At 39.1% G+C, this 144,179-nt stretch overlaps 1 protein-coding gene and 1 long non-coding RNA gene across 4 annotated transcripts; both read right to left on the reverse strand.

The window, feature by feature from the left end:
* Nucleotides 1–12,585: 12,585 nt before the first annotated feature.
* On the reverse strand, nt 12,586–119,774 carry LOC149319662 (uncharacterized). Of its 3 annotated transcripts, XR_016279885.1 has the most exons (6): nt 119,704–119,774; nt 101,760–101,844; nt 85,094–85,195; nt 67,855–67,929; nt 31,487–31,544; nt 12,586–12,780 (listed from the first exon to the last, which is right to left on the reverse strand). It is a non-coding gene; the product is annotated as an uncharacterized LOC149319662 (long non-coding RNA). The 3 variants fall into 3 exon arrangements; XR_016279886.1 differs by lacking the exon at nt 67,855–67,929; XR_016279887.1 differs by lacking the exons at nt 12,586–12,780; nt 31,487–31,544; nt 67,855–67,929 and adding an exon at nt 32,444–33,160.
* On the reverse strand, nt 98,333–101,081 carry LOC149319663 (uncharacterized). Its single transcript, XM_089513236.1, has 2 exons — nt 101,033–101,081; nt 98,333–99,681 (listed from the first exon to the last, which is right to left on the reverse strand). The coding sequence occupies exons 1-2, from the start codon at nt 101,079–101,081 to the stop codon at nt 98,333–98,335; spliced, it is 1,398 nt and encodes a 465-aa protein (XP_089369362.1).
* Nucleotides 119,775–144,179: the final 24,405 nt, after the last annotated feature.

Genomic DNA, 144,179 nt, shown 5'->3' on the forward strand with positions numbered 1-144,179 from the left:
ACTAGGGTTAGGAAGGGGCGTCCTTTCTGGACGCCCCTAACCCTAGTACGTGCTGAGAACATACAAAATGGCGGCGCCCATTCTACATGGGCACCGCCATTTTGACGTAGCGGACGCTTAGCGCCCGAACATCACGGAGTGGAAATGACGCCACAAGTGCACCATTGGCACCTTGCGGCGTCATTTACACGCTGCAAAAAGAACCCACTTTTTGCGGGTTCTTTTTGCTGCACCGGGGAACCGCGCAGTTTGTCTGCTGTGGTTCCCTGGCACAGCAAACACAGGCACCGGCAGAGCACCCTTTTTCGGCACTCTGTAAAGCGTCCTGGTTAGGCACTCTACATGGGGCTGCTCTTGAAGATGGCTCATGAACTACAGCTAGTGCAAAATGCAGCAGCTACACTGCTCATTGGAATTCTATTCAGATACTGTATAACATCTGTTCTGAAGGAACTGAACTGGTTAAAATATGTTTTCATTTTGAATGCAAGGTGTTTGTATTAATATTTAAAGCCCTAAATGGCTTGGAACCTCATTACTTGAGGGAGTGTCACTCTATATGTCTGACTGAAATCTGAGATCTATTGGAAGGCTCCTTCTCTGTGTCCCATCTGTCAAGGAAATACATTATGGGAGGACATGGGAGAGGGCCTTTTCTGCAGTGGCACCCTGGTTGTGTAATTTTCTCCCTCTGGAGGCCCAATTGGCTCTAAACATTTCGATGTCAAGTTAAAATCTGGCTTTTAACTAAAGCCTTCAGGCCAAACTGATTTTATCCAGACTGCAAATGTTTTATAGTTATTTCATTCAATATTGTTTTAACTGTTTTTAAATAATCTGTTTTAAATTGAATTTTTTTTAATTTTTTAAGCTTTTGTAATTATTTGTTGTTTTAACTTGATTTTTATTGTAAGCCATCCTTGTATCTATGGATAAAGGGCAAGATATTAATACTTTCATAAATAAATGTCACCCATCACACTGAAAACGTTCTTTTCCACAATCAGCTGCAAGTTCTCTAGTATTATGCATGCATATTGGGATCAGCCAGAACAGATTTCAAGGTCCAACAATGGTGACTTTGAGCTCTGAATTAAGCAGTGAAACTGTCTCCTTTGCCTTAGATATGACAGCTAACTGTCAAGATAAGTATAGCTGGAGAATACAATACTGACCTACAGGCAGAATATATTTCATATATCCCTGTAGGATAGAACTAAGTAGTGACTAAGAAAGATGATAGGTGGGACTATGCAATCAGTTTCCTTCGAATGAAAGAGCCATGTAAATGCATTAATATCACACTTCAGATTTATCCAGGAATGAACATTAGGCACTGAAAACCGGCTTGGAGCAGAATCCTCATAGGCCCAGATTCATTAAGTTTTGGATACTCGCCTTGTTTCATGAACTGATTGCTGAGATCAGTTCTACTAGGAGGCTCATCTAGGAAATTACCTCTAAATCCTTCCATAATAAGCAGTTAGTTATCAGCTATTTCATCTAGTGTAAGGCTTTACTTTAATGAAGTTGCTTAACTGTAATGAAGTAGTTGGATAAAATTGTCAGAAAAGTCACTGTACAAAAAGCATCAAGGACAAATTTGCTCTTAGGTAATATAATGTAGCCTGTGATTTCTAGTTCAGCAAAATGCAAGCCTCTGTTTCAGTATAATGCAAACCCCCACAGTGGTAAGTCTTGTTGAATTTAATAGCCAACAATGAAAGGTAATATAAACAGACATATAGCAGATATTGGGCTTGCTATTCACATGGATGCAATCCCATTGATTTTACTTATTGCAGTTCCAGTGTGTTTATTTTGGCTGGACTGCATAGTTGTAAGCTTTATGTGACTCAAACCTGTGCTGAAATATCTAAAATATGTACTCAGAGATAAAAAAAAATTACACATTATTCATAAATGCCACTTGTCTGCTTTCACGTTAAATCTTTTTTTAGTCTTTAATCTTGCTTCATTCTGAAAGAACAAAATCTAATCCTGTAGTCATCTATACTCCTACGAAATATACCAAATTATTAGGCAGCAGGAGGTTGATGTTGGAAAGGGGAGCCAAAAGTATTTTCTACTGTCTGTTTTAGCCATATATAGACCTTAATATAACTGATGATTCTTATCACTGATAAGTATGTTGTTTATGTTAGACATCCTTATTTTACAGTAGTCACCTTACTCCCGCACCCTTTATCTAAAGATAAAAAACAGTTTCCTTAGAGTTACGATTTTCTAATGAAGTTTACATTGGACATTCCAGAAACCATTGCAAGACAAGGCACACATTGCCTCTTACACCTATACATTTCTAAGGCTTACAGTACATTGCCCATCATCCTATATGGTGTAGTGTAATATAGTAGTTCTGCATAGCAGTTCTGCATGTAGACCTATGCTACAGCTGTCCATTCATCACTTCCCAGACCTACCTTAGGGTCACTGCAGCCCTCCTCTTGGCCATTCAGTGCCTGGTGAGCTTGGCGGAGGAGTGATGAAGAATCTGGCTATGTCTCCATAGCCAGACACAAAATGATATCATCCACTCAGGTTTGCTGGATAGTTTGGAGGTCTCAGTGGATGATGTAATCATTTTTTGTATCGCCAAATGCTTCTCCCATCCCTCATCAAGCTTACCAGGCACAGAACGGCTGGGATGGGGGTACTGTAACAAATCTATAGTAGGTCATGAGGTCTTCAGTTGTTGTGGAGGAGGGAAACCTCCACATTTATTAAGAGACATACAGAAGGATAAGGTTGAGTTATGCCACTAGCAGGATGACAGCCATGGGGAGAAACTACACAAAACCATGCATGCATTCAAAATGTGAATGGCTAAAATGCATACAACCAAAAATATGCATAAAGATGCTATAATCAAAAGGAAAAAGTGTGTACAAAAGAGAGTGAGTGAAATGAATGTATGCAAAATGGACATACAGTAGGAAAAATATGCATGGGTTTATGATTTTCCGTGCAGGGAGGAAAAAAGAAGGGCTGACCACTTATATGAGCAAAGGAGTGTGGATTAACACAACACATGACATGAGTTGGACCAGACGACCCTTGTAGTCTATTCTAATTTAGTGATTCCAAATCTGAGAATTCCTCCCATCTTAGCCTTTCTGCCTATTCTAACAAAGAGCCTTAAGTTTTAGGAAATGCAAAGATTTGTTTTCAGCTTGCATTTTTAAAGCCTTTTATATATAGGAGTACAGCATATATATATATATATATATATATATATATATATATATATATATTAAAATCACTGTCCTTTCAATTGTTCAGAGAATGAGCATTCAGGAATGGAATTAAGAGTGCTACATTTTAAAGTTAAAGTTTCAATAACTACTCTTTAGCTACTGTTGTTATGTGCTTCAGGCCATTTATGACTTAAGGTGACCCTAAAATGAAACTGTCCTCAAGTTTTCTTGGTAGAATTTGTTGAGAGAGAGTTTGCCTTTGCCTACTACTAACATATTACAACTGAACTAGAACTTTTCTCATGGACATGGTCACACTGAGAGTCAGAAGCTGACATTCACCCAATGTTCCTATGGTATAATTTTCTAGGGAAAGAAAGAAAAAAGAGAAGCAATTTAGTAATTAAACCAAGAAGCAGAGGCAACAGTGTAAATTAACATTTTGTCATTGTTACTTTGTTGAAAAACTGAAAGAAATGTATATTTAATAGTTGTGTATTAAAGATACATTTCTTTCAGGGCTCTGTCCCTTATTTCTCCTAGTAACTGTAACGGCAACACTCCTTCACCTTATGGCAGTCCTATGGGGTTTTCTAATCCCACCCCGCTGCCACCAATTTATGTAATGAACCCCCTTTCTTATGTGGCAGGCGCTTGGGACTTTTATTATCCTACCTCTGCCACCAAATATGTAACGGCTCTTTATGTTCTACCACCAAATACAATTGATGACAGCACCCTGCTTAAAACTCAGGTTCACAGTATTATATAATATAGTAGTGTGGATGTAATATATATGGCAGACAAGCCTCTAGACAAAACAAAATATGAACTTTATTGAACAAAGGATTTGAACAGATATGACATGAACTGAATGGCATTAAACAGCTGTTAGTTCAGGCACGTGTTACTTCTTAGTGGTTACTTTGTTACAACAGCCCAATACAAGGTGTTGGTTATTACCTATAAAGCCCTAAATGGCTTGGGCCCAGGGTACTTGGAGGACCGCCTCTCTCCATACAATCCGCCCCGCACACTCAGATCTGCCGGGAAGCAATTACTGAGTTCCAGATGCGAAATATGTTATAACAATGCAGAGGGCCTTTTCCACCTCGGCCCCTCAGCTCTGGAACTCGCTTCCGGGCGAGCTCCGCTTGGCCACCTCCCTTGACCAGTTTAAAATGGGGTTAAAAACCTTTTTATTCCAACAGGCTTTCCCCTAACTGTCCCCGATGCTGCCTCCCCTCCCCCCCCCCCACTGTTATTGTTTTGTTATCTCGAGCTAGCTGGACATTGTTATTTTAATCTGTGCTTGTTATTTTAACTGTAATTTCCTTGTTGGTTTTATTGTACTGTTGCATTTTATACTGTAAGCCGCCTTGATCTGCGGAAAGGTGGGATATAAATAAATATTTTATTATTTATTTATTATTAACAGTTAAACTTGATACAGAATATTACCATTACTATATGTTAAGGACACCAACAATGTCCTTCCTGCCTACTTTCCTAAGCTTAGACACCACAGTCTTGTCACTCAGGCTTACTATAATAACTCCCTCAATTAGAGTCCCTAACTGGTTAAAAGTCCCTCACTCTAGACTATAAGCAAGTTCCCTTCTGGAACAGACCCTTCTTCTAACTGTTCCCCTCTGGACCAAGCAATTCCCTATCTGACTATTCCCTCAGGAACTTCTGTAACTAAAACCCCTCTTTCTGAGTCTGGCTACACTGAGTCTCTCATTTCTAGACTCTCAAACTAATACGGTCCCTCACTGGACCTATCAGACCCTTTCTTGGTCTGTTATCAACACCCCCTCTAACAAACTGCTGTTCCCTCAGGAACTATCGGAACACAGTCCTCTCTTGGACTCTACCGTTCCCTCAACTGTCTCTCTGTCAACATTCCAATTTCATCTCTCAACATTCTAAACCCTAACTGACAAAACCAACTGCCAAGTGGAGTCTTCAAACTCCTCAGCCAGCACCTGATTGACTTAGGGTCTCTGGCTTCTGATTGGCTGGTTTTTGAGTCAGTTTGTCACAGTAACCCTATGAATTCAAAGGAGACATAATTTTGTAAGAGAGAGGGAAGAATAAGAAAGTGTCTGGTAAGAGATTTGCACCTTCCCATCTTGGATTAAATAACAACAGAAAATGTTCTTAGTCATATTTTGTAATAATAATAATAATAATAATAATAATAATAATAATAATAGACTACAACTCCCACAATCTTCCAGTTAGTGGCAGCATAGCCATGCTGTCTGGGAGATGTGTTAGCTTGTAATACATTGGGCTCTTTTTAAAAAAAAATTACCAGAATCCATGGATGCTCAAGTCCCATTATATACAATGGTTTAGTAAAATAGTGTCCCTGATATAAAGTGGCAAAATGAATGGTGGGATACAGACTGCCCCAAAAGGGCAGTCTGCTGCTGCCTCCATTTCCGCCGGTGGGAATCCTCAGCTGCCAAACGACGAGGCTTCCCGGTGGCGGAAAAAGAACCCGCAAAAAGCGATTCTTTTTGCATCATGCTTGCAATGCCCAAGCAAATGGAGCACTCGTGACATCACAAGTGCGACGGGACGTGTGGACACTATGCGTCTGTTGCGTCAAAATGGCAGTGCCCATTTGAACAGGGCGCTGCCATTTTGATACCCCCGTCATGTGTTAGGGGTGAGGCCGGTATGGATGGTGTGTCCTCAGCCAACCCCTAGCCTAGCACATGATGGGGGTGGCACAAAGGCCCATCTAAATTGGGCCAATGTTTGCTTTTTGGATATTGTGTGTGTGATTATATATATATATATATATATATATATATATATATATATATATAAAAGAGAGAGAGAGAGAGGATATTTTCAAGCTGTGAATGGTTGAATCCATGGGTACAGAATCTGTGGATATGGAGGACTGACTGTAACATACATTGCTATACAAAAATAAACTCGATTGAAGCTTCTTCTGAGGCAACTGGGTATAAGACTGCTCTCAATATCATACATCAATGCTTTAAATTTAACCAGCTTGTGACAATGACATGATTATGGCATGAGTCTAAAAAGTGGCATGCAAGAGTCTAGTGGTTTGAATCTTTACATAAATTCTACATCGTAAATATAATGGGAGTAAATGTGTGAGATTATGAGCAAAGCTTTGTTTGGCAGACATACCCCTGGATTATAAAGGAACTTCTGAACCAGAATCTAATCACATTTAATTACTTTGAAGCATTGCAAGGAGATTCATGTATGTTGAAAGGCAGATCTCGGCATCATAAAATCAGACAATAGGATGAGCATTTCAAATTACCTTAGTAATAGAAAGCCATTAAAATGTGCAAGAGGAGAAATAAGGTTATTAATTAAATGATTTTTTAGGGCATCCGGGGGATTGTTGCCATGCAAACTGGCCCTGTGGGAGTGCTAAACACTTTTAGAATCAACAAGGGGATAATGTTATGAAGCATAGTCCTGATGTTAAAAGCTTTTTCATAACGTTGCATGGACCTTTGCTTAAAAATGTGAAAGCTAAAAGGCTCAGATACCATTAGGCTTAGCTCATTTCTTTCTATTAGCCTTTTAATGCAGCTTTTAGGACATCATTTTGCATTCATAAACTCACATTTAGATCTTGGGCCACAAGATTTTATGATATTCTTTAGATATCCTGAAGCTTTTAAAACCTGGTTGATGGAGAAAGCCATTAACAAATTGTACTTGAGAACAACACAAATGGATGTTTATTTGTTGCAGTGGTTAAAAGAAAACTGATCTCCTGGCATTCAGCTGGCGTGGAATTTCCATTACCTCTTTTTGAAGAGGAAGAAGAAAATATGAGAGAATATTTCCAGCATTGTGATTCCATTATTTTGCCTAATTTGCTCAGTACAGATGACAATTTAGTAGGTAGCAGTGGCACTCATATAGGTTATGGTTTCTGTTGGCAGCTGGAAGCTAAGGCATTATTGTCTTATAGCTTACTCACAGCTCAGAGACTGAAAGGAGATTAAAGAAGAAAACCCAAAATCTCAGATAGACATTGTGCTGACCCTTAACCATGGGAATTTGTGTACAAGTATTTTGGTTTTCTAGAATAATTTGTTCAATTGGTATGCAGAAAATATCATACGAACAGCAGGTTTAGACTCAGAAGAAGAAGAGGTTAATATAGAAGGCAAGAACATCAACAATCTAAGATATGTGGGTGCCACCATATTATTAGCATAAAACATCACAGACTTGGAAAAATTACAGAGGAAAGTAAAAGAATAGAGTGCAAACACAGGCTTACTGCTGAATATAAAGTACACAAAAATAATGACCACAAAGAATCAACATAAATTTAACCTAGAGAATGAGGAAATCAAAATAGCTTGAGTTCCTATAGCTTGTATCAAACATTGAACAGAACAGAGACTGCAGACAAAAAAATCTGAAGACTAGGAATGGGAAGGGCAGTTATGAAAGAACTAGACCAGATCTCAAAGAATAAAGATATACAACTGAATCCTAAAGTTAGAATGTCCAAGCCATTGTATTCCCCATTACCATGCATGGATGTGAGAGCTGGACAATGAAAAAAGCAAATAAGAAGATCAACTCATTTGAGATATGGTGCTGGGGAAAAGTGCAAATGATGCCATGGAGAGCCAAAATACAAATGGGGCCTTGAATAGATCAAGTCTGAAATCAACTTGGAAGCCATGATGATCAGAATGAGGCTGTCGAACTTTGGCTTCATGATGAGAAGGCATAACTCATTATAAAAGACAATAATGCTAGGAAAGGTAGAAGGTAGTAGAAACAGAGGAAGACTAAACAATAGATGGATAGAATCAATCAGGGAGGTCACAGGCCTGAATTTGCAGGATGTAAGCAGAGCAGTAGATGACAGGGGGCCTTGGAGATGTCTCATTCACAGGGTCACCATGAGTTGGCATCAACTTGAGGGCAATTAACAACAACAAAATATAAATAGTGTGTGTATGTACGTCTCTTTCTCCACAGTATCACATGTGTAGCTGTATCTATCTTCACAGTACCTGAGAGTTAGCAGGTGGAAGAACTGATCAACTATCAAGATGGAGAAAACAGTGACGCGGGGGGAGGGGGGGAATAGAAGGCAAGAAGAAAAAAAGTACTGGGGTAAAGTGGACAGTGAATATTTCGCTGGATAGAATTAAAAACCATCTAAAAATGTGGGCTGGGAAGTAAAGAAATGTTAATGTATTAGTGTGAACTTGGGAACAGTACCATACATACTGACATTAGATTTCACCTAGCTCACCTAACTCCAAGCTACGGAGTTATGTGCTAGTCAATCAGTTGGTCAAAATGCCCAACTCCCACATTTTGCACCTATTGAAATGTCAAGACAATTTTCAACAGGAAGCCTGCATGGAGCTTGTAATAATAGCCTAAATCTGAATAGTGGGTTAGTATGAAGGTAACAAAGATGTGAATAACTATGTCAAAATCTGCCTTTACCAGAAATGGCTGTTGAAGTTGTGCCAGATGCAATGATGCTCCTGCACATCTAGTAAGAATGGGCAGATCAGAGATTACTCACAAACTAGCAAGTTCATGAAGTTCTCACAATCTATGAACCTGACTTTTAAGAATGATTACAACTATGATAAAGACAAATACCACATGTAATTCCAAGCTAGGCAATCAAATTACCCATCACTCCTGCATGTTGTCAAGATTGAATTTCAGTCTGTTTTGCCCCCTCTAGTGGTTTAGCAATACTAGTGTCTCACTAAGATCAGAGGAAAGTGAGGGATTTATACGTATGTATTCTCATTACTTGCAACCCTTTTTACAGGTAAACATTTAGGGAAAGTTGTTTGGTCCTGAATGTTCTTGTACCATTTTGTGTTCATCATATGTCCTTTTCTTCAGAATACATCTCTGTTATGAATATCTTCTTATTGTTAGACTGTGTTTTCTGTGTTATGAGTAACCTCTTGGTTTTGATTCCAATTACAATCATTTAGTTTTGTTTCCAGTTACAATCCATGAATTATTGATGTCCTTGTCAGATGGCATGAGAAGAAACTAGGGCCATCCATAACATCCAGGATGCAAGGGGTGAAGAAAAAGAACACCTTTAATTTTGAGCAAAGAAATGTCCTTTAGCAACTGAAGCACAGGGCTGGGCTAATGAATTGGCTTACCTGAAACTGCAAGCTGGCTGTAAAGGTATCAGGATATATAAAAAGAGCAAGGTAAGAGGTATTATGCAAAGGGATGTAGTGGCTCAAGTAGTTATGATGCTGACTCTGTTGATTGTGAGATCAGCAGGTTGACAGTTCAAGGCCCAGGTGCTGCATGATGGGGTGAGCTCCTGCCACTAGTCCCAGCTTCGGCCAACTTAGCAGTTTGAAAGCATGCAAATGCAAGTAGATAAACAGGTACCACTTTGTTTAGAAGGTAAACAAAGTTCTGTGCAATTATGCTGGGCACATTATCACAGAGCCGTCTCTGACAACACTGGCTCTTCAGCTTAGTAATGGAGATGAGCACCACCCCCTATGGTCGAACACAACTGGACAACCTTATCAATGGGGAATACCTTTACCTTTCAAGAGGTATTGTAGGGCAACAAGCTCTTCATCTGACTAAAGCACAGCTGCTGAAACTTCATATCAAGGTTTCTGTAATTACTATAATATAATCATGCTATCAAAAACATCCAATTAATGTTACCTAGAAAAGAAGCTTCTTGTGGAGCTTAGGAGAAAGAGTTTTAGGGGAGGGTCAAAGAAGAACACAGTCAGAAAAAACATAATTAATTTTCTATCACATTACCCTTCAGTATAAACAATAAAACAAAGGCTTGAGAAGGTAGTCTTTGGACATTGAAGCTGGGTTGCTGAAATCATGTGGTTACTCTCCAAGTTCCCAACATGGTAGTAAGAGTTCTGATGCTCCATTTTGTATGCTTGCCAAGATCAGCAGAGCCCATCTGTCATTTATTTGCTATCTTTTTGCTATGCAACTATCCTCTTTTAGATATCGAAAAGAGAGATTATGAAAAAAGCTGTTGCTACATATTTTCCTTGAAATATTTCAACAAGAGATTAATTTTGCCTCAAAAAGGTTTATTATATTATCAAGAAATGAATGTATGAATGCTGGCCATGAAAGTCTTCAACTTCACAAACTGAAAGTCTGTTCCTATTTATTGAAAAATATAATAATGTAGCCATGATCAGTGTCTTTTTTAGATACCTTTTCTTGTTGTAGATATGTGGACCCCAGCAGAAGTAAGATACTTGTAGATCCCTGGTTGCCATCACACTACAAAAATAATCTTGGTTGGTGCCACTTTAACTGTCATGACTCAATACTATGGAATTCTGGGATTTATAGTTTTATGAGATATTTATCCTTCTCCATCAGAGAGCTCTGGAGTCACAACAAACTACAAATTGAATGATGTCATAGCACTGAGCCATGGGAATTAAAGTGGTGTCCGCCTGGATTATTTCTGCAGTGTGGATGCAGCCGTGGATTTTAATGTTCTGGGATATTCTCCCCCTCCTTGGAGCAGGGTATCTTTTTTAAAGACTTTGGAAGAAATATAAAACTCATCAGAACAGGTAAAGTCATTTCCTTTCGGGTCTGATTGTAGGGTCATTTCCTTTCAGGCCTGACTGTTAGTATAATTAGCATCAATAGAAACTGAGCACTTCAGTGAGCACTGAACAGAGCAAAACTGTTAAAACTGTGGTCCTTCAGATGTTAATGGAACCCAGTTACCAACAACCCCAACCAGCTTGGGAAATGGTAACAGATCATGTGACTAGTAGTTCATTACCCTTTCATAAATCACATGTTCCTCACCCCTAATCAATATAATTTGAACATGGAGGTTTCATGGCTAATAACCATTTATATTCTTATCCTTCCTTGATATGTTTTTTTTTCTCTCCTTTAAATCCCCAATCATATACCATTAGCAAATTCAGACAATCCAAAATCCCAAACTAATCAGGGTGGTTTAGACAGATCAGGGTGAGGTCTGAATCTAAACAAATCTGCAGATCAGACCACATCTGTATCATAAAATCCCTGATGTTTCATTAGTAATTTGGATTGAGTGGGACACAGAGATCCCAAACAGTATGCCTCTGAAAAGTGATCTATTTCTAATCAGGGACACCATATAAGCACATGTCACAAGACAGGTTTAGCAGGCAATGCTAGAAGACTCAGGGGCTCAACAGACCCACCATTAAGGCCAGCCTGTGGGCAGAGTCGGGGTGTAGCATTCACATGATGCACGCTCCACCTCCGCCTCCAGACCAGTGTGACACCGCAAGATGCTCCACATGGCACACAACATCAAGGTGCTCCTCCAGCTCTGCATCTACACGACACAGTGCCAAAGGAGCATGGAAAAGCCGTGCACCTATGGCTATGGCACCCTTTCCTGGGCACAAAAAGAAGCCACTTTTTTGGCTCCTTTTAGTGCTGATCTAGTGCAGATAGAGGTGGCTGCAGGTCACCCCTTAGGGCTCAGTAATTTTGGGGCTAGCATTTTTATCTTCTACTGAGCCTCTACCAATGCAATTACTTTTTGGGGCTAGCATTTATCTTCTACTGAGCTTCTACCAACACAATTACTTTGGGGAAAGAAATCTGAAGTAATATTTGACTGAATTGATTCTGTTTTGGGTGCTTTTTCGCACACAATCTCTCTTTCAAGAGCAGGACTGCTAAAAGGGCCCTCTGTTCTGGTAGTCAATGTCTGCTGTCCCAGCCCAGGATTTCCTCTGCCCCATCTCGGATTCACCCCTTTTCACTCACTGCCCCTCACTCCTGGAACCTTCTTCCCCCACGAACAAGAGCCATTACTTCTTTAACCAGCTTCAAAAGGGAGTTGAAGACCATCCTGTTCAGAGAAGCGTTCCCAGGCCTTGCATAATTGTCACTTGCCTCCCTGGATGAAGATTAACCATCCGTTATGAGGCCAAGTCCTCCCTCCAGTCCATCTGCCTTGGTCCAGGCCTTGGAGGTAGAGAGGAACTGCTGGACCTCATCCCCTTCCCCACCACTACTCCCTTCTCCTTTTGTGTGGTGTCTTTTTAGATTGTAAGCCTGAGGGCAGGGAACCGTCTAATTAAAAAGACTGTATGTACAGCACTGTGTAAATTTACAGCACTTTATAAATAAAGGTTAATAATAATAATAATAATAATAATAATAATAATAATAATAATGATGATGATGATGATGATGATGATGATGATGATGTAGGGGTATCCATGTTGGCCATATATCAAAGTACAATAACATCAAAAATCCACAAAACAATGATGTCTTTATTGGACCAATGAAAGTGAAGAAAATACATGTTGAAAACTTTCAAAGCTTCATTGGTTTCTTCATCAGGCAAAAGTATTAAAAATCATACAGAAGAAAGAAAGAAAATGACAAAGTTAGTCACAGGTTTCCATTTTGGCAAGATGGCGTTGTGGTGGTGGTTCTCAATTAAGATGGAGGGATATCCATGAAGGCAGGCCACTTTCTGTCCATATGGGTTCTGGGAGGAAAAGAGTCATAAAGTAAAATAATAATAATAATAATAATAATAATAATAATAATAATAATAATAATGTTTTTCCAAAGTAGATCAAATAGATTTCTATTAGCAACAAAAAGATATTTCCTTTGAAATCCAGATTGCCTCCATCCTTTGTGAGGCTGTCAGTCACTCTGGAGATTATTGCACAACTCCCCCCCCCCAAAAAAAATCTGAGCATGGGTTGAGATCATGTATAAAAGGGGTGTTATCACACAGCTCTGTGCCCACATCGGAGGCATCCCATACCTGATTGGGACTTCTCCCATACTTTGCAATGAATGGAAAAGTATTGTTTTTTGAGATTAGTCCCAAGTGGGTAAAGTATGCCTCTGATTTGAGCAGGGAGCTGTGCAATAACATCTGTTTATACATAGTCTGAACCTTGCTCAAACAGCGGGTGCAATAATCTTGTTTGATAGGAAGAGAATATTGTATTTCTCAAGAAGCTTCTATGCTGTTGAATTAGGAAAACATTTTAAGGCAAAATAAACAAAATGAAGTTTCAATTTTTTTAAAAAAATGTCTTAGCTTTTTTGGAGGTAGAACTTTAAAAAAGTAAAGTCCCAGTCTCTTGGCTCCCTCTTTAGGTTTCAGTGTTCATGGTGCTGTGGTGTTTCAGGCTGCCATCTCACTCTGCCTAATGTTGCGTTTGCTCTGATTTCTTAATATGATGCTGCATATGAAGCATCTTCTATTAGCAGTAATGGATAACAACTACGAGATAGATCTATCTTCTGTGTTTATGTTTGTACTAAGTATGTTACTCATTGTTTAATGACTAAAGCACAGTGAGTAATTCCTTTCTATATTTTACATAATTGTTCTTTTTGCATTTAAAATCAAGGGTTTACTATAATATCCTTAAGTGGAAGCTATTTAAAGTTAGTATGTGATTTATTTAATCTTTTCCAGAAAGTTACTCTTTGCTTAGAAAACAAAGGTGAAATAGTATGCTAGTGGATTTATGTCTCTTTGCAAAGGTGCAAATAATTCAAATTATTTCATCTTTTTGAAATTCCACAGCTGATTGTCATTGCCTCTCCTTTTCCTTTTTCTTCTTCTTCTTCTGGCACATGATAAAAAGAAATTCAAGACCCCATTTTTTTGTGCTTAAATTTTCTACATCTGAGGAGTGATTATGCTGCTTAAATCCACTGGTATAAAAACATAGAACAAAACAGAATTATTTTCAGATGAAAATTCAAGATTACCACAGTTAGCTGTTCCAAATGGACTGGGTCTCAGCTCTAATAGCTCTTATGCCCAAAGAAATCAATTCATAACAGGTTTGTGTGTTCTTAAAGCTTAATACAATCGACCCCTTATCCATTGATTCAAGCATTCACTGATTGAAAATATTCAAAAAATATATACATTCTAAAAAGAAAGCCTTGATTTTGCCATAAGGGACACAATTATGTTATCCATTGTATTTAATTGGACTTACGCACTAATGTATTTTGGCATCCACAGGGGGTCTGGAACCAAACCGCAGAGGATACCAAGGGCCCACTGTATATAATTGTGTCAGGGAGACTATTATATATATAAATTGATTTCTTTTGGCATAAGAGCTACTAGAGCTGAGAGTCAGTCCATTTGGAACAGCTAATTGTGGTAATCTTGAATTTCCATCTGAAAATAATTCTATTTTAATCTATTTTTTGTAGACATTATTGAAGGGATATTTTTTCATGTAAACATCATAATTCTCATGAAAATTTACTAAGACTTAGAATACAAATAAGTGAAGCATTCTAGGGCTAAGGCTATGCTTTCTATGCAGAAGCTCCCAGATTTAATTCCTGTCATCTTCTGGATAACATATCTGCTGCTGTAAGAGTGTATAAAAATGAATCCTTGTAGGATATAAAGAATAGAGTAATGAGAATGGGAACGACTTAAGAAGTTTTCCTAGAATATATATTGATTCTTCACTGAACAGTTGATTCAGTAGGTCTGTTTTACTTGGGACTAACTGCTACAATTCAGGCTATAGATTATAATATTTAAAGTCTGAACAAAATGGTAACTGGTATAAATGTATGAATGACACTTGCAGCATATTCAGGGCCAGTCTTGCCATTGGGAGAGTGAAACCTGTCGTGAATACTCAAGGTGTGGAAATCATGCAGCTCTCCAATGTTGTAGAACTGCAATCCCCTGCATTTCTCTACCAGGCTGTTGGCAGCTGATTCTTCCTCCTGCTTTGAACTAATGAAGAAGGAGAATGTTTGTTCATGCAGTTGGTTATGGTTGGGAAGATGTTTGTTGCTGACTGCTTAATGGAAGTTGAAAATGTACCCTACTGTATAAAAGGATGTATCAAGGTGACATTGAGTGAAAGACCACTTCAAACTGTGAATTTTCCTCAGCTTGAATTTCCTTTGAAAGAACAACATCTGTTTCGCTCTACATTATTTAAGTGATGATTTATGGAAACATCATGAGATCTTATTAATACGTGTGTAGTTTTAAAATACAAAGAAGTATAGCACAATGCTATACACAGATAATCAGGTGGTACATTATGTCTCAGTGTTGTTGTACATTATATAAACCAGGGTATCTGAAGAGGGCACCGGTCACTTTTCCTCACAGTGCTAGGGACCAGTGACATATTTGCCCACTGGGTACATCTCTTTCTTTCTTTCCTGACAACTTGCTTTGGAGTTACATTGCTTCAGAGACCATCATTTTGAATAGCACTGGCATAAACTATAATGGTTTACAGAAGGCTATTTATAGAAGTATGGAAAGCTGATAAGCTGAACTGTCAACTAAGAAGCCCTTTAGTAGCATTATTTTCACTTTTTTTCTGAACTCTAAAACATAGGCTTGATATACACAGTCATTGCCAAGCTTACTGTAACAATGTATGTGACATGCATTGAAAATTCCAAGACAGAGAACATTTTGTCACTGGGAGGGCACCAACTGGATACTAGGGGTGTAAGGAAGAATCTGTTTGGTTTGCATTTTAATATGAACCATCTTAATCTGCTTGTCAGGAATTCATATATGAACCAGAAACCAATTGATTCTTTGCTCTTTGAACTTAACTGACTTTTGCAATGTCCGTTTCAAAGCAAAATGAATTTTTTAGGGGGAACTGTGCAGGGAAAAATTAATGATGGAAGTATACAAAGAGGATTCTCCTATTAGAAAGTTTTTGTAAAACATGCATATATCATAAATCATTTCACATAAAATGTATGGATTTGCATGCATTTGAAATTTGTACATGCTTATTAAAAACAAGGTCCCATATTGACATGGAAAGAGGGTAGAAACACATGTCCTTGAAAAAACTGTCAATGTTACAGGATGTAAAATATTTGTCCTATTGACTCCTGTCCTATATCAATAGCAAATCAATGAGGTTTTTAAAAAAGATTTTCTAGGCTTTGTCAGTTTGCACATCCAGTATGTGTCATTGCATGCATATAGACAATTTTCTTTTTGCATCTGTCACTGATGTCTTCTTTTACTGTGTTCCCTGACTTACTATTGGAACTGGCAATGTTACATTTTTGTGTTACAGTTTTCAGAATCCCTCAGCCATTATGGCCACTGGCCAGACTGGCAGGGCTATTCTGAATTGTAGTCCAGGAGCTATTAGTCCAGGATTTGTTCAATCTCATAACTGTAGTTTAACAAGTAAATTTCCAAGCTGTGTTTGCTATTAGGCCAGTCTTTACAGATGTCAGGTTCTTAAGAGTTGTCTTTTTCTGAGGTCCAAAACACACTGCAGAAATAATCCAGTTTGAGACTGCTTTGACTGCCTTGGCTCAATTCAAGGGAATTCTGGGAACTATAATTTTGTGAGACAATTAGCCTTCTTTGCCAGAGAGCTCTGATGCCACAATAAACTTCAGTTCCCAGGATTCTGTAGCACTAAGCCAGTGCAGTTAAAGTGACCTCAAACTGGATTATTTCTGCAGTGTGTTTTGGACCCAAGACAAAATGTTTATCTTTGAACACCTCTGTTTCATAAAACATTCTTAGAATTAGTGTTTGGAAAAGCTTCAACACTATGGTGGCTGGGGGTGGAAATCTGTGAATTGTCATTCAAAAAACAAATAAATTCCTTTGCCTGTGCCCTCACCAGGTGTAGCTATGAGGGTGGTGGAACAAAGAGGAAGACCTCCCTAGCATGAGCAGATTCATAAGGGAGAAAATAATCCTTCATTTAATGTAGACCTGAGCTGTATAGGCTTTTATAGGTTCATTAGAGTGTAAGAATATACCATAAATTGATCAACCTCCAAACAGGCACGTCATACAAAGTTAAGAGTATTGGTATTGTTAATACTAGAAAATATTTTTTCATGATTGAATTTTTTATAGTTGTTACCATATATGCTGTCCATTATGCCTAAATATTTTGAAGATACCCAATTCTGTCTTATTTTGGAAGTTAAGCAGAGCCAAGCCTTGGCGAGAAAAATTCCAAGGAATGCTAGGTTCTGTAAACTAATTTTTAGGAGGCAATTGAAAACTACCTCTAAATATTCCTTGCCTAAGAAAATGCTATGAAATTTATGAGGTTGCCATATGTCAACAGACAAATCAATGACATTACATACACAAAAACACATGTATATACACAACATACACTGTTCATTGTTTCCCCTTCTCTCATGAGGTTTCTCATGTGTTCAAGAGAGTTAGATCTGATCCTTGTTGCAAGCCATGAAGCTATCAATGGAAAGCAGTTTCCAATAGCAACCATGCTATGTTTTAAACACAGTCTTGATACTAAGCACCCAATAGTTTCTAGACTGCCACATATATAAGAAAAAGGGCACTCGCTTAAAATGTTTTCCTTTTCCAGTCCTCTGTATTTATGTGTCAGCTAAGGAAGAATGGCAGGAAGGGAATGCTGACCTAGCTGCTTAAGGGTAAAGAGGGCAAAATGTTCTGTTTCTCCTCTCCTATTCCTCTCGACGTGTATTCCAATCTCTGAAAGAATGTTTTATTCTGTGGCCAGTACTGAATCCAAGTAGGCTGGTGAGTGGTAAAGGGTACCAGAGTGATCCATTCTTTCTTTGCCAACCTGATTAATTCTTAGGGTGGCCAAAGAGGGAAGGACTTTCTTTTCTACTTGAATGATGTGAAAACTGAGCAAGCTAGTAGTCCCTTCTCCATCAAATTCATCTAGAGTGAATTCTATGAATGTAATGTTTCATTTATTTTGTTCTTGAGAGCAAGAACAAATAATTGAATTTCTCACAAAAACATGTGAGGAACTAAGAACAGGCATGTGAGGAATTATTTTTCCCCATATGATTGGAATGGGTGGAAAGTCACCCTTTTAGTAAGTGTAAGACAGTGTAAGACAGTTTCCTACATTACTTCTGTTCCTTTTAATTCAACAGACCACATCTTACTTCTTTTCTTTGTTTGCATCTGGTGTAGATATGAAAGAGCTTTGACAACTTTCCACTATTGGGCAACACCAACAACACTGCCTCCTTTCTCCTGTCTGTCTGTCATTGGAATAGAGGGAAGTGAAAGGATATGTTTCTCATCCAAGGTCAGCTATGGGCATTTGGGTAGACTGAGAACGGAGCTGCTCCCTTGCCTACACACTGTTGCCTCTTGCTTTCTTTTACATACCCAGGAAGGTGATTCCTGCTCAGCTCACAAACAATAGTAGCCAGAGGATCCCTTCCTGTAGTCACCATTCTGGGAACGCTCTCTAACAGTCACAGCACGTAATTGATCTTAGTCTCACAAGGCTCTCTATGGGTCTCATAGGGCTGAAGAAGAGTTATTTTCATCCTTGGGGCCTGCATGCTATTGAATCAATTTCAGTACTGTGTTTCAGTTTCCTTAGTGGGGAATCCCAATTCTCAGGAAACCTCTTTTTCTTCTAGGATCGGGGGGGAGGGGGGGATGAGAACATTTTTATCTAATTATTATTATTATTATTATTATTATTATTATTATTATACCGCCCTGTGGCAAACCAATCCGGGCGGTTAACAACAGTAAAATATAAAATATAACAATTAAAAACACTTTATCCCTCCCCCCCTTAAGACAATATTAAACAGTATAACATATTAAAAACACAATATCAGCATAAAAACAGCAATTAAAACTAAAAACCCTGATATCCCTCTGTTGATCCTCGACCATCACTAAGATGGGGCCACGGGAGGAATGAGGGAATCAGGGAACCTGGGCCGGGATGGTTAGTCTGGAAAGGCCTGCCGGAAGAGATCCGTCTTGACCGCTTTTTTAAAGCTGTCTAATGATGTTATCTGACGGATCTCATTCGGCAGGTCGTTCCAGAGTTTGGGGGCGACAGCAGAGAATGCCCTCTGGGAGGTCACCGCAAGATAGATTTTAAAGGCTGCAGTAAGTTCCTCCCAGAGGACCAGAGAGCACGGGGAGGATTGTGCGGGAGGAGGCGGTCCCTGAGATAGCTTGGACCCAAGCCATTTAGGGCTTTAAAGGTGATAACCAACACCTTGTACTGGGCCCGGAAGCTGATAGGCAGCCAGTGGAGGGACCTAAAAACCGGAGTAATGTGGTCCCTCCTAGATGTTCCTGAGACAAGCCTGGCTGCCATGTTTTGAACCAGCTGTAATTTCCGAGTCAAGCACAGGGGTAGCCCCATGTAGAGTGCATTACAGAAGTCAAGGCGTGAGGTTACCAGCGCGTGCACAACTGTCTCGAGATCCCTTACTTCCAGAAAAGGGCGCAGCTGGCGTATCAGCCGAAGCTGATAACAGGCACTCCTGACCGTCGCATTTACCTGATTTGTCATCAGGAGCGACGAGTCAAGGAGCACCCCCAGACTGCGAACACAGTCACTGGAGGAGAGTGTGACCCCATCCAGGACTGGAGGTTGCAACCCAATTCTTGGTTTCGGGGCCGCTACCATGAGCACCTCTGTCTTGTCTGGATTCAGTTTCAATCTGTTTTTCCTCATCCAGCCCATTACCGCCTGAAGACATTCATTGAGAGAAGAGATGCCATCAGAATTCGAGGCCGACGAACGAGATACGGAGAAATAGATTTGGGTGTATGTATGTAGTATGCCATATGTAGTAAGTTCCATGTATTTTCCTGAACTGAATTCCTGGTCACCAAAGCAAATGGCTAAATACAAGACTTGGTTTTCTCAACTGTTTATCCAGACTTTCAAAAGAGGCATTGCTACATTATTTCTCTCAGTCTTTCTTTGGAGTTTATCAGACAAGGGAAATTGGAAATGTAATCCAATGGCAATCCAAACGCAATCATGGGGTTTAACATTATTGCGTGATAGACTACCACACGCAATTTCAGGCAATGGTGAACTATTTTTGAGCAATGGGAAGTCAGTTCAAATGCAATTCAAATTCACGTAAATTCGCTGAACTAGCGAATTCACATGTATGCGTTCTGGCCCCACTTTCTCTTCATTCGAAATTAAGAGAAATTCCTCCTGTGTGATAAACTCCTTTCTGTTATTAGGAACATACACCATGAAATTTATCTATTAATCACAACAGGACTGTTTTACTTATAGGAGAAAAAAATGTGATTCAAGTACTATTCTAGCCTCCTCTGTCCTCTCAAACAGCTTTCTAAGTTTATCTCTGTATTTTGATTCCTAGTCTCAGAGATGTTAGAAGTAAACCAACATGCTTTGGGATTTTGTACATTTGAAACTAACTGGGAGAAAGAAATTGGTAGCATAAGCTTTTGTAGACTTAAGTGTACTTCCTCAGATGTGACTTTTTTCTCTCAATTATCCTAAAAGATGCTGCAACATCCCTGTGTGTACTATCTGGACTAACACTGTGTGGAGACAGCAGGCAATTGTGAAGGGAGTGAAGCCAGGAAAAGATGAGAGCTGCTCCCATTAGTGAGTATATAAGAGGGAGGAGCAGGTTTGAAAGTGGTAGATGTTTAGTGTGTCCTGAGGGGTGAAGAACCATTGAGGCTAGATTAGGATGCTATGAGGGACAATTAGAAAGGGTTGTAGGTACCCAAGAAAGGGACAAAGAGTGCCCTTAATTATATTGTTGTAGTGTCCTGTGGAAGACATGGGGTTTGGTGACTAGTGGACAGGTAATGAGAAGGGTTATAAGATACAGAAGATTAATAAAGGTTCTGTGAGGACTTAGTTTGTAAGGGAACATATCTACAACTATAAAGAAACAATTACAAAGACAAGCTAAAGAAACTGTTAAACTGTGTAACTAATAAAGTATGTATACACCGTATCTATTCTGAATGCCATCCACTAAAAGAGATACTGTATTCAGCCTGACTTGTAAATACATTTATTACTTTGTTTAAACAAGCAGCTGTCTGAAGTGATTTCGGAACACTTTAAAAATGCTACCAACATTGAGAAAATTAGGTTTAGGACACATTAGATAGTGGGTGTGTGGCTGCCAAGGAATAGCTAGTGCCAAGCTGGGGGAAAATTTGAAACCCAGAATGCTGGCATCTAAAGAGAGTTATAGTGCACAAGACACTTAAGAGAGTCCCAGGTTTGAGTCTCGCAATGAAGAATTGGCCATCATCTCCACATAATTGGTGGCAGTGGTGGGATCAAAAAAGACCCATTGGGCTGCCATCCGAGAAAAGAAGTTGGATGGGTGAGTCTCACCTTCACACACAGCTATGTGTTTGAATGCTTTGCAGATATAAAATATTTTGGCAGATATTTCACCATGCCTGTGCTATTTTTTTTTAACATGAACAAAACTTCAAGAATAGTGAGATAATGTTTTGAAACCTAAGCTTCTATTTCAATGTAACAACATAGTTTGGGGACAGTTAGTAGAAAAATGCATGTAAATAATGACTGCTGAAGGAGAAAAACACCTTGGAAGAGAAACTGGAGCTTATCAGATGGTGGAATGAAGGGGGTGGGTGGGAGTAACAGCACAGTGGAAGAACAGAAAAGTCCTGCAGAATGCCTTACCTGCTGTGAGAGAGCCAGCAGATCTGCCCACCAAGGGGAATGATAAATGACGGTGTGCTGAGAGACAGCATGGATAGTGGTAGGTCTACACCTCTAAAAATGTTTGATTAGTGATCTTAGAGGGAATAAGAAGAAGATTGATGACATGATGAGATAGTTTTAATGCTGAAGGAGTTTTGAATCTTGGTTAACTCTTGGGCATGAAAAGAACATAAATGGGCTTTGGGAATTCATAACATATGAGAAATAATACAGATGTAGGTTATGAAATTGCAAGCTTATTAAAAAGGTATGGTGAAGTGGAATTCTTGCAATATGAATTAATTACTGCCTAACTTTCATATTTCTAGTGGGTTCAGGACTTTTCTTCGAATTCTTCATCACCATGTTCTGATAGCTGCATGCAGCCATGAAAGTAATTAGTGGCAGATTTGTTTTTTCTCCCCTAATGCCTTGCCAGAATCTCTCGCAAAATTCTCATCAAAACATCTTTCATAATGATCACACTCCCAGACCAAGAATGCTAGAAGACTCAGGAGATCAAAGGGATAGTGAACAATAGTTATTATTATTACTATTTTATTTACTTATATTCCACATTTCTCCCAATATAGGGATTCAAGGCAGTGAACGGAAAGTTTAAAACAAAGAATCATAGAATCATAGAATTGAAAGAGACCATAAGGGCCATTCACTTCAACCCCATTCTGCCATGAGGAAAGGCTATATGTGGCCTCATTGCTCCATCATGTTCATGTTGTGATTAATAAATTTCCTGGCTATTTTTCTCTTGCAAAGAGACATGGGACAGTAGGTGAAGGAGAAGACATAGAAAGCTAGACCTATACATATTTATTGTCTATTCCTATTGCACTAGCAGAAGAAGGATAGAAATATGAAGTAGCCAGCCAGTCTTCCTAGTTAGGTGAATATAATGAACTAGCAGGGCTCAGTCTTCCTCTTATATGGATAGAAAGAGAAAACAAGTCCAGCCAAAACAGTCCTTTTTTTTTGTTTGTTTGATTGATTGTTGTTTGTTTGTTTGTTTTTAAAAAAACCAAACCAGAATCCTATTAAGAGATGATCAAATCATTTTCAGTGTTCTACTTTTGGAAGAATTACTGATATGTAAAAGAAAGTGCAGGGTACAGTTTGTTGGCCCTTCCCTTGATATTACATCCTCCCATCTTAGCTCCATCTCTGCAATCTCTTCAATTTGGAGTAGGTATTTTTACATGAGACCTTTCACACTACACAACTGTAGTGTGTATTGCCATGGCAACAGCCTATGGATTCCTGGTTTTGCAATTTGGAATTCTCTGGCTGAGAATTCTAAATGCACTTCCCTAAGCATCAAATTTCCTAGGATGTTGCTGATGGTAGTTAAAGCAGAATCATAAGGCCATAACTGTGTGGTTTATAAGGGCCCTGAGTCAGGGAGAGACTGTAATTAGCTATTTTGTTGTTGTTGTGGCTACATTCAAGGCAGAGTGCTATCTTTGAAAGGGTTCCATCTTTCAAGCTGCGTTATTTCCCTTGAGGACAAGAGAATGAGGGCCTTTCACAATGTGAAAGACTACATACTGAATTGTCTAACCTGGTCACTAGACAGCAACTCGTACTTCATCCAGTTAACAAGATGAAAGGTTAACTAAAAGATGTTTTCACTTTAAATGTAAGATTCTATTTTTGTTTCATCCAAGACTGTTTATGAACTGATTGCAATGAAATGCTAAGATGCTTATATTGAACTAAGTCCAATCCTGGTGCCTAGTGGACTCAAATTAATAGGACTTGTATGTTATCACTTATTCAGCTCTCACTGATTTCAAGGAGTCTAATCTGTTTAGCACTAATAATAACAATAATATGTTTTATTTATAGACCGCTATTCCGCAATGATCATAGCGGTGTACAGTAAAAATCTTAATGCAATACAAAATACAAGGTGACAAAGGAGGGAGAAGTCTCGTCCTTCAGGCAGTCCCTGATGTTGCTGGGTCTGCCTGATGGCTCCCTCTGAGGCCAAGATGACAGTTGAGGAGGGAGGGGCCTCTTCCTTCAGGCAGTCCCTGATGTTGCTGGGTCTGCCTGATAACTCCCTCTGAGGCCGAGATGTCAGTTGAGGAGGGAGGGGCCTCTTCCTTCAGACAGTCCCTGATGTTGCTGGGTCTGCCTGATGGCTCCCTCTGAGGCCAAGATGACAGTTGAGGAGGGAGGGGCCTCTTCCTTCAGGCAGTCCCTGATGTTGCTGGGTCTGCCTGATGGCTCCCTCTGAGGCCGAGATGACAGTTGAGGAGGGAGGGGCCTCTTCCTTCAGGCAGTCCCTGATGTTGCTGGGTCTGCCTGATGGCTCCCTCTGAGGCCGAGATGACAGTTGAGGAGGGAGGGGCCTCTTCCTTCAGACAGTCCCTGATGTTGCTGGGTCTGCCTGATGGCTCCCTCTGAGGCCGAGATGACAGTTGAGGAGGGAGGGGCCTCTTCCTTCAGACAGTCCCTGATGTTGCTGGGTCTGCCTGATGGCTCCCTCTGAGGCCGAGATGACAGTTGAGGAGGGAGGGGCCTCTTCCTTCAGGCAGACCTTGATGTTGCTGGGTCTGCCTGATGGCTCCCTCTGAGGCCGAGATGACAGTTGAGGAGGGAGGGGCCTCTTCCTTCAGACAGTCCCTGATGTTGCTGGGTCTGCCTGATGGCTCCCTCTGAGGCCGAGATGACAGTTGAGGAGGGAGGGGCCTCTTCCTTCAGACAGTCCCTGATGTTGCTGGGTCTGCCTGATGGCTCCCTCTGAGGCCGAGATGACAGTTGAGGAGGGAGGGGCCTCTTCCTTCAGACAGTCCCTGATGTTGCTGGGTCTGCCTGATGGCTCCCTCTGAGGCCAAGATGACAGTTGAGGAGGGAGGGGCCTCTTCCTTCAGGCAGTCCCTGATGTTGCTGGGTCTGCCTGATGGCTCCCTCTGAGGCCGAGATGACAGTTGAGGAGGGAGGGGCCTCTTCCTTCAGACAGTCCCTGATGTTGCTGGGTCTGCCTGATGGCTCCCTCTGAGGCCGAGATGACAGTTGAGGAGGGAGGGGCCTCTTCCTTCAGACAGTCCCTGATGTTGCTGGGTCTGCCTGATGGCTCCCTCTGAGGCCGAGATGACAGTTGAGGAGGGAGGGGCCTCTTCCTTCAGACAGTCCCTGATGTTGCTGGGTCTGCCTGATGGCTCCCTCTGAGGCCAAGATGACAGTTGATAGAGGGTTCAGTGGCCATTTGATATCTTTAGTTGTTTGATTCCAGGAACCACCAGCATCACCCTGTAAATACCAAAATATGTAGATGTCCATTTCCTGTTGTATACAAAAGTGTATTAAATTATATAAAATAACTAAGGCGGGGTACAGACCACCAAAAAGAGGCGCCTCCTCAGCGCCTTTCTCTGCTGCGCAGCTGTGTCACAGCATACAAATTACGTGGCGTAGCTGCACAGCAAGGAAGGAGCTCCCCAAAGCGGCTCCAGTTTGCAGTGCAGCAAAGCTCCAAAGACGGCACAGTTACGTCACAGATGCGCAGCACCGTTGAGAGGTGGCACAGCTGTGATGCAATTGTGCGCACCATATGTATGCCACTGCGCAACTGCGGTGCATGCATGATGTGCTAGGGTTGCGGGGCGTGTGCATGCACCACCCCGAGGCAACCCTAGCACGCCATGGACATGCCGCAAAGGGCCCATCCACACACACACACACACACACACACATATATGCGCCATGGATGATTTAATCTGTGGAATCTGTGGATAGAGATGGCTGTTTTTATTAGTCAGTGACTCCATCTCTATTTCATTAATCTTGCAAAAATCCATGTCCCCAAGGCCATCATGGCTAGAGACGTGCATTTGCTGCCCTCTTGAATAAGGCCAGCAGCCAATTAGATGTGGTGTTTCTACTCCACATCAGGGAAGGGTTGGGGTGGAGCTGAGGCTATTTAAGCCAGCACCACCATTCCTTATCCCTCTTTGCAGTTGTTGTCCCTCCCTCCTGCCTCGACTTCATTGTGGCTGTGTTGGTCGCTTTAAGGGCTGGGTAAGAATTTTCTCCCCTTTCCAAGGGTTTTTTTGCCTACCTTACACTCTTGTTTGGGGGCTTGGAAAATTGGCTTAGGCATGGACTTAAAATAGGCAGTCACTGGCTGTTGATGGGGGAGAATTAGCTGTCAGGTGAACACCTATGGCGCCCGCTTGGGGTGAAGGTTAGGCCTCTTAAATTTTCTCTTTAGGTCTTGCAACTAAGGTGAGAAGGAGAGAGACCTTCCTTAGGGCTGACCTGGGATATCACCCTCAATCAAGTCCTGTGACTTGAGTGAGGAAATCTCAGGTTGATGTTCCAGATGTGAGCTGGCCGGGGAGCAACCCAATCATGGGTTTTTCAATGATTCAGGTGTTTCACCCAGGGGAAGCTGAGGAGGTGGGCTGAGGAATAGACCACCTGCCACAGCTACTCCCAAGTTGCTCCATTAAATTTTTACAGGTTTTCAAAAAGACAGTTAAATTCAATAAAGTGGCCCATTTTTATTGCTGTAACCTGCCTGGACTCCTTGTGATTGGGTGGTCTATAAATTTATTATTATTATTATTATTATTATTATTATTATTATTATTATTATTTTACAACCCATATATGTGTCTGGTCTCTTATTTCAAGTTGGAAAGCAAATCCTTTTTCCTCTTGCTCTCTCCACAAAACATACAGATAGAGCCAGAACAGACCAGCATAAAAAGCCGGCTTCCAGCTAGTTTACGGGCATGGCATATGCACGATGTATGCCCCAAGGTGCCTGGAAGTTGACTTCATGCCATCCAGATGCCCATATGTGGGCCAGCTTCTGGGTGCTCCAGCAATTTAGCATTTAGCACTGCATGCTGCCGGAATGCCTTAAAGCCACAGAGGGGTGGAAAACCCAGCTTTTTGCTGGCACAAAAAGGAGTGGCAATTTGTCACTTCTTTTTGGGCTAACAAACAGGTGGATTGGGGCTGTAGCATGTGGCTTCCACATCTCATTGGTGCTCAGCTCCACGGTGGCCCCAATCTGCTGGTTTTGGATGGTCTCTTTCAGCCCATAGTTAGAAGAACAAGACTTTCTGTATTTGTCTCAAATTTTGTTTGAGGAAATAAATAGGTCATTACTCAAGAATGTATGAATACCTCTTTTCTTTGGATTACCTCAATTTGAGAAAAAAAATACTTTTCTTGTTGAAATTCTTTTAACATCCCTGGTATTTCTACAGATGCTACACTTCAAGGAATTTCATAGATGTTTTGACTCCAAAATCACAACTGGAAATGTCTCCTCTCATGCCTTGGCCCATCCTATAATGTATATGTTTGCCTATTTCCATGTAAGGCAAAACCACATCAATAGATATGGACACATATGTAAGTTCCACTATTAATAATATGTGCACTAAGGGGCTGTGCATAATATTATGTGCACTAAGGGGCCTCTAGCCACCCCTTTGACAGCCAGATCAGGGCCATGGCAATCACATGCCATGGCCCTGACCTGGTCTTTCCAGGGTGTGAAAAGGAGCCACAAAAAGCAGCTCTTTTTTGAGCCCTGGAAAGGGTGTGATAGCCATGGTGCTGTGGCTATACTGCACTCCTTTGGCACTGCATCATGTGAATGCAGCGCCAGAGGAGCACTGTGATGTTGTGTGCTGTGTGGTGTGATGCACAGTGTCCTGACACCCTGGAGCAGAGTTGAGGCAGGCATTATATGGACATGATGCCCTGATTCTACCCCAGGTCGGCCTTAATGGCCGGTGTGCACAGGGCCTAAGTCATTGTGATGCAACCTCCTTTCTATTCCTTGAGTTTACCTTTACCTCTGACTTATAGAAGGCCCCTCATCAATGACAGCTGCCCAGCATCCACCCTTTATAAACTTTCCCTAAATGTATAAGGGCTAGGTCCCAAGTGTCTTCCTCTTACAAATTGAATAGCGTAGTGTGTTTGTCTGTGCCTATATGGTCTGGAATTCACTCAGGCAGAGGCTTCTGTTATAACAAATAAACATTAACTTTATTGAATAACATATAGCAGGAAAGTAGCTTTGTTAGAATAGTTCAAACATGGTATGGATACACTGATAGAACTGTTGCAAGCATTTCACAGTTCCTTCTTTACAATTTCCAATATGACCATATTGGAACCCTTTGTCTCTTTCTCCAGTTGCTCTACTGTCTTGTTAAAACACCTCTCTGATTTCCCTAGGCCCAGTCAGATTCCTATCTGACCTTCTCCCTAGAGCTCTCACTCAAGAACCTCCCCTGAACTCAAACCTTCCCTCAACTCAGTCCCTTTCAACTCTCTTAAACTCCCCCTCAAGTGAACTCACAGTCACTGACTCCTGCCTTTTATATCTACTCCTTCCCCTACAGCCCCTCCCTCAAAATCAGCCCAAACCATGGAGCTTATTGCACAGGGTTCCAGGAATGCAGCTAGCATGGGATGAAAGGGGGCAGGAAGGGAACGGAACAGGGAAAGGGCACATTTTACTGCATGCTGTTTAGAACAGTTCTTGAAAATCGCCACCTCTGGGATGGATGGTGAACGGAACAGGTACTTCTGGCTACATCAGCGGCATTCCAGCGTGTGGTAAAATGTGTCCTTTCCCCATTCCATTCCCTTCCTGCCCCCTTTCGTCCAGTGCTAGCTGTGTTCCTAGAGCCCTGTGCAATAAACTCCCATGTCAGGAAACCAACCCTGCCCAGTGACTTCATCACAACTATCCATCCATCCAGACCTTTACATATTCATTTCTCTATAACTTTGCCTTTGTACACAATTTTGTCCTATATGCAAGCAGACAAATATCCACCTAGAATTTATGTTATTTCTTCATGGAACTATTGAGGTATTTTGCTACAGGCTACATATCTGTTGAATTGTGAAATTCTTTCCCATTTTGCTATTTGTGATAAATTTGTTAGAATGAGGGCAGTAGAATTTGAAAAAGATGAAAAGCCAGTGCAAGCTTCATATGGTGGCTTCATTTCAAACTTTTTCTTGCCTTCACTGCATATTATCATATTCATTCACTGAATATATGTATGAACCGTGATAGTTAATTGATTTTTGGTAGAGCTGCTGTGTCAGATATGAGGGAATGCAAAATCTCTTTTCTGGTCTTGGCCATAAAAATTATCTCCTATTACTAAATGTCTCTTGAGAGGTCACTTGAAATTCCATCAATACATGGAGGAAATAAGAACCAAAGTTGAAAAGATTCTATTATGAAGGAGGGGAAACATGAACTTCATTAATAATGCATAAAATTATATATATTCTCTGCTTACATCAGTATGTTCATCACAGCTGGATTATGACAGTCTTTGATAAAGCTGTAATATGCTAAATTGACATTAATGAAATCTTAGTTTTCAAAGCATAATATTAATTATACTAATTTTATCCTGAGACATTTGAAATATATAACTACAAAAAGTGGAACACCCTTCTTATTTTAAATGCATTCAAATATGAAATATTCATGCATTCACACAATACAATCATTTTTTCAAGAACTATACTATAAATATACACAAATGATGCCTCAAAAATTTGAATTGTTTTTGGGGAGAGAATTTGAGAAAGCAATTGCATCAAGTTTCTCCAGAAGAAGACAAATTCTCCAGGAATTTCTCAAATTTGGGGCTCACCATGGGCTGTAAATGATAGGTTCATTTTTGCCTAAGTCTTTGCTTATTGATTTGTTTTAAATTGGCATTGCAAGTGAAAACTAGAGGGCTTTGTTACAAGCCTCGCTTAGGGATGGAAAGAATATATAAACATATACAAAAATGTTCAAATACATACTTCTTGACTTTTAGGAAATTGTGATGAAGAGACCTCATATGTGTAAAATTGAACATTCTCCATGTGTTCATGTGCAGAAAACTGCATTATCTCCACAGGAAGCAACATACATATATATATATATAGAGAGAGAGAGAGAGAGAGAGAGAGAGAGAGAGAGAGTGAACTACCTAGAAGTGGACGGCTAGCAATTTCTGTGTGGAAAGTGCTAGCCGTCCACTTCTAGGTAATGCACTCTCTCTCTCTCTCTCTCTCTCTATATATATATATATATATATATATATATCACTGTGCAAAAGAACTGAACCCTGATCTCCAGAGTCATAGTCCAATGGTCAAACCACTATAACTCACTGACTCCATTTGGAATAAACATTTTAATTTTATTTCTTTATTTATTTAATTATTTTGGAATTTGAAACCAAATGCTTGTTACATTTGTACCCAGTGGTAGTGATGGTGGTTGAGCAGCCAGTTCCTCTTGCCTTATGGTGTAAGAGACAGAGTGGTGTAGTAGTTTGAGTACTGGACTATGACTCTAGAAACCAGGATTCAAATCCCAGTTTGGCTATGATAACCCACAAGGTGACCTTGGGCAACTCACTTTCTCTCAGCCTCAAAGGATGGCAATAACAAACCCTCTCTGAAGAAATGTGCCAAGAAAACCCTATGATATTTATTTATTTTTATTTATTCAGCTACAAAGGCTCTCAGAGTGGCTTACAATTTTATTATTATTTTAATTAGACAGTTCCCTGCCCTCAGGATTACAGTCTAAAAAGACATGACACAAAAGGAGAAGAGTAAGGTTCTGGGGAAGGGATATAGTTCATTTGTTCTTCTCTCCCTCTGGGGCCATGGTCATAGCAGATGGGCTGAAGCGAGGGCTCTTCATCTTATTTTGGGCTAAGCCCAATGGAGCTGGCCTGCCTAGGTCACTATAAGTTGGAAACAATTTGAAGGCACACAATTTGAAGCCTGTTTATTTATTTAAGCTATGATTTAACTTCAGATTTTAGGACTTGAAATTATAATAATTGAAAACAGAGATAACATAACAGCACATATCTCCAGTAAGTCTTTGGCACCAGAATGTAAATAAACCTTTCTTTATGTTAAGGATAAATTAATTGATTCCATCACATTGAATGACATTTCAGTTATTCACTTTGAATCAGTTCAGGAATACTTTGGCAAACTATCATATGGAATCCTGGGATTTGTAGTTTTATGGTCCCACAGCTCTTTAAAGAGAAGGCTAAATATCTCACAAAACTACAAATTCCCAGAATGCCATAGAACTGAGCCATGGTACTTCAAGTGGCGTCAAGCTGCATTCATTCTGTAGTCTAGACACAGTCTTGTTTGCTTATTTGATATGAATTATTTCTCATCACTTGACTTATTTTTTATGTTTCATAGATTTTTATTACACTGGCCAACATACATTTTACTTCACTTAACTTTTTTAGTCAGGGATTTCAAGATGACAAAAAAGAGCCCAGCTTAACATTATTAATATTATTGGACCACCACTATGCTTGCATCCTGCTCTACTCCTTGCTTTTACTATGTTGTGCATATTAACCATCCTTTTTATAATCTTTAAAAAAGTTTTGTTTCCAGCTGTCAGTACAGAACAAATATCCTATTATAGCCATGAGGGATATGTTTCATAGCAGATCTGGGAAAACAAACAAAGCATTTGGAATTTTCTGTGATATTAGAAGAAGGTGAATTGTGTTATTGTTAGTGGTCTATGTATGACCAAGTTAGCATCATTTAGTTCCATCACTGGTTTAGCAAACAACACCACAAAAATCATATAAAAGAATGCATAATTTATTGTTTGTTTATTTATTATATCTTTACCTTGTCTCTCTGGAATGCAGCTGAAAGTACCCTTCAGTAAAACCAAATAATGATAGTGCTGGTAAACATAAAAGAGTTTATTAATTCAAACATAAGTCACATAAACAATTAGAAACATGATTAAGGGAAAACAGCTCTTCAGCATCAAGAAACAGGCAAACAGGAACCAGTTTTGCCATATGAATGGTAACAGAATTAATAAATAGTGGAATAAGAGAGGGTTGTTAAGCTTAATGCTCACTAATATTTCTGATGCACCTGTGTATTAATTATACCACAATTCACATGACATTCACAAGACATTCACTATTTGCATTAAAAAAAAAAGATTCCTGTTTCTCTGATGCTTGTCTTTGCTTTGCAGATGAAGACCTGGTGGTCAATCAGATGTTGTTAAGTTTCAATTTCCAAATGGCAAACAAGTAGAAGAACATGAGGATGACACTGGGAACAAAACAAAGCCAGGAGAGAAACAGAATTGTCAAAGTACTTAGATTTTTTAATTAAAATTGAATTATATAACTATTTCACTGAGCAAACTGATAAAGAGTGGGCAAATTGCTATTGACTGAAAGGCTACACTACATTCTCACTACACTACATTCTTAATTATGTCTGGAATATTTTTGTTGTAACCTAATAAGTAGTCCTACCTATGGGATTTGTCAATTATTCACTACAGTTTCAAATAATACAAAACAACTATACACACACACACAGGCAATTCAACATAATAAGCTGTGGATGCTAAGCCCCAAATGCTTGGATGAATAGACAAATTTAACTTGATGAGGAAATGAAACCTTTGTCAGCACTAATCAAGACTCCATTCTTTAGCCATTTTATATTCCATTCCCATTAATTTTTGATGACAAAGATTATATTCTATTATTAAGTGATCTACATCTAAAACTGATAAACTGTGGCTAATATAGCTTCATTTTATCCCTATAGAGTTAAAGAGAAAGTACTACACAGCTTCATATATGGTCAAATTTACTTCATAGGTTTCCACTTAACATCAAATTCAATTTACTGTGTGTTCATTGCAGTTCCTCTAATATACTACATTTGTACATTGTTTTTGATATTATTTTTAACTGTGTGCCTTCAAATCATTTTCAATTTATGGTGACCTAAGGGGAATCTACCACTATGTTTTTTATGCCTGCGTGACTTACTCAAGGTCTGTCAATGGGTTTCCATGGTGGAGTGGGGAATCTAACCCTGATCTCTTCAAGTTTATTATTATTTTATACTTCTTTACTGATTTTGTTGTTGTTAACTGTCCTCAAGTCGATCTTGACCCTTGGCAAACTTGCGGATGAAACATTTCCAAGACCCTCTGTATTCCAGTGCTCTGCTCAACTCCTGAAAACTCACACTTGTGATCTCTTTAATAGACACCATCCATCTTGCATGTGTCCTTCCTCTCTTTCTTCTTCTCTCTCTATGACACAACAACCAATGAAAAATGAATTGGACATAGCTCCCACTTTGGAAGAAAACCTTAAGGCCATACAGCAGATGAAAAAAGGTAAGGCATCCGGGATTGATGGAATTCCACCTGAAGCTTGGAAATTTGGAGGTCATGTACTCCATGCTAAATTCCTTGTGAGTTGCTGGGAAAAAGGCGAACTGCCATCAGATCTTCGAGATGCAGTCATCATCAGCCTGTATAAGAAAAAAGGAGCAAAATCCGATTGCTCAAACTATCGAGGTATAACACTGCTCTCCATCGCTGGAAAAATCCTTGCAAGGATACTCCTGAACAGATTAGTTCCTGCTATTGCAGAAGAACTTCTCCCGGAAAGCCAATGTGGCTTTAGAGCTAATAGGAGCACTACAGATATGGTATTTGCCCTTAGACAACTGCAAGAGAAATGTAGAGAGCAGAACAAAGGACTCTATGTAACATTTATCAACCTCACCAAAGCCTTCGACACCGTGAGTTGAAAAGGTCTGTGGCAGATCCTGGAATGACTATGATGCCCCCCCCCCAAAAAATTCCTCAAAATGTTTATCCTGCTACATGAAGGCCAGCAAGGCCAAGTCAGATATGGCGACACTCTCTCGAAGCCCTTTCTAATAACTAATGGTGTGAACCAAGGTTGTGTTCTCACTCTAACTCTATTTACAATCTTCTTCAGCATGATGCTCCAAAGGGCTACGGTGATCTTGAAGAAGAAGATGACATTTATATATGCTACTGTACTGATGGTAGCCCATTTAACTTAAGCCACCTGAGGGCTTGCACTAAGACTCTAAACTATCTAGTCCATGTATTTTTATGTTGAATTTTAATCTGTAAGCCGCTTTGATCATCGCGGAAAAGCGGGATAAAAATAAAATCTATTATTATTATTATTATTATTATTATTATTATTATGAGCTGCTTTTTGCTGATGATGCTGCCCTCATTGCCCATACATAAGCAGCTCTGCAGTGCCTAACATCTTGTTTTGCTACAGCTGCAGAGCTCTTTGGGCTGGAAGTCAGCCTGAAGAAAACGGAAGTTCTCTACCAGCCTGCACCTCAGGAAGAACACTACCATCCCCACATCACTGTAGGCACATCTGTGCTTAAGTCTGTCCAGCAGTTCACCTACCGGGGAAGCATCATCTCCTCAGACGCCAAGATTGATAAAGAGATCGATCACAGACTAGCAAAGGCATATAATGCATTCAGAAGGCTTCACAAAAGAGTCTGGAGTAACAAACATTTGAGGCAAAGTACAAAAATCAGTGTGTATAGAGCCATTGTACTGTCTATTCTCTTCTATGGGTCTGAAACATGGGTCACCTATCGCCAACACTTACGACTCCTTGAATGCTTTCATCAGCGCTGTTTACACACAATTCTAAATATACACTGGACTGACTGTGTGACAAATGTTGCTGTCCTTGAACAAGTAGGGATCACCAGCATTGAGGCCATGCTATTGAGGAAACAGCTGTGCTGGGCAGGACACATTTCTAGGATGAAAGACCATCACCTCTCAAAAATAGTATTCTATGATGAACTCGCCATGGGTCAGCGTAAGAGGGGCACCCCAAAGAAGAGATACAAGGACTCCCTGAAAAAATATCTCAGGCTCAGCCAAATTGATCACCAATAATGGTCCACCCTGGGCTCGCATTGGGAGGCATGGAGACGCACTATCCACGATGCTGCAGCCTTTTTTGAAAACTCATGCCGAACAAGTCCCGAAGAGAAACGACAACGCAGAAAGAACCACAACCCGGAAACATCACCCAAGGATACTTTCTGCTGTGATTTCTGCAACCGGACTTGTTTATCTCAGATTGGCCTTTTTAGTCATCAACGCACTTGTAGAAAGTGCGGGATGAGTTCTTCCTGAATCTTCATTTGTGAAGAAAAGGCAGAGAGAGACCTTTCTAAGTGTTAGAAAGCCTTCTCATGATATGTCCAAAGTATGACAACCTGAGTTTTGTCATCTTGGCTTTTAGGGAGATTTATGGCTTGATCTGCTCTAGGACCCATTTGTTGGCCTTTTGGGTTGTCCATTAAATCCTTAGCACTCTTCTCTAGCACCACATTTCAAATGAGCTGATTTTTCCTCCTATCCTCCATCTTAACTGTCTAGCTCTCACATCCATCCATGGAATTAGGGAATGCAATGGTTTGTACGATTCTAACTTTTTTGCTCAGTTGTATATCCTTGCATTTAAGGATCTTCTCTAGTTCTTTCATAGTCGTCCTTCCCATTCTTAATTTTCTTCTGATTCTCTGGCTGCAGTCTAAATTTCTATCAATATTTAATCTCAGGTATGAGAGTTGTTTTACTATTTATCACTGGTTACTTTCCATAATATTAAAAAAAATCACAAATTTTTGTGTTTTGCAGTGTAATATGTATTTTTATATTAATTCTTATGAAATATCCAAAATATTTCACTAGGAAAGCATTTTTATTAACTTTAAATTATTGTTTTACCTCTTACCAGCTATTTCACTGTTAGAAAGGGAAGGGTTAAATCTAGATATATCTCTGAAGAAGACACATCTACTATCTGAGAAAGATTGGCAATGGCTTGTAGACTTCCATATTTTTCTTAGAAGAAGATATTTTTCTCATCCCTTCTTGTAGTATGTTTTACGAGCTGTTAAACACCAGCAGTATGTGAGAACATTGAGTGTTGCTTAAGGGTAATGTAAAATGCAATGTCTAGCTTGGAAAGGAGAGTTCAACAATTGTTCTCACTGAAGACATAGATCAAGACAAGCTGTGCTGTATACTTGGCTCTGCTAACATCATTTATATGCTAGGAAACAGATCTTCTGTCTGTTATCATTATATCCAGCTTGCTAACAAGTTTCTAATCTTTCTCTTAGGCTTAGAAGCATTTAAGCTTGGTTGGTTTTTTGTTTTGTTTTGTTTTAATTTTATTACTGGTCAGGTTGGTCATATGTGACAAATCTTGCAATTTAATGTTCTGAGTCATCTAAGAGCTTTGTCCAAGACAAATGTTAAACATAATTTGAAGGTCAGTGAAAGCAATAGAATTGTTTCTGGAAAGCATTAATATCACTTTACCCTTAAACAGTCTTGTCTCTGAGTGAAACAGAAAGCACTTTAAGAAATTGATTGCTGAGATAAAGAAAAATAAAATGGAAGAAAAGGCATGACATTAAAAGTATTGCAAGGCCCCTCACTGGCGGGAGGAGCTCAGTTTGGGGACAGTAATAATGACCCTTTTATGAACCCTACCAGGCCTTGAAATACAATTCATATTGTTTTTCCTGCTCTCCCTGTGTCTTTGTGTGTATGTTTCAATCGTTTTATTTTTAATTAGTGTGATATTTCAGGTGATAATGTAACAAGTAAAGGGAAAGGTTTCCCCTTTGACAAGATTGTCAAGTCATAACTGACCATAGGGGGCAGTGCTCATCTCTGTTACTAAGCTGAAGAGCCAGCATTGTTACCTTTCCATTGAAATGGTGCATATTTGTCTACTTGGATTTTTATATGCTTTCAAACTGCTCGGTTGGCAGAAGCTGGGACTAGTGATGGGAGCTCCGTCACGTAGCACCTGGGTCTCAAACTGCTGACTTGCTGATCTGGCAATCATCAGAGTCATCCTCTTAACCACTAAGCCACCCTGTCTGTTGGTGTTTTTTAGTGTAACAAATACCAACAAAATTGGTAACCCTTTCACATAACCTAACATTGGGTAGGAAGAATGCTTATCATCCCTCCTTTTTAAGGGTATGTTATAATTTATTTCTGATTTGTAAAGTTTATTCAGTCTCTTGCATTATTTGCACTCTACCTGCTCCTTTCATAGGTGCCAGATGATTCCCTGCCCACCCTGAGATAACCTACTGCCCTCACAAGTGGTGGAGAATTCTTCCCCACCATATGTGTTGGAGCATGCTTCAACAACTATTCTGGTTAGTTTTTGTCCATAAAATGGGAGATGAAAGTATCTTGTCTGTTACCTGCTGAAGCAAGCTATTTTGGGTTCCACTGGCTAATGTTTCTGAAGGACACAAATTGAACATGAGTCAACAGTGTGATGCGGCAGCTGAAAAAGCCAATGAAATTTTAGGCTGCATCAATAGAAGTATAGTGTCTAGATCAAGAGAAGTAATCGTGCCACTATATTCTGCTTTGGTCAGGCCCCACCTGGAATATTGTGTCCAGTTCTGGGCACCACAATTCAAAAAGGACCTTGAGAAACTGGAGCGTGTCCAAAGGAGGGCGAATAAAATGGTGAAGGGTCTGGAAACCTTGTCCTATGAGGAATGACTTAGGGAGCTGGGGATATTTAGCCTGGAGAAAAGAAGGTTAAGAAGTGATAGCCCTGTTTAAATATTTGAAGGGATGTCATATTCAGGAGGGAGCAAGCTTGTTTTCTGCTACTCCAGAGAACAGGACCCAGAGCAATGGATGCAAGCTGCAGGAAAAGAGATTCCACCTCAACGTTAGGAGGAACTTCCTGACAGTAAGGGCTGTTCAACAGTGGAACAAACTTCCTTGGAGTGTAGGGGAGTCTCCTTCCTTAGAGGTCTTCAAACAGAGGCTGGATGGCCATCTGCCGGGGATGCTTTGATTTAGATTTCCTGCATGGTAAGGGGTTGGACTGGATGGCCCTTGTGGTCTCTTCCAACTCTACAATTCTATGATTCTATGATTGTATGACTTCTCACATAGAATCATAGAGTTAGAAGAGATCACCAGGGCCATCCAATACAACTACCTGCTGTGCAGAAATACACAATCACAGCACTCCTGACTGATGACCATTCAGCCTCTGTTTAAAAAACTCCAAAGAATGAGACAGTGCATTCCACTGTCGAACAGCTCTTAATTAAGTTCGTCCTAATGTTGAGGGTGAATCTCTTTTCCTGTGGTTTCCATGGAAGTTCCCTGAAACTTTCCTGATAATTATTTAGATCTTTCTTTTCAAGTACAAACAAAATTAGAGGATTGTCGAGAAATATTATCTGTGCATGCTTCTAAGGCACTAGTGAGGAAAGTATAGCCTGCAGGCCCCCGAAGGCCATTTGTGGGGGACCCTCTCACAATCCCATCATTTTTTTCTAATATTTTTTGTTACTAAATTGTGTATAGAGGATGTGATTGGACAATTTTACTATATTCCCTATATGGATATTTTAGGTCCATGTGGTTTTAAAAAAAACAAACAGGCAGACAACTTTTAGTTCACTTCCTGCTTCCCCCCCCCCCTTTAAATGGTTTCCCTTGGGCCTAAAATGGACTATGGGAAAGCAAGAATGTGGTAAAACTGACTTTGCGCTATGTAGAGGATGGGGCATTGTGAGGCATTTTAAATCAAAACCATTTTTTGCAGAACAAAAAATTAGGGAGGAATGTCAGCAGAGGAGTACAGATCTCCAAGGTCACTGGAAACACTTGACAGTTGATCGCATATGCTGGTAGAAAAAAAAAATAGATTCTATGATTTGTCTTATATGCACTCTGAATTAAGTGAGATTTTGCTGGAAAGTTTCTCCATAACACATCAAAGGAAACAATTTGACACACAAATGCAAATATATAGGATGCTCTTGCCCAGAATGACACATATAGAAGATGCTTGCATAATAATGGATAAGGATTTATTTGGTTACATGTATGTTTCCCCAACCCCCACCCCACCCAGAAAGGGGGGAGGAGGAAATGGAAAAAGTATGCATTAAGTGTTGACTTGAAAGTTCCTCAGAGGCAATTTACCACAATTTCTGATAAGATTTCATTTAAAAAAATACAACAAAATAAATCTAAAACAGGTAGAAATTAAATACATCATTGCTGCCACTAGCATATGAAAATCACACAGACACACACATCTGTATGAAAACACTGATAGCATAAGAAGATGGAGGAAGAGTTAATTTTTAAAAAGCACTGTGAAAAATAGTGAAGAACAAAGCCAAGTTCCAAAAGACCTGTTTAATCAATATCATTTCATCTTTGTAGAGAAAGCAACTCTATGTGTGTTTTCTGCCTGGCTACCGTTAAACTATGCTAGCCATGTTTGCACTCAGATCGCTGCATAGAGCAAGTGGTCTAAAAGTGCCAATACAATTTGCAATTCCAATCAGTGAATGTGTTTAAATCCAACTACTGGAAGTCTATGTCAGCACCTGAAGTAAATAACAATCTTTGTGATGTACTTGTCTGACCCAATAAATGTGTTCATTTGAAACTGTCGTTTGTAAATGTCATGATTTATTACAGCTTGTGCTTCCTAAAAATAGCATTGCCACAACTACACAACAGCACACTTAAGGGAAAGGTATGATTTCTTTCTTTGGCACATTCTCCCTTGTTTATTAGAGGATTTTTCACAATAAGTCATCACTTAGTGGTAACAGGGCAGTATTTGTAAATCATACCATGCTTAATTCCCTATTCCCCTTCTGTACTTTACTTGATGGAACCAACACGATTACACAAGAAACTGCATAAAACAGAAGGGAATAAAAGATCAGTTCAAACAGAAGATGCTTGCTTCAGTCAATAATCTCCTATTGTTTAGTTGACCTTTAAATTCTTAGCCATATCATTTTTCATATCTCACAATTTTATTTGTAATATGTAACAAGGAAAACAGTATAACTCAGGGCACATTTGTATGGAACAAATGCCTGCTATGTCCGATGGGGATTGCATTATCCATAAGAAAGCCCTCCTGATGACATTAGGACTTATATTTGAATAAACCTGCATAGGCTTATGTAGCATGACAATTTTTCAAGATAATTTAATACATAGCACATTTTGAAAATCAGGTTCAAATTACTATTTTAGATACATCTTATAGTTGTTTCTTTTTTTAACATTTCTGCTTTCTTTTCTTTCTTTTCTTTTCATTTTGTCTCTCCCCCCTCCCCCCAGAAGAAAGAGATGAAAACAAGAAACAAGCATGGAAATATGGGGGGGGGGGGAGGACAAGAGTGTTGTTTGATTGATTTTATTGATTGATTGGTGACATTTACACCAGCTCTACCAAAGAGTCACTAAAATGGTGTACAACAAATCAGATAAAGACAGAAAACATTTAAAAAAAATCAACAATAAAACTACATTATATCAGTTAAAATGACATTAGATCCACTAAATAGTTAATACATTGTAAAAAAATGGAAAGGCATGTCTTTTCAAAATGCTCAGAAAGGGGACTAATCATAACTCTGAAAGAAAGACATTTTCTAAGTAGAGAGTGCTGAATTCACCACTCGCTGGCATCAGAGCATCAGTCAACATTGCAGAGTGACTTGTAGCGCAAGCCTCAGAAATAGGATTCTGCCATTAAAAAAATTGTAGACATAGCATCAACAAAAATAAAAACAAAATTAAGGACCTTCTCCTGAAGGATTCACTTGGCAGGCTAAAAGTGAGAAACTCTGTCTCTTAGTTACGCCTACTAGGATTAAGGGCTTTAATTTTTTAAAAAAAGATGAACTGAATCTTTTGATCGTTTGGTCTGTGCAAGTTTTTCAATGATATAATTTGGTACCATGAACGAACAATCACACTTGGTGCTCATTTGCTGAAAACAGCAAGTATGATATACAAGGTTCTCAGAAGCCAGGAAAGAAAGAAGTGAATTTAGTATCCACAGTGAACTGCTGAGCAATTAATGACTGAATAAAAAGTATATAAGAATAAATGGGATGCAATCGGGACATGTAACAGGACCAGAGACAGCAACTGTGAATGAAATTGGAACATAAAAATTCAATTGTATAACCAATACATTGTTCTTGTCATCACAAGCACCAAACTGATCAGTGTTCCACGGGAGTAATATTGTCCTTTAAAATGTAAAACTATATTGGGGTTGATCACTTCCAATCTGTTGGCCATAGTTTTCTTTTCCCTCTCTGTTGACATATGATGATTAGCATTAGAGCTGACTCCATCAATGTAGATTACAATTGTTCTATGTGGATATCTTCTGTTCCTGGAGTCTTGTCTTTTGCCATTTCCTTTATTACATCTTCCGACGCATTTTTTTGGAATTTGGGGTTTATCTTCATATAAGCTCTTCGTTCCATGTGTCCTTCATGTTGTCATCTGTTTTATATACCTCTTGTATTGCATCCATTGTCTTTTTATTCCTTCCTGGTCTTGAATTATGTTATTTTTATTGTCATAGAACATCCAAGTCCTTGGTTTGAACTTTCCCTTGATTTCTCGAATCTTGTAGAATAGGACTCTCATTCTTCCTTTTTCGTTGTTGTATTCTATTTGTCTACATTTGTCATTGTAGTAATATCCTTATCTTTGCGTACTATTTGGTGTAGTGTTGCATTCATGATTCTTAGTTTATTCCTATCTCCTTTTTGTTCTGTTTCTCTTCTTTCCTTTATTGCTTGTAGCATTTTATCTGTCATCTATGGTTACTTAATTTTCCTTTGTCTGTTGGAAGTGTCTTTATGCATTCTTCATTTATTATGTCTCTGGCTTCATACCAAAGCTCTTCCAGTTCATGATCTATTATTCTTAATACTGCAAATCTGTTCTCTATATTATCAATATTGTCAATTAATTCTGTGAAAATGTTGTTTAAATCATATTTTGGTATGATGACTGGTTTTGTTCTCTTCTTGAGTTTTACTTTTATTTTTGAATAAAAATACTGGTCTTGGCCACCAGCATGGAACTTCGCCCTCTTTTACTTCCAATTATATAATCTATTTGTTTTTTGTGTTGCTATCTGGTGATGTCCATGTGTACAACCTTTTCTCTGGTTGTATGAAAAATGTATTTGCAATGAATAGGTTGCTGACTTCACAAAAATCTACCAGATGCTCATCTGTTCATTCCTTTTGCCTAATCCAAATCTCCCTACTATTTTTGATTCTTTTTTACTTCCAACCTCTGTGTTCCCAATCTCCAATGATCAGTTTGACATTCTGTGTTGGTGTGTTGTCAATTTCTTCCTGTACTCCTTCTGCTATGAAGGAATACATGGGATCCAACTCTGCACCTGTCCCATGGTGATGCCAAGGTCATGCAATAATAATAATAATAATAATAATAATAATAATAATAATAATAATTGGCAAGGAGAGTGCAGAATATCCATGAATGAGAGAGTGTGACTTACCCAATGTCACCCTGTGGATTTACATGGCTGAGCTGGGATCGGGACTCTAGCCTCCCAGTTCACCATAGAAATTCACTGGCTGACCTTGGGCAAGTCACATGCTCTCAACTTCAACTCCAACTCCTAGGTATTCCTTCATGGTAGAAGAGGGGGGTTGGATGACCTCTTGGAATCCCTTCGAATGCTAGGTTTTATCCATCATGGCAGAATTCCTGCCATTGCACCCCACCCTGCCCCTTCTTCTCTTTTGTGAGGGTCACACTCTCTCAACCTCAGAGGCAGGGCATGACCAACTCTGCACTTCTCCCATGGTGATGCTAAGGTCATGCAATAATAATAATAATAATAATAATAATAATAATAATAGGCAAGGAGAGTGCACATTCTTTCAGCCTCAGAGGGAGGGCATGACAAACCTCTCTCCAGCTCTCTCAAGGTGATGCTAAGGCAAACCTACTTTTATTTTGCATTTTAATATATATATATATATATATGGAAAGCAGAGTTCAAAATATCCATGAATAAGAGGGTGTGATGCATCCAAAAAGAGCATGGCATAAAGGGCAGAATATCTTATCTACCACCAACACACAAAATGCCTCCCCTTTTGTTCTCTTTTGTTTTTCAAAGCAAAGCTGTGAGTGAGCAAAGATGGGGGGGAATCACCCTAACAAAGGAAATAGCCTCTGGTAAAACCCAGGATGAATGGTAGCTTTTCTTACGCAAAATACCCAAATCCTGTAGGTCAAATTTGTCAGCTGAAAGTTTCTTCTCTTCTCTTCATTTGGAAATGATTAAAAATAAAAATTCTTACTCATGATCAAGAAGTGATCAGAATTTCTTCTCTATAAAATGCTTTCGAAATTTTCGAATTAGACATATTTCTACTAATTTTCGAATTTTGGAGAATATTCTTTACATCCCTACACATGCCAACACATCTGATAATCCTGAGGAGGAATGTGTACTCAGGACAAAAGGCTACTGTCAGAAGAGAACATGGAGAACATTTTAGCTATGTGATCCAGTTAACTGAGTGAGATGGGCCCCAAACAATCACTCCTAAAATGCCTGTTGAGACAGTAAAGTCATTGGCCCGTTACAGACGGGCCTTTGCTCTGCCCCCAGTACATACTAGGGGTTGGCCGAGGACACGGCGTCCAATCAGGCCTCACCCCTAGTACGTACTGAGGAAGTCAAAATGGCGGTGCCCTATACAAATGGGCGCTGCCATTTTGACGTGACGGACGCTTAGCATCTGCACATCGCGGCGCTTTTGTGAAGCTGCAAGTGCACCATTGACACCTTGCGGCATCACAACTGCACTGCAAGAAGAACCCACTTTTTGCGGGTTCTTTTTGCTGCCCGGGGAGCCGCGTGGTTTGTCTGCTGTGGCTTGCTCATGCAGCAAACACGGGCGCTGGGAGAGTGCCCTTTTTGGGTGCTCTGTAAAGCACCTTTATTTGTCTAAAAAAAGAAAACAGAGAATGTCTAGTCTAAATATTCTAGGAAGAGAGTTCAAGAGCAAGGGGGCAACCACTGAGAGCTTTCCCTCCCACAGGATGATCAGACAGTCTCCTTTTCCAGGATATGTCCTACATTTCAACCTTCTGTCCAGGAGGAATTTCAAAATGTTCTCCATTTTGAAGATGACTAAAAAGCATTAATTGATACTGTCTTTATATGAGTGATTTTAGCTTTTATTTGGTAATGTCCTCCATTTTTTGCATTTTAATTTAACGATGGATAACCTTGCACTGGTTCACTTTTTTTAAAACAATAACAACAGCAAGGAAGGTAGGCAGGTAGGTAGGTAGGAAGGAAGGAAGGAAAGAAATCTTTTTAACAGTGTGATATTATCAGGAACAAAGTATTTTAATGTTATAAGCATCTTTTTTTAATACAGGCAAGTACTCTTATTATGATACCATAGTCTTCCTCTTTTTCTACTGCCTTCTACCTTATCAAGCATTATTGTATTTTCTAGTGTGACAGTGTCAGTTAAGTAATTGTGGATACTAGGGAGAGTTCAGGGTTGACTTGCCCTCGGTCCCATTTACAGATTGAGTCTCCCGTATCCAGAATTCCAAAATCTGAAATACTCCAAAATCCAAAACTTTTTTTCATGGTTGGATGAGATGAACACAAACTTTGTTTCATCTGTGGTCTTTACTTTTGTTTTCTTAATGATTAAATGTAAACTTTCCTTTGCACTTTCTTCCTTGACTTTCTTCAGTAACCATTTCAAGTTGAGTTGTCCCAACTCATGCTCTCCAAGTATCCCTATCCTCCACTGCTCTACTTAGGTCCTGCAGAGTCTGGTACATGAGCTCTCCGGTTGAGTCTATCCATCTGGACACAACTAGACTGCCAGTTGAAACTTGCTTCAATATTGTTAATAGTGAATGGAACAACAATTTCTATCTCACTTAGGGGACATCAAAGCTAGTTCAAGGTATACAGGGCACTTTGTATAGAGCATGCACCTCTTTCAAATAGCTGAGGGAAGCAGCTAAGTTGTTCATACCATTTACCCCTCCATACCACCCAGAATTGGCCACCTGAGTTGATTGCTCACTGTAATGGTAGAGACAGCCTCGACAGCGAGTCTTTTCAGCTATTCATGTCCTGTAGCTATGCCACAGAGAATCAAATGACTGTGTGAACTAATAGTATACATATTCTGCTTGGCATGAACTATCTAGTTGGAAACTGCTACAAAATATGAAAGAAGCTACCATGTATATCCAAAGCAGAATATATCTGAAACTTATGCTTCAGAAGAAGACAATGCTGAATTACAAACATGATGACTGTTGAGATGAGCAAATAAACATGAAGTTGTTTAGAGGCAGTGTACAGAAGAGTTACAAGTCCACTAACATAACTGATAGATGTTAAGTGAACATAGCTTTTCTTCATTCCAGGGACTTTATTGTGGATAACACAATTTACTTCTTCTCTTTTAGCCTGAAGATAATGACAGTGCAGTTCTCTGTGCAAGTGTATGATAGAATATCAAAGACAGTGGGTCTGGTGGAAAATGACTTTGTTTTGTATAATATTTTGTAGCGCTCAGTAGCTGCAAATAGAAATGAGTGCAGGTGCAGCTTAAAGATAGCAGCCTAGTGAACACATTTTGCTTTGACTGCTGTAGTCTAGGAGACCACTATTATGCATCTTTGGCAAGTCATCCACCTTTGTTGTTATTGCTGCTGTTATTATATTCCAGAGCTTCAGAAAATATCCTCCCAATTGTTGTTTTTTTACTGGTGAGGTAATTAACTGGACTTTATTTTCCTATTATTTTGTTTTTATTTATTGTTTCCCTGAAAACTGTAATAAATTGCACAATGGCTAGAATGTTGTTTAATGCAGTTTTCTCAAGATGAGTAACATCCACATATTGGTATATGACATTGGAGATTATCACATAGGGAAACAGACACAGATTACATGAGGTTTGTATCATTTCCAATGGATCTTATTGCAATATCCGATGCCCAGGCAGTAGGCAGCCCATATGCCAGCTTCTCAGGCACCTTTTCAAGAACAGGATTTTCCCATTCTTGAAAAGGTGCTGGAGAAGCTTAGGTTGCATACAGGCTGCCTACTGCCTAGGCACAGGACAGTGTGATAAGATCCATCACAAATGGATACAAACTGCATGTTACCCATGCCTGTTTTCCCATGTGATAATCTCTATTGTAATTTGGTGATAAGCCTATAATTTAACATGATCCACATCTTGAAGACTGGATGTTCAACTCTTCTGCTTGCTCTGGATTAAATATTAAATGCAGCAGAAGGCTTCAGATAATGCTGTAGGAATAGTGTGGGAGGTAGAGCAACTGCATCCATTTTTGAAGCCATGGAAAATGTGAATGTTTAGTTCCATGTCTGCAACTGATATTAGATACCATGTAAGGGCCTCATAGGTTCCTGTTAGACCTCCCTGTCCCTGTCATCTTCACTGCTGTGGCTTGTTCAGTTCCAGGTCAGGGCAGTTTGCTGGGCTTCTTATTTGACAGCATGAATTTAAAAGACAAAACAGAACATTGCCAATATGAGATTAACTCCCCCTCTGAAAATAACGGGGGGTTGTGAGTCACCTTACTTTTGATTCTAACCCATTACAAATGGAATAGTTACAACAAATCAATCATGCATTCACATTTCCAGCCATCTGGAATCTCAGGCCTCCCTTCCTCCACACAAGATGTTATGTTTGTAAGTGATTTAGCACTTTCCTACGCTGCTCCTGGAGCTTCTCCATAGAAGGTTTAAATGCTAAACTTTACATATTTTTCATATTAAAAATTTATAAATCAAATATGGGAAGCATCAGCATGAATGTTACTGTTAACCCTTGAAATGCAGAATAATTTATTACTGTGCTTTCTATTATAGAGGAACAATCCTCACAAGTATTTCCCCCCTTGTTTTATACTGTATGCTTCATTTTATATTGACAGTTTTAATTAGTGTAATTCATACCATTATAGAATCATAGAGTTGGAAGAGACCACAAGGGCCATCCAGTCCTAGCCCCTGGCATCCAGGAACTCAAAATCAAAGCATCCCAGACAAATGGCCATCCAGCCTCTGTTTAAAAACCTCCAGAAAAGGAGACTCCACCACATTCCGAGGGAGTGTATTCCACTGTCAAACTGTTTTCACTGTCAAGAAGTTCACCCTAATGCTGAGGTGGAATCTCTTTTCCTGCAGTTTGCATCCATTGCTCTGTGTTCTATTCTCTGCAGCAGCAGAAAACAAGCTTGCTTCATCCTCAATGTGACACCCCTTCAGATACCGAAACAATGCTATCATATCACCTCTTAACCATCTCTTTTCCAGGCTAAACGTACCCAGCTCACTAAGTGTTTCCTCATAAGGCATAGTTTCAAGATCCTTCACCATTTTTGTCACTCTCATTTGGACACACTTCCGCTTCTAAACATCGTTATTAAATTGTGATGCCAAGAACTGGACACAATACTCCAGGTGAGGCCTGACCAAAGCAGAATAGAGTGGCACTATTACTTCCCTTGATCTGGACACTATTTTTTGTTGATTCAGCCTAGAATCATATTGGTCTTTTTAGCTGCCACATCACACTGTTGACTCATGTTCAACTTGTGGTCTACTAGGATTCCTAGATCCCTTTCACATGTAGACTTGTTAAGCCAGATGTCCCCCATACTATATCTATGCATTTCAATTTTTTTGCCCTAAGTACAGTACCTTACATTTCTTTGTGCTGAAATTCATTTTGTAAGCTTTGGCCATCTTTCTAATCTATTAAGGTCATTTAATAAGCAATTCATCATTTTCAGCTCTATTATGAAATTTTAACACATCTCTGTATGCATGCAAGACTGGGAAATGAGTGTCCTCCTCAGCAGCTGAAACACACTTAAATATGAAGCATACACTCATCTCAATTGTTTTTAACAACAAGATACATTTTCCAAACACACATGTGTAGCAGATACAATTTGCATGATCCTTCTTAATCATTATTAAATTATTATACAATTCATATGGCTACATTCCTGTTTGCTTTCAATGCCAGTTTTGCTATAATTTATGCTGTATATTTGGAAGCCTGGTTAGAGATATTCAGAAGAAAGTTTTCCATGACTTAAGTTCCAAAGAATCAAGCCCATGAGTCTTGATAAGCTTAATACCCTCAGAGGTCTTCATACGCATTATTAATGTTATGAACGATTAGCAAAGATTTGGTCCAGAGCACTGCTGAAAACAATGACTCAGAGTAAAATGGTGATTAAACTTTCTTTCAACAGTCTTGAAACAGATGGGAAAAACAAACAGAAAGTGTGTCTGCTTGTCTGTCTGTCTGCCAAACAAATCCATATTGAACTGAACCTTTCTACCAAAAAGTACCTGATCATTATTACATATTAATAGCTGGATTTAGAAGTTTAATATGAAGGACTATTCAGATATGTAGTGGGTGGGTGAATCAAAATGAGCTAGAGCTGTGATCAGATTGTCAGAGAGATGATAAGAAAATGGATTAGAGAATCTTTATGAGAATGGATTGCAGATCTTTAGTTATCTGGTGATATATTAAAATGTCACTCACTCTTCTCTTTTCTCTCTCCAAATCCTGATATAAATCTGCTTCACACCTGTAAACATGGATTCCTTTCTGTGTATAATACAGAAAATCAAGGTTTTAAAAGTATGATACATCCCAAGAGTGAAATTCAGGGGAGTGAGAAAAAGCAATAGATTATATATTCTCATGGTGACGAATGGATCACATCAATTTTCAATTTAAAAAGTGCACACTATGTGAGGTACATATCATGCAGCTAGAGACTATTTCCGCTTTTACATTTTCTTTTACAAAGTTAGGCAGCCCTGATCTTGACTGGGACTGGTGCACATGGATGGTAGAATTTTAAACATGCCACAATATGATTTTATTCAAAAATATACACAGAATGGGAGGAGGCGAGACAGAAAACTTTCTGTTAAAATGCACAATTTTTCTTTGTTTATTTCTTGTGTAGTTGCAAGGATTTATTTATTTATTTATTTATTTTAAAGAAAGAAAGAGAAAGAAAGAGGGAAAGAAAATTTAAGATCCTTTGGTTTGTGCTTGTCACCAATGTGGATTATGTCTACAGACACATAATAGATGAGTGATGTTTAGCTTTATAATATATATGTATCCCATAGTTTGGCCCATAAGAGCTCAGTGGTCTAATTCAGTTCATATAGCTCTTCATATTTTGTGTAAAGTTAAATAATCTTCACTTTGTTGGGACACAACTAAAATCCTTTCTCTTAGGAGTATGGACTGAAATTCATGATGACAATTACAGATGTGCAACCCAGTGCACATTTGCAATTGTTTCGTATTCACAATCCCTAGATGTTTAATAGTGCAAGGAATACATAGGTATTGTGAAAGTCCCCCAATCCTGACTTATAGGGGAGTAGACGCTGTAAGTGGCAAGGGATCCTTTCTCTTGTCAGTTTGGTACAATAGACTGACGTTTCTACCTATGTCTAACAAGTGATCTCTAGTGCAAAGAGGAATTGCAATAGGAATCCAGCTTCTGAATTAGAGATTGCTGGAGGGAGGTGAGTGGAAATGTCAGTCCATTGCATCCCAATCAACAAGAAAACAGACTCATCAATTTTCTCAGTGAGTACTACCTGGTAATTCAGGACTGAGGGTGAGGACAGTCCATGACATTGTACTCAGCTGTGCATCTAACACAGTGCTGATTTAGAATCCTGACTATATATTTTTTTTCTGTTTTCCATCTTCCTAGTTTTGCTTGGTCTTTTACTCTTATTAAACATGAAAAGCCCAAGTTTAACACATTACTATTATTAATTTCATTAGTAGAATGGATTTAAATATTTGCTAATAATATCCAAGAGACCTACAGATATCAATCCCTTTTTCTTTCTTTTTTTTTACATTCTCTGAGCAGATTAAAACTGCACATTTGGGAAAGTTGTGTGGCTGAAGAAGAAGAGTGATGTTAAGGGGTTTATCACATGGGACAAATCCCATGCAGAAACTAGATTTAAAGTGAAATCAACCCACTTTTGTGGGTTGTTTTTCACATGACGTTTGGGGTTAATCCAAAACAGAAAGTAGAAAAAACCCGCAAATGGGGGTTGTTTTTCAGATGACGTTTTCATAAAAGAGAAATAATGTGAAAATAACGTGAACAGAAAGCTAACGAAACCCACTTCTTTTTACTTTCAGGAAATTCCAAAGGTAGAAAGGTGAGATTTTTGTTGGCTTTCTGTTCCGGTTATTTTTGTGTTTTTTCTTTTTCTGCCAATGCGTTTGAAAAACAACCCGCATTTGCAGGTGTTTAGTGGATTTTAAAATCCCATTTCTGCACAGGATTTGCCTCTGTGTGCCTCCGTGAGATTTTTGTTGGCTTTCTGTTCGGGTTATTTTTGTGTTTTTTCTCTTTCTGCCAATGCGTTTGAAAAACAACCCGCATTTGCAGGTGTTTAGTGGATTTTAAAATCCCATTTCTGCACAGGATTTGCCTCTGTGTGCCTCCGTGTGATAAACTTCTAAGGCAGCATGGGTTTCTGCTTTATTTCTGGGTGCAGTTCAAACACTGCTGACTACAACGATGTATGCTGTCTGAACTAGGACAGGTTATCTGTCAACTTGATCGCTGAGCTTGCAGGAGTCATAATAGCTCATTCTCTATGAGCCTAATCACTGTGCTTCATTTGAGTTGTTTTTTTTCCCCTGGATTCTGCCTGTTGAGATTCATTTGACTGGGATTTGTAGCTGATAGCAGCCTAATATGGAACTCTAGGTGCATTTCCTCTATTTTGGCATTGAGAAAGTGTAAATAGCATTGTTGTTGTTGTTTCATTATGTTTCTAACCTGACTTACATTTTAAAAACTTATTGTAGGCAAAGTTGATTTACCTAGTCCATTTTTTATTTTCTCATCTTGCTATTGTTTTAATATAATTCATTTCTCTACTTGTGTCCTTAGCATTTGTGTTTGAAGTATTTACTGATTTCTATACCATTTTTTAAGAAAAAGGATCATAGGAACCTGCCTTATATCAAGTCAGACTATTGGCCCATTGAGCTCAGTACTGTCTGCACTGACAGGTAATGCTTCTCTCAGGTTTCAGACTGGAGTTCTTCTGTTTTTTGGGGGGAAAGTGCTGAGAACAGAGCAAGAGCACCATGTCTTCTGTATGAAAAGCATGACCCTTCTTATTGCATTTCTATCTTTTAATTTGAAAGCTGCTTCGGAATCCCTTTGGGACTGAAAGCAGGCTTAGAAACAGTAAAATTAAAAGAATAAATTCTTTTTTATTTTTTTGTGAACTGTTTTTTGCCCAAAATGTTTTAATACCTTGGGGTGGTGGTGGTTATATTCCTAAGAATAGCTACACTTTCTTTCTCACATACACCCCTGTAAAGCTTCTACAACACTGTTTTTTCTGCAACTTTTAGAGATGGAAATATTTCTAATGCATACCATTCACAAATTATATCAAAGTACTTTGGCATGCTGTAACCATTTCCTCATTTATTTCTTAGCACTTTTCTCTCATTACATTTAACTTACTGCTGTGAATGTAATGATATTGCAGTGGCATATGGCAAGCAATAGATGTAGATTCTCCTCTGTTTCCCTCATGTCTGTGGGAATGACATGTGCAATACAATTCATTTGCTCAGCCTCAAGTCCCTCTTTCCCTTAATGTTAGAGCATGTGACCTGTTTTGTGGCAATTCATTGCCACTTCTGTTTCTCCCAAGTACAAGGATTGTTGTTCTATTTTTTTTTTTTTTAAAGAAAGGTAGACAGCTTTATAGTAAGGGCTCTTACAACTGATTCAAGTCTCTGATAAGCACAAAGTGTCAGGAAATCTATCTATACTTATACACTGAAGGGAATTAAGCTGCACTGAGATTTAAAAGTGAATAAGGAATCCAATAAAACAGAAACTGCTTACTGGGTTAAGTTACACATTCGGGTTTCTTTGCCCATAAATAACCTAAAATGCTCTAAAGAGGAAAGGAGAGCAATTGCTACCTAGTACATCGAACTTGCTTTGAAGAACAGTTTCCTACACCAGAGCTGAAAAATATGCTTCAGTATTTATAAATATGGTCACTGAGGGTGGGTTAACATTGGAATGGGAATATTCTTAATTGCTTCCTTTGGGCCTTACTGGAGTGGCATAGAAATCAGCCGCAAAGTAGCAGCTCAAGTTCCATTGATGTAGCACATGAATTAGCCCTTTCTCCAGTTTGCTAGATAGGGCTAATGGATTTCTATTCTGTCAAGCAAAGGAATGAGACAGATATTTGATCATATCTTAGTGCTTATTTTCCATGTTAATGCAAAGCAGTGGTGTCACTAGAGTTGGTGTCACCAGGTGCAGTAACTCATGTTGACACCCTACCCATTGACCTCCTTCCTTACCACACCAGGCAGAATTGTTAGTAGCCCCCACATAGCCCAAAAAACCCACAAAAAACAATTGTTAGTAATGTTTCGTGGGGTTTTTTTGCTCCTGGTACTCATTAATCATAATTTCTGCATATCACTGAATATCATAGTAATAGCTGTGACATAAAACAACTAGCAAAATTAAAATTGTACCTTTAAATTACAATATTGTACGCACAGCCTCAAAGCATTTACATATGCATAGTTTCAGGAGTTGAAGTGAAAATTTGGTAAAAGGTGATTTTTTTAAAGAAAATTTTAAAAGAATAAAAATATTTTAAAAATATTTTTATTAAAATTTAATTTTTTTAAAAAACAAACACCTGGGACCTTTCCTTTCTCCTTCCACTGAGCCTTGCCCCACTTGCACCATCTCTACAGTATTTTAATGGGACACAGGTTAATGGCACAGCCCATTTCTGCCAAAAAGGCATAAGGGTCTACCTGTGTAAGTTGTTGCAGGTTGAGATTTCTAGCAGCTGGAGTCCTGTCACCAAAGTCTTTGCAAGACCATGCCCAAGCTGTCAGAGTCCTGGAAGGACCAGGGCTAGTCAACAGGGACAGCCACCTCTATTCGTGCATGGTAGCTGGAACAACTGGAGATACAACCATTTAAGGGTTGTGTTGGCTTCCCCACTCTTGCCACACCAACACAATCTTCTGTGCTGCCCCTAGCTGCTCTGTTTGCATTTTGCCTTGTTAGCTTGTTGTGTTTAGACATTGGTGTGTCTCCTGATTCTGACTCTTGCCTTTTGGAACTCAGCCTTGCTGTATTTAGACCTGGTCTGCTTCCTGACTCAGCTTCCTGTTTCTGGCCACTTGGACTCCTGGAACTCTGTCTTGCTGTGTTTAAACCAGATCAGTCTCTTGACCCTGCCTCTTGTCTTTGGCCCTTTGTACTCCTGAAACTCTGCCATGATGTGTTTAGACCTGGTCTGCTTCCTGGCTCTGCCTCTTGCCTCTGGCTCCCTGGACTCCTGGATCTCCAACTTGCTGTGTTTAGACCTGGTCTGCTCCTTGACTCTGCCTCTTGTTTTTGGCCCATTGGACTCTTGGAACTCAGCTTTGCTGTGTTTATACCTGGGCTGTTTCTTGAACTACATTCTTCTGCTGGCCCATTAAACTCCCTAAGGGTCATCATCCATGGCCCTGGCCCTGGCCGCCCACCTTGAAATCCAAGCCACCCACGCCTCAGACCCTGACAAAAGGAGATGTTTGAGGAGCAGTTGTGTCAGTGTCCCATAGGTGTCACCTGGTTTGGACTGTACCCCCTGCACTCCCCAATGATGCCACTGATGTCTGATTTTGCAGTCAGAAATGCTGCTAACCTTAAAAAAACACTTTTCTGGAATGTATGGTGAAGTCTCTGGCCAAAATGTTTATGTAAACAAGTGTATGTTGGGGAAAATTCACACAAATACTTTTAGTGAGCACAACATTCAAAATGAATTAAATGAACACAGTTGGTTGCAAAGATATGCATATTAGGTTAAAAAATTAAATGTATGAATGAAGAGAACTGTACCCAAACTGTGTGTGAATTTTCATGAAAATTCTTTTTGAAAAAACAAAGAGGGGAATGACAGGCTCCCAATTGTAGCCCCTCTCTTACAACAAGAGGCTGTGCTTTGAAAAAGTAACAGCTTTATTGAAAAAAGAGATACATACAACAGAAGTGACTTTTTTGTCAGGAATGAAAGTGTGTATTAACATATGGTTTATATAACCCCATAAAGCAAACCCACCCCATCAAGCAATAAAGTAAATTAATTGGATAACTCTTTCCCACGCAGGGATGAATCTCCTCCCTGGTGATGTAATGTCCTCCAGTCCGGGATCTTGGCAAACTCTCAAAACAATTAAGTTCTCACACAGCGTTATCTCCTCACTGCACCTGTGACCTTGAGGTATAAACCTTAAGCCACAACAAGACTAACACACACACACACACACACACACACACACACACACACAGAGTTAAGCACAACTGGAAACCCCATCATCCTGTAACCCAACATAGTATAGCAGCATATTAAGATATTATAGCAGCATATTAAAATATAATAAACATATTAACATAACATCATATAAGCAATAAGCACTCTATGTTTCAGTTCTCCCTCCCATCACAGAGACCATTCTCTAGCCCTTTGAAGACCGAGCCTCTGCTGGCTGGGTAACTCCCTCCACATTCTAACCTTAACAAGCAAGCACATATTTTAACAGTCAGTCTACCTCTTTCTAGTACATTCTATTAACCCATTATAAAATCTAACATTAAACCAACTACTAACTGAATCTAATAATATTCAAACAAAACCCTAAACTTATAACCCTCATGACAGAAATCCCTGAATAAATAAATGAATGAAGGGGATTTCTGACAGTTTAGAAGAATTCTCCAAATCTCAAGAACTGAATTTAGGGTTGAAAAGATGAGTGACTAAGAGCAAATTTGTCTGATGAGTTGTCCATCCCAGTCAGTTTATGAAGCAATTTATTTAGCAATACGATGATGAATGGTTAAGAGGTGGGGTTTTGTTTTTGTTTTTTGCTCTTAGAAGTCCTCTCTTTACATGTTTAGGGATATGTCAACCTGTAGTTACCAAACTAATGATAATATTTTCTTAATATGAGAACTGATGGATAGCATTCTAATTGTTAAAAAAATTAAAATTCCTATTTGGTTTTGCTAAAACACAAAACAGAGAAACATACTATGGTAGTTTATAGGAGGCATTCTGCATATTGTTGGCTTGCAAGTAGCAGCAGACATATTCAGCATATACAATGCTTAAGAATGCTAGGACTTGCAGTCATCAACATCTAGATGGCAATATGATTCCCACCCTCATTTAGTCCAGTGCAAACTTACATTTCAGTGTGTGGCAACCATATCTATATTCTCACCAGGTAATCATAAGAAGAACAAGTACTCTCAAATCAGTTCAGTGATTAATTTTTCATTTTTAGACCGATTCACATTTGCATGGGAAAAAACACTATTAATGCATGACATCTATCCCTGGATGTACCATTTATATTTGAAAAGAGAGTTTCATAAAGGTGATCTGCTGATCTACATCTTATTTGCATTAAATTTAATAATAAATGTCAGCACTTGGACAAACAAATAAATAAATGAGGCTATACAAATTGCAAAGTATTTCCATCCTGTACTGCATTCATTCACCTTTCCTACTTTTAATATAATGTGATTTGTGTGCTGAAGACTTGCAAGAAAATCTGCCTAGGCACACTGGCTTTAGATCTAATGGATTTTACCTAGATGCTCAAGTGTTTCAAGAATAACTGTTGCTAAAGGCTCCCTGCTGAAGCAAAAGGCTCTGCCAACATTGCTCCTGGAGTTTTCCATTTAACCTTTCAGTAATGTGCACATAAACATGTTGTCTGTGAAGGAAGCAGTGCAAATTAAAGTGTAATCTAACCTCTATTCTAGGTAACAAAGGTTGGGAAGGCATTTACCCTCACATCTGAATGGAGGAAATGAGAATGTCCACCTTATCTTCCAACATATAGAAAACTGGTTGGCTGACTCATACTTTTGGATTTATCATACCAAATATATTCTTGACCTATGCTTCTGTTGGGGTGTACTTTGATAGCTTCAGTTCTTTACTTATGGCAAATTTGAACTAAATATGCCAAGTGGGACTTAATACAACAAAACCATGCAGTGGGGAATTTGGCTCTTCAACATTACAGACAGACAGCATTTATTTTACTATTCTATCCCCTTTTCCATCCTTTACCACTCCTCTGACAAGTAGTTGTTTTTCTGTGTCCAGCAGACATGCTCTGATTTCACCATATAGTTTCTCACACCCTATTCTAAACAACACAAAGGTGAGAATCATATAGCCCTCCAAATATTGTTGGACTGCACCTTCCAGCATCTTCACCATTGACTGTGCTGGTTAAGGCTGCTGGAATTTAGAGTCCAACAACATGTGGAAAGCTGCATAATTCCCATCTCTGTTCTAAAAACTGTATTGTTTTGCAAAGCTCTTCGTTCCTTTCCCCCAAGGTCCTATGCTCCATTCATGTTCTCTTAGTGACTCAACAACAACAACAACAACAATAACACTAACTTCCAGACTGACTGGCAGTTCCATAAATACCTGACTAGAGTGAATCCCATGAGCTGAACTCTGGACAGGGGGCCCAAACAATTAATTCAAACCTGGGGGTTTGTTCCCATTGGCTGCTGTTTCTCATGCCACTACATGACCCCTGTGCAGCATTCTGACAAGGGGAAAACCTGTGATCCACCATGAGGAGAATACTGGTGCCCCACTCCACTATGGGATTGCAAATCATCTTGCTTCTTCTGCTAACATTTTGGTTCCTGCCCCCAAAGTCGGTTGATATTTCCCTCTTGCATAATAATTGTGTTGTTTGGCTATGTAACTCAACTGCAAATAATTCCAAAACACTGTGCAGTTTTCAAGGACTTCTTCATGGTGGGGAGAAAATATTTGAATTGTTCATTTTTGTCTGCAAGAAAAAAGGGTATGAAGTGAAGTCCAAGGCTTTCATGACCAGCATCCATAGTTTTTTGTGGGGTTTGGGGGCTATGTGGCCATGTTCTAGAAGAGTTTATTCCTGATGTTTCATGAGCATCTGTGGCTGGCAGCATCTGAATCAGCCAGAAAAATCAGCAGTAGCAGAACATGTTATAAACCATCCTGGGCATAAAATAGCCCAGGATGTTTGATAGCATTGAAATTTTGGACCATGTCAACAACTGTCAGGTCAGAATGCACAGGGAAGCCACTGAAATCCATAAACATCTGGATAATTTCAACTGGAAAGAAAAAACCCTTAAAGTGAACAAAATTAGTCTAGTCCTGAAAAACAGCAAAATGAGGACTCAGCAAATGCAAATGAGATACCACCCAGGGTCAGGGTCTTTCACAGGAGATAATAATCACCAATTAGCAGACACTAATTCTCCTTTGCATATCTTCCCACCCTGAGGCCCTGCCATCAACAACAGAACAATACACAGATTAACATGAAATCTCTCATTCTGTGTATACGTACACAGACCAGGGGAGACACCTTCAATATTGTGTAGAGAGACTTAGGTGGGTTACAAACCTCCATTAGGGACGTCCTGAGGATGTCCCAGTTTCGAAAAGGGGCGTCTCTTCAAGACGCCCCTTGCCCTATCATGGACTCAGTCCATACAAAATGGCAGCGCCCTGTTCATACGGGTGCCGCCATTTTGACGTAACGGATGCTCTGCGTCCGCACGTGGCGCCCCGGAAGTGACGCCACGAGTGCGCCCTTTGGCACTCGCAGCACCTCTTCCGGGGCCTGAGAAGGAGCGCAATTTCCGCGCTCCTTCTCTGCAGCGTCTGGGAGCTGCGCCGTTTAGAGGCTGCGACTCCCCGACGCTGCAAGCGGCGGCGGAAGGAGAGCGCTGCAACCCAGCGGTTTGTAACCCACCATAGAGATGAAACAGACCACCCCAAAGGGGCAGCCTCAAGCCACCCCTGACAAAGCTGGATTGGACCATGGAAACCATACTCCTTGACCCCAATCTGCCTTTTTCCTGGCTGAAAAAGGAGCAGCAAGCAGCTGCTCCTTTTTGTGCCAACATGAAACCAGCTTTTCCGCCCCACCGCAGTGGGAAGCCAGCTGTAAGATGCTCCGCCAGCATGCAGCATATAAACACTGTGCCACCAGAGCTCCTGGAAGCCAGCCCCTGTGTTAATGGCCGGGTGGCTTGAAGCTGGCTTCTGGATGTCTTGGGAGTGTGTGTTGTCTGCACGGCATGCACCCAAGCCAGTTGGAAGCTGGCTTTTTATGCAAGTCTGTTTTGGGGCATAGTGAATGGAAATATTGTCAGAAAAGAAGTAACATATAGGACTTTTGACAACTCAGAGTAGCCATTGTTTTCCCTCCAAACTTTGCCATGACTCTTATGCCATTCTTTGATTGCCTCTGACCTTAAATATCACTCTGCTATTTCTTCATCCCATCAGTCTACAACTCCTAAAGTTATTTCTGGAAAATAACCAGTTTTGCATCTCCTTTATGGAAACTGTGCCACATCAGAGGGTGAAGTCAGTGCTGAGTATTCTGTTTTTAAGAAGTCAATAGATCAACAAGTGGATCCTGAATAAGATTCAAAGTTATTCTCATTACAACTCAGTTGTAAAAAAGTTTGGCTTTATATCTTTAGAAAAAATATTTACTTCAGATAAAACCAATAGTGTAATCATTATGAGAACTTTTCTGTGACTATAGATGCTAAAAGGACACTATATTTATAATTGGATTCTTAAACTACCAATTTTATTGCCAGTCTATCAAAGTCAATGGTCCATTTCTAAACAAATTAAGATTGAGTATATAGAATCTTATCTCCCTATGTTATCCATGAATGAGTTTCTAATAAAGCACAATTGTTGGTTTCTTCTAACTAATCTGTCAGTCAGAATCATAATGAGTCCTCCAGTATAAAATTAAAGCAAATTTCTCAATACAAAATGAAAACATTTTAAAGGTTTTTTTTCTTTACACTAAAACTGAATAGATGTTTAATTGCAGCATAGGATCAGCAGGGATTATCTCAATAACATATTTTTAGTACACAGTCAGCAGTGAGTCATTGGAAGTAATATGCAATAATAGAAGAGGTATTTCTACAATCAACTGTAAGACCTGTCAGGAAGGCAGTAAGTGAAGCACAATGAAATTAGTTAACTGAAGAACAGAACTAGACATGAGGAACAGGCCAAAGGGAGAACTGTGATTCCCATCCAAACATAAGGCTAATACATTTTCATTTCAGACAGTAAACACCAAACCTATCCTTATATTTTATTTTATGTTTGACATAATTCTAGGCTCATCATATCTAAAAGAAAATATGGCTAAGGCTGTTCAGAAAAAAAATCCCACACATCTTCACTGAAAATTTAAATAGAAGGTAATTAGTTTTAGTTATTGTACCAGTATCTTGGAAGTAATTATTTGCCATTACCTTTAAAATATTGAAAGTTAACCCTTTGCTTTTCTGAATGTTACCTTCAGACATGTCCTCACACCTCAATGACTGCTGTCTTTTATTGTAGCAAGGTTAATATCACCAAATTCTAACAGAGCACTGAAGTCCCTTTGTGGATTAAGCCATTTCATACAAGACACTGCTAGGGTGCTGTTTCAGTTTCAGACAATACTGGTTGTATCAAAACAATGGCAAAAAGATTGGTCTTACTAACAGCTTTGGCTCTTACACTAACTGCACCCCTACCTAGAACTGGAGGACCTAAAGATTGTATTACACCCACTGGTAACCTCAAGGATGGAATTTTGCAATGTACTGTAAATTGGCTACCTCTGTATCCAGTTCAGAAACTTCAGTTGGTTCCAAAGAGGGCAGACAGACTGATTACTAGAACATCCCTGTTGTATATTTACAGAAAATGTGTTTGTTGTTTTAGAATTTTATGATTTCTTAAAAGATAAGTGGTATAATTGGGAAAACATGCACCTTTTTTGAGATGGCAATCAGAATGCACAGTATTTTGAGTACCGAGGATAGCTGCATCCAGCATAAACGTATATACCTCTCCAACGTTGGATCTTCAGCCACAGATACAGCCATGTTCAGATGGCTGGCTCTCTAAACAAAAGGAAATCACAGATAAAGGGAACATGAAGACATTTTCTTGTTCTTTTTTTGCTGTTATAAGAAGCTAGTAATGCTTAAGAATGAGATGATGAGTGAATGTGAATGATGAGTGAATGGTAAAGGTGGGGCTCTGAGCCCGAAAGGGGTCCCTCTCATCTCTAAGGAACTATTATTTCTGACAGCATCTCTTCAACATAGTTTGCTGTGTAAATTAGAACTTACAATGACCAACTGGGATATCCTTTGGACATATGTTTGTTTGTTTGTTTGTTTTCAATGGTACTAATAAGTATGACTGCAGAGCTGTGGAGACATAGTGAGCTATTCAATAGAGTTGCCAAGTTTAGATTTCAAAAATTTCAATAGCCAATAGTTGGAATCATGGGATGTGGATGGAGACCAGGGAATGAAACTAAAATAGTTCCAAATAGTAACAACCTTTGTTTGTATCTTGAAGAGCTTCTTTGGATGGGTCTGATCTTTTTCTGTATTCCTGGTTTTCATATGTCTGCTTGCTGGTCAGTTTGGGATAAAGGAACAGGAGACAAGTCTGTGCAAATAACCACCATAGCTCTATTACCATAAATTTATGAGGCTAGTAGAGCCTCCACAGACAGTAGGAATATATCTGTAATTAGTTTGGAGGACACTCAACTGGGCTATGTGAGAGGGGGTAACATAGAACTTTACCGCAATGGAATGGGCCTGTAGCATCCCCAAACTGAACATTCTGGGGACAGGAGGTGGCGGGGAACAGATTTTATCGCACAGCAAGAACGCTGCCACTGCCGCTGAGCATCCCCATCCTGTTCCGTCCCAGGGGGCGATTTCCGGGAACACTTCTTCCATTGGTTTTAATTGTTATGTAATTTTAAATTCTATATTGTTTAATTGTCTTTTAAGGGGGGGATATTTTGTATATATGGATGTATTTTAACTTTTGTAAGCCGCGTTGATTGTTTTTAACAAAAAGCGGGATATAAATAAAAGGTGTATTTATTTTTATTTTTATTTATATATAATTTAATGGATATTATGTAGATATTAGATGAATGTATGTACATGTAATTACTATTATTTGTTAATAAAATTATATTTAAAGGAGAACCATTTTAGGAAGTGGTGACAAGTGAATGTGCACTTTGCAATCATCAGGTAGCAAGTATGTGAAATTGTGGGGCAGGTTTGCATTCAACACCCTCACACCTTAGCGTGGTTGTCTGGGTTACACAATTCAAACATGTACATCCTCATGATAAAACATACCAGCTTTACTCCAAAAACTTTTGCCCAACTTCTGGCTTCTACATAAGATGTTCTGACAACTGCAGCCAAATTGTTAACTGTGGTGGCTACAAGTAGAACACAACTCCCACGTTGCAGCAGTCCCACTGTGGGATAATTCAAAGGGATAATTTAAAGTGCTGGTATTCACTTAGAAAGCTTGGGTTCAGGCTACTTGAAGGACTGTATCTCACTTTATGAGTCCATTAGAGCTCTAAAATCTGCTAGAGAAGACCTCTCTGACCAAACACCTTTTTGGACATGTTTGATGGGCAAAAGGATGTGGGCCTTCTAGGTGACTTTGGAGCTCCCTTCCTAGGGAAGCTATGATGGCTCCCTCTTTACTGTCCTTTAGGCAAATTAAAGCCCTGCCATCAGGTTTTTAGAAGCTGGATGAGATGGGTTTCTAATACTTGTTGGTGCTGTTTATATTGTTTGTATAGATTTTTAAAATGAATTCTAATGTTTAAATGTTTTAACTTATTTATAATTTATAAATAACATAAATAAATAAACATTTTAAAATAACTTGTATATTTATGCTTTTATTGAAATTTTTGTGTTGTTTTTAATTTGTATTGTTTTGAATATGTTGTTAGTTGCCTTGAGTCTCATTACTGGGAGAAAGGTGGGATATAATTGAATAAAATAAATAATAAATAATTTTTAAAAATGACAACTAGCTTAGAAACAAAAAAGCCTACTACTGTAGAGTTAAATTTTGGTTTTCTTTTCTTTTCTGACCTGTCAGCTTTGCTTGGGTTTCATGGGTGATCAGAACAAAAACTGTCAGTACAAAATTCTAATTGTTCAAGTCCAGGCAATGAGAGTATGTAATTGAAATAATAAATTCAAGCAAGAACTGTAACCCTTAAAATATATACAAGTAATTTTTTGTAATGTATTACATTTTCTTCTCATAACACAGTGGAAATGTTGTGGAAACAATATAAAGGAAATGCTGACAGATGGTGCTTCTTCTATAATAGCCTTCCTAGGAGGACAAAAAAATGCGAAAAAGCTAGAAAATCTTCTTTGATATCACAGTGTTTGATACTTGGTAAAAGGGCTTGGCAGCACGCACTATTTAATAATTAACTAGATTTTTCAAAAGGGAAAAGAAGTGTAGTGTCCCAATAGCAGAAAATTAGAATAAGAACACAGCTGTAATAGATTTGCATATTCAAACAGTTACACCATCTAGTAAATCTTTTTCTCCCTTTACCTCTTACAGTCATTGGCCACAACAAATTACAAGGTGCATATACAAGAGTCAGTTTAAGCATAAAGCAGTCACACAAAATAGAAATCATGAGACTGTGATAATAAAATAAAATGTCAGATGTACATTGTGGTATGCAACATGAGCATCACAAACATTTGTAACATTTCACTGCCACCATTGAAAGAACAGTTAGAGGTTAAAGGGATAGCGATGTTAGTCTGGAAAATCAGTTTGCAAAGGAATCTTGTAGCACCTTTGAGACTAACTGAAAGATAGAAGTTGGTAGCATGAGCTTTCATAAACTTGAGTCTACTACGTCAGATACATCTTTCAGTTAAACTAAAAAAAATCAATGTTCTTACTAATATAGCATCATTTTTCCCAGTTGCATACATACATGTTGTGACACCAGCAACATTCTCCTGCCATTTTCACAAACAAGGTAATGAAACATATTGTGGGGAATGTCTTCCGTTACATCTTCTCCAGATATAAAAGTGAATAGCTTGTTAAAAAACAGGGCCATCTCTGAGGTTTAGTGAAAATAGCTGTTTAAAATGGCAGCATGTAACAGTGCATACGAGAGAATAAAGCTGTAGTTGATTATCACTGGGCTAATATTGGACTTTCAGACAGGTCCAAGGATTAAACCCAGGATCTGTAAGGTAAGTAAGCCTAAAGTTGAAACATAACAGAGTCCAGTGAAGAACTAGGTAGCTGGAGAAACATTAGATTCTCAGGACCTGATGTAAATATATTTTTTCCAGCACTTTGTGTCCAGAACTTAAGTTTTGCAGAGGAAGGAGTTACAGAGCTCTCTATTACCACCATTCCCTATGGAATTTGTCTACAATTGAAGCATAAATGACCTATAAAAACTTTTGTCAGACCACCATGGCTGGAGACGTGCATTTGCTGCACTCTTGAATGAGACCAGCAGCAAATTAGATGTCATGTTTCTACCCCACATCAGGGGTTAGGGGTGGAGCTGAGACTATTTAAGCCAGCACTACCCTTCCTTATCCCTCTTTGCATTTATTGTTCCTTCAAGAGGGAACAATGTCTGATGGAGAGCAAGCAATTGGTTTACTACAGGCCTGGGATCAGGCTATGTATTTTCTCCTGGGAGGGGTGCATTGAGAAGGAGGGCAGTCTTTTCCCCATCAAGGCATAGGTTAGACCTTTCTAGGGCTGTTTTTGGCTGTGTGCTCAGCCGAGCTGTGGTTTGGGGACACATCCCAGTGCCGGGACTGATCCTGCCCTGGGTGAATTGGGGTCTTGGTTGCCCCTTCTCCCCTCTGCTGGGGTTTTGGGCTTCTGGCTTCCCCTTCACTTTGGTTTAGTGGCCCATCCTTTAAAATTGGCCCTTGGATATGAGCCTTGAAGTCAGGGTTGGGACCTGGCTTGGCAGCAGGGACTGGAGGAGGGAGAGAGCAGTTTCCCCCCCTCTAATCAGAATTTTGCCATAATTTGGGACCCAGATGACTTGGGTCTGGCTGGCATTCCTGTTTTTTCTCCAAGCCTGGCCTCTCCCTCCTTCATCTCCATTTATTTTCTAGATTACTGAGGCCTGGGCCTGCTAACACAAACAATTGCATGTGTTCCTTAGGTCTTAAAATCCTGTATAGTCATATGCACGGGGTTTTTTTTTTGTGTTTTTTTTTTTAAAGTTTTATATCCATTTACAATATTTTAGTGAAATTAATGGCTAGCCAATATCCATATGTAAAATTCAAATGTATAAAATATGCAACATAATATATAAAAGTTGTATTTAAATTGTGTTCTTTGTTATAAGCATATAACTATGTTAATTAGCCTGCCCAAATCCCAGTAACATGAAACAGGATCAAATTTGTTGGGGGAAACACATTCTCTTAATTAGACGCTATAATACTTATTGCAAATTAAATTTACAGAATAAATTAGAATGGAACATTATTTATAATTACAATTCATGTTACTCTTGCAGTATTTTCTATTAATATAAATTTGATTTTTTTTTTAGATAGAAGCAGATTGCTTGCACTAACAATTGTAGTCTAAACATCTAAATAACCTAAAACACAGTAGAGACAATATGCAAAGAAAAAAGTATATGGGGATATATCAATCCTATGCATATTTACTAAGAAGTAAGTTCCATAAAAGTAGAATGTTGCAGGGGAGGGATTATATTGAGAGATTTCTTCCAGTTTCACTTTATTAATTTAATAGTACTGTGTTGGATAGACTTGATCTGGATCTGCACTGCTGAAATTCTGTGGTTGTCACCGTTCATAGCTCAATTGTTGTGGCACCAGAGCTCTCTGACAGGGAAAGCTAAATATCTCACAAAGGGGCAATCCAGACCACCCCAAAGGGACAGGCTGGAGGCACCTAGTTTCCCTCCAGAGGGATGCCGCAGCCGCCAAACTGCAGCATCCCTTTTTGGTCCCTCCAGACCAAAAAGAACCTGGAAAAAAAAGGTTCTTTTTGACAAGCTGGGATGATGTCACCAATGAACCATTGGCACACTGTGATGCGTCTAAGACAGTGCAGAGGTGGTGCTGCGCTTGCATCATGCATGTGCCACATATGGATGGTGCCACATAAAGATGGTGCCATCCAAACGTATTAGGGTTCCAGAGCATGAGGTTGCCGCACATTCTAGATCCCTAATTTTGGCGCCAACACAGCGCTTTCGGACCGTCTATTTCAGGCCAAAATTACAAACCCATAATTCCATTGTGCTGAAGTCATGGCACTGAGCACTCTGGTTCAGAAAATATCAGAGATGTGGCCACAGGAGGAACTGGGACAAAGGTGACAAGGTTACCAATGTTCAAGTGGCAGCCATCATGAGTCAGCATTTGAAGAGTCCTTAGTCATAGGAAGCTGATGACACAGACACAGGAGGTGAAACCAGCAGGTTCCAATTCTGCAAAGTCACTGGTGCACTTGTTACGCCGCTACCGCAGCAGAAAAAGAACCTGCTTTTTGCGGGTTCTTTTTCCACCCGCAGGAAACTACATGGTTTGTCTGCTGCATTTTCCCCCCGGCAGAAAACTAGGCACTGGCAGACCGCCCTTTTGGGGTGGTCTGTACCAGGCCAAAGACAAGTATTACCTAATGTGCTTGCATAGTAAGTTACAGGGCTATAATTTCAAGCTCTAGTATTCTATTGCCAAGGTGTGGGGATGGTTTAGTAATGATTTCTTGAGGACGACTTCATATGTGTATGTTAAGCCCCCTTTCATCCTTCTTGGAAGAAAGCCAGGGCATTAATTCAATAGGCAGACAGATAGATAAAAATGAAATAAAATATGGTGGGTGCAAATGTGCATGAGAGAGATGAGAGACTGTGAGTATATGACTGAGGCGTTGTTAGTTCTAGTACATATTTGTCATCTCAGGGGCTCTTCAGACTGGCCATTATGGCTGGCCTGGGGGCAGAACCAGGGTGTCGTGTCCACATGACGCACAGCCCGACCCCACCCTCCAGGGTGCCGTAATGCCACGCACCACTCCACATGGCACATGACATCACAGAGTTCCTCTGGTGCTGCATCCACATGACACAGCATCAAAGGAGCAGCCTATAGTTGTGGCACCATAGCTATCGTGCCCTTTCAGGATACAAAAAGGAGCTGCTTTTGTGGCTCCTTTTTGTGCCCTGGAAAGGCTGGATTGGGGCCATGGCATATGGTTTTCATGGCCCCAACTGGCTATGAAGGGGTGGTGTCATGCCATCCCTTGAGTAAGCAAAGGTTCTTATCTGCTGTACCAGGAAATCAGTTTCCTCCACATTTAGTAATGCACTAATCATTCATCTCTGGCCTGTGCCACTTTGCACATCTCTACCCATTAGTTCAGTTAGTCACATATCAGAATTACTGTCATTTTTGTTTTTAAAAAATACCTCAATGGCAATTGCTTTTTAAAATATTTAATGATTTGCTCCCAAAAGACTTCTTTTCAAATTGTTATTTGTATATTTTGTGATCCAAAATAGAACCAGAAGGAGATAGCTAAACTCTGATTAGGAGCAGGAAAATCTGTTAGTTTTGCCTTCTCCCACATTCAGATTTTTTAAAAACCTCATTTTTTGTCCATTCCAGGGGGAAAATATGTATCGGTATTGGTAAATTCTTCTAAAACAAACTGAAACTTATTATCCCTCATCTGCACCAGCCAAATACACTGTATGCATTGTGTATGAAGCATTTTAAACATCTTATTATGGGAAAAGACAAAACTGATAGACACCTCCCCCCATTAAAAACAATTATTTCACCACTTCTGATGCCATTTCTGATATTTTGCTAAAAATGTATCAAGAACTATTTTAAATGAATATTGAGAATAAATTCATACATGCACAAACAATATTTAAATGTTATTTCTTCCTTATGATAGTCTGCATTCAGAATTATAATGGCTAACTGAGGCCCAGGACAGACCACTGAGAAATGGCAGCCTGCCGGCAGCCTAATTTCCTCCACAGTGATAGCACAGCCCCTAAATGACACGCTGTCACTGCAGAGGAAAAAGAACCCGGAGAAAACGGGTTCTTTTTCTGGTGACGTAATGATGTTGTGAGTGTGCAGTGCTTACATAACAATGGCAGTGCCCATGTACATAGGGTGCCGCCATTTTTATGCTACCGTGCTGTGCTAGGGTTAGGGACCATGCGATATGGCGCAAAAGTCCAGTGTATATCACGCCAATATATGAAAAACCATGTTACCAGACCAAGGGTCTATCTTGTCCAGCACACTGGACTAGGTTCACACCACCTTCCTGATGCTCCTCAGCAACTGCCCCTAATACTGGAGAAAACGTATACAATGGGCCCTTGCTTTATGCAGGGGATCCATTCCAGACCCTCCCCCCCACGTAAAGCAAAATGTGCGTATGCTCGAGGCACATTATATCCAATGGGGTCATGTTCACCCTGTGGCTGTGCACATGCCCCACGGCTGCACCCAACATTCATGAGCCCCATTGGATATAATGAGGCTCGTGCTGAACGTGTGGCTGTATGTGCACATCACACATTCTCCCCTTTCCCAGGCAGCTTCAGCATAAGCTGAAAGCCACCAATAATGAGCCTGCGTATGGCACACGCTCACTGTACTCACACCATAGATAGCTCCATCTGTCATTAAATTTTCAAGTCCCTTTTTAAGGCTCTTTCCAAGTTAGCAGCCACCATTACCAGAATTCCACAATTTAACATGTGTGGACATTTCCATCAAGTGATCCATCACAACCCCGATATCCCTTTGATGCTTCAAATACTAGAATCAGACATGGGAAGTTATCCTTAATTCCAGTGTTGGTATTTCATCCCATTTTAAATAACTTCCTTTCTTCCCTCAGGACATAGGAGTTGGACCCACATATTTGCCTGAATAATAGGAGATGAAAATTTTATTTCCCCACTCCTTTTTCTCCCTGGTAGGTCCTAGAACATCCTATATAATGCTCTCACAGATGTTAAGAGTGTTACTGACTAAATGAGAAGAGACCTCAGAAAATCAGGCAGGGCTATTTCCTCCTTTCACTGTAGGTGATGCCATCAAATTTACAATAATTCACCTGGAAAATCAGAGCTCCATGTCACTAATTGCCATTCAGAAGGGCCCCAAATCCATAAGAGAGGGGTTCTTGCAACTACAAGAGACAGGGAAAAAATGATCAAGTTCATTTTGACAGCCTCAACTGCATGGATAGATAGCTGAATACAGGCTTATATCAAAAACAGCCTTCCTTTGTGTGCAATTCTACTCTCATTGATCCTTCTACTGTCTCCCCTTTCCTGTCCTTCACCTTTCAAATCTTCCCCTTTTATTGCTCACAACACTTCAGCTCTCTGGGTTTTTTTGGGGGGGAGGGGGTTATATAATTATGTAGTTCCAGAGGAATCTCTGAATCTTCTTTCACTAATATATTCCCTCGAGGATTACTGTGCCTTTGCAAAGATTGTCAAAAAGGATACTGGTAAAATATATCCCTGGTTTTGTAACAGATCTCTCTACAATTATTTTGATAGACATTGGAATATTGTTATTTTAATCCTATACTCAAACACTCCAAAGCTCACAAGGATAAACAGAAGTAACATCAAATATGATTTCCTAACAGCCAATATGCTATGTGGTTCCTTTCAGTTGAACAAAGCAGTTACTGGAGTAGGCTTCAAGAGTTAACTGTTATCCTTAAGGGATAAAATGATGAGGTAGAATAGAATGAGGTAGAAGGATGAGGAGAAATTGCTGTTCCATTCAATCGTCCTTATAAAATGCCAGAAAATGAGGGGGAGTCTTATAAGACCAATAAATATGAACTTTATTAACATATCTTTCAGGCAGGGAAGTTTTTCAACTTGTTTAAAGAAGTGGTGGTATGAACACTTCTAAAAAATGCTTCCTGGGCCTCCTGGACTTAAACAAATATACAGTCCGCCCTTGCTTTACATGGGGGATCCGTTCCGGACTCCCCCGCGTAAAGCACATACCGTGCATGCTCAAGCCCCATTTAACTGAATGGAGCTCATGCATGCGGCAGCACAGTGGTGCATGCATGCCATGGGCACGTCCCCATTAGTCACAATGGGATGGGCCACCCCTTGCACCCCATGCACTCTCATGCAGCTTTCAACATATGCTGAAAAACATGTATAGCGCACCAGCGTACGGCACAGGTGCACTGTAATGCAGTATCAAATATCCTTTTGCTTGACACGGTGATTAAGAGGGCAATTGCTTCCCAACTCTAGACAGTTTTGGATGGTACAAATTATTTAATCCCACTTCAAACTAGCTTCAGAGTAAGATACAGAGTTGAAACCACTATGATAACCTTAATGGATAAACTTCACCTGATTGCCAGGGGAAGCCTGTCTCTGCTGGTGCTTTTGATACCCAACCAGGAAATAACGAAACCAGACACGTAAATTGGATGAATAAAGGGCCATTTATTTGACCTATAATCTATTTAATGCTTAGCACTTGAACTTCAACCTTAACTTCAAACTCTGAGCAAATTGATTAAAGTGAAAAGCCTGGTGCGGGTCCAGCTGAAGCCAGGTGTCAATCCTAGACTTCCTCTTCAGCCTTCCCTTTGGGCACAAACACCGAACCCCAAGGTAAATCCGATGATTCGGATTGCATCCTCAGTCCAGTCCTAGGTAGGTAAACATAAGGCACTCTCCCCCAAACCCTCACGAATTTGTAAGGTTCAGCAAAAACCCCATGTCTACCCCAAAGGCAGGTTCTCTGACAACTCCACGCCCCTCAACGTGTTAAGCTGATCAAGAGCCTAACCTTTCACCACAAAGGGCTGCCAATGGTGCATACCAAACAGTTTTTTAACTCCATATGGGCCAGTGAAACCTATTTAACAGCCACCCAAAGCCAATCACCAGTCTCGGCACACAGTATGGGGTAGGCAAAAACCCCCAGGAAAAGGGGAGAAAATTCCTACCCGGCCCCGAAGTGACCAAAAAAGTTCATACTGCATTTAGGGTGGGAGGGTGGGCTGCTTCGTGGAAAAGAGGCAGGATGGAGGGTGCACTGTCCTTATATACTGACTCCGCCTCCCACCACATGCTTCAGCTTAGTCCAATGGACCTTGCTGATATTGAAAATTCTGGTCTCTATCATGGAGGGTATCAAAGCCCCACCCTTCCTCAAGGCTCTGCCAATCATCCTGGTGTGAATTGGACCTCTCAACAGCATTCAATACCATTAACCATGGTATCCTTCCAGAATGCTTGGGGGATATTGGGATCAGAGGTCATGTATTTCTTGGGATGGTTCCAGATGATGGTGTTTGGAAATATCCACTGCTCAAAAAATTTTAAAAGAGAGAGAGAGAGAGAGAGAGAGAGAGAGAGAGAGAGATATGTTCTATGGCATACCATGAGGTGCCAATGCTATTGAACATCTACATGAAACCTGTGGAGAGATCATCCAAAGGCAGAGGAAAAAATTCTATCAATATACTGAGGACAGTGTGTGTGTATAAAATCTCTTTCCATGCCTTCAAAAACAGTCTCAGCTAAGGATAGCATGTCTCTTCTGGTGAATGCCTGGAGGAGATAATGGCCTGGATGAGGAAAAGCACATTGAATCTGAATCCAGACAAAATAGAGGTGCTTACAGTTAAGGATCCTAATCTGTGTTTGGCAATTTGTCAACCAGTCCTGGATGGGGTTACACTCCCCCTGAAAGACTATGTTCTCAGTTTGGGAATACTTCTGGATGTGTCATTCCAAATGACAGTAACTGACAACCAGTAGAGTGATTTTAATATTAGTGTGATTTGATCACTCCTGGATGTAGCAGTAACCAATCTGGCTGCCATGTTTTAAACTAATTGAAGGCCCCATACTGTCAGGCCAAACTAAAGCTGCTTCAGTTCACTTTGGAGATATGCTGTTTAAATGTTGCATGTGTCCTAAGAGTCTGGAAGCTGTGCCAAAGCCACAACCCAGTCCTAAGGAACGGAGTGTGGCTTTGGCGCAGCTTTCGGACTCTTAGGATGCATGCATCATTTAAACAGCATACTTCCAAAGTGATCCGAAGCACCTTTATTTTGGCAGTCTATATAGGGCTGAAGTTTCCAAATCGGGCACAGAAGTCACCCAATGTATAGAACATTGAAAAAGACCAATCTTGAGTTTACCAGTATGTGCAATACCATTTTTAGATCATGTAGCTCTAGGAAGAGGCATAGCTGATGTAACAGCGAAAGCTGATAATAAGCATTCCTAGCTATTGCAGCTATCTGAGCTGTTATTTGGAGTGACACATCTAGAAGTACTATGTTGGAACTGTCACTTTGGTGCTGTACAGACTGGCGCTTTGTGCTGGCCTGCACCTGTACTAGGGTTGCCTTGGGACATCCTTTCCAGATGCCCTGCAAACCTAGTACGTTGTAATGGCAGTGCCCATTCTACATGGGCTCCACCATTACGACGTCACGGCCGCACCGCCTCCAAATGGGATGACACGGACGCTGCAAATGGGATGACACTGGACCCTTTCAGTGGCACCAGAAGGAGCTCCGAAATGGAGCTCCTTCATTTGATTGTGTCGCCTAGTGGCCCCTTTCTCTTGTTCGCTGTCAGGGTGTCCTTAGGGCATGAAGCCCCAAGGACATCCCTTTCCAGGCCGCGGGGAAACGGCCTTTTGCCGCTTCCTCGTGTCCTGGAAAAGCAGTTGATCAGGGCCTCAGGGCTGCCACTGTGGCAGCTGAGGCCCCAATCCGTCGGGAAAAGGGGCGGTCTGTACACCGCCTTTGAGACCTTTTTCTTCAGCCACACCTAGGCTATGGAATGATTTGTCATAAGAGATTCAATAGCTGAATATGCTGCAGGAATTTAAAACAGCATTGAGGTCCACTATCTTCTGCTCACCAATCCAGGTGATGTTTAAACTGGAAATTCTAAATAATGAAATTTAAATATGGATTAATATGTATGTGCCTTATTTGTTCTTTTAAACTGATTTTGTGTGTTTTAAACTGACGTCACTTGTTTTATATTAATGTTGTTTTTCCCCACCTTGATCCATGGGGTGAAACAAGTAAGAAATATGTTCCCCTTTCCTTACTCATAAATAAAATAAATTCCACCATATTCAATGAATTACATTCCATCATACTTGCTCCATCTTTTGTGTGACATCCTTTCAAATATTTTAATGTGGGTATTTAAATATATATCTTTAGAGAAAGTTTACCTCTGATTAGTAGTTGATGAACAACACCCAGGTTAGGGAATGAAAAGCTTCTTGTTAAGGGAAGCAACTGGCTCACACTTTTTGTTTGTTTAAGTTTAGGCCTTAGGTCCAAAGAAAGAAAGAAAGAAAAGAAAAGAAAAGAAAATAGAAAAAGAAGGAAAAAAGGATAGAAATAACAAAACAGTACAAAACACTAACTTGTCCTCTATTCCAGTTTACGTTTCATTGATCCACCTTTTTGCTGTCTTGACAACTCCATGGCTGTGTACGTTTACCATGCTTTAACATGGAAGACACTAATTGCAACTGTACTAATATTTGCTAAATAATGAAAGATTATTGTTTTTTTGTGCTTTCAAGTCAACTCCAAATTATAACAAGCCTATTTTAGGGTTTTCTTAGCAAAAATTCTCCCAGAAGGTTTGATATTGCCTTCCTTCTAGGCTGTGAGAGTGTTGCTGGTTATCCAGTGGGTTTTCCATGGCTCAGTGGACTTTTGGACCTAGGTTTCCTAGAGTCCTAGACAAATACTCAAACCTTTATATCACGCTGACTCCAAAAAAGAATAGAATAGTTCCTCAGAAAAAGAGACACAAAAAACACAAACATTGCAACTGTTATATGCTTCCGAATGAAGCTGGAAGAACACAATCAAGGACAGAGCTTATGGTTCAGATTTCCCCATGCCATTTATGTCAAAGATGACTTCTTGAGATTCAGTGGAACGTACTTCTGAATAGGCATTGATAAGATTATATTTAAATAAATTGCTATAGGCATATTAATTCTATTTGCTGTGGTCCTGCCATATCAGCAGATCAGGCATCCACAGATTAATGCTCTTGCAGACTGCCCCACCCATATTAGTTAATGGCGGCCTTCACCCACAGCAACTCTGATGTATATCACCACCCATGGACTATTATGAGCTCGAATTCCTGCATTTCCCCCCCATCTCTTACTCTTTCTGTGGGAAGGTGGGGACCAACACACACACACCAGATGGGAAGGGACCACTGTATTGGTATTGCTATAGAGTCGTAGTGAATTGGGGAGCTAGTGTGATGCAATAACATAGGTTGGTCAGTCATAAATCACTGATCAAATTTTACCTCTCCATAAACGTATTAAATTATGTTAGTCAATATACTGTTCTCTTAGCTATAGCATTAAATAGGAAATAATACTCATTTATTTTAAAATGCGTTCAAAGTACTTAGAATCTGACAGAAAATGAACAAAGTAAATGTTTGGAGAAGGTGTGGGGAATACATCACCTAAGCACAGCCACTGTGCTCCAGATAGCAATTACAGCTATGGTTCTGTTCCAACTTTAAAACATTGAAAATACAAAATTGTGACCTATGCAAATGCAAGTACATTGTGTAGATGTCCATTTTCACACTCTCCAGTTAACAGAGGCTCAGGACCCCACCAGAAAGAAAGGAAATGAGAGTGTTACTCTGCAAAGTCTGGTTTAAAACAAAACTTCTTACAACATATTTCCTTAGTCTGTTGCTTTCTAGATATTTGGACTACAATTCTGATCTGTTCTTGACAACTGTAAGAACAATGGGGATTATATTTGGACAGTATCAAATGGGGGGAAGGCATTCTGGCAGTAGAAAAGTAGATTATAAACTCATAGTAGGCATTGGCATTCACCTTGTGTTGATAGTTCTTGAGGACACAAATAACAACATACCATTAGAATAAAATCCATAAAACATTAGGTTTATAATGTTCACAATATTCATAAACCCAATAGTCTATAGGCTTCACCATTACTTGATCCAAGGGATAGATTGTGTCTCCAAGAACATTAAAGACACCATGCTCTTCTAATGTTAGTTCATGCTGTAAATCTTAAATTGCATAAACTGAAGAAACAACTTTTTAAAAAAAAAAAAAGTTGGATATGCTCAACAAATATTAGTGGTTTTTCTCCTGTGGGAAGTTTGTAAAGATTAATATTTACTGCAATAAACAGTGTACTGCTTAACCCACAGGTCTGGTACTCAATTATCACTCATCAAACAATGACAGATTAATGAAGTAAACTATAAAAATGGTTAATATGACCATGAGGACTCTGTCCTCACACTCTTTATGATAGCAAGGATAATTAAAAATATTTCAGCGTGACATTAAATAAAAGGCCATTGCAGCTATTCTACCAAAGATAGAAACATGCTGCTTGTGCACTTTGAATGAACAGACTGTCTGGCAAAGGAAGATAACTTCCAACAGCAGCTCAGGAGAGAGGTTTCCACTTGAGCAAAATATCTAAAAGTTTTTAGGAACTGCAAATGGCAATGTGAATGTATCAACAACTGGAAAATAGGACTGGCTGATAACACCCTTACGTCCACTTGCTAAATGCATTTTTGTTAGCCTCGTCTCCTGACAAGGCTATCAGTGATGGACATCTGAGGTACATAAGTTGAAATGAGCAATGGAGCACTGCCAACCCAAAGCCAGCCAATGAGGCCAGCCTTTGAATTTGAATCTTAATATAGACTTAGGCTCTGATTTGGGTTCAGGAAATCAGACTCAGACTTGAAGCAGCATGCCAGCTACACAATCATTTCCTATTGTTCTGCTATTCATTTTGGTTCAGGAAATAAAATTGGATGTTCTGGAAATGTGGCCAAAATTTTAGCAAGTCTGTCCTGACATAAAGATTCATCCAAAATAGTGCTAAAGTGAAGAAAGAAAAAAGGGGCAAAATATCGATAATTAAAATTAATGTTTACTATAATATTTTCTATATACCATTTATTTATGTGTAAAATCCTTTTCTAAGCAAGAAAAGACTGGGAAAATATTGTAATTAAAAGTAAGCTAGCATGACTAGTTTACTTTTAATTACAATATTTCTAAGGATCAGAAAAAACCAAGCCAGAAACCTCCAAAAAGTAATACAAACATGAACATTTGATAAGATAAGAATATCTGTCCATTTCATTTTCTCCTGCATTCAGATTTTCAACTCTCAGCTGCTTTTTTTATGGACATGAAAAAATGTGATTTTTTTCTAACCTTTTCAAAAATGAACAGAAAAAAAAAACATTCTCCTCCATTGGCATCTGTCAATGACCACAGATATATTATTTTGATAGCAGGTTATATTTATCGGCCATGTAAGTATTAAACATGAGACACCTCTCAGAAAAAGAGAGGTTGATAAATCTGAGTCAGCACATAGAAAAGGCATATAATCAGCCAATATTAGTTTCTTCCATATTCAACTTTTTTAAAAAAAAAATCTCAAATCCATCCACCAAATATGAAGAATTTGTCAATTTAGTTTGAATTTTTATTTCAAAAAGAGAGATGAAATGTTTTATGGCTTGTATTGCCTTTTAAATGATACTGATATTTTAAATGGTTAATTATTTAACTTTATAAATTATTTCATTTCTTTTGAAATAACTTTTATATTTATACTTTTATTAGTTAGGATAGGCTTTAATCTGCATATCCTTAAAGATGTTGTTACCTGTCTTGAGTCCCATTATTGGCCTCAGAGGGAGAGAAGAACCACTGGACCTCATCCCCTTTCCCTCCACCATTCCCTTCTCCTTTTGTTTCATGTCTTTTAGATTGTAAGCCTGAGGGCAGGGAACTGTCTGATTAAAAATAATAATTGTAAGCCGCCCTGAGAGGCATTAGGGCTGAAGGGCGGGGTATAAATACCTAAATAAATAAATAAATAAATAAATAAATAAATATTAATGAATAAAATAAGAATAAGAAATTTTTCCCATCTCTAGCCTACATTGTCAAAGTTCAGGGGTTGTGGAATGGTAACTTGGGCGGGTTACAAACCGCCATTTAGTACGTAATGAATATGTACTAGGGTTAGGAAGGGACGGTGCTTCCGCACCCCCTAACCCTAGTACGTATTCTGTACATACAATATGGCGGCAGCCGTTCCACACGGCCGCTGCCATATTTACGTATCGGACGCTGTGCGTCCGCACGTGTTGCGGCGTCTATGACATTGCGGGTCCGCCCCTGGCGCCTCACGACATCATAGAGGCACCGCTTAAAGAAGCTCCATTTTGGAGCTTCTTTTTCTGTCCGTGCAGGAGCTGCGCGGTGTGGCTGCTGCGGCTCCCGCACGGAGCAAACGGTGGCGGCGGCAGACCGCCGCAAAGCGGCGGTCTGTAACCCGCCCTAGATCAACTTTTCTCAGTATATTTAGATGTGTGACCAGGAAAAGATGAAAACAACCAAAGAGCTGCTTATGAACTTTTCCCTATGGTCAGCCTCATGTGCACCTTAAAACTGATCCTTGGTGACTCCTGACTTAGAACAGGGACTGTAACTGTAAAGTACAGAAGATATGCTTTGTTAGCAGATAAATAGATTAGAGATTAAGAAGTGTCTCAAAGGAGTGGTTCAAGCCACCCATTCCAAAGGAGATTGGGGCCATGGCAAGCACATGCTGCAACCCTGATCTTCCTTGAAGCCAGCAGAAAAAGGAGCAGCAAACAGCCACTCCTTTTTGGACCGGCAAAAAGGTAGCTTTTCCTACTCACCACTGCCCATGGGCAGCTTTAAACCATTTCGGCAGTATGCAGTGTGTAAATGCTGCATTGCTTGAGCACCCAGAAGCCAGCCCACATCTGGGCAGCCGGGCTGCTTAAAGCTGGCTTCCAGGCATCTTAGCAGCATGCATTGTCTGTACACCATGGCCAAAGCTGGCAGGAAGCTGGCTTTTTCTGCCAGTCTGTTTCACTTCTAACTTTTTTTTCTATGGGTATGGTCACATTGTGACCTCCAATCCTTTAAAAGTGATCTTTGAGATCACAACATAGCCAAACACATTGTATTGGAACAATAATAAGCTGAGTGTGTAAGAATGATACTTGCTAAAATGCAGCTGGTGAAAAACAAGCAAGTTTTTCTCTTTTTAGGAACGAGCTTTCCTTAATAAATAATAGTCTAACTTTTCTGCTGTGCTGCAATGGTGAAAGTTTAATTAAGTATATATATATGTTGGCAATGAAAAACGTTGGCTTCTCTTTGAATGATAACTCTCTCAAGCATGGAAAAAATACTTTTTTTTTGCAGTTGAATTCCTCAGCCAGCATGGCTACTGGTCATGACAACAGGTTGATTCTGGGAGTTATAGTAAAAAAAAAAAAAAAAAAAAAAAAAATGGAAAGGAAAAAAAACTTTCCAAGTTCTATTCTTCTTGAACTTTAGAAGAGCCTGAAAAGCAAAAGTGATAGTAGCACTTGGCAGCAACAACCCCATGTTATTTTGCATTCCATAGCAAGCAGCAAAACCAGGAGTTTTTAATTTCTTTCTCTCCCTATCCCTCATATTTTTATTATCAGATTTTATTTTTATTTTTATTTTGAACTGCTGTTGAATTTCTGTACATAGCAAGTGAGCTACACTTGCATTCTAGTGTCTAATATTGCATAACCCTGCTAAATAATAATAATAATAATAATAATAATAATAATAATAATAATAAATGTCCCACCTCTCCTCAAGGCTCGGGGTGGTGTACAACATGTTAAAATACAAAATATAGGTATTAGAAGCAGAAAAGGTCCTTTTTATAAACAATGGCAGTAGCCTCTCATGCTGTGTAGAAGCAGCTTCTGATCCCCCCCCCCCCCCACCACCAAAGTTACAGGAGCTGCTTGTTATGTGGTAAAAGGGCTATTTGAAGAAGGAGTGCATTCAGAAGCTCTTTCTATACATGAAGCTCACCTTCAGCCATTTGAATTGGGGCCATGCCCTTTGTGTAATATGGATTGGATGGATAGAACATTAATTTCTTCACCCAGTAAAGGGGATATAGCAGGAGCAACCCACAACTCACCCATATGCTACAATGACCTATCAAACTCACATGTAATAAGTGGTTTGCAGACTATTACTCAAGTCATTTTCCCCAAACACCTGGTCAACATACAAAATGTAAGTGAAACTACAATGACTTTGTGCAAGTGGATGACTCATAAGTTCAGCTCTACTTTCAGATTGTTTAACACTGAATAACCTCTTGAGTATACCTTTTCCAGATGGCTTAGCCTCTTTTCTTGAATCTTATATAAACTCTAATAATTCACAAAACTGCAGTTTGCATCCTTAGTGACCATTAACTAAGCCTACAGTATCTTCTGCATTAGCACCCGGTATATAAATAGGGATAATGATGTGTGTATTTTGTTAAAGATTTGCTTGAGTCATAATATGGGAGAAAACTGTGTATATGAAATATTTCCAATAGGTCATTAAAAAGAAATTGTTAAGCTAGTCCTAGTCTTTTCTTAGTAATATATATCCTTGATTGTAACAGCAGCAAACCAATGTCAAGCTGTTTTAAAACTGAAAATACAGACAAGATAAATCTATACAGAATAAGCAAAGTTTTGCCTCTGCATACAAGAAGGGGGCAAGAATACAAGAAGTTTTGTGAATTCTCTCTAAAAGCATAGTTTGGTTCATATTGTAATTCTTGCCTTTTCATAAGCTTTAGAGAATGTGACAGTATCATTAAACAAAGCAAAATACAATTTGAAACACATCTGAAAAGTGACATTAAATTGAATATTTCCTTGTCATGATCCACAGTACTAGGAATAGATTGGTATGCCCTCGGTGTTTGTCATTCGTAATGCACTGAAATATTTATTCTGTATCCAACCTTTCTTCCAATACTGAGACTCAAGGTAGCTTATAGCTTGATTAAAAACAGCAACAGCTAAAAATATAAGTTCTTGTCCTGTAACACAATTCCACAGATTGTCATATTAAAACAATGGATACATACTCATTTAATGAGACATCAGAAGTTATAAATTTAGACTTAGGGCCAAGACAGATGGCCCTAAAAGGGTGGCTTGATGCTGCCTCTTTGATCGCCAGATTGAGGCCAAGGCAACCATACCCAAAAAGAAGCAGCAAAATGCAGCTCCTTTTTGCGCTGACAAAAACCTGCCCTTTCTGCCACCACCATGGCATTTTGGTGCTCCTGTGGCATTCGGTGTCTAAACGCCACGCCCCCAGTGTACCAAAAAGCTAACCTCCTTGTAGGAGGCTGGCGTATTGTGCTGGTCTGTACCGGCTCCTAGTTACACTGAATACAGCAATCTGAAAAAAAATAGTGTTTTCGGTACCTCTTCAAATGATACAAAGAGCTTAATTTGTGAGCAAAATGATACCAAAAGAGCAGGGATGCAACTGGCTTCCATCCTGTTATTTAGTGAGAATGAAAATAAAATTTGTGCATAAAGTAAGGAAAGGGCTTGTTTTTTTTTTGGGGGGGGGGCATAATTTTCCTCAGGAAAACTACTGTCCTGCATAATTTCCAATTATTATGTTATAAGCTGTACACTGTTAAGAGGATTTCCAGCTCGATAGAAGTCCAAAGCAAACCTTTAATCACCATATTAGTCCCCTCTATACAGTGTTCAGTTCCTTTAATGCATTTTCTCTTGCTGGGAATGCATCAGAAAGAACCTTACTTTTCTTAAAGATATTGTGGAGAGAAGCTGCACACTGTTTCCACAAAGATATCAACTTTCTGAAGAAAAAAACAAACCCATGCAGCACAGCACTGCTAGCAAAAAAGAACAGAAACTTTAGTCTCGACATCTGAAAGCTCAGGGACTGATCTGGAAACGTGTTCCTATGGCAAACCAGGAACCTGATGCTAGTAATTCTTCACAAAGGTCCAAAACACACCGCAGAAATAAACTAGTTTGAGACCGCTTCAACTGTCCTGGCTCAATGCTAGGGAATACTGGGAATTGTAGTTAATTGTGGCACCTCTGCTCTCTGACATAGAAGGATAAATGTCTCACAAAAAAAATAGTTCCCACTATTCTCTAGCATTGAGCCAAGGGAGTTAAAGTGGTTTCAAACTGGATTATTTCTGCAGTGTGTTTTCAACCTAAGTTCTTCTCAAAGTTTTTGAAAATCATACTGTTTTCACAGGCTATTCATAATTTGTGACTGATTCTGCACAAAAAAGTGCATGCTTTGTACAGAAAATAGTAGTTCATGTGCAGAAAAACAGCATTATCTTTGTAGAAAATAATATCTGAGTGCAGTAATATTAATTTCTGCACAGAAAAATGTTACTTTCTATGCAAATCAACCAAATGTGAATTTGAGACAGAGTAAAGATTCTGTGCTGAAATATTATTTTCTGTGCAGAAACTGCTGTTTTCTGTGCAAAGAACTATGTGTGAATTAGTCTCAAACTGCTAAGATGTTTGTCAGTCCAGGTTTTTTCTCACCAGCATCTCTCAACATGTGAAAAACATGTTTTTCAACCATTTTAGGACATTTTCTAACATTTCTTCCCTCTCTGGCTGGTACATGATAAACATCCTGGCTGGCCCACACGACATCAGCAATTCAGTAGCAATTGAGATATTATGTCTCAGAAGGTTGGAGCCTACTTTAGTATAAATTACTATTTCTTAGACAAACAAATTCTTCTTCATCATAAAATCAATTTTTAGAAAGACTCAGTATGGAAATCCAATTCCTTGGTTTTACCACCTATTACATCTTTCTCACGTCTGCTGTCACTAAGGAATAGTTGGTAGTATCTGTCCTAGTCACTGTTACGTTCTTCCATCTTTGTATGTTACTACAAGGTATCTAAGGGAACATTCACACATCACTATTATTTATAGCAGCTATGTGAATAATCTCACACATGCCTTTCAGGTTTATTATTCACATTATGGAACTGCATCTATGAACATCTCTGTGAGTTTTGTTGCTCACATGTGTCACACTCGAATAAAATGGAGTTGATGATGTAAATTTATTCCAAGCACATTCAAGGCATGCAAAGTTTTATCCTGTTTTTTCCTGGGTCTAGTTGCATTGGTTATTCATACAGCTGAGAATCTCAATCTTTTAGAAAAACTCAGGAAAAAAAAATCTAGCATTGAATATCCCAGGTTAAGTGGGATGTTTTGCCAGCCCCCCAAAAAAATTTAATTGGATGCATTCAAAATGCATGTGAACAACAAAGATTTAACCCATATCCTAAATGGATTATTTTTGCCATCTGAATAACCCTTAGAATAGTTCTCCAGGACACTTTGAAAAGGATGCTTTGTTTTCCACTTTAATCTCTATTTTTTGGAAGGGAGGGGTAGGGCATAATCCAACCAATCCTTCTTCCACTCCTCCCCTCCTTTTTTCTTCCTCCTACTCTGAGGGTCATGGGGTTGTGAATACATTGAACTCTGCTGTCAAGCAACTGTGAGAAGGCGTCTAAAATAAGGTTATTATTTGTATTATTTTTTTTAAGAAAGAAGGCCAATGGGAATCTAGTGCAACTAAGTGAACTTGAGTCTAGACTTGGTCAGCTGTGAAGAGAAGTGCTTTTAAATTCTGGCACCTCATAGTGTAACCCATTTTGTATCCATTTTACAAATGACCTCTGTTTCTATTGTTGCAGGGAACCTGATGACAGGGCATTTATTTTATTTGTAGATGTAATAGAGCCTATTAAGTCTGGATTTCAGGGTCATAGAATTTAATGTAGGTTGATCTTCAGAGCTGTATTTAGATTCAAGAGGTGAACAGAGAGCTTCAGAAACCTTCCCATGTCCGCAAGATTCAAATGTCCTACCTTATGAAAATGTTCATGACCTCTATTTTTTTTAAAAAAAATAATCCCCTTATCAATGGCTTAAAATAGAATATTTGTATATATTAATCACAGTCTCAAAAGCAACTGATATGCTTACCATTCATGACCACTTTTACCTGGATAAATTGTACTCTGTATTTGTTGTGTATTTATTTGAATGCCAACCAAAAATCTATTTCATTCAGATCCATCAACTTAAAAAGGTAAAGGGTGGGTTATAAATCTAAGGCATGAATTAATGGGTCAATGAATGATAGACATTTCACTTTATAATCTAACAGATGTGGGTCACATACAGCCCCCAGTCCCTTTTTGCAGTTTTCCCAAACACACTTAACATTACCAGACATCCTTTCTTTAAAAAAAAAAAAAAAAAAAAAACTAAGTGAAAAATCCTCCCAAACCTAAAGTACCACAAAAATGTTCTAAAACATAATGGTTTAGCTTAGTTTGTATTCTATGATCACAGCCCCCTTCCCAAAACACTCTGAGAAAATGGCCAAAATCAGCTAGTCACTACCAGTTTGCCAAAAACAATCACTGTGACTGCAAATGTAGCAGGGGCAAAAATTGTTTCCTAATTCTGGCACATGTTCTCACTCTTAATCTAATAATATACCCCATTTTACTAGTCTGATATGCTATAGTTCACTCATTATTCTACAGTGTTCTTCTGTCCCACATTTAGTTTATTTCCATGGAACTTGCACTAGAACACTTTCCCACCAGTTGCATCCTTTTGAAAAATTTTGGAGGAGTTAAGGCATGAAAAAGAGGACTATTAGGAGAACAAGAATTTAATCCATGATATCTAACTTAATTTACTCTGCTGGAAGCTGCAGAAAAGTGATTGTATTAGAAAAAAGGTGAAGGAATCTTTCTTATCCACCATTACCCCTTAAAGCTATCCTTTACGCAACTTGTTTCAGCAGAATTTTTGAAATTCTCTTTTGCTTTCTTTGCTTACCCTTCCTCAAAACTCAATGATCCATTGAAACTGCAAGTTTTTAAAATATAATTTTATTTTAAATATAAAATAATGAGGGTGATCTTTTCCACTAAACATAATCCAAGTCTCAGATAAAAGTTATTTTGTAATTTATTTGTGTTCTAGTGTATTTGCAAGTCATCAAAGCTTTATGTCAATTGTAAATTATATACACACACACACACACACTTACATTAAAAACTACTTTAACATTTGGTCAACAACAATGTAACACTCAGCTTGCCCAATTTTACAGTAATCAGGCTATTATTCTAAGATATCTATGGCGGGGTACAGACCGCCCCTTTCCCCTACAGATCGGGGCCTGAGCTGCCACAGTGGCAGCCCCCGAAGGTCCTGATCCGCCACTTTTCCTGGCCTCGGGGAAACAGCAAAAGGCCGCTTCCCTGCAGCCTGGAAAGGGGTGTCCTTGGGGCTTCATGCCCCAATTACACCCCAACAGCGGCGGGGAGAGAGAGAAAGGGGCCACTCGGCCCCTTTCTCTTTAGTATCGCTGGCGCGGCTGTGTAAAGGCCATGCCAGCGATACGTGGCGTGAAAGGAGCTCCATTCTGGAGCTCCTTTGGGCACCACTGAAAGGGTGCCACAAGTGCCCTTCAGTGGCGCCAAGATGTAACAGCTGTGCCGTGCCGTTTGGACGCGATACGGCCATTATGTCAAAATGGCGGCACCCATGCAGACAGGGCGCCACCATTTTTATGTACTCAGTACATACTAGGGTTAGGGAGCATGTAAAAAGGATGCTCCTGGGCTACCCTAGCAGATACTGAGTACGTGCTTAATGGGCCATCTGGACAGGGCCTATATTACTTACATTAATCTGTTAATGATTTTTGTTTTGTTTTATTAGATTTTCATCACACCTTTTTCCGGTAAGGAATGGTAATAAGAACATTATAAAAATATTGTAATAGTATTACCTTTTCAAATGGAAAAGAAAATACTAGGCCTGCAAGGATTTTAACATATGTATCCTTTTGATGGAATAGGTGTAATAAAAAAAGAACAGTAAATTGAAATTCAAATAGCTGCATTGTTGTAAATAAGCAATAATATTACATATCATTCAACATGTCACACTAGCCCCACAATCCCTTATGGTGTAGTTTAGTATGATATTGATCAGCCATCATTTTCAGACTGAATTATACTAAATTCCAGCAGCTAATGCAGTTTGGAAAATAGAAGTTCCATTACTATCTAATGATTCGAAGCACAGTTGCAATAATGGAAATCAATTGGGGATCCTTTGACATGAAGATGTGCACATTGTATTAGAAATTCATTTTGTAACCTGACCTTTTCCATAAAATCAGGCCTGGGGTTTTGTAAAAAAATATACCACTAAACAGATTTTTAACACAAGATTGTCAGTTAACTCTCATAAGCCCTGAATAAATGGCTATTGTCCATATCATCCCCACTGAAATTACATTGAGAACTGAACTCATATGAGTTGAGCTCATTTAAAAAACAAAAACAAACAGCACAAAACCATATAAAGTGCATGTGTCACCTATTATTTTTAGTTGCTATTTAATAGCTGCTTTTTTTTCTTCATGTATCGCACATCCAACTTATGTCCAGGCTCTTCCAAGGTGTACACAAAAAGCCAGCAGCAGAAATATCATGTGATTGCTAAACAAATCTACATATTTGTAACCAGACTAGATCAGGATAAACCAATAGGTATTGTGAGGTTTACCTATGAACAAGAAAGTCAGCATCGTTATAGTGGTCTGAATGCTGGACAAAGGCTCTGGAGGAGCAGGGTTCAAATCCCCATTCAGCCCTAGAAATCTACTGAGTGAACTTGAACAAGTCACACTTTCTTAGGCCCAGAGGAAGTAAATGGTAAATTCCCTTTGAACAAATCTTTCCAACAGACCCCAAGATAGGTTTCCCTTAGATTGCTGTAAGCTGTAAGTGACTTGGCACACCAAAACAATAACAAACTGAGGGAAATCCAGTGAACAGTTATGCCATGTTTATCCTGAACCTTCAACTGATTCCATACTACAGTTTGGAAAGAATTAATTACAATAGGTAAGTAGTTAAATATAGGATTTGTAGATCATTAATATCCCAGGCTCTGAGACCTTCATGTCAACTGAAAACATGAGAGAAAAATTGTAGTTTTTAATAACAGACAGAAAGTACAGTACTATCTCCATACAGATTACACACACACACACACATGTTGGAGCATTGCTGGAAGGCTAGAATGACATGTCAGGGTGCTTGATGCAACATACACATAATTGTTCATTTATTTATGCATTTATTTATGCATTTATTTTACTCCTTCTTACCACTCTGGGACTCAGTGCAATTCATCCAAATTAAAACAGATACATATCCTAAGGACTGAAGCACAGCTTTGGTGCAGCTTATGGACTCTTAGGATGCATACATCATTTAAACAGCATACCTCCAATGTGACCCAAAGCAGCTTTATTTTGCCCTGTCTGGTTGGGCCCAAGAATTTTTTGATCACTCAGCCTTCATCAGAGAGCTGTCAGGATTCCACCATCTGAAAAAATGCAAAATCCATTATGAAAAGGAATGGAGAGAAAAGTTGAGTGAGGAGAATAGTATGTTTCTTATTTATTATCAATATTCTCCAGATGTTTTCCTTAATTGAATTAGACTGTGTGAAGCAGTAATTGGCCCATTACATCCCATGACAAGACAAGTGTAGACAAAATATTCAGACAATGTTATGTTGTAGGTTTCTGTGTTTTTCAGCCCCCCCCCCCCCCTTTCAAGAAGCTTTAAAAAGAAAGCTTCATTATCTCTAAGTTTTGAAGCAAGCTGGAGGGAAAAGTTGATCCTTCAGTCAAAACTGCTTTGAGCATCTATTGCCTAAAATTAATTCAAACTATACTTGTGCAGCAGTAATAAAAACAAATGAAACTTTTATGGGTAACAAAAAGACACATTCAGAGTTAAAAGCTAGATTCAGAATAAGCTATGGTATTTTCCATTCCTCGGAAATGTACAGTGTGGCATTATAAAAGTGAAGAACAAAAAATGGTTTTATATATATTCTGTTGCATACTTTGTAAACTCTAATGAACAGTTATACTGATAAAGTGGTTCATTTTGAATACACTCTGCTCCTTTGCTTTATTACCAGTTTGGCTATAGTATCCATCACTGGAAAGGTCGCACACAACTGCAGATTACACGTTAGCAGCATTTGGGACAAAATGATTAACTGTAGTGAGCAAGCCTTGACAGGATGGAAAATTCTTTTTAATGTTAAGTATAGTGTCACCAAACAGATAATGTTAATTGAATTATGGTTCTAAAGAAAATTGAAATTTGGGGTGAACAACACTGATTTATTTGTGTGGTTGATTAGGTAGGAACACCAAGCCTACTTCACTAATTAATAAAGAATTTATCCTAAGTTTAGTTTTGTTGAAAGAAGATGGTGGGTGAAATGTTTTGTTTATCAAGGGATCAATCTTTTAATAATAGGTTGTCTTTGCAAACAAGGAAGGAAAATGCATCACTCCACGAGTCTTCCATCAATAGTTTCATTTAATTATCACTTAATACCAGCATTTCCCTTTATTGTCTCTACAAGGAACATGAATGGAAAGCAAGTGGGATTATTTTAGCAAATGGAGGCAATGGAAGGTCACACATCTTCAGCTCTGTATAACATTTATGTAAATAGATTCCAATCTTAAGAGGTTTTGTAGACATTTTGCAATAATGTACTGTGTATTTATTGCATTGAGTCGGTGAATAAGTTTGTCAAAATTAACACATGAAACCCTTTGTGCAAATTTGAATTAGATGCTACTTAATTTGAGTGTCCATCTGACATTAAGTGATTTTATCTGACAAACCAGTTGTGGAAGAGTAGGTTTCACTAGATGTACCATCTTGCCTGCTCCCAGCACACTGGGCCAGGAGGGAACCAGCTGCTGACCTCAGTTTAAAGCCTCTGTACTGGGATGTGGCAATGAGACCAATAAAAGAACACTGAATAGCTGGGGGAAGAAAAGCAAAAACTACATGGTAGGAGAAGTGTCTCCTTTATGCCTGAACTGCAGGGGGATGCAGTTGGGAATGCGGTTGGAAAAGGCAACAACTGGACAACGGCCTTTTTTGTCTGCCTGACTTGAAAGGTCATCCAAGAGAATTGTGAACCCAGAAAGACTTGCAGAGGAAACTGAGAGACATGTCCTTCCACAAATGGGGACACTAGACAAAGTAGCCATGTAAAAAGTGGACTTGGGGTAGTTAGTGTGAAGCACCCTTTATGTCTTAGCAGGTACCTTCTTGTTACTGTTTTGTTTGTGGTGTGCCTGTTCTTTGACTTTTTAATCCATTCACCTTTTCCTTGCCTAGGCTTCTCATCCTGCAACCACTTACCAAGATACCAACAGGGACGTAGCCAGGATTTTAGGAAGGGGGGGGGGGTCCAGACTAAGTGCCACCCTTATAATGGGGCTTGGGTGCAGTGGCGCAGCAGCACATACCATTCATTTTTCTAATGGAAGGGGGCTCCGGACCTCAAGGACCCCCCCCCCTTGGCTACGTCCCTGATACCAAGGCCTGTATCTTGAAAATGCTTGTGCTGCAACTATTTTCCTGGATGTGATAGCAATTTTTTATCCAAAAATTCTTCTAAGTATAAAGACACTTTGCCCTACCTAAGAGGCTCTGAGTGTGCTTGAGAAGTCATGCAAGTAATGACATTTTATGTACCCCTTTCCAAAGGATGATACAGTCTCCATGGCACCACTTCAGAGCAATGTTTTCCAAAGGTGATGTATTTCATCTGTTCTTTCTACAAAGATTTGATAAAAAAAAATTTAATTGTACAAAAATGCTACTAAACATTTCACTGTAACTGTTGGAGAGAATGGTGTATAGATTTATTTACATACTTTTTAACATTTTGTATCAGTCTTCATAAAAAACAACCAAAGCAAAATATTACTGCACTAAACTCTTATAGTTCTGCTATTCCACTTTTACTGCTCTGGCTGCTTCCTGTTGCATTCTGGGATTTGCAGTTGAGGCAGGGGCATTTAGAATTCTTAGCCAGTGAGCTCTTAGGCCTCACTGAACTACAAACCTCAGAATGTAACAGGAGGCAGCCAGAACAGTAAATGTGGAATAGCAGCACTATAAGAGGGTTGTGTGATACTGAGACAGGATGTGTCTCACGGAGCATGGCAGTTGTTACCAGATAATATTGGTTGAGGAAAAAGTCATAACTGGTGTATTTAACACAATAAAGGATTTCAACCTGTACCCACTGTTAACTTTTATCACTGGTGACTCCAGAGACAGAAAAACTTGTAGACTACAAATGTGATCTTTAAACGTCTTTCAGTCTTCTGAAAAATGTGAATCCCATTTTCTAAACTAAAATACAACAAAATCTGCAAGTTGTGATACCTTGTTGGGACCAACTTCAAAAGTATAAAATACATTATGCAAGCTGCACTGGATTCTTCATCAACCCTAATATTATACAGAAGAAAGAAATGTTTTCTACATACAACAAAGGAAAAATTATTCCATTGGAATGCATTTCAGGACTACAATTTGGCAAGTTTTATCTATTCGCCACCTATCTTTTCCCTTAGAATTTCCTTGAGAAATTCATTATTCTCTGCCTAAGAAAGGAGCAGTTAATGTCACATAGGCAGACACATCTGGATATCCAGAGAAGTTACTTTTCTGTTGCTAATGGGACTAAAATTTTATTACATGTATTTTATTTCTCTTGTCTGTAGTCATCACATGGCCAATAATCCCTCAATACTGTCTACTGACAACATCTTAGACAGAATGTAGGCCTGAAACTCTAACATCTTCACCATTTTTCTGTTGGATGATTTTAAACATCATTGTCTGATGAAGAAGCTGGTGAAGCTTCAAAAGTTTACATAATCCATTTTATGCTTTTGCAGTTGGCCCAAAAAGGTATTACTGCTTGTGGATTTTGGATTTTGTTGTACTTTGCTGCATGACTAAAAAAGCAAGTCCCCGATGTTATTTAACATCTATATGAAGCCGCTGGGTGAGATAATACGGAGTTATGGAGCTGGGTGCTATCAGTACGCTGATGACACTCAAATCTATTTCTCCGTGTCTTGTTCGTCGGTCTCAAATTCCGATGGCATCTCCCCTCTCAGTGAATGTCTTCAGGCAGTAATGGGCTGGATGAGGAAAAACAGATTGAAACTGAATCCAGACAAGACAGAGGTGCTCACGGTAGCAGCCCCGAAACCAAGAATTGGATTACAACCTCCAGTCCTGGATGGGGTCACACTCTTCCCCAGTGACTGTGTTCGCAGTCTGGGGGTGCTCCTTGACTCATCGCTCCTGATGACAAATCAGGTAAATGTGACGGTCAGGAGTGCCTGTTATCAGCTTCGGCTGATACGCCAGCTGCGCCCTTTTCTGGAAGTAAGGGACCTTGAGACTGTTGTGCACACACTGGTAACCTCATGCCTCGACTTCTGTAATGCGCTCTACATGGGGCTACCTTTGTCCTTGACCCGGAAACTTCAGCTGGTCCAAAACATGGCAGCCAGGCTTGTTTCAGGAACATCTAGGAGGGACCACATCACTCCTGTCTTGAGGTCCCTCCACTGGCTGCCTATCAGCTTCCGGGCCCAGTACAAGATGTTGGTTATCACCTTTAAAGCCCTAAATGGCTTGGGTCCAAGCTGTCTTAGAGACCGCCTCATCCTGTACAATCCTCCCTGTGCTCTCCACTCCTCTGGGAGGAATTTGCTGCAGCCTTCAAAATCTAGACTTGCGGCTACCTCTCAGAGGGCATTCTCTGTTGTTGCCCCTAAGCTCTGCAACGACCTGCCGGATGAGATCTGTCAGTTAACATCTTTAGACAGCTTTAAAAAAGCTGTCAAGACAGATCTCTTCCGGCAGGCCTTTCCAGATTAAATTTTTTTCCCGGCCCAGGCTCCCGGGCTCCCTGATTTCCCTTATTCCTCTCGTGGCCCCATCCCCTGATGGTGAGGATTACTGAGGGTTTGGGGGTTTAGTTTAGGATAGTATAATTATACATTGTTATAGTCCCATTTTAATACATTTAAGTGTTTAATATTTTTTAAGGGGGGGAAGGGAGTATAAATATTTATGTATATTTTATTCTGTAAATTTTTATGTTGTTCACCGCCCAGATTGGCTTTGCCACCGGGCGGTATAGAAATAATAATAATAATAATTATTATTATTATTAAAATTGTTCTTCTTCATACAAATAACAACTCCATTTTCATTGGATTTAATTTCCACATGCTTGCCTACATCCTGACCATTAGATTCAGGAACACTGGAGGGTTTTGAATACTTCCTTATATGATAAGAGCAACAGAGCTTAGAGACATTAACAAGCTGGTTTATCTCACTCCAGTATCACTAAATAACTTCCTACATTCATTACCAATATCTAGTGAAGTGTAAGTGACAAAGGGTGCATCTACACTGTGGAAATAATCAGTGGCATCCCCTCCCAGGGTGTCACCTGTTGTGAGGAGATGGGGCTTCTGGGGATGGAACCAAAAGGTTATTCCCTCCCATGTTGCTGCCATGGTGCATAGAATTGCACCACAGCAATGAGGTGGGGGGGGGCACTTGACCCTCACAACAGCCCTTCCAGCCATCCAAGTCCCATATTGCCATGGCTGTGCAGGAACCAGAATGCAGCCATCACCCCCAGGTGACCTCACTGGGTGACCCCCCCCCCCCTCTTGGGTGTCACTTGGTGTGGTCTGCACCATCACATCCCCCCAGTGATGCCACTGGAAATAATACAGTTTGACACTACTTGCTGTACCTCCATGCTAATGAATCCTGGGATGCATAATTTTACAAGCTCTTTAGTCTTATCTGCCAAAGAGTGCTGATTTACTTTTAAAAACTACAAATCCCAAGATTCTGTAGGATGGAGCCTTGGCAATTAAAGTGTTGTCAAACTGCATTATTTCTACAATGAATATGAACCCTAAATCTAATGTTAGTCCTACCTTGTATAGAGCCATTGAAATTAATGAGTCTTAATTTAGTAGCAACTAGCAGATCTTGTCCATTTTAACAAACATGCTCCGGGTAGAACTAAATCCTACATTTAGCCCTATATATTTTAGTTCAAAATATCATTTGTAATGAAGTTTCTTTGACTGTATTCATTTAAACTTAGGTGCTTTACAGACCTCCCAAAAAGGGTGGTCTGCCGGCGCCTCTGTTTCCGCCGCGGGGAAGCCTCAGCCTCCAAATGGCGAGGCATCCCTACGGCTGAAAAAGAAGCCCCAAAAAGCGGCTTCTTTTGGTGGCATGCTTATGACGCTGCAAGGAGTCAATGGCTCACTTGCGGCGTCATAAGTAAGCCACGATGTGCAGACGCTAAGCTTCCACGACATCAAGATGGCGGCACCCGTGTAGAAAGGGTGCCACCATTTTGTACGTGCTCGGCACCCCTTTCTAACCCTAGTACGTGCCAAGCACATACTATCAGCGCATGTAGAACACACCTTAGTTCTCTTTCTCTTACATAAGCATTTTGCATTAATATATAACTGAAATTATATTATTGGTAAGTTTACATATGTATATCATTCAGACCACTTTTTAAATAAAAAGCGATCCTTTTAAAAAATGATATCAACTGATAAAAATACTCTATTTCAGGTAATATCTGCAGTATGTATATAAAAAAAGTCTAATTCAATATATCATGTTTGGGATAAAATAGTATTTATTACCTCAACTTTCAGACCTGTTCTGTAATTATTTCTTGTCAGCATTAATATACGAGATGCTTATTTTCCAATTTTGTAATTTGCTCCCTGCTACTTCCCTCAGTTCAGGGTCTGCCATTCTAAGATCTCATATGCCAGTTATTTCTTAGACACCTGGATATTCCTTTATTGCCAGATGGATGTAGTGAAGCAGAACAAGAGCACTAAAGTGTGAAATAAACACATCTTTGGAGATATTATTAGTCAAGCATTTTGTTGAATCCTCCTTAACTTGACATGGTATATATCCATATCTCTGGCCAGCCTGTCAGGTACTGTCAGAGTGCATCTTGCTGAAAACTGCTCTTCTTAGCATTATAGTTAACATTTGCCTTGCGAGCCAAGGGAAAGTCATCACTTTCTCCCCCCCTCCCCAACCCAAGTCAAAGAATTAACAAATTATGCACCTATCACAACCTATAAATGCTCTACATTTATTATATTAAAGCGATACAGGCTTATCCTGCTTTAACAGCCATGAGTGTGTGTTTCAGTGCAAGCTTATGAATTATACTAATACATTTTTTTAGCTATGTTGTTCAAAACATTTTGATCTGTCATTTAGTTTCCTGTTTGTTTCATTAAATATATGTGTCATAATGAAAAGAACTTGGGGTGAGATTTTTTCAGCAAAACAGCAAATTTTGTTCCATCAAATTGCATGCCAAATAAGTAATGTTATTTTTCTACTTTAAAAGGGCAATATACAGCTTTGCCTCCCCATATTAAATATGATCTTGCAAATATCCCCAGTGTTTTTCATTCATTCATCACAATTTCTTTCTCTGAATCAAAGTTTACTCTCTTTAGCAGATGGTTTATACAGTATTTGTTGTTAATTTTTAAGTAGTATTTTGACAAAGTCCACTGAGTGCATTATACCTTACAGTTGACTACACTACTGAATGACAAGCCTATGAACATGTTGGAACAATGTTCCTTCAAACTGTTTGTAAAATATTTTGAGAGGCTGGAATTGCCGAGTCAGAGCACTTAGCATGATGCAAAAGCTTTCTACCCAGATTGCATCATGCTGAGTAGCACCAGGTGATGACTCTTAACCAACTCTGTATATAAATGAAAGTAAGAGTCAAGACACCTCTGGGTTGATCTTGATGGATTGTTAGTGAGCTGATTGGATTGTTATGAATTGATACAGATGGTATATGCTGATGGGTGTTTGTAAATATCTGTACATACTGCAACTTATGATAAAGAACCTCCAAGGTCTTGGAAGATATCAACAAGTATCTGAGTTTATTCAAGTGGTCAGTGCATTGCCAGTACTTAAACTGAACTGGTGCTTCCGTACTCTGCTGCTGTTAGCTACTTCTGAGAATGTTAGGTGCATTACAGACTGCCCTAAAGCAGGTGGTCTGCCACTGCCGTCATTAGCTACGCCGAGAAGCCCCGGCAGCCAGACTGCGAGGCTTCCCGGCGCAGCTAAAAAGGAGCGCTGAAATGGCACTCCTTTTTGGCCCCCAGAAGTGGCGTCACGAGGCGCGAGGTGTGCACTCATGGCTTAACGTCTGGACGCTGTGCATCCGAGACGTAAATATGGCGGCGCCCATGTGGATGGGCGCTGCCATTTACTACACGCTCCATGCGTCCTAGGAACGGGACTGGTTAGGAAGGTAAGACCCTTCCTAACCCTAGGATGAGCGGAGTGCGTAGTAAATGGCGGTGTGTAACGTGCCATAACTTCAGACAATGCTGTAAGTTTAGCATCTCTGGTGGGCCAAAGGCTTTTTGTTTTTTTGTTTTTGTTTTTTGTTACTGCACATCAAGCAAAACAGAAGAGAGCCAACAGAACAGCCTCCAAAACATGAGGCCAGTAATCCTATTCTCCACAATATTCCCTGGCAACTGATATCCAGAATAATATTGGCTTTGATACTATGGATAATATAAATCCACTATGGCTAATAGCCTTCCACATCATTATCCCTCCATGAATTTGCCCTTTAGAGCTATCCAAGTAGATGGAAGTCACTACAGTTTGTGGTAGCAGGTTTCACATTTTAACTATAGTCTATATGAAGTTTTTGTTGTTGTTTACCTTCACCTTCATAAGATGACCAAAGCTTCTGTGAGGAGGGAAAAAAAATCTTCTTATTGACTTACTCCATGCGCTATTATGTTTATACATAAATGTCAGGGATTTGAAGGGTTAAAACACAGCACACAGGGAAATGCTTATGTGTGTGTGTTTGGCCATGAGCATTCAGCAGAAGGACAAGGTTGATTGGCACAGCTGATGCTCATTGGCTCAAGGACACTTTAGTGTCTAGGTGCACGTAGCCATGGATGATGAAACCACCTGGCTGGATTGCACAGGGGACACTTGTCATGGTTACACACAGGAATTCACTGGGTTTGGGAGACCACATGGTCTGGAGTCTATATAAACCCAGGGGGTTGCAAGTGATAGCTTGTGGGTTTGTAGTAGGAGTTGGTTTGGTATGGTTTGGAGTTCTGGAGATCTGTATTTGTGTTATAGCACTGTGAATAAAGAGCACTTCGGGAGACTTTGCTTCTCTGGTGGTTTATCAGAAGAAGTCTGGCATCGGTTTGCTGTGTGTCCCTGGAGGTTCCTGCATTGCTTCAGTTCCTGGAAGACATCCAGTTGCTGTTATCTCAACTGCTTTTGGAGCCATGCTTCAGCTTCTAAAATTGCTAGCTCTGCTACAAAGGTCTGATTTAACCCCAGGACTCGTTTGAGTTGCTGACAGTGGTTGTTGGACACCAGCAGTTGCGCTGACAATAAATTCATGAGGTGAGGGGAAAAAAATAAGTTTATGGGATAACGCCAAATAACTCAGAACATTTAAATCCCAATATGTACTGATACGATCTATAGCAGAGGTGAGAATGAAGCAACCTTCCATACGTTGTCAGACTTAATTCCATCAGCACTAGCAGCACAGCTAATGACAAAGCATGCTATCCAATGAAATACAGAGATCAAGTGATCCCTACCCCATAAACAGACTGGTTTCCAGATGACTAGGAAATGAACAGCCAAATGAAATTCAGTGCATGTAATTGCAGAGTAATATGTATGTGCCCTACATCTCACGGACACATGAATTTACACATATACTGATGCTCTGAAAATACACAACCCCATATAATTTACTACACTGGATAGGATAGGTAATGTTGTAAAAATCAGTTGCCATTAGTGATGTTAAGTTAGTTTTTTCTTCAGACTTTTTGATTTGAAGGATTTCTTTCTGCATTGACAATGGATTCAGATTTGTCATGATGAATCAGTATACTTTCTTCCCTTGCTGATACTTGCCAGACTATTTTTATCTAGATTATTTTATTGAAATTGATGAGTGTTGTGTTCCAAAGGAATAAAGCTCAGTCCCTTTGGAATTTTTTTTTCTGCATAAATGCCATCATGAATCTCCTTTCTTCTCTTTTATGCACATCACTATCTGGATATAACCAGTTTTAACTCACAGTGGTATTGCATCAAGATTCTACTTTGCGGAAGTTAAATATTGTTACAGTCTTCCCTCTGCACAACCCCTTTCTATTGCATAAAATAATATCAGAGTTTGATGGAATAACTTCATTTGATCAGGTTCTTGGGTTTGATTAGGCAAAAGTATACAAGTGCTGGTGTCAGGATTTGGCACTGTCAGACACATGCCAACAGTTGTGCTTCAGAAGTAGACCGAGTCTCATCACAGAGTCCTCTTCACCTTCCCTTACTGTATCTCCTCCTATTTCATGACACTTTTGCATATATTCCCTCATAGATCCATTCCACCTGTTTCATTTCTTCACATAAAAATTGTTTCCCGTTATTGGAATTGATATGTTTAAATATTTTCCTCAGATAGAATGTGTGTTTCTTTTCTTTCGTTTTAGAATACTTGCTTCTACTTTTTAAAATCAGGAAAGGTGTGGCTCATTAAGTTCTGATAAGCACATTTAATGAAACAGATCAGTTCACCTTAGCTGCATCTGTACATGAGAAATAATCCAGTTTGACACCACTGCAACTGTCATGGTTCTTTGTTACAGAATCCTGGAAAACATAGTTTTGGGAGACATTTAGCCTTTATCATAGAGCACTAGTGTCACAACAGACTACAAATCCCAGGATTCCATAGCATCATGCCATGGCACTCAAAGTAGGGTCAAACTAGATTATTTCTACAGTGCAGATGCAACCCTCAATAATAAAAAAGATCAAACTCTTCAACCATCCATACCTGTTGCTTCTTCTATCCTTTCTCTCTCTCTAAGTGAAAGAGCAAACAAAGCAAAAGTAACAAACAGTCTTTTACTTGTGGGGTTGTAGGATTTGAATGGAACAGAGTAAGAAGTCAGGTGAATGAGAATACCCATCACATACCCAACAAAACCTACTGATGCAGGCACTGACTACTAAACTGTTATATTGGTCCTGAACAGACAGGCCAAAATAAAACCGCTTCAGGTTACTTTGGAGTTATGCTGTTTAAATGACACATGCATCTTAAGAGACCAGAAGCTGTGCCAAAGCTGAGCTCCTGTCCTTAGGACTGGAGCATGGCTTTGGTGTGGCTTCCAGCCTCTTAAGACGCATGCATCATTTAAAAAGCATAAGTCCAAAGTGAACAAAAGGAGCTTTATTTTGGCCTTTCTGTTTGGGCCCATTGATCTCTCTCTCTTTCTCTTGTCTTTCAGGCTCTCACTTGTAGAGCCATATAAATATTTCCGTCTATCTGAGGTTTATTGGTTTAAAATATTTATATGTCACCCTATGCCAGAAATTCTCAGTCTACAATATAATCAATTTAAATAATTTTAAAACAAATCAAAATCAAAACAAGAAAACTGCCTAAATGGAAACATACTAAATAATGCAAAAAAAGACATTCAAAAGTTAACAGGCTTTTAAAAGAAAAAAAAACCTTATACATGCATAAAATAAATAAACCCAAAGACTTTAATTTTTTTAAAAATCATGTTTTTGTCTTGGCACCAGAAGGAAGACTGCACCAACTGGACCTCTAAGAGGATGGCTAACCACAAGTAGAGTGCCACTTTGGCTTCAACCACACTGCAGAAATAATCCTGTTTGACCCCACTTTAACTGCCAGGACCCAATGCTATGGAATTCTGGAAATTTCCATTTGTTCTGGTACCAGAGCTACCAGTGCAATTCCAGTGTTATATAGGGTCGGACTGCACACGGCCCTTTTCTTGTCGGGTTGGGGACAGAGCAGCCTCACTGGCAGCCCAGAGGCCCCAAGCTGGCACTTTTGGAGACCATGGAGAAACGGCAAAATGCCGCTTCTCTGTGGTTCCGAAAAGGGGAGTCCTTCAGGCTTCATACCCAACAGGTGCAGCCATGGGAGAAAGGGGCTGCCTGGCCCTTTTTCCCATGGCTTCATTGCCGCAGCTATCTGTTTGCTGCACGGGAACGAAGCTTGCGGTGGTGCAACAAAAAGGAGATGTCTAGAGCAGCTCCTTTGTTGCAGAGCCGCAACCAGGAAGTGGTGCCGTCATGACACCACTTCCTGTACACCACGTTTTGGCACTCAGCAGCTGCGCCAGCATCATGGCAGGCCCCATGTAGATGCTGCCACCACGTAATAGGGTCGCGGAGTGTGTGGACGCTCCATCCCCAGGCAACCATAGTATGTGGCCAGGCCTGCGCAAAGTCATAGTTTCTGTAATGGTTTCTATAGTTTCAGTGTTTTGATCAGAATCTAGTTTAGCTCACTGTGTTCACATAATGTATGAAATCAGCATGTCTAAGAAAAAGAGACAACTTGTTGTTCTGTTGTATGCCCACAAACAAAGAACAGCAAGCTTACACTAAAGTAGTCCTACCGGAAAGGGAACAGCAATTATTGTGTGTAGATAATTCAATAATTATAACAGAGACATGTCTCATATATTAAACAATATACATCTGTATTAACAGTACTAAATTGTCATACCAAACATTAGAACAATTGTATATCCATCTATGACATAGTACTGTGTCCTTGCAATCGTCTCAGAAGGTCCAAGACCATATAATGAAGCTGTAGCAACTCAGTCCCATCAGTCAAAATGTGCAGATATTCATGGGTACTTGCAGCAATGAGGCATGAGAATATGACATGTAGTCTTCCCTGGTAGCAAGGCAACAATTCAGTCCCATACGTCAAAATGCACAAATCCTCATAGGTACTTGCAGCAATAGGGCAAAAAATTGGTACTTGCAGCAATAAGGCTTGAAAATAAGGCTTGAGGACGGCTACCTCCGGAGTGTTTTAGGGCCGTTTCGACCCTTAGATGGTCTTCCTCAGCAATTCGGAGTATTTTATGTCGGATTAGGACTGGACATTATGTCATATTTCTAAACATACAAGGTTGACAAAAATTAATGCAGCAATTAACAGGGATAATAATATGCATAATGGAATACAATCTCAAGATAACATTATAATAGCTTACCCACGTCTCCAAACAGTATGGCTTGACTGATAAAGCAATTGCTCAGTGAAAATTTCCAGAGAGTGTATGTTGTAATATACTTTACCTCTATAATAGGCTACAGGTGATTATCTAGAGCATGTAATTCCTTAAAGGTATATCCTTTAGGATAAGTAATACTGCAGATCCCACAAAGTAAGCTTGAATATATGGCTGAATGTACTATGTCATAATATTATTCATAATCGTCCAATTGCATTTGTAGTATATAACCTCCTGTTATAACATGTTATCCATGCATTTCTAACCAAAAAATAACAATAATAACAATGAACCTTAAGTTGCCATCCTGTCCTCCAAACCCATGGTAATGTGCTAACATGAACTAGACATTCTTAACCTTATGTGTAGTATTGTCTAATCATTAAATTACAGAAGTCTCACAAAAAGGAACTTAAATCTAGACGTTCATTTAATCCCTTAGGTGTGTTGGATATTAACTTATGAATCCAAAAAGACTCCCTTTGTAAGAGCTTAGTTTGTCTATTTCCACTATAAAATAAACCAAATTTGACTTGCTCGATTACAAAGAATTTTAAAGAATCTGGAGAATGGTTTAATTGTGAAAAATGTGTCACCAGTGTGGTGTCCAAACTTTTGTTCCGAATAGTACTTTTATGTTCAGAAATTCTAATCCTTAATGGTCTGGAAGTTTGACCTACATACATTTTCTGACATGGGCATATGATCACATAGATAACATTTAGGGAGTTGCAGTTAGTGAATGATTTCAACTCAAAACATTCCTTTGTTATTGGATGGGTAAAAGATTTGATATTTAAAGATAGTTTACAACAACTACAATGACCACATTTGTAGTGTCCTCTAACCTGGGATGTCTCTTGAGTACGTACTTGAAAATCTGTGTGAACTAAAGAGTCTTTGAGATTTCTAGTTCTCCTAAAAGCTATGATGGGTGCCTGTAAGCAGCCTGGAATATTCTGTACTATGTGCCAATGTCTTCGTATGATATGTTTAATACGATGAGCGGCATGATTGAAAGTGAAAGAGCCTATAATCCTATTCTCTGTGTTCCTATTCGAGGAAAGAAATAATGTAGAACGGTCCTTTTGGGTAGCTCTATTTCTGGCATCTTGTACAATATAAGAGGGAAAAGCTCTATCCCGTAACTCTGATTGATATTGATCAGCTGCCATCTCATAATGGATGTTGGTGGAAGAATTCCTTTTTAATCTTAGGAATTGGGAATATGGTAAATTTTTCTTCAATTGGTAAGGGTGGCAACTAGTAAAATGTAGCATGGAATTGCGGTCCGTTATCTTGTGAAAATTACGGACTCCGATCTTATGATTATGAATGTAGACCTCTACGTCTAAGAAAGAAATGCATTGGATATCAAACTGACAAGAAAATTTGATGTGTTGACTCACAGAATTAATCCAAATGAAAAAAGACTCAACCTTTGATCTATCTGAAAAGACAATGAAAATATCATCAATATACCTTCCATAATATTGAAAATATTTATAAAAAGGATTACTCTCAGAATTAGTAATATGTGTCAATTCCAAATTAGCCATAAACAAATTGGCAATACTTGGAGCTGCTGGGCTACCCATCGCTACCCCTTTAATTTGAAGATAAAATTGTGTGTTGAACCTGAAATAGTTCTTTTCAAGGATGACATCCAAAATATCCAATAAAAAATGTATTGGAGGTTTATTCACCTTATTGGAGTGTAAAAATTGTTCTATTGTGTTTCTGGCCTCTGTATGGGGAATGGAAGTATATAAGGAGTTCACGTCCAAGGTAACCAGACACCCACAAGGACTGACCTCTGTATTCTCTACATTTTGTATAAAGTGACGTGTATCTTTAATACATTGTCTATAACACCTCGTCTCTGTTATAATTATTGAATTATCTACACACAATAATTGCTGTTCCCTTTCCGGTAGTTCTGTTGTATGCCTTCAAATTGTTTCTGACATAGCATCCCTAAGGCAAAATTATAAGGGGTTTTCTGGTGTGTGCATGTGTGTGTGTGTGTTAATCCTTTAATTTGCCTTAATCCAGACTGAGACATAGTACATCTGATACCTTTCTATGCCAGGGATGAGAAACATGTGGACCTCCTACTCCCACCAGCCTCAGGGTAAGGAATGCTGGAAACTGCCATCCAACAGCCACATGATTCATGGCCTGTAATACCCCCCCCTACAAACACACACAATTAGGGTTAGAGAACAAGCGGTTTTTGTAAGAAAGTCATGCACAGTACCTATGTTGCTGGAGCCACTTCCTGTGTGATGTGTTGCCTAACAACATCCATTGTTCAAGTTATTTTAGGCTGTTTTTGGATAAATAACTGTGGTGGGTTATAGACTGCTGCTTTGAGGCGGTCTGCCGCCGCCGCCGTTTGCTCCGTAAGGGAGCCGCCGCAGCCACACCGTGCGGCTCCCTTGCGGAGCAAAAAAGAAGCTCCAAAATGGAGCTTCTTTAAGCGGCGCCTCTATGACGTTGCGAGGCGCCGGGGCGGACTCGCAACATCATAGACGCCGCGACACATGCGGACACACAGCGTCCGATACGTAAACATGGCGGCCCCCATGTGGAAGGGGCGCCGCCATGTTATACGTATGGAATACGTACTAGGGTTGGGGGGGTGCGGAAGCACCCCCCCTTCCTAACCCTAATACGTATTCCATACGTATTTTCTAGCGGTTTGTAACCCGCCTGTTTTCCTTCGCATGTCTCATCAACTGCATTATATTCCTGCAGCTGCTATACTATTTATTAAACAGTCACTTTTCTGTTTTAATTTGCATTACGCTTTCTATTTCATGGTATATGAAATAAGCAATAAAGCAATGTTGTTTCTGGCAGCCAGATTGCAACTCAAATTTAGGTTTTCTAAGGTGGATGAGTAATGTGAGATGTGTGTGTGTGTGTGTGTGTGTGTGTGTGTAGGGGGTGTTTAACACCAGATACCCTTCTTTACAGCCCAAAATACAATTGCCATGATCACATAATAAAAAGAACTCTGCTCATTTCCACTTGACATCCAGCTTATGTGATATAAATCTTCCCCTGGAATATCTTATTGAAAATGCTGGTACCAAATTTTGCACCTGTGACAGTGACTGTCATTGGAATCTTAGGTCTCATTATAGACTGTTTTTCAGGCTCTCAAAACAATAGAAGTGCACTTGAAATGTGAAAGTATGTCAGTGGCTGGCATAATATACTTGGTGGAACTATATTGTGCATCAAGAAAATACATAATGATTTGAAGAATGCAGGCAGCATTAACAACGAATGAACACATCTTCCCAGCTAAGAAGACTGAGAAGGAAAAAAATGATGTAAATGAATTCAGTGATTCAAACGTGGAGTGAATTTTTTTTATCAGATATCCAGAGGCAGTCAAAACTTAATGAAATCATCAATAACCTTTTACTGCTAGTCCCAAAAACTTTGAATGAAATCTCAAATTGGCACGTGTTGCATAGCCTCAACTAGGCCCCCATTTATTTCATAGATTCATTTTTGCATCAAGGTTTTACTTGTCATGTGTCAGAAATTCTTAAACATTAAACAATATGCTCTACATAAAGTAATATATGCTGTCACCAGTAAAACATGTCACAGGTTCTTTTAATGTCCCATTTTCTCTTCTGTCCTACACATTGTAATGAACAGCTGTGCCCTAAGCCAAGTTTTATTGGTATTCCCATTATGCCATAGGGATCTAATTGCCATGACTCTTGAGTTCTGTCATTTTCAGCAGGTGTGTGGCACAAAACCAGGTAATTTAGTATATAAAATTAAAAAATTATTTCTCACCGTATTGCTTTGTTTTTCAGGATGTTACCAGTGTCCTGGGAGTGCTTGATGACTGCTTATTAACATTAGCACAAGGATATTTGACCTGTTCATGAAGACAAGGAGGGCAAGAGAATTGGGGATGTGAATTCCAAACTTTGAGAAAGAGATTACAACATTCTAGGCTGCATCTTGTATCCAGGCTACAAAAGATGGTAACACTGCTATGCTGTTCTGAGCTATCACACTCAGCTGGAGTATTGTGTCCAGTTCTGGGCAAAAAAGTTTAAGAATGATAATGTCATAGCTGGAATGTGCCCAGAAAAGGATTACCAAGTAGGTAAAAGGTCTGGGAAAAGCCCTATGAGGACTGGCTTAGCGAACTGGATGTATTTGAGAGAAGATACGACAGCCATCTTTTATTATGTGAAACAATGGCCTGTTACAGACTGCCAAAATAAAGCTGCTTCAGGTCTCTTTGGAGGTATGCTATTTAAATGATGCATGGGTCCTAAGAGTCCGGAGGTCGTGCCAAAGCCACACTCCATTCCTAAGCACTGGAGTGCAGCTTTGGTGCAGCTTCCGGATTCTTAGGGTGCATGCATCATTTAAATAGCATACCTCCAAAGAGACCCAAAGCAGCTTTATTTTGGCAGTCTGTAACAGGCCATAGTCATGTGGGAGACGGAACAAATTTGGTTTCTGCTACTCCATAAACACCATAACACATACCAATTGATTCAAATTGCATGAACAGAAATTTCACCTAAACATTAGGAAGAATTTATTTATTGAAAGAGGTCTTCAAGAATAGAATAGACTGCCTCAGAGAGTTGTGGGCTATTCTTTGGAGATTTTAACGCAGATGTTGGATGCCCAACTCACAGGAGTGCTTAACTGTGTGTTCCTGCATGCCAACAAGTTGGACTACATGGTCCTTGTTGCCCCTTCCAACTCTTATGACTGTATGATTTGAAGCAGTCCAGGCTCACCACTACTGGCATTATCCTCCAGTATTAGGAGGATTAGAGAGCTGAGTGAAAAGAATGGATCAGAGTGGACCAAAAAGCATTGCTCCACTCTCCTCCATGTGCCATTTTAAGGGTATAAAAGTGAACACCTGACCTGAGCAATAATCCTTTCAGTCAGAGTGGATAATGCCGGAATTTCTAAACTGCCTTCTTAGCTTCCAGTTAAGGTGTGGAGCTCTTGCAGTGGTGATTTTAAGTAGTGACATGTAGTCACTGGAGACACAGCACAATCATACCATGCTGATCTAGAATTCTCAGAAATGGTAGATATTTGTTGATTTTGGGTTAACTACATGGCTATGAATTCTGGGATTAGAGACAATAATTTTAGCTGGGAATTTTGAAATTTTCATTCTCCATTATGATTGCAAAAAATCTGTTGGTAATATTAGCTACTTGGTGAATATTGGTATGGAGGCCATGGTGGTGACTGCTACAAGAAAAGGAGAACAACATAAATAATGGATGCTATGAGAAGATCAACATTTCTTCCCACATAAAATGTACTTCTGCAAAAGTAACAGAGGCGCCTACCGCTATATTTTTGTTCTCAGTAAGTTGTAGCATGGTGGTAACTGCTACAAGGACTTTCTTTTTTTTCTTTTTATCACTTACAGGTATATTTGGTGTAACTTTGGGCCAAAGCAGACAGCCCAGAAGGAGTGGCCTCTGGCTGCTCTTGCTCCAATTGGGCCAGGGCCACAGTGACCACATGGCCCACTCCTGAAGCAAGCTGCCTCTGTGATCCCAAGCAAGCCTCCAGCAGGAGGCTCCTTTTTGCAAGGCTTCAGGCCACCTTTGACAGCCTTAGAGCAGCTTATGGCACTTTGGGGGTTTGCATCATCTGAATGCCACACCACTAACACAGTCAGAAACAGCTTCTTTTGGCCTATCTGTTTTGGGCCTTTGTTCTTAGTTCATTGAGGTATTCCTGGTCTTTGATTGGCTGAAATAAGAAAACAAATGATAAAGAAACTGAAAGAATAAACATTTCAGCTAGTGTAAAGGATGAGAGAACAAGCATTAAACCTATGTGCAATTAAAATCTGAGGCTTTATGGGAGGGGTAAAAGAAATGTGAAATTCTGCATTCTGGAATAATGTCTTAGGCTTTTAACTAACATGTTAAAATACAACTGAAGGATTTAGTTTTCTTTGATCATTCAGATTTTGATTTGGACCAGTAATGGTCTGAGGGACAAGCCAGTCACTTTTAAGAATATTAATGAAGCTACTTTCTAAAACATACTTTCTAAGACATGGATTCAAAGGATCTGGCACAAACCCAGGGTAAACAACCTTTACTGTGGGGTAAAATACTGATGGATTTGCATGGAGTTTCCTAGAAATTCTGCTGCAAAACCTGACTGTTTACACCACCACCCCCACACTCCTTACCATGCTGGCCATTGCTTTCACTCAGAAGCCCTCCTTCCTGTCACCAAATCTGACACAGAAAAAGGGTGCCTGGTTCTACCTTTGTGGGAAAGCACCCAGTTTCCACATCATATGCAGCAACAGAGGGAGGGGAAGGGTTGAGTGAAAGTGACAGTGAGGCAAGGTAAAGCACACACTCTGGTCCTGGATTGGTGTGGGATGTATCTGTGAACACTCATTCATCTCCATGGCAACCCAGGGACCACCTGTGCTTTCCTGGCCCAGCTGCTCAGCCCCTTAAAGACATATACAAATGATCAACTATTGAGTGTGGCCATGGTAAGGATGCTACCTTTGACAATTAAGACATATGTTACCATGGCCAGCTGACACATTTTCATCTACTACATTATGGTTTGAATCCACAAATACATCGAATTTTGCATTTTTGTGACGTGATGTTGTTAAGTTGACATTAGCTTCAACATATAGCTTTCCACTACAGATTGCAACTGTATATCACTGTATGCCTTTGTACAGGCTCAGCTTATGCACATAGTCACAGAGAAACATGTTCTGCTTTAGTCAACAGAACCAGAAATGTATTACAAAGCCCATAACTGCTTTCATATGAGTAAATTAAACATATCCAAGATATCTGTGGTTTATAATATTAGAGTAAACCCATATGTATTCTCAGTCAAACAATCATAGGAAGAGAAGGGCACGGAAGGGTACCCCTCTGATTGTTTGGAGTCTGATTTAGAAGGAAGCAGAACATATTCAGAAGCAGCATTTAATATGAGACCAGAATTTATTTATTCTTTCAAAAAATGTATGAGGTACCTTCCTAACCCAAAGTACTTTCTGTGTTCTCAGAGACCACAAACAGGTAGACAAAAGCGGGTTAAAATATTAATCAGCAGCAATTGCCTCTACTGGCCAAAATCCAATTAGGCCACACTAGGGCACATTCAGTGGGAGTCACATATGAATACTGACTTACCATTCAGCTAGAAATTGGATTTGGGTCTTTGTTAACAGCTAGGGATATCTATATCCGTTGAACTATGGGTACTTACATTGGCTTATGTGAGCATGTGCCTTCACACTGTGTGTGCAAGAAGCTGTTCCTTTTGTGGCTTTTTAAAAAATTATTACCAGCTTTAGCATAATGCAATAGACATAAAATCTGAAATGAAATGTCTCATGTAATTAAGGTAAATAAGGTCTAACACCCTGTTTACCAATTATGATGTCTTAAGCCAGACTTAGGACAGTGTAAATTGTTGAGTTGTTTGTACTCATTGCATCAAGATAATAAAGAATATTATCAGAATTGATCTCAGAAGCCAGGCAGCACCACCAGCATGGGAATTTCTGAGGCACTGATCCACCTTTCTCTCAGTAGCAAGGCATTTTTAGAAAAGCAGTTGTGACACTACATCATGGAGGACCCTTGTGGCTGCCTGTTGGAAACTGCTTTGCTGCTGAAAGAGAGGCTTCTTAACTCATTCACCTGCTGATGCACCTCAGAATCCATGTGCTGACAGTGCTCTTTGGCTTCCAAAGTGTCTTTAGCCGGGTTACATCAGGAGATACAGCTACAACGACAGATCCCCATATCATAGCTACACCTCCTAATGCAGAATCTTCACTAAGATTATTTTTAAAAAGTACACTCCATTTCTATTTCACCGGAGGAAAATATCAAGGATAAAATAATGAGAGTCAAAAGACAGAACAGTAGCTACTATGCCCTAGAACTACCACAGAGAAAGTTACGTCTTTTCTCTCTCTCTCTCTCTCTCTTTTTTTTTTTTTTTTTTTTTTTTTTTTTTGTACTTTGTATTTTCAGGCTTGATTGTGATTGATGCAAAAAGTGAAGTGTACAAGATTTTAAGTGGGTTGCTAGTCAGATGTGATAAAACTTCCAGAGTTTCTTTGCCTTAAAGCAGACTCCACAGTTAGTTAAAAATGCTTTCACAAATCAGTTTCATGGCTTCAACCAGACCTTGAAGGCTTGTTTAATTGAAATTCTACATTATCATTCAGACTTTGGAGCTCAAATCTGTTGATGAAAAGGATACAATCCCAAGACACCCAGGAAGGTTATGGTGCAAACTTTGACTAGGTAGAATAGGAGAGGTAGTCCTGGTTGTACTTCATCTTCCAGTGACACTTAGACACAATATTGGTAAGATTAGAAGGTCAAAGTAAAAGTGATATAAAGAGGAAAGGTCAAGCATAATTTCACTTGCTATTAGTTTCCCCTCTGAGATGTGCACATTGCTAATGTTCTGAGGAAGAAAGAATTTGAGCAATATTAGAAAATGATAACTGGATGGGGATGCTTCATTTAGTTCTTCTTAGATTTTCTTAGGTTGCAGTGGTGGGTGGTGGCTATTATAACAGTGGAATGGTAGGTCTCAGTGGATTTTAGTGTAAATTTTAAGTTCTCCAAGGCCTGAAACAGACAGGCTGGAAAAAGTTATTCTATCCTGCTTTTTCCCAAGGCGGGCCAAACATGCATGGCTCAACCACAACTTGAAGATCAAGCCATGCTGCTTGTTATCTTTTTTGTTGCCTCCCCATCTTATATGCACACTGTCACACAAACACATTGGCGGTGACTCCCAAGTACTTCCCAAATTTGCCCAGATGCCATCTCATTGGATGGCTGTTCTGAATGGCCACACAGTCACATGTGTGATGCTTTGCTGCAGGCCCACACTTGTGTCAGGTTATATGGAGCTGCAAAGATGTTCATGTGATGAAGCCCAAAGCAGTTTCTCCCAACTTTGGCAGCATGTGTCATTTAATTGACCCACCTTCAAAGTGGTTGAAAATGGCTTTATTTTCCCCATCTGTTCCATCCCCAAGGTGCTGAAACTAATTGGGAAATAGGTTTCAGCACCTTGGACAGATCAGACTAAAAGCTGAGCTGATTCACCATCCTACTCACATGGACAATACCAACTGAAACTACACATAGGCTGTACCTTTAATTTCCTGCACTGAAATTCACAATGATTCACCTATTAACCCAAACATTTCCAGATTAATTTCTGTTCTGTGGCAGTTTTTGGAAGGAATGGGTTGTATTTTGCTCCCTCAACTAGAGCCAGTTCATACATTATGGAGAAACAATATTAATGTGACTCACACTTCATTCTCCCCATTCAGTAAAATGTGTGAAGTGGGATTTAGTGACCTGTGACTTCCAAATCACTGATCTTATCATGGGAGAGGGTTTCATATCTATCATACTCTACAAACTGTGTGAAATGTAACTGTTTTTCTGTTGCTGTTTTTATTTTGTGTAACAAATAAATCATGCCAGACAATTAAAATAGTATATTGTTTCCTTCATTATAAAGATAGATGCAGAACCACAGAGTTGCCACAACCAACAGAGAAGACCACACATATGGTCCTTGATTTCAGTGGATTGAAAGGTGTTTAGTTTTATGTTGGATTGTTAAAACCACTTAAAAAGGAAAGGGACAGAAAAATAAATATTCTGTAGGACAATAAACCCTGTACAGGTTATGAAGTTGTAAGTTGAGCATTTAGAATCCATCATGTGGAACTTTAATTAAATAACAAAGATTTATTTTACTAATTTTATGCAATAAGGTAAACAGCATAAAATACAATATTAGTGTTGAAAAATCTGTTGTTTTTCTGGTCTCCTTGGAGCTGGCAGGAATATATTATGCATTATAGTTTTATTAACTTCCACTGTTTGTGATGATATTAATGGCCTTTGCTTCAGTATTCACTGAAGCACTATTGGGAGCTGAATTGCACATTCTGCATTCATCCTTGTAATTGTTTCTGTTGTTATAATGATAGCTTCTGTAATTAAGAATAAGTTTCTGCCAAAAAAAATCATTACTTAGGTAAGGTTTTATTGTTCAGGAAAAATAATATATGATGTTATTTGATTAACATAATAATTTGGATTCCTGAGTACATAATATCAAGTAGGGGATTAATTTATGTCAACAAATGTGGATTCGAAACCTTTACTGTGCCAATTCAATTGTATTACATTAGAACATAAGAGAAATGACTCTACAAACCAATTAAGTGGAAAATAAATAGGACAAAAAGGAAGGTTATCTCATTTCATCTGTACTGTACTTTGCATTTCTGTGGCACATGGTGATTTTCAACAGAAAAGGAGTGACAAATTGGTGAAAATCAATCTTCAGAATTTAGAATAAGTAAATGGTTTTATCAAAGGAAATCCTGCTCCATTATTATATTGCCCAGAATGAGGAAAACTTTCCTATAGAAATATAAAATATGTGATTTACTATGTAGATACATAAATAAAAACACATGAACTTATTGAAGGTGATCTATCATTTTGGGCTGTATAAAATAAATTACAGTGGACTAAATGCTTATTTCTGGTGAAATAAAATACTGAAATAATTTTTTGCTCTCATTCACTATAGCCTATCAAGCAAATCTGTGTCCCAAAGAAGAATGAAGACTGAAAAGTGAAATAGTTGAATTGGAATGTATCCAATAACTCCAACAGTGGGTTGAACAGAAGCAATGGCTTCCTGGCACACTATAAATATTATAACATTGAACACCCCAGCCTTATGAGGACACTTTTGGCCAGTTTATCATAACCACTTTCTGGTTCCCAGCCTACATATACCACTTTCCAAAACACCCTCCACCATTCATATAGTCATCCACTCTGGCCTTAGACAACATTTTTCCTTCTGTTATTGACCCTCAATGACCATAGATAAAATTGAACTTGTTATCTGATCACCATATCTGTACATTTTGCATTTCTATGGCTATTCATACAGTCTGATTATAAAGGTCCTTTCTGGGCAAGATTTCATACAGTCCAACTGTAAAGGTCCTTTCTCGGCACCTGTTCCCTTTCTAGGCATCATTTCTGAGGAAGTAGACCAAGGCCTAATCTGCACTATAATAGTGCAGTTGAACACTACTTCAACTACCATTGTTTCATCCTATGGATTCCTGGGATTTGTAATTTGCTGTGAAACTAGAGGGTTTGAGAGAGAAGACTAAATATCCCATAAAACTACAAATTTTAGAATCTGATGGCATTGAGCCATCTCAGTGAAAGCAAGATCAAACTGCATTAATTCTGCAGAGGAGTAAGAGGGCAAAAAGATAAACCTGCCAGGCTTTTACAATAGTCCAGACATAAACTTACTAAGGGCTGGAAAAGCAAATGGTCAGTGTCAACAGTCAAAAACCTACATGTTCAAAAAATGGAAGTTACATGCCTTAGTAGTTGCCCCAATAAAGGGGCATAGGGACAAACAATCATTCAGCAGAACTCCAAGGTTCCTGAGAACCAAGACAGGGGCCAGTGTGTAACTATCTAAACACATGGAGAGCATGAAAGTGGGGGTCCTCAGTGGTCAGGGACAGGATTTCTGTTTTATCCATATTCAGTTTAAGAAGGTGAGTGCTCATCCACAGAGAAACACTGAATAGGCAGTTTGTGATGGACTTCCAAACAGCATCATCAATTAAATCAAAACTCCAATAAATCTCCCTATGTCATCTGCATAGATATGATATTGGAAAACCACCTCTGAAATAAGACGTCCAAGGAGAAGCATATATAATGAAAAGAGAAGAGGACTCAGAACTGATTATTGAGGACCTCTACAGTTACAGGGAAAGTTGATGACATGGGCTCGAAACAGATGGGCCGAAATTAGGGTTGCAGAGCATGCCCTGGAACCCTAATACATATGGATGGTGCCATCTTTATGTGGCGCCATCCATACATGGTGCACATTGATGATGTCAGGCACATGCCGCTTCCAAAGGGCGCTTGTGTGACATCTCTGTGCTGCCCCAGGCAGCTTACAGTGGCCTGGTGGTGTTGCCTCAAGGAGCTCTGGAACGGCAGCAGGAATGATCCGCCCCTTTCTCCTCTTTAGCACTGGGGTGCAGTGGGCACCAAAGGTGCAAAGGCACCCCTTTTCCAGGCCAAAGAGAAGCGGCACTTTGCCTTTTCTCTTTGGCCTGGAAAAATGCCATATTGGGGCTGCAGGGCTGCCGGTGAGGTTGCCCTGGGCCCAATGCAGCGTGAAAAGGACTGGCTGCGGGCTGCCCCTTTGGGGCAGTCTGTACTGACCCATAGCTACCTAACATGAAACAGCAGAGGAACAATCCAACAAAAAAGATTTAAACTAGGACAGAGCATTCCATGTTATTCGTAGTGATGATAACTGTAGTAGTAAGATCTGATTATCCAAAGTGTCTATCTTACAGAGAGATCCAATACGATCAACACCAGTGTTTGAAGCTGAGCCTTTGCCACTAAGATATCATTTACTATATGAGTCAGAGCTGCGTCTGTGGAATGACCTCTCCGAAACTCTGACTGAAATGGATCAAAAAGGGAATCATGTGTTCAAATAAGCCATCAATTGGGAAAGGGCCACCCTCTCCAAAACATTAGAGAGAAATGGAAGGAGAGACACAGGATGATAATTAGCACAAAATGATAGCTCTGGGGAATGTTTCTTTAATAAAGGGAGCATGAGAGCATGCTTAAAACAGCACTGAAAAATACCCTTTGAAAAGGAACATGTGGTTTATATAAGACAGAAACAAAGGCAGAAGGACTGAATAAAGAAATTGAAACTGAAGTCATTTATGAGTTTGTATAGAGTAGCTTCCAAAACAGTTTCTTGAAACTGAAGTCATTTATGAGTTTGTATAGAATAGCTTCCAAAACAGTTTCTTTTAATTGTGTAAGCATTTATACAAAGAAGTTGTACAAGGAATTTTACTAAAGGTTGCACAATATGCCATTTAAGAGGCTGCAGAAGTCATTGTACAGCAGTTGCACAAACTGATGTGCAAACAGTTGAAACCAGTTGTGCAATCTCTTGACTAACCACTTTGAACACCATTCGATGTGACAATGTGATTTATCTCGACAGTGCTAGTGGGAATTCTTGTTCTTTTAGCATCGCATTAGGGTCGCCATATGTGGGAAATCATTTGAAGGCACAGTGCAACAACAAAGAACATTATGGCCCTGAAAGACCAGCCTGGGGGCGGAGTCAGGATGTAACGTCCAGATGATACACACCCTGACTCCACCCCCAGGGCACCATGATACCGTGTGCTACTCCACATACATGAGGTTGCTGTAGCCCTGATTCTGCTAGGAAAGGAGCAGCGTCCCGCTGTCTCTTCTGGGCAATCTGTCGAGCCCCTATGTTGTGTATTTAACATACAATTAGTATATAAGAGTAGGATAAATTTATAATAGTATCATCTGTCTTCACAATAGTTATTCTAGAAGGGTTCATTTGACTTTAATAAGGATAATTACAAGTAAATTATTTGTGTAGCTTCAATTATTCTGCAAATATTACCTGAACCCTGATTTAAAATTATTTTTCTGGAGAACAAAACAAACCAAAACAACCTGCAGTGAAGCCTTCTTTTAAACAGCCACTTGTATCCACCTAATTTACTTTGTCACTTGCATATTCTTTGGTGGGTCATTATCTTAAAAGTCCATTTGTATAGAAAATTACTGCATTTCCCCCTTCTAACGATTGAAGAGAACACAATAATATCACAAGTTGAGACTGTAATGGTCATCCTCTGTCACCTACCTATTCAATTTTAGACTCAAATGATATTGTAATTTGCCAATTTCATTTAATAAATCACTCTTAAAATAATAAGATAAAAGTGTACGAATAACTGTGGTATAATATCATGTCATTTTAGTGTCTTTGAAATGAAAAGATTTCTTACATCTCTCTACAGTTATGTTTTCTATCTATGATATTTCGCTATAACAAACTGATCTTAAATGTTTAGTTTCTTCTTACATAGCAGATTGCCATAGCTCTGTTTCTGTAAAGTCATCAAAATCTAAGTATTCAATTTAGAATATTCACAATTCAAACATTTTATGTTCATGGTTACAAAGAAAAGCTGCAAATATCTATTAAATATCTAGGAAAGAAAGAGAGTTCTAGGTATGGGGTATAATAAATAAGACACCTTTCATGTTGCACACTTGATCCATACTATTGTTCATTTGTTTTAATAATGATCCATTACATTTGTGAATGTGCATGCTGAGCTGTCCCTCTGTGCTTGAGATTTTTTTGTTTTGTTTTGTTTTCTATAGGGACATGTTCATGAATCAAACATGATCAGCAAAGTATTATCCTAAAAATCAACTGACACAAAGGCATACTCATAAGCTGGCATTTCCTGCTCATTCACTAGAGCAGAAGCTTTGAAGGTGAAGTCTAGAAAGCTGATGCCTTCAAAACCAAAGACTAGAGTAGAAACACATTGGTCACTGATAAGCAGCACGAAGTCCTCTTGGATGGGCTTCTGCTTGTGTGATCTAGGGATGTAATTCTTCACAAATTTTCTTCACAAAGGAAGCAATGAGTAATTTTAGCAATTTTCCTTTTGCTTCAAGAAAGCCTTATTCCGACTAATTCTGTGCAAAATTTACACATGATGGTTTTGCACAGAAAACACAATTTTCTGCACACAAACCACTGTTTTTGATGTTATGCATATTATTTTCTGTATAGAAAAAGCTCTTTCCTGAGCAGAAAAGGTGATTTTTAATGCAAGTTAGCTACATGCAAATTTTGTACAGAACAAGTTCTGAACTGTAAAAATTCTTACCAGTCCAAAATTCTTCTTGTCAAGGTTTCTTAAGACTTGAAGAGCATTAATCTCTGTTTAAGAAATATTTTTGAATATTTTCCCATCCCTATTGTTATCTTCATTAATGGAAACAATCAGATCATAGAGCATTATTTGGATATAGCTAAAGCTCAGAAAGCAGAAAGCTCTCCCATGCAAGCAAAATTATGCTCAAAATACTTGGATGGGAGATCATCAGTGAATATCAGGTAATATTTCAAAAGAAGGAACTAGCAAAATCATCTCTGAGTATCTTTTGCCTAAGAAAACCCTATGAACTTAATGCCATCACCATAAGTCATCCGGTGACTTGAAGACACATACACACATACAACCATGTGTTTTCCATAAAATGGTTTAAAACTTAACTCAGCTTCTGGTGTATTGGGCTGAGACTTCTGCCACTAGAATCTGACGTAGTGACAAAGATGAGCCCTTAATTGGTGATAAACCCACCATGATAGGAGGAAGCATCAAAAAGCACTTTGTGGATGACCCTGAATCTTATACTGATCCATCCATCAAAAGAAGAATTCAGTATTCCTATTCCTCCCTCCAATAGTTCTTGCTCTCAGCAGATTTGTGTCCATTTGGCCGGCAACAATGTATTTGTAACTTCTATGGTAGCAAAATTTGGTTTAGCTGCTAGCAAGATTAGAATCAGTTTCTTTGATTGGAATGACAGCTAGAACCATTCTAGTTTTATGTTTTTATTATTTTATCATTTATGATGTATTATTGTTTTTTTGTTGATGGGTCTCTCTTATTAATTTTACCATGTTGTTTTATTTGTGGTTTTTGTGTCTTGGGGTTTTTTTAATACTGTTTTTGTATTTACTGTTTGGATCTACTTTATATTGTGACGGCTTTTAGCTTTTAACAATAAACTTCTATTCTATTCTATTCTATTCTATTATATTCTATTCTATTCTATTCCATTCCTCCATCAATGATATAGTGACCAAGAGATATATATCCCATACTGGCATTTATATTTATAATATTCATAATAACAAATTTTACAGTCAGCAGTTTACTCATTTTCTTAAATGGAATGTTTGTATTTCTTTTCTGTCTGCTTTTTAGAAACTATATATCACCATTAGTTTCTGATTTATTTCCCAACTCAAGGCAAGATTACAGTGCTCTAAATGGCTTGGGGAAAGGCCAAATGGTAGACCAACTCCACTTATATGAGAATTAATTACCTAAGAGGCTAGGTCGGTGAATACATGGAATGGGCTTTCTTCACAGTTGCACTTTTTGTTGTGTAACTCCTTCCCAAGTGAAATCAGTCTGGCTCCATCCTTGCTAATATACCAGTAGTAGCCATGACAACATTGTTCTATAGCCATGACAGCATTGTTCTATATGCCCCTTTCTCCTTAAAACAAGGTTTGCATTTCAGAACAGTTTCAGTATGTCTTTACAATTGTTTTACTAATTATTTTTGAACCTGCTTTCATTTTTTTAATCTATTTTTAATCTTTTGTTCATTGCCTTGAGACCTTGGCTGAATGAGAGGTTATAAATAAATAATTTCAAATAGGAGGTAAGGAAATAAAGTTATAAAATTTCGAAGGCTATTTGCAGTCAGCGTTGTCTTTCTTTGTACACATAGCTTAGATCTGTTAGCCATCATACAAGGTAATATTCATTCTCATTATGAAAGTTAACTGCATTTTAATTAGGTGCTTCATTGGGGTGGTAGGTGAGACCCATGGAGATATAGTGTCAGTACCAGGGATCATTAATATTATTGTTGTTTCAAAATCTCCTGAGTGTGTTTCTTGTATTTCTTTTTTCTTTTCTTTATAGATTACTGGAGAAAGAGCTGCAAGAATTATTACACTTTATGGATAGAAAATAAATTCACAAACAATAACAACAAAGAAATCCCTTTCACAGCCTTAGTTGCTGACAACAGTGGTTTCGTTCTCCCCCCCCCCCCCCTTCTAGCTTGAAAATTATGGGAACATTTATACCAGAATGTGTACCAGAATGTTGTTTTCTAAATATTAGTAATTTTAAAAGAAAGAAAGAAAGAAAAAGATAATTTCAAAAGAATGTTAAAAAATAATGGAATACTGTTAAAGTAGTTGCTACATCATTAGAAATACTTCTAAAATGCTTACCTACTGGCAGAAATTTGTTGCTTATCTACATGTCTTTACATTCATTTTTCCTCTCAGTTTCCATGGCTTTCACTTGTCCTATGGCTGAATCCAGTGCACATAATTTTCAATGTAAATCCACTGAAATTAATTGGACTTCACTTGGCAAGTCCCATTGAGATGGTAGCTTCAATAACACACTTACATAGGTTCTACATACCTTTTCCAGTGTGCAGATTAGGGATGCATTTCTTCACTAAATTTTAACATAATGGAAGCAATGAGTAATTTTACCAGTTCCCATCCCCAGCTGTGAGAAAGTCATTCAAAACTACAAAGTTTTGAAAAGCTATTTGTAATTTGAGACTTAACGAGATTATTACACCGACAAATTGTCTTGCCTCAGCTTGAGTTGAGTGCAGGCTGAAATTTTTGAAAAATCTGCTAAATCAGAGGTTATCGCACACCTCCATACTCAATTCGGAGCCATTACATCTGAAAATTAACCATCTTGAACCCGATCCATCTTTCTCCTGTCCTTTGCAAAGGACAGAAGTTAACGGTTCATTACAAAGGATGGGAGAAGGATGGATCGGGATTAGGATGGCTGATGTGATGCCTCCAAACTGAGTATGGAGGTATGCAATAACACATAATCTTAACAAAATTTTCACAAATTCCAGCCTGTGCTCAACTCAAGCTGAGGCAAGAAAATTTGTTGATTTGCTGGTGTGACAATCTCCTAGTTCTGCATAAAAATGATACGTAGTTGTTTTACACAGAAAGAAGAAATTTTCCAAGAAATCTGTGCAGAAAATACTGTTTCCTATGCAGAAAATCAACACTGTACAAATTTTGTGCAGAATAAATCCCCAATTGCAGGATTTTCTGCACAAAGTCTATGCTTTCTGCACAAAAATGCTGGGTTTTTCACAAAGCAACCATGTGCTAATTTTGTGCAAAATATATCACAAACTGTAGAGATCCTTTCCAGTCCAGGAGTCTTCTAAGTAGGATTTTTTTAACATTTGAAAAATGTATTTTTCAACAATTTCAATTATTTTAAAATATTCTTTCCATTCTAGAAGAGATAAATATGGCACATGGGAGCTATATTCTGGTATGGACAGCCAAAGAGTTCCAGGATGACGATGAAAATGGAATTCAGCAGAGGCTACCATGTCATATCAATATTGATTAAAAAGTGTATCTCTCTTACGGGTCTTGTACAATACCTGCAAGTTCTAGTCACCTTGAAGCTTGGGTGACTTTAGAAAGTCTGTAACACAATGTGATAAACCATAAGGTTTCTTTTTTAATTAAATGATCTGTTCTGGCAAAGAAAATCAAAGAAAATGAGGATTATTTTAATTGCTGATTTCCTTACATTACTTTTATTTTCTACCTCATAGCAAGAAAGGATGATATTTCCATATAAACAGGATGATTTTTGAATAGAGGGATCCTTGAAACCCTTTATAGCCACATCAAACCTATCCAATGCCACAGGCACTTTTAAAAAAAAATTGAATGACTCCATTAAAAAAAGACTAGCTTGCAAACAACTGATAATCGTAACATCTACATTTTCCAGAAAAGAGAGTGAACAAGAATGGACAGTTCTCAAGAGAAGGAACTAGCATGGAAACACCTTTATTCTAAACAATGGCCCGATTTAAATGGGCCTTTAAGTACGTCCTGCTGACGTACTAGGGTTGCCTTGGGGCATCCTTTACAGATGCCCCACAACCCTAGTACATCACCAGGATGTCAAAATGGCATGCCCTTCCTACATGGGTGCCACCATTTTGATGTAATGGCAGGCGAGGCCATTACCTCATGGCGCCCTTTCAGTGGCGCCGAAAAGAGCTCCATTTTGGAGCTCCTTTGGCCACATGTATCACTGGTGTGGCCTTTAAACAGCCACGCCAGCGATACAGAAAGAAATGGGCTCCCTTTCCCCGCCGCTGTCAGGGAGTCCTTGGGGCATGAAACCCCAAGGACACCCCTTTCCAGGCCATGGGGAAGTGGCATTTTGCCACTTTCCTGAGGCCTGGAAAAGTGGCGGATCGGGGCCTCCGGGGCTGCCGCTGTGGCATCTGAGGCCCGGAACCGTCAGGGAAAGGGGTGGTTGCAGGCCACTCCAAAGGGGCGGTCTGTATCCTGCCAATATTAGGCATTTCTTTCATTCTTTCTGCATTGATTGCACTAACATCACTGCTACTTTTGTCATACATAAATGGATGATAAGAAAGAGAAAAATGACCAGGTTAATTTTATTCAAAACTTAGTAAACCAGATATGGTTTTTACAACAAGAAAAAAAAAAACCTGTCAAAGTGTAAATAGAGGCAAAAAAGGATTAGGTTGCAAGACATTGTTCCATTTACAACAAGAGTTACTACTCTGTAAAGAATCTACAGTTTATGACATAGTTTAATCAAACAGGGAACATTTTGTCACTCACTACTATACCGAAGAAATAAAACGTAATACCTTCTCAATCTTGGACTGTATATAGTTTGATTGTGTGAAGTACCAGCTAGAGACTTTATCACACAGGGAAAATTGGGGATTTAAGCTGTCATTATCCTGGGAAAGTCGTTCGATTTCACACAAAGTGAAAATTTTCACACAACGTCACAATTAAAGAGGACTTATCCCAGAAATAACCAGCAACAACCCATTCATAAAGAAATTCCATGAATGATTTGTTGCTGGTTACTCCATGGTTATTCCCAGGATATGTCCTCTCTAATCGCGATGTGTGTGAAAATCTTCACAGCGATCATGTGACTTTCCTGGGATAATAACAGTTTAAACCTCTGATTTTCCTCCTTGTGATAAAGTCCTAGGTCTTTTTAATATTGGTTTATACTCTTTTAGGGGCTTTTTATACTAACCACCTATAGACATTAACTGCCATGGCAACATCATATAGACTCCTGGAGTTTACAGTGCTAGAGCTCCACCTGAGTATTCTAAACATATTTCCCTAAAGAGTGAACGCTTCACATGAGTTAAAGATGAGCAGATGAGTTCTGACTTCCAGACATCTGACCCATGTGAAAAGGAAGCCTACCTGCATATCAGTGCTCATCAGGATTTTCCCCTTTCATGGAGAAGCTGTGTGTATATATGTGAGTATGCACATATATCCCTGTACTATGTGTAGCAAACCTACAGCCAATGTGTCTATGGGCAGCATGTGCATTGACAGCAGGTTCCCTGTGTGAACAGAAAATAGAAAAGCTACTCTTGGGACTCAGTGGAGGACTCCAGAAAATGTAGCCCAAAAAGGATTTCCCCCCCAAATTCTGCCACTGAATATGTGATCAGTAGGGTGGCAAAGTCCTATGATGCCTACGAATTCTTCATACACTTCATACATTATTTTAATACCTGTGCATCTCAACTGAGTCCTTTAATCTTTTGCTACCAAATAAAGATCTGTAAAAGCCACCTCTTTTTTCAAACTCCCTGTATTCCAAAACACATTTGGACTTGCAGGAAGGTTTTATAGTCAAGCCACTTCCATATGTATGCATTTAAATATGAGTAGCAACAGCAATGCTTTAGAAGTAAGGTTTTTAAAAGTGGTTCTCATCATTTTTTCCCTGCTAGTTCTGTTAATTGGCTGAGTATATTTGAAATAAGACTCTGAAAAATATAATGGAAATACCTCAGATACTCAAACTCAGTTTGAATTTGGCATAGCAAATGAGTTGTTATAGAAACTGGAACATTCTGTTTAAGAAATAATGTGCTATGCATGCACTATAGAAATGTGAATGGTGGCCTGTTTCATAAATTAAATATATTCTTCCCTTGGGTTAGACCACCATTTGCTTTAATTTAATCATTTTAATTAAATTGAATAGTACTATAATACCCTTAGGGAGAATGTGCTTCATTTATGAAGTATTCCATCAGAAATACTCAAAATCTGAGCCCTTTCCTCCCCTTCTTTGTGAACAGCATGTTCAAATATCAACAGAATAGTGAATGTAATATACTCCCCACTGAAAGGGGGGTTCTTATGAAGGTTGGCATTAATAAGTGAGTGGAGTTTGCACAGTAAATATGTATGCTTTGACATAATATATACAAAATAATTTCAACCTCAAGCCTACAAGTTTATTTTAATAGATGTAAGCATTTTAATAGATGTGTGTGTGTGTGTGTTATGCATTTAAACAACTAATGCTTTCAGTAAATAATTACATATTTATATTCATTATAATCTTAATATATTTCTATTACAGATAAGAAATACAGAAAGATTTCACACAGAAAGTGTTATATTATTCAAAAATGTATTCTTCATACTGAGATAATTGTGCTTCTCTTAACAAATAGCTAGAACCAGGCTTTCCATTTAAGGCAATTTCTGCATATATATAAATCATCATTATTGTTATGATTACAAGTTATATTTGCTTTATCTCAGAGGCATAACCATGTTGGTATGGAATGTCAGTATGCAAAGGGATATTGCATCAACTTTGAGACTATGTGAAAGAAGCTATAGCATAAACGTCTGTAGACTTGATCTACTTCCTTAGATACATGGAGTAAAGTGATGCCCAGAAAGGACTTTTATACTTAGACCATATGAATAGCCCTAGAAATGCAAAACGTGTGGGTATGGTGGTGAAGTGACAAGTTCAACTTTTAACAATGATTGTTGAAGGACAAAGGGTAGGAGAGTGCATACTAACCTGAGGAAAGGGGAGACTCGGCGTTTTCAAGGTCAAGCTCCACGTGGAATGGCTGAGGGTGGAGAAGAAAGGAAGTGAGTCAGCAGAAGGAAGTGAGGGTTAGTCAACAAAGAGCCTTTCAGTGATATCAAGGAGGGGCTTATTGGGTTGGAGAGACTGAACTCTGCTGCCACCCAGTGGAGATAGAACAGAATACATAATTGAGATTATATTTCCTCCAGGCAGTTAAAAGGCGCAGTTCCTGAGGTAATAAAGAGTTTAAAATTTAAATAAAGAACAGAAAAATGGAAAGAATAGGGGTTAGAACTAGGGATATGGAGAGAAAGCTTCAACAATTAGAACCTAAACAAATTCAGGTGCAGGGTCGTAGAACCTCACTTGAACCGAAAAGTTCAGACAGTAAAATTCTGGAAGCAATTCAGCAAATAGAAAAAAATATAAGGCAAGAAATTAAAGACTCAAGAGATGAATTAAGGCGTGATTTCAAAATGGAGATTGATGAATTGAAGGACACTATTAAAGGAGTGACAAAAGATGTTAAGGTATTGGACAGCAAAATTAAACAATTAGAAATAAAAACGGGGAAGATAGATAACGCAACTAAAGGCCTAATGCAAACATTTCAACAGGAAAGAAGTATTATGAGAACGAAAGAAATCAAAGATAGGCAGAAATGTATCAAGATAAGAGGTGTAAGAGAAAGTCAAAACGAAAACTTATATGAGGAGATTGTACCAGCACTAGCCAAGTTAATAGACTGTTCCAAAGACTATCTAGACATGGACGTTGATAAAATGTTCCGTATCAGCTTGCCCGCCGCCAGAAACAGTAACCTGCCATGGGACATAGTGGTCTACTTCACGAGGGAGAGAATTAAAGACAAAATCATACAGGCCAGTTATGAAAAAAAGCGGCCGCCTGGCTCGGCAGGCAGGCCGCTTTGCCGCTAGATGCGGCGCGAACTACAAGCCCCAGATGCCTCTGGGGCTTGCCCCGGCCTCTGATTGGTGTGCGGGGCGGAAGCTTTTGCTCCCATCCCGCGACGCTCTGGGGGCCGGGCTCTATGGTCTGGGAGCTCCGGTCCTCCAGGGCAGCTCATTGGTCAGCTGCCTTGGAGGAGGAGTCTCCCAGATCAGGTGGTTTGGGGGCGGAGCCGGGGCCTATTTAAGGCCGCGCGGACGGCTCCGGCCCTCAGTCGGCGCTTGGCTCCAGCGTGGAAGGAGCCAAGCTGGAAGGGAGCAGACGGCTGTGTGCTTCTCCCACCCACCCACCGCTTTCTTTGTGGGTTTGCTGTCACAACTCTGGGGCGGCAGCATAGGCCAGGATCTGCACGGTGGGGTACCAGGGCTACGGAGCTCTGGTTTGGGAGTCCGTAGGGACCCGGGGGCAAATTGGGCAGGCGTATGGCCATTGCGGGGGCCATAACGCAAGGACGCCTCCCGGTGACCAGGGGCTTGAGAATATGTGAACACACGGCAGTGGTGCGGTCAAGCGGTGTTCATTAGCCCCTAGGTCATCCCAATGCCTGGTGGGTACCAGGTTTTGCTATCAGACAAACATGGGGTTGTTTGATATCTTCAGATCCTGACCTTATGCTTTATGCCAACCCTTCCAATGGTTTGCTTAATAAAGTTGTGGCCTTTCTTCCAATTTGGTCTCTTGTGGTTATTTGAGCTAGCTTCTGAGGCAAGAAGCTAATAATAGATGGAGTTGAAATTATGCTGTTTAAGGATGTCCCAGGAGAGGTTCTGCGCAGGAGAAGAGAATATACCACACTCACGAGGATGCTTCAAAAGAAAAACATTCGCTATCGTTGGGAACCAATAGAAGGCGTCTCCTTTACATGGAAACAGAGACAAATAAGAATCGACACAATCGAAAAAGCGAAGACCTTCTATAATAAATGGTTCAGAGAAGAAGAAAGAGAAGAAGAGGAAAATATAAAAAGAGCCCAGGAAGAGGAAACTAAGAGAAAGGAAGATGAACATAAATGAAATCAGGGAAAGGAAAAGGAAGAAGCAAAACAAAATCCAGAGGGAGAAGATGAGGAGAAACAGGAAGAAACGGAAGGGGGACAAATCGAAGAAGTCTTGCTTGGCGCGGTGGGCGGCCTACTTTTGGGCGAAGAAAATATCACGGACCTGTTAAGAGAAGCAGAAAGAAGACTATTTGAAGAAAAAGGAGAAGAGGAAGAGAACCGAAGTGAGAGAGAGGAAGAAAGGGAAGAAAGGGGAAGCGGAACTTCACTTATATAAGCTAGAGAGAACTCCAGAAGGAAATAATATAAAATGAAACTGCTTTCCTTACAAAAGGAAAAAGGTTTTTCATTTTTTAGAAAAGGGCAAGTATGATATATCTTGCATTCAAGAAACAAAAATCAGGAAAAATGAAGAAAAGTATCTAAAAAACCCAAAACTAGGACAACCTTTTATTGCAGCAGGTGTTAGGAAGAAGAATGGGGTGCTATCTTTGTTAAAAAAGAAATAAACACAAAAGAAATTCTGTGCGATGATGATGGAAGTTATATTGCAAGTGAAATCTTGTGGGAGGGGAAACAAACCTTAGTTGTCGGGGTATATGGTCCAATTTGTAATAAATCTAAATTCTTTAAAACCTTAGCAAAAAAGATAAAAAGTTTAAAATATGAGCGACATGTACTCATGGGGGATTGGAATGGGGTGGTAGATCCCTCCTTAGACAGACTCTCCTACCGAAAAATTGATATAAAACAAGGGAAGCTTCCTCAGACTGCATTTGATCTACTGGAAACCTTAACACTGGTTGATCCATGGAGGATGATGCATGGAAAAAGTAAGGAATTTACCTTTTACTCACATCCCCACAATTCTGCCTCAAGAATAGACAATTTTTTCATCTCAAAAGATTTGTGGACAAATGTAAAGAAAGTAGAAATTAAAATAAATGAAATATCAGATCATAATCCAATTTATCTAAAATTTGGAATCTTAAGACGAGAATTTTGTTGGAGATTGAATGAGCATTTAATAAAAGACGAAAGGATCCTGCAGCAAACAAAGGAATAACTAAAGTTATTTTTTAAGGAAAATATGACGGAGGAAGTAAGTATGAACACAATTTGGGACACGTCAAAAGCAGTGATTAGGGGACTCCTGTTGAAAAAGAGTAGTGAGAGAAAAAAGAAGCATATTAAGCAAATACAGGAGCTATCAGAGAGAATTCATGAGAAAGAGCTGGTCAGAATTAAAGAACCGCACAATAGAACGATTCAGAAAGAAATATTTCTGTTGCAGAAGCAATTAGATCAGATAGCTACGGAAGAAGTTGCAAGGAAATTAAAATTTGCCAAACAGAGATACTTTGAATTCGGCAACAAAGCGGGGAAATTTTTAGCATTTAAAGTGAAGAAGATGAAAGAGGGGAAACTAATTACGGAACTACAGGATGAACAAGGTCTCCATACAGATCAATGTAAAATAAAACAAATTATTCAGAAATTTTATAAGAACCTATATCAGGAGAATAAACGGAAGGAAGAGCATGGGGGAAAATTGGTAGAATTTTGGAGGGGAATTAATCTGACTAAAATTAAAAAGGAACATAAGGAGATACTCAATAGAGAAATTACTAAACAAGAAATCAGAGAGGCAATAAAAAGAGGGAAAACTGGAAAATCTCCAGGGCCTGATAGATATACTATGATATATTACAAACTTCTTGTAGAAGAAATTATCGATCCCCTATATAAATTGTTTAATAAAATTAAAGATATAGGTATACCAAACTCTTGGAAGGAGGCAGATATAGTATTAATACCCAAGGAAAATAAGAATTTGGCTGACCCACAATCTCACTTCTAAATTCGGACTACAAATTATTCGCAAATGTCCTTGCTGAAAGACTGAAAATCTTCCTCCAGAATTGGGTCAACGAAGATCAAAATGGTTTCCTGCCGGGCAGGCATGCCAAACGTAATATCAGAACAATAATAGACATAATTGAACTTTATGATAAAAACCCTGGCTCGGACTTGGCCCTGTTGTTTCTGGACGCAGAAAAAGCGTTTGATAATATTAATTGGCAATATATGATTAAATTGATGCATAGATTAGATTTAGGTAACAACTGGATTAATTGGATAGAGAAAATATATACTGAACAAAATGCAAAAATTGTTGTTAATGGAAGTAAAACGGAAAGCTTCAAAATTGAAAAAGGAACCAGGCAGGGATGCCCCCTTTCACCACTACTATTTATAATGTGCATAGAGGTATTGTGTAACCTCATACGAGATGAAGCCGGGATAAAAGGAATTCGAATAAAAGGTAAGGAATTTAAGATTATGGCATATGCAGATGATCTGGTGGTGGTGTTGCGGGACCCCCTGTCGGGTGCTGAAAAAATACTTCAAATTATAGAACAATTTGGTGAATGTGCGAGTTTCAGGGTCAACAGAGCCAAGTCTGCGGTTATTACATGTAATAAGACAAAGAAAGACCAAATTCAACTACAAGAAAAATTGGGAATACAAATTCAGAAAAAGACCAAATATTTAGGAATTTATATTACTAAAAAGAATAGTGATCTTTTTGATAACTATAAGAAAATTTGGCAAGATATTTAAAAAGATCTTGAAAAATGGTCGCATTTACAAATATCCCTTTTGGGAAAAATAGCAATCATCAAAATGTGTGTTCTCCCAAAAGTATTATTTTTATTCCAAAATCTACCGATTGTAAATAATGATAGTATTTTCAATAACTGGAAAAAGGATTTGAACAAATTTATCTGGGCGGGTAAAAAAGCTAGAATTAGCTGGAAGTCACTAACAGATGATAAAGTACGTGGAGGTTTTGGACTCTCAGACTTTAGAATATATTACCATGCATGCAACCTTGATTGGATAATGGATTGGATAAACCTAGAGAAAGGGAAATTATTAAATTTTGAGGGCTTTAATAAAATTTACGGATGGCATGCCTACATGTGGTATGGGAAACTGGAATGTAATAAACAATTCGAGAATCATATTGTGAGAAGGTCATTGTTGAGGGTGTGGAAAATGTATAAAGCGAAAATGTATAGAAACATACCAGATTGGGTGTCACCGCATGAAGGCTTTTTATGTAACACAACTATCGGAAATAAAGGCTGGATAAGATATAAGGATATCTTGAAGCAGGTGAATGGAGAAAGAATAATAAAATCTAAATAGGAATTAGAAAAAGACGGGTTGAAATTACAATGGTTCCCTTACCGTCAATTATGGGCAAGATTCAGGACAGACAATAAACAATCAGGAATAGGACCAGATAACACGGAATTGGGTGAAATAATCAAGAAAAAAGATAAGAAGGGGAGAATTTCCAGGCTTTATAAAATGTGTTTGAAATTAGAATTGGAAACAGAACAGATCAAACACTGTATGATAAAATGGGCAGGTGATATAGGCCATGCTATCGATTTGGAAAAATGGGAAAGAGCATGGGGTAAGGATGCTAAATTCTCAGTATGTACGGATATAAAGGAAAACCTAATGAAAATGATTAATCGGTGGTACCTTACCCCGTCCAGATTGGGAAAAATCTATAAGAATAGTAAGGCAAACTGCTGGAAATGTAAAAAGAGGACCGGAAACTTCTTCCACATGTGGTGGCTTTGCCCCAAGGTAAAAAATTTTTGGAACTCAACGCACAGAATTATACAAGATATATATAAAATTAAAATAAACTTGTCACCTGAACTCTTCCTCCTAAACATAGTTGACAACCAGGAAGTTAGGAAATATCTCAAACAAATTCTGTACCTGCTTACCACCGCGAGAATGACAATTGCACAATTTTGGCGCACAGAGGAAATGCCAACTATAGATAATTGGCTACAAAAATCCTTTACTATTATAGAAATAGATAAGATTACGTTGGACTTAAAAGATAAGGTTCACGAAGGGGAACAGGCTTGGAAGCCTTTCCTCGATTACTGTAAAAAAAGATGGTGCCTCGTTAAGGGCTAAATAACCTTATTTGTAGTTAGCAGAATAGAAAGGCTTTTGAAACTTTCTCTCCTTCCCTGCATGATATAAGGTCTTAAAAGAAGTAACAGAGTGGCAAGTATGGGCTTTTATAATGAAATAAATGCATCCAGTTGCGCGGTGTGAGGTACAACTCAGTGGCATAAACTCCAATCGAGGCTCGAAAACAAGTAGGGCTATCTAGATAATATCAGTTAACATTAATTAGACAAATACGGATGGGGGGTGGGGGGAACTTGATCTTTTTGTTTCTGTTTTTCTTTTGTTCTGACGAAAGAAGAGATATATGTATTGTTATGATCATTTCAAGTTTTCATTTGGATGTATAACTTCAATAAAGATTATTTTTAAAAAAAGGACAAAGGCAGGGAGGATGATGTTGCCTAAGGTGAATGTCCATATGAAATGGTGGAGGGAGATTTGGAATGTGTTGTGGACAGGCTGGGATCAAGAAAGGAGAAAGATTAAACTGGCCAGGCAGTCACTGTCTTTGTACAACTCACTATTAGTGGGTTCAGATAAGGGAGTGAGTACATTTCTCAAATTGTTCCTAAACACTGGAACAGGATTGAGATGCATGCATGTAGGTATATTTCTGAATGCGTGTATACATTGTTGTACTGCATTTATATAACTGTACCATTTGATCTCCCATTTTAAAATATGGAACCTTTTTTAAAAGAGCAGTGTTATATTTATTATTCATAATATATTTTTTATTATACTCATTATTTATTATAGCAAAAAAAGAGGTACAACACTTCGTAAATATCTACATTTAGCAGTAAAGGCAACAAATGAAAGGCAAGTATTATGCACTAAATTAGTTTTCTGAATAAACCCATCTTTGTAACTATATTTACCAGAAATAGGATTTTGTGATTGAGGAGAGTTATTTTTTTCTCCAAGGTTAAATTTTAAAAAAACCTATTATTGTTAAAAAAAAAAAACATTTAATGAATATACTCTGCAATCATTAGATTAATTATATGCTCTGTGTGTAGCACTGCTGTCTAATCTAAGTAAAGTAATTTTTGTCTTTTATTTTGGTTTTCAGAATGATACACATATTAGTGTAATGGGAAGCCCACTGAGAAGCTAGTAGCCATCCTGCAGGTTTTTCTCTTTGCGGATAAATCATTTATCTTATAAAATATACATGATTCCTTTTTATCTTAAGCCTTTCTTTGCTCTGAAAAGGGAAATTTCATACTGAAAGGAAATTTACAAGATATAACAACTACATGTAAATTTGTTTAATTCATTTTCCTAATTGTCATTAATTGTTTATTATTTTCCAACAGTCCATTTGGTAAGGCATCCCTCACCCATTGTACTTTTATATCCATTTACATTAGCTTGAAGGGACATGTTTTTATTTTTATACAATCTATTTATTTATTTATATTCTTAAATTTCTACATGAGATCATGAGGGAAAATCATACAAAAGGCTAAGTATATCACCTATCATTAATAGGTGATATAAAGCTCTGTCTTTTCACCTTTCCTATCCCAAGAATCTGTAAAATGCCAATTTTGAGATAAACATGGATAAACAAATTGAAGCACAGTTAGATGTATTCTGACTTGAAATATCTTCTGAACTAGATGAAATATGAAATATGAAATTTATTATTACGGTCAATGACCAGCATAAAACAATATAAAAGAGTACAATATTATACAATGCCCAATAGAAAAAAAACAATGCAAATGGTACAGTACAAATACAATAGGAATACAGCTTGGAGACTATAAATTCAGGGAACTATATAGGGTAAAATCCCTTCAAATACTAGATGAAATCGATAGAATAAAAAATAAAAAAATTAATACACCATTTTTCATCTACAAGCTATTGCAGAAATACAAAAACTTGCACCTTGGTTGTAATCCCTGGCTGTTGGTCAGCCACAAGGTAATCAATGTAAAATATATCAGGTTTACCTGTTTGTTTGTTTGTTTTGTAAAATTGGTGCTATAAAACAACACTGCAGATCCTGGTAAAAGGTGCAATACAATAAAGCATGCCCCACTGTTTCTACCTCCCCAGACCTACAAGGATATGAACGTTCACAGAATGGTTTGTTATTATATCTTCCTGCAAGTAAGGCCAAGAACTAGATGGAAAGATGTATCTGACCAAGGGCTGGAACAGTTGGCCCTTTAAAGGCACGATCTGGACAGCTTGCCACAAACTCCCACACTACCCTGAAGCCACCAGGAAGTCAGATGGCCACCCAGACGTGGGCAACTTCAATACACTATGGCAGCACAGCATTTACACACCACACGTCACTGTAGCATCTTGAAGCTGGCTTTGGGCTGCAGCAGGGAGTGAACAGCTGTCCTTTCCCCAGCTGAAAAAGGAGTGGATCTTTTAGCTGGCTTCAAGGCTGATTGGGGCCACACTGTGTATTCGCTGTGGCTCCACTCCATCTTCAGAAGGGGCAGCTTCAAACCACCCCTTTCACCTGTCTGTTTTGCCCCCAAGTCTACAGCTTGAAAGATGGTAGCAGTAGCAAGAAGTCCCTTTTACATATGATAAATAAACTTTGGCCTGTTACAGACTGCCAAAATAAAGCTGCTTGGGGTCTCTTTGGAGGCATGCTGTTTAAATGATGCATGGGTCCTAAGAGTCCGGAGGTTGCGCCAAAGCCACACTCCATTCCTAAGCACCGGAGTGCAGCTTTGGTGCAGCTTCTGGATTCTTCGGATGCATGCATCATTTAAACAGCCTACCTCCAAAGAGACCCGAAGCAGCTTTATTTTGGCACTCTGTAACAGGCCATAGTCTCTAGTCTTAGGAATCAAATCCCGTCTCAGTTACACACTCCATGGTAACAAGAACACTGGAATTATAGATGCAAATCCTGACTGGTTTTGTCTGTGTCTGCATCTGGTAAATAGGACAACACAAAACAATGTCTCCTCCTTGAGAAATTGCTTTTGTCAGTCTCAAGGTGTTTTGGTACATTTGCTAGAACATATTTGTTCTCATGTTTACAATAAAATGCACAAAACTGGGGGGGATAGGATCAGAGTTGCCTTATGGTCTTGTAAAAGTTTGAACACTGAAAGTTGTTAGTGACTTTGTGACTGTGTTGTTGTTAACTGCCCTCAAGTCACTTTTGACTAATGGTGACCTCATGGATGAGACATCTAAAGAGATTGTCCTTAAGGGTGGCCTGAAAGATAAACCCTCTCTTTAATCCTCGTGGATTGGGAGTGGGACTTTCTGGTGGTCTTCCTGATGCAGACTGGGCAGTAAGTAAACCCAACTTTTTCGTTCTCATTAAGGGCTCAGGTGTGATCGCCCAGATGAAAGTACAGAGGTGTTCTAGGGAAGAGACCTCTGACTGCAGCTGCTTCCACGCTAGGCTTTTCTCCTACAGTAGTGCAGTTCTTTTAAGAAATTAATAAATAGGTCAAGCCAATCAATGGTCCATTGTCTTCTCTCATTATTTATCAGCTTGTCAGGAAATGTTATATTTTGTAAATAAAAATTTGGCTTATAAAATAATATTTTATGTGCAGAAACCAAATTTCTATGCAGAAAATTCCAATTTCTCAAAAAAAACCTCCACTCATATGTGGGTTTTTTGTAGGATAAAGACCAACTGTACAATCTTCAAGGACTCACTCAGCAGGGAGAAAAATGATAAAATATTTGTACATGCCAATGAGAATAAAATCTATTAAGATTTGCATCCCTATACAATGCTTTAGTCCCACTGAAGTTACTGGATCATTTTAGCTTATCAAACTAATTCTGGACACCACAATTCAAAAAGGATGTTGAGAAACTGGGGAGTGTCCAAAGGAGGGCGACTAAAATGGTGAAGGGTCTGGAAACCATGCCCTATGACGAACGACTTAGGGAGCTGGGAATGTTTAGCCTGGAGAAGAGGAGGTTAAGAGGTGATATGATAGCCCTGTTTAAATATTTGAAGGGGTGTCATATTGAGGAGGGAAGAAACTTATTTTCTGGAGCCCTAGGGAACAGGACCCAGAGCAATGGATGCAAGCTACAGGAAAAGAGATTCCACCTCAACATTAGGAGGAACTTCCTGACAGTAAGGGCTGTTTGACAGTGGAACACACTCCCTCGGAGTGTAGTGGAGTCTCTTTCCTTAGAGGTCTTTACATAAAGGCTAGTTGGCCATCTGTCGGGAATGCTTTAATTGAAAGTTCCTGCATGGGGTTGGCCTGGATAGCCCTTCTGGTCTCTTCAACTCTATGACTCTATGATTTTATAATTCTAATTGCTAATCATTGCAAACTTCAGTTAGCCGATATTCCTCAAAATGAAACCATTGTCTAATATCTTGTTAGTCACTTAAACAAATGTAAATCCAATGCACAGCTGCTTAAATATTTTGGGGTTATTCTAGAATTCATAATTTTCTACCAAACTTGCATAATGCCCACTCCCCCATAGTAGACTCAGCTTCTACCTGCCTGCCCTCCAACATGTCCATTTTCCTGGCTGGTGGACTGTAGTTGGAATAACAAGTTTCCAGACATGTTTCTATAGCTGGATGTACCAGAGTGTTATCTTCTGGGACCTCCAGAGGACCACTACGAGGTCACAGAGGGATGGTTCATCACTGTTCATTCAGCTAAAGAAACATAGCTGGGCATTCCTTGCTGCCATTCCAATCTTCACCAGCCAGTAAGAGGCCATGTGGAAGCTAATAAAAAGTGGGGTGGACATGTGGCAGGACAGATAATTTAGATATGTATGGAGGAACTCTTTGCTACCTCTCCTTGATTCACAATTTAAACCCTTTGTCTTTAGCCTGAGGCAATCCCAGTACTTATTCAAGGGGGAGAGCAATTGGAGTGAGAAAGCTATAGGTTGAATGGGATCAGGATTATGCCAAACTACATCATCTTTAGTGATAGATTTGTGATTTTGGCTTGGTTGAAACATCAAGGATGTCTGAATTTCCCTTACATTGTTTGGCTTGCCCATTCAAAGGCAGGGCTCTTAGACACAGGATAATACTTTAAGAGAACCAGAATTATCATATCTACAGTCTATCAATTCAATCCATCACTACTTTAAAAGTGATGTGCTATACAGTGATATAATGGTGACATTTTTCTAACCTGCCAGAGTTAAAATAACTGTTTAGCACTACTTTTCATTCTAGTGATTTAACTTGTGATTTAAAAGAGGCTAGTCAACTGTATAAAACAGAATGATAGCCATATTTTTACTTTTCTCTCTCCCCCCCCCCTTTGTTTTATTAACTGGCTAAAATATATTGTACAGTACTGTTGTTTATCCCATCTCATGGTCTGCAGCTATAACTAGATCATAAAACATGTTCCTAAGCAATGGTGACATATTAAATAACTAATATCACGAGAAAGAGAAAGAAAGATAAAGAAGTAGGCTATACTTATTGAGTGGTATTTAGATGTTCATCCAAAATCAAAGCCAGTGAATGAATTTGCAGTTTCACATTGTTGTGTTACTCAAAGGATATAGTAGTTGTTTTCAGCTATGCAGAATAGCTACTTTTATAACATCTGGTTATGGACCTGTTAGATCATTGTTAATGTTCTTAATGTCATACATGCAAAGGCAGAACTGACAAAGGTCTTCAGATTTTGCCTGCCTGTCACTATTGCATAGGATGAAAGAGGCAAAATATACTTTTTGCTTTGCTGAAGAAATAATATATGGTCTTTCCAATGAGTTAAGTGCTTTTGATCCCCATTTGTGTTTCTTTGTGATAATCAGGTATGGAATGAAGTTCAGAGGTACTGAATTTATCTACACTCTGCAGTAAAGCAATTTATCCCACTTTAATTGCTGTGACTCTGAAGGAATCAGCGGATTTGTCATTAGAAGAGCTCCTTAGAATCCTCAGCTGGCAAGCTCTGGAGTGAGCAGAGCCCCAGGACTACACAGGATGGAACCATGGCAGTTAAAGTGGGATTGAACTGCTGCAGTCTTGTGATGTTGATACATTCTTTAGCAAACCAAGAAAACAGTTAGTCCTAACAGCAAGAGCTGGTATGAACTAATAATTTGTAATTGCTACAAAAATGTAACATTGTTAAATATTTTACTTAGATACAAGAAATGATTTTTAACAAAAAATTATGTAGTGATTGTGAACATTTCATATTTGTCACTGATGTGAACAAGATTGTACAGTTTATACAATACAGAACAGTTGTACTGGTTCTGTATCATATGACATTAGAAGTTATTGGCAATTAAAGTGGTGTCAAACTGCATTATTTCTGTATTGCAAATTCAAACTTGCAGCTGGATATATAGATCAAGGTACACTCTCTCAACATAAATGGGAAAAAATATAGTGCAGAAGCCAACAAATAAAACCAAAGTGTGTGTGCATGTGTGATCCACCTCCATGCTTAGCTATGAGAACTTTACAAGCAGGTTAGCAAACAAACTGCAAAATGAATGTAAAACATATCCAACTATCAGTTGGGTGGCAGATACACAGATCACTACAGTCATAACCCTGAATACTCAGCTACTGAGAAGGTGTTTTTTGGAGCAAGATCCTTGATGAAGAACCTAAGAACTCCATCTGCTGTCATTTTCACCAGCCTTACATGGACATTTTTGTCTGCATCACCATCTAAATCAGTAGATGTTTGGAATAAATGCTACAATATGTATTGCTGCTGGCCATATCTATGATTGGTTAGTTTACATCACTGCTTGGATGATCAAAACAAAGACATATGGGAAAATAAGGACTGTTCGCCTGAGCAAATATTGTATTAAATAAGCTGTTCCTGAGAAGCAAATATGGCATGTTAGAGGTGTCTGTTATTAACAATCCCTATATTTTAAAAGAATTCAGATTAAGTTAGAAGCCAAAGGAATTAAATACAATTGGATCAGTTACAAGAGAGATTTAAAATGGACTCCAAAACAGAAAGGTTTGAAAAAGAAGAAAATGAATCCGGGAAGGTACCGTTGGTCAAGGATGAGCATATGATGGCTAAAATATATAAGTATTTATTAGAATAAGAACTAAAGGAAGAGACAATCAAAGAAATAATGGTAAAATGGGCCCAAAACATAGGACAATAAATATATCTAGAAACCTGGGAGGAAGCATGGGAAAAACAAAAACAAATACATTTACTTTGAATCAAAATATAAGAGAATTATCTAAAGATGCTTCACAGGTGGTATCTACTCCTGCCAAATTGAACAAGATGTATAAATCAACTCAAAGAGAATGCTGGAAATGCTAAGATAAAGTAGGAACCTTCTTCCATATGTGGTGGAGCTGTGACACAGTTCAAAATTTTTGGAAAGAGATCCGCAGGCATATGATGAAATTTTTTGAGAAAATGTTTCCCATGAAACCAGAGTTATTCTTACTAAATATAATGTCAGGAATTCATAAGAAATTTCAAAAAAAGAACTTTCAAAAAAGAAAATTGGAGAATGTTGATATATATGGTGACAGCGGTGAGGATATTATATGGTGCAAAATGGAAAAAGGAAGAAATACAGACATATAAAGAATGGCTGTTAAAATTAGCAGATATGATGCAAAGGGACATTGTGACACATTATTTCAAAAACAAGTAAATACAAAAGGTGGGGGAGGAATGGTCAGCAGTGAAAAAGTATTGGAAAAGTGTGTGACCAAGTATGCAATCCACAAATTTCTAGGATAAATCATAATTAGTACAATGATATATAAGAAAGCTATATTCATTTAAATAAATATAGACATTGATTCATCAAGATGAGAGGAATAGGGGAAATCATAAAGATGAAGAGGAACAAGGAAGTGTAGATGATAGATATATAAGAAAGCTATATTCATTTAAATAAATATAGACATTGATTCATCAAGATGAGAGGAATAGGGGAAATCATAAAGATGAAGAGGAACAAGGAAGTGTAGATGATAAAAATTATTATGCAATGTGTGGTATGGTATTCAAAATAAAGAAGAGAATAAAATTCAATAAGAGTAGAAGAGGAATACAAAGAGAGGTCAAGGACCCTACAGATGTTTGGTAGTGTATTGAGTTAGTATGTATTTGTATATAGGAGGTGTCTGGATTATGTTATGTCATGTCATGTATAAGTATTAATTGAACTAATAATTTTAATAAATAATTTATATTAGTTTTTATGATTTATGCATGACATATTCTCAGATAGCAGATCATTAACATGAGCAGCAGCAGCACTGATAGCAATGCTATTCCACATCTTTATCAATGACTTGTATGAAGGAATAGAAGGCATGCTTATCAAATTTGCAGATGACACCAAATTGGGAGAAGTAGTGAATACCCCAAAGGACAAGATCCAAATTAAAGAAAACCCGAATAGATTAGAAAGCTGGGCCAAAGCTAACAAAATTCAATTTCAATGTGCACTTTGAGTGGAAAAATGAAATGCATAGATATAGGATGAGGGACACCTGGCTTAACAAGACTGTTTATGAAAGGGACCTAGGAGTCCTAGTAGACCACAAGTTGAACATAAGTCAACAGTGTGATGTGGCAACTAAAAAGGCAAATGCTATTTTAGACTGCATCAATAGAAGTATAATGAGTAGATCAAGGAAAGTAATAGGGCCACTCTATTCTGCCTTGGTCAGGCCTCACCTGGAACATTATATCTAGTTCTGGGCACCACAATTCAAAAAGGATGTTGACAAATTGGAACATGTCCAGAGGAGGGCGACCAAAATGGTGAATGGTCTGGAAACCATACCCTATGAGGTGAGACTTAGGGAGATGGGTATGTTTAGCCTGGAGAAGAGACAGCAAAATGGTGATATGATAGTCCTGTTTAAGTATTTGAATGGGTGTCATGTTGAGGATGAAGCAAGATTGTTTTCTGCTGCTGCAGAGAATAGGATACAGAGCAATGGATGCAAATTGCAAGAAAAGAGATGCCATCTAAATGTTTGGAGGAACTTCCTGACAGTGAGAGCTGTTCGACAGTGGAACACACTCCCTAGGAGTGCAGTGGAGTCTCCTTCTTTGGAAGTTTTTAAACAGAAACTGGATGGTCATCTGTCAGGGATGCTTTGATTGCGTTTTCCTGTATAGCAGGGGGTTTACCTGGATGGCCCTTGTGGTCTCTTCCAACTCTATGATTCTATGATGTGTGATAATATGTTCATCCCTTTCTTCCCCAAATCAAGTGATTATGTTTCTCCATAACAACCAGTGAATTTTACATCTCTTATATCTGCTCTTTAAAAAAAAATGAAGCATGCATTGGGCTAAATTCAGTTGTTAGTCCCAGCTAGAGTAGATCTGTTCAAACAATGTAATTTATATAAGTCCTGATGTAAATCCATTTCAACCAGTGGTGAGCAAATTGGCTGTTTTTGTAACTCTTGTCACCTCGATACTTACCAAGCCACCTTTTGTTAGGCTTAGAAAAACAATGAATTGTTTCTCCCCAAAACCTTCAGGTGTAGCATTTCATGTTTTGAATGCTCCTCTGCAGAGTTTAACATTTTAAAAACCACTTTCTCCTGAAAATTAGAAGTGTATGTCTGGCTACTCCCATTTTCCCTATTTATTTATCTAAATAATATTATTTTGAGGGACATATTTCTGACAGACCTGTTCCCAAATTCCACTATAGTTGCCTATTACTGATTTAAACTATAGCCAAAAACACATTTTTAAGATATAAAATGTATAAATTAATTATGAAAAAAGTAAATTATTCATTAATTGGGAAGAAAAGTTCCCCTTTGTCTCTCCTAAATATATTATTAATATTCAGTACAGAAACTCCTCGTAGATTATTGTGTCAGTGTAATGCACAGTATTTCTTCAGACATTTATTTTCTTCATTGTGCCATGCTATTTTTTTTGTAGGAACAGTGAGCTTTTATTCTTTTTAATGGAATAAAATATAAGGTGGAACAATTTGGTTTGTCTTATTTGTAGCATGTGTTTGAGATGGAACCAATTTCAAGCCATAATTATAAAGTATAAATAATTGGGAAATGAAAGAATGAAACTGTTATATTGCAGTACAGTTTGAGAAAATTAGCTTTTCACTATGAATGTTAAATTGCTATTTAAATTAGAAATTTAAAGAATGATCAGTAAAACATTGACTGTATTTGTGTACACTAAGGAAATATTTACAAAGAACTATGAAAGATATATAAAAATGGGATGGTTCATATAGCATTTTTCCATTATTGTTTATGGAGAAATGACTTGTGCTCAGTTGCTTTTTATTAATTTATTTTTATAAGTGTGTTTTAATGGATATGTTTCTTTAAAAAATAGTTTAATTATATTTAAATATATTTTAACTTTTTGTATATGTAATATACATATATTTTTATAATGACAGCTTTTAACCATATATTGATTTTGTGAGCAACTTTAAGTCCCAAAAATGAGGAAAGAGCAGGATAAAAAGAAACAAAAGAAAAAAATAAAGAATAAATGATCATTTATAAAGTAAATAAATAACTGTACTATCTAGCTTGATTCACAAATAAATAAAGATAAATTATTTGTCGGGTTGTTTTGAAGGCTGCAGGCTACCATATGGCAGAGAGAGGGAGAAACCTATACTCATGGAGCTTTCTCCTACATGGACTTTGGGGAAGGACAGATGTAGCACATCTTGGAGGACAACAGAGATTGAGACCCAAATAAGATGGAAAGTACAGACTTTATTTTCCAGCCTGCTGTGTCCCAGGAGAATTTTGTCCAAAGCCTCGGCCATAATTGCCATGGGACAATATCTTTTATACATCATCAATACACAGGGGTGGCCTCAACATTCGGGCTATACATTCTATTCTGTAATTGGTTATTCACTTAGCCCCAACCCATTTCTTTACATAATTTCCTGATCCAACTTTATACAGCATTCTGACCTTTTACATTTTGTTTTGACCTGTCTAAAAAAGTTTTCCTATTACTATCTAGTTATGCAAGGACTATATTTGCATAAGCAGGAAAGGACAAGCTGATAGCAAAATCAACATCTTCTGTTTGTTCTTTTCAGCATTGACTTTTTACTCAGAACCTTCATCCTGCTATAGTCTTTTCACTACAGAGACAATGATGCTTTTCTGCCTCTGTCCACCTCATTCCCCCCTTTTTGTGATGAAAACAATCTATTTTGTACTAAATCAACAAATTACAGATTATGCTCAACATACTGTATTTTTATTATCTTTTCTTTTAGTAGATGTTTCATATACTATAGTGTTATTCCATCCCATCAGGCCTAGGATGATGATTGCTCGTATGGGCCACTAGTTAAACAGAGAGGGAAGGCTATAGGTATATGCCCAGCATTTCGTAACATTAGCTATAGTTGACATGTTATTTATCAATTGATGGAATTGATTGATACCCCACTCTGGCTGATCACATATCACAATTCTCATTAGTGTTACCAGAAATATATGAAAAAACTGAGACTGATAAGGGAAAGTTGGGGATCTATCCATTATGGTGTTATCAAGACCTTAAGTGTAGTAACAACTTCAATATGAGAAGAGTTAGAAGATAGGATGCTTTCTAACTACAGTCTATGCTATCATAAGTTTATGTTTTTTCACATGCGAGCCGCATGGGGATTCTCGGTGTGTTGGAGTCATGCATTGACCAACTGAATTCCAAGACAGTTGGGGTAGTACTCATGGTGAGTCGTACACTGGGCAATTAGCACATGAAGTAATTGCTCCACTAAATCCCTTTTAAAAAATTCTTCAATATATATTCCAGTGGATATTTTTACTTCCACCAGCTCCCACTGCCTTCCAATTCAAAAAGACAATACAAACACACAAAAGGTAAAGGGGGGTTGGAAACTGAGTAAGGGGTCTCAGAATCCAACACAAAGGCGCCTTGTAATGTTACAACTTTCACCGTCACCTGCCTCTATCCATCTCACAGAAAACCTGCCAATAAGGATTTACCTGTTAGATCTTGGGTGGAATCAGAAAAGCTCTTGTGTTCACTCAATTAGAAACTAGTCTCCTGTGCACTCCTTATGTTTCAGCATGGAGCCTTGACCCAACCCTCCCTCACTTTCCTTTTCATGTTTTTATGGCTTTGTTAGTTTTTGTCGCTTTGGGCAGTTCTTAGCTCGGATCCAGTTGGAGTTTAGATTGGGCCTGGATCTCTGTCAAACTCAGTTGGGGATCCTGTTGGGGGACCTCCAGAGTGTGGGAATGAATATCACACTCAGCTTGAGGGAAAGCAGTTTAGTCTCACCTCCAGGTGGTAGGAGAAACAGGCAGCTCCTGCCCATGTGAACTCATAAGCCTGTCATTGTAAAAGTATAGACTAGTGAGTTGTTTTCTGTTTACAGCAGGCAGGCTGAGTGATTGGTTCCCAATGGTTACAGACGAGTTGACCAGTGCTTGGAACTGGGCCAGCGCTGGGACCAGGACTCAACAGATGTAATCTGTTTTATTCCAACAAGTGCAGTTTGTGTTTTTGTTGCTAAGTGGAGCCTCAACCCCACAATCCAGATCTCACTTCTGATCTCTCTTCACCTTTGAACCCCATGTGTCAGCAAAAGTTTTTACCCTGCAAATCCCATTAGCCCTCACCCTTGGCCAAATGTAGAGTTCAGTCTTTTCTTATTACATCCCTCTCCACTTTTAGGACTTGTAGAGTAGGAACCAGCTGTTGGTTGTTAATTATTTGATTTAGCCTACAAGGATGGCATCTTCTATACCTGAGGTCTGTTTTCCCCAATATGTATGCACATGCATGTACACACACACATGCCTTAAGGTGTTTAGGCTTCTGGCTCAGAAGATGTTCAGGACCCTCTTTTTATGTCATTACAATAACATTACAATCATATGTATGTTTACTCAGAATTGATTGCAGTTAAATCCCTAGTGGCTAAGCTTGCAGTTCTGTGTGCAATTACTTGGAAGTATATGTGACACTGGAAAACATGGGCTTCGATGCTAAACAACCATGCACAGCATTATTCTCTGACAGGATGTGACTATCAAGAAAATAAAAAATACAAAAAAATGGCAATATTAGCTCATGCTACCTAGACAATATCTGGGAGCATTTGGGAACATTTTTTTTTCTGCAGAGGGTTGAGGGGGGATTGTCCTACATGGTCTTAAAGGGGAGAGGGATAATGCAGACATTTAGCCTCCCACAGATGTCAGATAATGATAGTAGCATGCATACTGTGTGGTAAAACAATTGCATTTAATGCAGTTTAACTACCATTCAAAGGATGATTAAATGAAAAAAGAAACAGAAAGGGGAGGATAGGAATTTACTCTCAGACTCAGCTTGAACACTGCAGCTAGTAAAGAAAGCATTCACCAACAATGTATCATTGATGCATTAAACTGATGGAAAGGAATTTCTTGCTAATTTTCAAGGAGAATTTTATAGTTCAAAGCTTCTCATACGCTGCATTGAATGCTATCTGAAAACATATGAATATATCACAGTAATAAAGCTATGGGGGGATGTTTGTGGGAAAATATTTGTGGCTGCAATTTAATTTTCCCTTCTAGTATTAAGCATAATCCTCGTAAGATATTATAGTTTTGTATCATGCCTATGTTCTCTATAACTTTACATTGGACAACTTCTTTTAGACTGCAACTAAATAGAAACATCCTACACATAAACAAAGGCAAGCAATGGGAAAATTCAAATAATTTGTCCTTCTTCGATATTTTGTCATTCTGCTGTTGTCCGGGAATGCTGCCAGCAGGCACTTGACAGTAGCCGATAACAGAACCTTAGCACAGTGGAAGTGAAAGTAAAGCAGACCTTGCAAGGAATCAGTCTGAGAGCAGTCCGAGAAAACAAGCCGAGTTCAGAATTCCAGAAGTCCAAACGTTCCGAGAGTCAAGCCGAAGTCAGGATACCGAGAAACAACGTTGGTCAAACAGTCCAAGGTCAAACAGCCAAGAGATAACGAAGTCCGGTCCAAGGTCAAGGTAACAAAGAATCCAGATACTAGGAGCTAGTGCTAGCAGCAATCACGCCGAGAGATCATGCAATAAACTCTAGCAACCAGCATTAGTCTCTCTCCCACTTAAGTAAGGGAAACTCTCCCTCGTGCCACCTGAGGCTGGTTGGCTAATTGCCTCTCGGCAATTCTCTGTGATCTGCGCCTGCAAGCACTCTCGGCTCTTCTCTCTTTGAAAGAAGGCACCTGCATGCAAGCTTCGTCCCCAGAGTCCCCACTAGGCAGTGGTACCACAGAAGGCCTCTCTTCAGCACTAGGACCTGGTTGAATCTCCTCCTCTGGGGCTGGAGGATCACAGCTGGGACCTGGCAGGGCAGGAACAGCACCTGGCGTTGCCTCAATCAGCCCTTGCTCTGGAGGAGGCTCATCCTCCTCCTCATCCTCCGAGAGCTGATCTTGGCTGGCCATGACATCTGTCTGATGACCCTTGTGGTCTCTTCCAACTTCTATGATTCTATAGATGATAGACATGTAGATTTAATGTGTGCATGTAGGATGTTCAAAGGGAACAATGTTTTGTTTGTTGGTTTATTCCATCTATTAGTTACTCTTTTTTCATTTCATTTATTCTGGTTTCCCCACTATTTCTGTGGGAGATCCAAACAGCTTTCTACTACCCGTTTCATTCTAATCGCATGGAAATTTCAGGCTTTCTACTAATTGCTCAGGAAATAATATTGCCATGATTTCAGACTCATTTTAGGGGCAGTTAAAGTGGAATCCAGTACATCCTGCAATCAGTCTGTTGCTTCCAATGGGAGACCCAGATGAATTTCTCTTGCCTTACATATCAGTGATACAACTTTCCATCTGAATGAAAGTTTAATGCATTCTATTACCTCCCCAGTAGATGAGACCTGCCATATTGATGGCAAGTTAAAAAGGGTGATCAACAGAGCCAAAGTGATGTCTAAACGAAATAGAAATCAAATTTGTCATTTTTACAGCTCTTTCCCTCATAATCGTTCTATGACCCATAAAGTCTTTCCAGTTTTTCAGATGCGCTGCTTTTCTCTCCCCTTCTTTTCTAGTCACCATTCCTTCAAATATACGTTGTGACTCAAAATGAAGGGACACGAGATACAAACAATGAAATGAACGGGACTTCACTGTCTTCATTAATCTACATTTTCCCATATGTTGTTCCAGTAAAAATCAAATGAATAGAGCTTGCACATTCCACTGATTTTTAACCCTTATCTACTAGGAGTGGGGTATTTGGGTCCTTAGTATCATGTTGTGTTACAGAATCCACACAGAATCAGACCTACAAGTACATATTCTACAATAGTGTCATTTGCACAATTGTAAACAATGTCTCTAAATTGTCACTTGTCCAAAAAGTACAATCACATGCATAAGTGAACTTCCTTCTTCATAAATAACCAAAAGAACTGGTGTTTGGGCATGTGTTCTGGTGCAAGCAGTCCAGATGATGTCAAGTGTGTTCTGCACCAGAAACTCATTATAACACACTTAGAGTTTTGTTGTTGTTGTTGTTGTTGTTTTTAAAAAAAAACCTCATCTGCTGCTCCAGATCTTCTGGGAAGATCTGGAAACCTCTGTTTCCATGCTGTGGTGACTGTCTGTGTGGGTATCCCACTGAGTCACCTGGCACATCTGCCATGGGTTATTTGCTTTATTATCAAGACAAGGTGCCCAGTCATGTGATCATTGTTGAGTGTATTGTGTGTGACCTGCAGTGGCAGCAGATATGCCAGGCAGTTCGGCAGCATGCCTATGTAGACATCCACCATGACACAGAAATGGAAGACCAAATAATGAAGGGGGGGAGGTCAGGGACCTGCATGTACAGGAGTATCCTGGAGTATCCTGGCCTGTGCAGAAAGGGCCAAAGTGTCATCCAAGAGGCACACAAGAAACAGTGAGCCATCTTGCAAGAGAAGGGTGAGTGAGAATGCTTTCTAAGAAGCAATGTGGTCAGTAAGGCTCTGCCAGGGATCTGCTTAACATTGAGTTAAAGGTGGCAGCAGTAATCCTGAGGGGGACAGGGTGCCAGTGCTGATGTGCTTTCAGCCCAGTACAGCGAGACAGCTTCACAACACTTTAACGCCAACATATGTGTTGCTCATGAAGTGAACCCAGAGCAGCTCCAAAGTAGAATACTCTGCAGTGCACCTGGAATATTTTGGCTGGTGTAAAAGCAGCAAAATGACTTCTGCCATGCCGATATTTGCAACACACCCAAATCTACAGCTAGAACCATTATCTTATTTGATCATCAAACTACTTCTGACTATTTTTTATTCCAAAGTAGATCCTTGTGTAGACACAACACATGTTTTCTAATTTTTATTGCTACAGTCTCTTCCCTACTTTATTTCTGAGCTTGCTTTGCACCCTTTTCCTTTCTATTTGAAGACCTTTGTATATACACCAATATCACCCTTTCTGTTGCCTCTCTGAATTGTTTTTCTTGAACCTAACCTCAATGTATTTGTTCCTTCTCTCAAGCATTTTCCAACTTTGATTCTTGCTTTCAGCAAAAGGAAAACTTCAGAAAGCTTTTCATCAGCAGAAGAGTTATTGAACCACAATGGAAGTTTGAAACATCTCTGCTAGTACTTACAGAACTACAAAGTATATTGTGTGTTTGCTTTTCGTTACATATCCAAACTTTGCAAGAATGTAAAAAACAAACAAACTGTGCAGTAGTTCTAATTAAAAAGCAGGGCTAGAATTTTGAGTAGAAGAATAACTGGATGTGGCTGCTTAGCTTCCTTCTGCCAGTCATAGTTGTTGCTTTGCCTAGCAGGATTTCAATTTTGTATTTCCTTAGATAGGGAGGTATATGCAATTTCTTGAGCGTTGGGCTATGACTCTAGAGGCCAGTGTTTGAATTCTCACTCAGCTATGGAAACCAATTTTGTGACCTTGCCTAAGTCACACTCCCTCAACATAAAAGGAAAGTAAAAGGCAAATGCCCTCTGAGAAAACTTGCCAAGAAAACCTTGTGATAGGTTCACCTAAAGGATATCATAAGTCAGAAATTATTTGAATGCACAGAAAAACAAATTTTCAAACAACATCACTGTATCATATTGAAGGGGTTTTGTTTTGTTTTTAAGGTTTCTAGCTTTCCTCTTCATGAATTTTGGGGCATTCCAGCTTTTATTAAAATGGATTTTTCCAGTATTCCAGATAGTCCTGCTGTGGCCTCCAAGGTGACCTTTCTGTGCCAGCATATTCATTAAACTTGTACCATGTGCTAATGAATGTGTCATAGTTATCTTTATTCTGATGAGCTCTTTGTCTATATGTTAATTCTTCAAGCAGAGCTAAGGGGATCAATGCTGAGTGAGAAAATGTTCACAATGGTGGGATACAGACGGGCAAAAAGGGGTGTATTCATGACGTCATGAAGGTAGAGCCTTCAGACGGGCCTTACCTGAATGGCGCCATGAACACGCCCCCCGCACGCCCGAAGCGGGAAGAGGTGGCATTAAAAAGGTGCTGCTTTTCTCCGCTTCTTTTCCGTTTGATGCGCAGCTGCGCAGCTCCGTCTGTAAGCTGCTGCACTGGTACGTCAGAATTGCTACGCTGCTAATTTAAGTTGTCCATTTAAAAGCTCCGAGTCAGCTGCGTCGCATAATGAGTCGGGGTCCTGGAACATGCGCAGTTTGCAGTCAGGCTTTAATTGCAGCGTCAGCTGCCATGCAGGTGTGGAAGCTGCAGCACAGCTGCAGCGCATTTTAAGACTCGTAACCCTAACCCTAACCCTAACCCTAACCCTAGAGCAACATGTACGCATGCGCTGCTTGGAAAGTTTGGACTTTAAAGTGAGCCCCTAAACACATTCCTGTGCCATTTTCACCTAACAATAAAAACCGCTAAAACTGTAAATATTTACATATGTACAAGGGAGGTGATGGGGGATGGCAGGGGGACAGCGGTGGCAGCGGCGACAGCTGTGGCTGTGCATTGCAGATTCAGCAGGAGCGCAGGGACCAAAGGAGAGGAGGCATCCATGATGCTGGTGACACTGGCAAAGTGCAAGCGGGCAAGGATGCCAACACCAGCTGATCACCAGCTGGCAGGAGACCACCATTGTTCTTGGGCAGAGCGGGGGGAAAAGTTTTAAAGGGGCTTGGGCACTTTAAATGTGCCCATAGGCTTTCTGCCACCGCTGCTTAGTGCTGCAGCTGCGCAGCTGCGCATCCGCCAGCTGGCAAAGGAAAAAAAAAAGCCCCGTTTTTGGCCGCCCGTGAGGAAGCTGCCTCTCTCTTTGCAGCGTCCTCTGAGGCGGCGGTTTGGAAACTGCGGGTCCGAAACGGCCCCAGGTGAGGCGTCTTCACTGCCCCCCATGTGGAAGCCCCATCTCCTGAGCCACGCCCCCGGGGTGGGTGGTCTGGAGGCTCCGTATTCAGCAGAATACACCTCCAAGACGTCTTCCCCTGCCCGTTTGTATCCCGCCACTAATTTTTTCCCATCTCCTTCTGGTTTT

This window comes from Sceloporus occidentalis, unplaced genomic scaffold (genome assembly GCF_023333645.1).
Source record: "Sceloporus occidentalis isolate IW3139 unplaced genomic scaffold, rSceOcc1.0.p SCAF_2, whole genome shotgun sequence".
Lineage (NCBI taxonomy): Eukaryota > Metazoa > Chordata > Lepidosauria > Squamata > Phrynosomatidae > Sceloporus > Sceloporus occidentalis.

Coding starts and splice junctions, on each gene's coding strand:
- LOC149319663 (XM_089513236.1), bottom strand. CDS start 101,081: ATGAGACCTAAGATTCCAATGACAGTCACTGTCACAGGTGCAAAATTT. Junction 99,682..101,032: donor TGTCACAGGTGCAAAATTTG/GTACCAGCATTT, acceptor TTCCCCATACAG/AGGCCAGAAACACAATAGAA.